The sequence below is a fragment of the Aythya marila genome (assembly GCF_965140915.1).
Source record: "Aythya marila genome assembly, chromosome: 6".
NCBI classification, from domain to species: domain Eukaryota; kingdom Metazoa; phylum Chordata; class Aves; order Anseriformes; family Anatidae; genus Aythya; species Aythya marila.
This window is the reverse complement of record NC_139047.1, coordinates 5,001,263-5,145,441: the sequence shown is the minus strand read 5'-3', so window position 1 is coordinate 5,145,441 and position 144,179 is coordinate 5,001,263. Positions and strand designations below refer to the sequence as shown.

Sequence of the window (144,179 nt, the reverse complement as noted above, 5' to 3'; positions counted from 1 at the left end):
TATGTTTTATATCTTATCTCTTACAATGATCAAAGCTAGTTATAAAAATAATTATTATTATTGCTCAGAAAAAGAACAGGAAAACTTCTAAAACTGCTTGGTATCCTTGGAATTTGATTTCTCATGTATTTCTTTGGTAATCTTGGCATTTTATTTCATAATTTTAGGTGACAGGATGAGGGGGAATGGGCTTAAGTTGAGCCAGGGGAGTTTTAGGTTAGATGTTAGGAAGAACTTCTTCACTGAAAGGGTTGTGAGGCACTGGAACAGGCTGCCCAGGGAAGTGGTGGAGTCACCGTCCCTGGAAGACTTCAAAAGACGTTTAGATGTAGAGCTTAGGGAAATGGTTTAGTGGGGACTGTTAGCGTTAGGTCAGAGGTTGGACTCGATGATCTTGAGGTCTCTTCCAACCTAGAAAATTCTGTGATTCTGTGATTCTGTGATAATGGATTTTGCTTATGGTACATATAAAATCCAGAGACACAATTATGTCTGTGCCTGATACGGTTTGAAATTATAAAATGTTTTTTCTTAGTTCATTTCAGAAATATATTGAAGTATGGTGGGGGGTAAATATAAGAATATTAGTCTTTTTTTTTTTTTTTTTTTTTTTTTTTTAAATATATGTACTGTTATCCAGTAGCTTTCCCATTGCATTGGTTGTTTACACATTTAGCAATGTACTGTGACATTTAAATGAGACTATGTATGTGATGCTTTCAAGCACTTCTTTAAAAAACAAAACAAAACAAACTTTACCTTACTATAAATCTTGACTAATATTTTTCAATTTTAACTTTATTTTTCTGTACAGCAGTATCACATGTTCCCTTAGATGCTATAGAATATATTTATTTTCTAATATAAATGATGATAAAAGTGGTAAAATACTACTTGTTTTGTTTTCCAATCATTAGTGAAGACTCTACATATGTGTCTTTTGAATAAATACATTTTTATGATAGATCATCTGCTGGTGTAAATCAGTGGGGTTATTTATGTTATTTATGTATCCTCCAGTGATCTAATGCTAGGACTTCTTCCCACATCCCTGGAAGACAACAGAATAAGAGTAATTATACTTTAAAAAGACTTAATTAACCTAACATGTCAGTCCTTCCAATTTATCTGTTACGCCCTCTTCACTTGATTCTGTTCAAAAGAGTAAAGGCATACCTGTGCCTGTGGTGTGGCTTCTCCCTGGTTTCATCCATAGAGGACCAGCGTATATAATATATATTAAAGGTAATCTTGGTGGTGGAACAAATGTGCTTTTTTGAACCAGTGTATTTCTAATGCTAAAATTTAGATAATTTTTTTTGTTTGTTTGTTTGATTGATTTTGTTTTGTTTTGGTGTTGTTATTTTATAGTGTTTGCAAGTCAAGGGATAATCAGAACACACTGGGAATGCACAGGTGTAACTATACAAAAAAAGCCTTGTATCTTCAGTATTTTTACTACTGCCAAAACAAGTAAGACCACACACAGCTTCAAGTTCACATCCTGTGGTGTTTGCAGGGCTGACAGTCACGGTATGAAAGTTGTGCTAATTTGAGTGTACATCATTGGTATAGCTGTTGTCAAGAAAATTTCAAGGCAGTTCCTAGGCACTAAGTAAAAATACTGAATTTGGTTCAGACTACTATTTTTATGCTAAATGTATACAACAATAATAATGGAAAACATGTTTTCTGCAACATGAAATAATTTGCCGTTGTATTTGAATCACACATTTTAAATATTATTTTCATTACCCTACCTATTTCACTGATTTTCACCTGGGCTGTCATCTACTTACTATTCATAACTTTCCTTTTTTTGTCTGAAGGGACTCTCTTTGCTTTAGAGAAAATAGTAATTGTCTGGTATTACTCCAATTTTTTGACTTAGCCCAATGGTAGCCTTTCTGCTCCCAAAATTATTATCTGTATTTACTGTATGTGATAGGAAAGCTTTAGATTTAATCTGAAGCTGTATTGTGCAGGATTATGTGCATGCATATGTACACCAAAGGCTCTGGAAATAGAAAACAAAGCCAAGTCTTAGCATCTTTACCTGTACAGTAGCAATTTTATCCTTCCTTATTCTGTACCGCTGAAAGCAAAAATTTAAGTTGAGATTTCTGAAAAGATATCAAGTATTTTGATAATATCAACAATTTTGATATTATTGTAGAGTTTAGACTGAGAAAGGGTCTAGTTTTGCCTAAGAGGCTTGATCATTAAATGAGTTCTGTATTCAATCGGCACTGTATTTCCTTTGTTGGAAATGGAAGTTGCAGTAGTTATGTTTTACAGGAGCTAGATCTCGATGGTGTATGTTAGACAATGCTCTGCATCTGATGACCAAATCAAACATCCAAGGTTAGAGGGCAAACAATTTCTGATTCCTAATTGGGTTTAGCTGAGCAGTGTTGGAAGTCAAAAGGAGGCTGCTCTGAACTGCGGATGCTCTGGGAAGATACAGAAATCTATCATTTGTCTCTGCACAAACCTCTTAACTTTCAACAGCAAGAGTGAGTGTTTGGTGTCATTGTGAAATTTGAATGACTTAGTTTCATGCAGTTCTTCCATAAGTTTGTTAGATCTTTGTGAACTTATTTTTAAGTCTTTTGCATTACTTAGGAAATATAAATTATTTATTAAGTTTAGCTTTCATTCCAAGTAACCATACAGCCCTGGAAAGGCAAACACATCATATGATGGGTAGTTTCTTCAAGGCATAGATGCAGTTCAGGTGAAGGAGGACTTCACTTTTAAATAATGTCTAGAACAGATTCCTGTCTTCATCCCAAATCAGATCCTAAAATTTCTCTCCCTCTTGTTATCTCTGATTTTAATTAACTTATTTATTCTGAATGCTGAGACTTGCGTTAAGATTTTACAATTGTCAAGTAATGTGGGAACACTTTTTCAGGTATTTTGTCGAATGGATAAAATGCATGTGAATACTTTTATTCTCAGTTGCAAAGATGTGGAAACATTCTTTGCTTTTGGATGTATTCTAATTGATACATGAAGGATCCGTAGCATTCATTGATGATCTCACAAGTGACATATGTCTCATTCTGTTGTCCATGTTTTCATGTTTTACTTCATCAGTTATGTCATTCTTTGACGCTTTTCCTATTGCATTCTCATCACTTTTCTTATCTGTTTCCACATTTGTTTCCTTGTGGCATTGCCTCATTCAGTACATTACACCCTCCGAGTTCACTGACAGCTTCTAGATTCATTCCTTTCTTTTCTTTTATGTAAAGGTTTTGTTCGGTCTTTGATTTATATTCTCCTCTGGTGCCAGTCCCTTTCCTGTAATTGCAGTTGTACAGTGCTCTTTGAGAAGTACTAACAATTCCCTGTGTTTACTGAAATGTAAACCATTATTAGTTATCGTAGTCACGTTCTGGGGTTTTGTGTCTTCTTAGTTTTCCAGCATTTGTTATTGTATCTGGAGCTAAATTTGTGATAAGCTCAACTGCATTTGATTCAGGACATGCATGAGTTCTAAACTCACCAAGTTAACCTACCCCAGACTTACTTTTCAAGTAATTTCTCAGGCAAGATTCTGCTGTGGTCTCCTCCACATTCTCTCCCCTCCCTTCTCCAAATATATATCTTGCCCCTTAAACTGTTTTTTATCATTTCCTTAATTCATACATAGAAAGGAGCAAAGTATTCCATACTGCTACTTTCAGTGTAAATTATTTTTGAATAATTATTTTTGAGGTTGCCCAAAGTAAATATGGAGTTTATGCTAATAAGAAGGGAAGAACTATTTCCCCCATGAAACTCTGTGGATTTATATAGAATTGCTTTTAAACTATCATGTCAAACTCTCTGGTTTTCCTTGTTGCAAGGTACATAATTAGCAACGTAAGCTTTTCATCTGAGTCTTTGTGTCATTTCATTGCTAAAAGATGCCATGGATATTGAAAAATAGTAATTAAAAATAAAAATAAAAAATATGTTTATGACTGGAAAGTATGAGAATGTAGCAGTATCTGTTTTTATTTTATTTTTTGCTTTTATGAATACACTATTTGAACAAAAAGTCTTGATATTAATACACTTATTCAAAATAAATAATGTGCTTTAGAGGAAACAGGCTAGTCTGGTGACTAAAATGGAGGGAAATATGTTTCATTCAGAACTTTGTATTATGGTGTTTTGCTGACAGTGAATTAAATATCTCTAATGTTCTGCTAGCTTAAAAACCATATAAGTTACTGTAGTTTTTCATTAAACCATAATACTTGTTGAAAATTAACACCTTTCCCTTTATCAGGAAAGCTGAGAAATTTCATTAGAATTTAGAATCTAATTTTAAATTCAAATACTATTGAAAAGAAAAAAAAAAAAAAGAAAAGAAAAGAAAAGCAGCTTCCCTTTCACATGTTGTTGTGAATTTATCCTCTGGCGAATTGAAATTGCAAAGAAATGTCAGTGATATTAATTGTCTGGAGTGGTGCTGCACGCCAAATTGATCTTTACATACTGTTTGAAACTTCCTAAATAGAATAGACCAAGTTGCGTGACTTATTTCACTGTTATTTATTCATTTTTTTAATACTTACATGCATTTTTACAAACATGGTATATTTTTCTCTTTACTTATTTTTATGTAATTGTTGGATAACCTACAGAATATGAAAAAGTAACTCAGCTGACAATACTTAGCATGTTTCTTAATTGTGTTTTTGCTTAAGCGTCCAAAATACCTAAGGATATTTTCAGTGCACCCTAGTTACTTGCTGTATACCCAGCTGCATCCATATGTTTTCTCCAGTGGAAGAGGGACTAAATCCATTCTTCCCCACTCCAAGCTGTAGTTTCTAAAGAGAGGAAGCTTGGGCCTTGTGATGAAGGCACCTTGTACAGTCAAGGAAGTGCTGATGAAAAAGCAGCTGGATCAGTAGGAGAGCACAGCAAATGAGATATATACAAAGGTCAGTAACTGCAACCTAAGAATTGCTATTGTGAATGAGGATTGCCTCTGTTTTCTTTTGCTCTGTGTAAATACAAATCAAAAACTTGCCTACATGCTTGCTGTATAAGAAAACTGAGTCAATACTCTGTCAATGCAGAGGGAGCAGCGTGAGCCACATTTCCTGCCTGAAAGCCACAGTGCTTCCAAGGTAGAAGTGGCTTTGTGCTGCACCACTGCAAGGGTAGCCCTTTCTGAGAACAGCTGGCCCAGAAAAGATTTCAGGTAATGTTTGACTGCTTCAGCCTTTGATGGGAATCGTATGTCTATTGTAAGAAAAGTTCTTGTTGACACTTCTATGAATCCTTCTTCAAGGGGTTAACAGAATATTTTAATTGGAACTTCTATTGATTTTAATAATATTTCTTGCCGGGATGTGTTAGCCCCAGCAGATTCTAACACTTTTAACATGTTCATTGTAATGTTTCAAAAGGCTATTGCAGGATCTGTAATAGAAATACACTAATGGCCAGTAGCATTCCCATTCCTCTATGGTAAATCTGGGGGGTCCATAATCCTTTACAGGTACTCATTGTAGGTAGGCAGATTTTGTCTAGGGGTCAAAATGAAGCACAGCAAAATTCTCAGAAGAAAAAATAATAAAGACAATTGTGAGAATGTGTTCTCAAGTGAATTTGACTCTGTCTGTTTATAGTATAAGTAAACGTGGAGGGATAAACGGGAGTTCCTGAATGAGAACTATTGTTAGGAAGAGTGAAACTCACTGCGGAATAGGAAAAAACAACTAAACTAAACAAACTAAGAAACAAAGGGCTAGCAGGTGCAGAACTTGGAAAAAGAAAAAAAAAAGTTTTATTTAAACATCTTAAAATTAAAAGCAGAGATTAATAGTAAATCCATTGTTCTGAAGAACTAGAATATGATCTACACAGATTTACTTCAACCCTCTTTGATGTTCTTAACTGCCACGTAGCAAGTAGCAATGCCTGATTTTGTTGATGAGTCTTTTCCTCAAATTTTGATTGGTCGTCATCTTTGCTTCTTTTTTTTGCATGGGCTTCTACTTCTTATTTAGATGCTTCAGTGAGGATCTAGGAACTTTATGCTTTGTAGATTTTAACCTTAAAAATACAGATACAGTAACGAATATTTGCACTGTGGTAAAACAAGCAACCATGTAGAAAGCCCAAACAAAATTCAAGCCTCAGGGGAGCTAGACACTTTTGATACACAGTACTTCTGCCACAAAGGATTTGTATTTTGAAGGGACCAAATAATAAGAGAAATGTTGTTATCTCATTTAAGAACATGGGATGAAGAACAGAACAACGAAGTGACTTGTTAATGTCTGAGCCAGGAATAGAACCCAGACTGCCTGACTCCCCAGGCAGGGCATGAAAAGAGAATGCCGTTCTCTCCTCCATGAGTGATTAGTGAGGGCTACCTGCTCAACAGCCTGCGTTTGACCAAATATACACTGTATATCTTGTTTAATGAATTGTGTTTTTACTGGAATGGAGGTCAGTTTTGAATAAATGTTGTAACTCATTAATGAGAAATTATTTGTTGGCTGAGTATGTCACTGCTGGAATATTACTTCTTGATAATCAAAGTGACTACATCATGTGAGGAGACACTGGAATTTATTTTTCAGGTAATAAGCATCACAAAAGTCTTTTCAGGACAGTCTTTCCTATGCAGCCGCTGTTAACATTTATTCCTGAAATACACGGTCTGTCTGAAAGAGCAGTATAAATCTGTCACCTCCAATATGGTGGACAATACAAAAGCAAAAGTTTTTTTGTTGTTTGGTTAGTTGGTTGTTTTTTTTGAGTTAGCGTTGTCTGGTGTGTACAGCCTAGAACTCATGCTTTAAAACCAGCCATTATCATACAGCAATATATGTCTTAAGGAAATGTTCTTATGGTTTACATCTTTAAAATAAATTCTTCAATATTTAATTATAATCCAAGCCCTACGGATTTGTGATTCCAGCCCTGCTGGAAGCTGAGTAGGGTAGAGATACAAAACTTGGAAAAACTTGTCTGGCATGTCATCTTTTTCAACTGAACTTAAAGAAGTTATGTCTGCAGAAGAAACTAAAAAATTACTGAAATTTAAATATTCGCCTAAACAATGTTTAGAACAGTCTGAAGCTCCCAGAAATGTATTACCTGATTCCACAGAAAGTGTGTAGAAGGGTGGGTTACAAGATATGGAAATATGGGGTTTAAGTGGGAACCTCTTTGCTGAGTACAAGAGCTAGGGTAAAACTTGGACTTTGCACACTGTGTATTCCCAGACATGTCCTTAAGCTCTCTTTAATGAATGCCATTCTCATTAAATTAAATTGGACTCATGCAGATACCAATATGATAATTGAAGGAGTTCTTAATTTAGAAGCAGTTTATATGGTTATTCCACATGAAGTAGCAGCGCTATAAATTGTTAAAATCAGGACAGGGATATGAATTTTCAGAGATAAATTTAACAGTAATAATTGCTAATCTCCTGTGGTGAGTCATTGCTTTAATTCTGAGAGGGTGGTCTTGGGAAAATAAAATAAAACCCTCGCTATTCTTTGAAAGAGGAAAGTGACCCTGGTTTTGAAAAATTATAAATTATTTTTCCTAATGGCTACTGTTTTCTAGCAGGCTAAAAATCCCTCCCTCCCACCTGCCCACCTCCTCCCTTTTTTTTTTTCTAGCCGAATATAAATCTAATTTATTTATTTATTTTTCCCCACTATCATGTGAAAACTTTTAGAAATCGAGAAGTTTTCAACATAAAACTGCAAAGCCCATCTACTCCCTTACTGTACTGACATTTGCTCCAAAAATTAGAATTTCTACCAATACAGAAAGCCAGCAGAACTTTTTTTTTTTTTTTTTTTTTTTGTGTGTGTGTGTGTGTGTGTAGCATTTTACCTATTGGTCTCAGAGAGAATGTAATAAATTCCTCATTTCTAAATATTTTAGCAGAAAGAACCCTTATCGTAAGCGATGTGAACAAGTAATATCTGATAACTTATTTCTGCCTGATCACAATGTAGTGATCACATTATGCTACTGACCACAATTTTTAAACTTAGAATAATTCTGTAAATTCTTTGCTTTAAAAACAAACAAACAAAAAAAGTGGTCTGTTTAGAATTCAGTTTATAGTTTACTCAGAATAGAATAACTGAATTTCAGCAAAGTTGGCTTCCAGCCAAGCTTTGTATGACCATTTTTGTGTAATAAAAATAATTCAGTGTTTAACATTGTATTGGAATTGCATTCTCAATTACATAGTTCCTTGTGCCTTTCAAAAAAAAAAAAAAATAAATAAATCCCAAATCAAAACAACTAATATTGGACAAATCAGACATTGGCTTAATGTGTAAGTATAATAAGTATATGGATAATAAACTGGATTGTAAACATGCTGAAATGTGTAAGGAAGTTCCTATCATTGCCATTTATACTAAATTCATTTTTTAATGTTCTGTTTTTTCTTAGGAATCTGGTTCATCACTCATACTCAACAGAGCACTGTTTGCTGAATATTGTATGTGCACGTGCAGGTGGGTACAACTTTTAAATATTATAATGTATTTTAAATGTTCCTTCAAAAGTTTTACTAACTCCATGACCAAATGAAGAGGAGAGAGATTTTTGTATGTTTTGCAATGTTACTGCAATGAAACAATCTGCTTAATTAAATTCTGGCCATCTCTTGTGATGTTGGATGGCCTGGAGAGAGGAGGGGCCATCCTGTAACATTTCATTCAGACAGTGCTTAGCTGTATATTTGGCTCTAGAGCCAGGAAAAAACAAACAAACAAACAAAAAAATACAGATGTGGAACAAAGCTAACAGGAGGAAGAAGACAATCAGGTTGTCAAAGCCGAGTCCTTGATGTGTTGGACAGTTTGTCCACAGGCACTGGAGAGGAAAACATGAAACATTTTATTGAAGAATTGGTGCAAAGAGTTCTCTGCAGGAAGCCCTCTGTGGTCTTCCTAATGGCTGTAGCCAGAGAGCTACTAGTTATGAACTACCTTCCTCATGCATGCAGACTATATGGAAAGCAGACAATTTTAGAAAATAACTTTCAGTTGCTGAACTATGATGTAGTTGCTGTGTATGTCCAATTTCTCCTCTTCCTCCAACCCTTGCCCAACCCCTCCAGATCTCTCTCAAAGAGGCTGTTTCTGTTTTTCAATAGCTCTGAAAACATTGCATTTATTTCTGTGATTGGACAAAGGTAAAAACGAGGACAACTTGATAGGTATACCTTTTATTTTCTCTCATGCTCCTGTCATGCTTTGAATATTACATTTTTGCTTAGACCACATTACTCTGCAAGTTCTATATCTCTGTTACGCTTTTATTTGTTTTTAATTCAACCTATGAATCCAGCCTAGCTGTTTTGTTTCTTTCCTTTATCAAGCATAGATTTTCTACTGTAGCTTTTTTGGCTTTAGATCAAACCTATAAAAATTCATTTTGGTACAAATAGAACATACGTGGTTTCACTGCAAAATGAAAGCATAGATTAATTTGCTCTATAGGTAGCGTAGACAGAAACACTCATCGTATTAAAGTTTCATGACAACTCTCATTGTAAGATTGCATTTTCTGCTTCTTATAACTTTATAAAACTCTGATTTTTGGGATTTATTTCCTTTGTTGGATGTCTGCCCTAGTCTGAGATTTCATTAAAAATACAGCCAAAATGTTTTAGACATTTCCAGGGAGCTGGAAAGATACTCTGAATTGTTTGTTTAAATAATTATTGAAGTATTGTAATGGAAATGCTCTGGTGGATTTCTTCTCCTGAGATATTACTTCAAATTTTGGATGTGTCAGGGTGGTACTTTTTATGCTGTCTTGGGAAACACTTCAAATTTACCCGACTTGTAAGTTTCTGAAGTCACATTTTGCATGTGCTCAGTACTTCCTAAAGACTGCCAGACCAAAAAGTCTGGGAAAAAAAAAAAAAAAAAAAAAAAAGGAGAAAAGAAAAAAAAAAAAAAAAAAAAAGGAAAAAGAACTATGCCTTTCGTAATTCCTTGTGCTGACCAGAGTACACAGATCTCAAAAGCCAAATCCCGTGGAAACTGAGCATGCCTCTGCCCAAGCATATGTGGGTTTTATAAGGGCTTTTCTTGTGGCTGCTTCCAGCTTATGTTAGCTATATTATAAATATATTATTATATACTGAATTCAGGCAAACTCAGATAACTAGCAAAGGTGGATTCTTGTGAAACTTTGTTCTGTCACTGCAAATATTCATTATGATTCAGCTTTTAATGATGCGACTGCATGCTCCTTTTTGCACAGGAACCGAGCCCCCAAGGAGCAAACAAGATGAATGTTGATCGTTAGTCAGCCATTTGTTATTCAATTGTATCCTCCTTTATTAATGTGTATTCTTATTATCTTATTCATTACAGACTTTTCAAATCCTACTGTGAAAAACAAAATGACTCATTTACTGGTGACATTCATGTCTATAATAACCAAGTTCTTCACCCCCCATTAATTGGTTTATGACATATAACCACTGAATGGTCAGAATGTGGAATTATGTTCATACTGCAATGGGAGAGCTGAGATTCGGCAACAAGGCAAACCACTGTCATTGGTATACTCGAATACAGTTTCTTTTGACTTCAGTTGCTGCTATTAGAGTACAGCATTTCAGTGGTTTGTATCCTAGGTCTTCCAATTTCAATATTTAGGACATGTCTATGTGAAATACAAAAATGTGTTTCATGTTTTAGGAAAACAGAAAATCATTTTCCTGCTGTTATAGTTTGATTCTTTAATCAAAATAGCTAGCTGAGAATAAAGCAGTGCAAACCTAGCCCTAGAAGAGAAAGAAGAATGAACATTACTAAGGTGAAGTTTAGTTTGAAGACATGCTTGGAACTCTACAGAAAAAGTCAAGACAGAAATAAGAGCAAGACATGAGCTTTTGCAGTATACCTATACCTTGCTATTTCCCCTTCTGGCAAAATGAGGTGGGGATTTGTAAAAGCATGATAGGCAGTCTGGATTACTTCTCAGATCATAACCACCAAATGCCATTAGATGAGGAGCAATTTCCATGAAATTAATAGCAGTGACTGTGTAAGCATGGACTACATAACATAAACATAAATATTTGCACAAAAGATGGCTGAAGTAAGGTTGTTTTGACCACTGCCATTCTCGCATTTCCTGGTTGGTTTGCTATAGCTGAAGATAATTGTCTGCATGTGATGGCAAGAGGAAAAACCTCAAGTATAATTTTCATTCTTCCTACTGTTTTCACAGAATTATAGGGGTTGGAAGGGACCTCAAAAGATCATTGTGTCCAACCCCCCTGCCAAAACAGGTACCCTAGAGCAGGTTGCCCAGGTAGGTGTCCAGACTTGAATTTAACTTTTTATTATTTTATTTTATTTTATTTTATTTTATTTTATTTTATTTTATTTTATTTTATTTTATTTTATTTTATTTTATTTTATTTTATTTTATTTTATTTTATTTTATTTTATTTTATTTTATTTTATTTTATTTTATTTTATTTTATTTTCTAATACAGCATTGATGAAGATAGGATATAAAAAAAAAAAAAAAAAAGCAAAGAACAATAATAAAGATTCGCATCCACTGAATAAAGTGCTAAAAACAAATCCAAGCAAATTCTAGGTGTATTTGGAAGAAATGGAAAAACCTATTGACTCTAAGTTGAAGTTTTCCCTGGGAATGAAATAGGATGGAATTTGTGATTACGTGGTAAGTGCGGATTCAGAGTGGTCTTCCGGATTTCACAGACGCATTTCACATTTGACCTAAGATTAAGCAAATTAAACTTTTTATTTTTTTCCTTTGCCACATGACACTTAAAAAACAAACAACAAAACATTGTAATTGTTATTTGTTTGGATTTTGTAATAAATAAATAAATAAATAAATCTGTTCATTTTATCTTGGATTTATTAAATGGTAGGTAATTGTCAAGATATCTTGTGACCATCGGGTTACTTCATAACTGAGGTTGTACTGAGCCTAAATTTGGGGGGTTTGAAACACTTTCCTATGCTCGGTTTCCCAACACACTCTCATTCATGGTACTCAAAAGGGTAGCAGGGTATAACTCCAGTGAATGGCATGGTCTGGTCTGGGCCATGGTAAGTTGGGTAAATCTGTTAGTAACGCTGGTATAATCAGACAAACTGTGAGTGCACTGGGGCATTCCAGAATAATTTCTCAGTCCCCACTGAGTTTGAAATCTCTCCACAGATATTTGCTAACACTGATGAAATTCTAGGTTTTTATTTTTTTCTTTTCATACTTCAGTGGGGTTTTAGCATAGTCCATTGCAAAAGATGCCAAAGTCCAGTTTCTACTGGAGTTGATAGGTTAACAAGTGATTAATACTCCTATGTGCTTTCTTTGTAGAGTGTCCAACCTGAAACGTATTATTTTTTAAAGTGTCCATTATGATTGCACACAGTCTTCAGCCAGTTTGCGAGTGTGCTGTGCTAAAGCACCAATGTTCAGTGTCTGCTACGAAGAATCATGAAAATTTTAAAGTATGTTCTAAAGCCCTTTAAAAAAAAACAGTACTTTTCATATTGATTCAAAGAGAGATCGCCTGAATTATATGACCTAAAATGACTTGCAATGGCCATTAAAAAACAGATTAGTTCAACGCACTCTATTTTTCTTTCAAGATTTTAAAGTGGTAGTAAGAGCACTTGTGGAGTCTGTGGTAATCAAAAACTGTTTTCAGTTTAGGGGGTTCATATCTGCTATTCCAAGTTATATCCATCTCTCATGTATATATTGCTATGTAACATGAGCAGAACATTTCACCCTTGACTTTTTCTTTAAAAAGAAAAGTCAAAGGTGAAAAGAGTGTCTTCAAACAAAGTCTTTTCTATCTCTATCTCTTTAAGAATATTTATTTATTTATTTTAAGCAGCATATGAAATCGTATAGAGTTTTGCAGGGTGTTCTAACATTTAACTTTAACTTTTAAGAGATAATGAGAAGAAGTCTTCTGAGAGAAGTCTCCTGCTTAACTCAAGCTATGGAACATTGAGCTACTGCTGTAAAAATCAAAGAACCGAAGAAATCAAAACAGTCAGGTAAATGTTATCTTAGACTGACAAAGGTTGAATTGCAATACGTTGGTGTTTTTATCCACATTTTGTATGATTAAATTATTTGGCTGTTGTAAATCAGATAACTGCAATGGATCTGCAGTGACTCAAACCAGCTGTTTGATGATTTCCATAAATTATTCCTGGCCTTCCCAGCACTCCTTTTTAGTTCCATGAATCAAAACCCAACCAGTGTGTTTTGGCTATTCTGGAAGATGGCATCATAAACTGTTGTCTTAACTTAAAAGCACTTTCCTTTCCAGCTTTCCTAATAATGAAATATTTGGGGTTTTGTAGTTGAAACTCAGAATTATAAGGAACATCATGAAAAATATGTTCAAGTTCACACTGTTTAAGTAATGATTTGTAATCACAAATCACTGGATTTCTTACACTAAATGCTTTTCAGTTTGCCTCTAAAATGCCAGAACAACATGCCTCTTGTGGAGGGCAACACGTCATTTACAAACTGCACAATATATTCAAGATAGTCTTTATTGAATATACCATTCTTTACATCCAGCTTGTTAGTCATTAAACATGAGAGAGAGAATGATTTCTCTGGGATGATTTTTATAATCTTCTCTACACTGGTAAACACTCACTTTAACAAATAGTTTTGTTCTTGGATTCATTAGGATTGATATTTTTAAGGATACATTTAATAAAGAGTTTTCAAAACTGAGCCATTTGGATTGCACTGTGTGTGACTCTTATCTTCCTTTTAAAGAACATTGCAGGCTCTTACTGATTTGCCGGAAAACCACTGTTCAAAAACCTAATCCATGTAATAAGTAAACAAGGAAACGTTAAGAAAACAGAATATGTTTGTAGAGCTGCCAAGTTATTTTAAGCTTTGGAAATGATCTCATAATATGGAAAATAAAAAGGAATGTAAATTACTTAGTAAAAGGTGGGAAAATGACAGAAGTTGAACTGTTGTAATTTTTCTTCCTGATATAATTCTCAATCCTTTTGATGAATGATTCAAAGGAAATTGTTGTACTTATTTAAAACCATGATCAATCATTAATTTTCTGATTTATTTTTTTTTTTGAGATGATGATAGCGGTTTTATCATTCCAGTGTATCAATGTCTGATAATGGATAATACAAGTAGAACAATATAAGAAATAAACCATTAGACATATTTTTTTATGTTTTTCAAGTACATCTTCTCTCCCCAATATCAAAGCATGAGATCAGCTTTAACTGCAATCCCTTGCTTACCATCCAGTATTATGTTCCAGCCAAAGCCCATTTTTTTTGCCTTCCAGCATGTAAAGGCATTTTTATCAGCTACCCAGACAGTTAGATTACTCTGATGAGTTGTCTTCTCCCTGTATCTATGGTAGCTAATTGAACAGTAAATAAACACATACATTAATATATGGCATCCCTTGGTAACAGACCTCCAGGTCCTGTCGCTGGTCTTTGTATCCGTTCTTCAAGTTTTATATTTATTTTTTATTTATTAGATCACTTCTCTACTAAGATTATAGATTATAAATTTTGTTACCAGAAGGAATTGTATCTGATCTTGGGACTTTATTGTTTAACTAAAGCATGAGAACAGTCAGGCAAATCCATGAAAAGGTTATCTTTTACCTCTCTTGGTGGTATGTTAGACAATTCTGAATTTCCAAAAGCATAGTCATCCATCTGATTCCTGGAAAAAAAAAATCTTGTGTTGTTAAATTTTCTTTTTTTTTTTTTTTTCCTTGTGCTAATTTGAGCAAACAAAAAATGCATTTGACAAAGAGAAATCCATCCCAAAGTTAAACTGTAAAGTTTGAGAAGTACATTACTTACATAACAATTCTGCTTTTAAAGCAGATAGTCAAATAATAGTTTATAAATCATGTTTTTTTGTTTTGTTTTGTTTTGTTTTGTTTTTCCCCACAGCATTCATGGTTCCTCCTGTTCTTTACAGCAGGTTTAGTATTTGACATCAAGCGCATTTCTTAATGAATTCTGATGAATGATCTGGAAGTTGCCAGATGATGGGGGATCAATATCAGATGCACTGACCAAAAGAGAAAAGCAACTTAGGTTTGCTGCTTTCTGAAGTACAGATACCAGCAAAATGTTTCAGATTATTTTTTTTGAAAAACATAAAATGACACCACATAAAGTGATATTTTCCTCTTTAAGTAGAATAGCAAATAAAAATTCACTGCAACTTTTGTTCAGTTACATGTGTGTATTGGGAAAAGTTTACCTACAGCACTTGACATTTCAAAATCTGGACTTTAATTGCTAAAAGTACATCGAGTCAGCTCTGCTACCTTATTCTCTAAAAATGGGTTGATAGTTATAGTTTTATATGGCACATAAAGCTCTTTTTTTTTTTTTTTTTTTTTTTTTTACATTGGATAACTTGGTTTCCTACAATGATGCTAAGAACATGCGAATGTTCAGTAGCTCTGTCTACAGAGAGGTTGCCACAAGGGGCATAATTTTGAAAGAGATGCTCAGAATTACATGCACAGTTATCTGTCATTCTTAGGCAGAAATGTTGCATTCTTATCTAGAATATGATCATTTTTTGCTAGCTTTGGAATCATGCTAATACAACAGAGTTGATGTAAAGGCACAGATTGTGTCTTTTCACAATGTACCAGTTGATGAGATATTTTAAAGATACTTTCCTGAACATTTCAAAAACAAACTATTTGTGCGCTGACATTGTATACCAAAGAAGCTATTTTGGTGTGATTCATATCCTGATGATTATAAACACTCTGATAATTTCTGCCCCAAATGATAGATGTTTCTGACTAATTTGTAAGATATTATATGTTCTTAAATATCCTTATATTAGCATGTTCCATCTTGAAATTCAATAATTGAATGTTTACCATTCTGAGATCAGTCCTGCATGGCTCTCTAGTTAAAGTAACTCACTATCATACAGTGCTTTTTGGCCTGATCTGTTGGTTTCATAGGCTTTGAGCAGCAGCGGCTACACCCCCATAGACAGATTACTCTATTTACCGTAGCCACTATAAGTCAATTTGTGCAGAATATTGCTAATAAGACCATTTACTATGCCTGTCAGTCAGACAGTATCCCTCTTACAGTATCTCTCAGACAGTATCCCTCTTACTTCTGTCTTCCTAACCTCTCAATTGATAGTTTTTTCAATATATTTGGCTAAAACACCTTCAGACTTTTCTCCTAAGGCATGCTATTGACTAATTACTATAAACTTGAATGCAGTGAGAAAAATTAGTTACCTTACTAATAAGTTACCTTCTTTTATTTATTTATTTATTTTTTCTGATAAAACTGTAAACAATCCAGAGTAAAGGCAGTGTCTTTCTCCAGATTCCTACAGCATGTAGTCCTGCTGTAGTATTCAAAACTCCATGAAGTTTTAAAGTATTACACAGAATACAAATAAATAGTGATAGTTAATAATAAGTTACTGATTTTAGCACTGAATATCACTATTAAGTTGGATTTAATTAGAGTTTTATGTGAGAGTTCATTCTTAGTGGAAAAAGAAACAAAAAAAAAATCACAATAATAAAAAGTACATCATCTCTTACTGCAGCCAAATATTTGTAAACTGAAGTTGCTGAGAGCTTAAGTGGTAACAGTCATCTTGCAAACAGATGGGACAGTCCTGTGCTTGTGAACTTTTGCCCTGGGAAACAAGAGATAAAGGAAACAAGGGAGGAAAAATAAGGAGAAATGCTCATTAATTATTACTTATTAGGCAGTATTACCTTGCAATAATGGTTTCATTCAGGTATCATAAATCTCTAAAAAGAGATTTATCTAGAGATAAATCTCTAGAAATAGTCTCAGAGTAATTCAGATACTAGCAGGTAGTTTCCATTTTGAAAAATTGCCACTGGGTGTTTGTGTAGCCATGTGTGGCTTTTCCCTAGCCACAGTAACTGGAGTCAGAGTGTTGCTTTAAGCTATTGATGCTATCACAGATTAAATTATGTTTGTAAACAGAAAATTACACTCTGCACTTTTGCAGTCTGCTATATTTTGATCTTCTTGTTAGATTTCTTGCTTTGAAATCTAAATGTATAGTGTTTGTGAAAATGTCCAATGTTGCCTAAAATTTAGGTGAGAAAATGCATATCTGAGAATGACCATTTTGCTGTTCAATGATGGTAAGTGCTCTTCTACTTGAAAGAATGAACTTACTGGCAGCATAGTTTTATGTCTGATTCTCTTGAACTCCCTATACAGCTCAGATTTCATTATTGAAGGTATTTTATTTATTTATTTATATATATATATATATATATTTTTTACATCTGGTTTCATAATTGGCAATGCTACACTGTTTTATACAAAGTGAAATTGTTACCTGTTTTGAGTCTGGTTAGGTGGGAAATATTTTCTGAAGAGATTTGTACACAAAATCTATCAGTGCTTTTAATCATTACCTCATGCTTTCTGAAATATGGCTTATTATTTTGCAGCATCCTAATACACTAATCATCTCACTCTTAGATTCCACTGACACTATTCTTCCAACCATTACAGATTGTCCACATGCTACCACCATAACACTGAGACACAACCAGTACAGGTCAGCTGGGATTAACCTGAAATTACTGCCAATATAGGATGTTCCTATAGCCAATGCCTCCTGCTTCCAGTTCCAGACTGGTCAGGTTCAATACACAGCCCAAGATGAATTTGAAAACACAGCCTTTTGCTGGTTTAAGGTAGTCATCAAAAGTAAGTGCTATTCTAGAGTAAGGCTTAACAAATTTGATTTTGGATACTGGTGCCTCTTTAGCAATTCGGTTGCCAGTACCAAACTCAGTGCCCATGTTTGACTTCATGCACAGTTTGTTATCAGTTCCACTATACCAAATAGCATGAATATATATATACATATATATTAAAGTAGTTTTCTACCTAAAACTTTTGATGCTAATGAACCAGCTCTTTCATGGAGTAGGATTTTATTACATTAGGGAAACACTTGTTGCTTACAAGGGTGTGCAGATATAAGTGTGTGTATATGTGTGTGTGTGTGTGTGTATATAGATATATGAAACTGTTGCTGATTGACTGGTTGGTTGTTTTTCTGACCCATTTGCCTGGGTCTTAGCTAGCTGAGGACTTTGGTGACCATTGATCACTGTGCTTGATGCTGAGGACAGGCTCATATAAGATTTATATCTTCAGTAATATAGCCATGCCTTTATACAGTTGCCATTTCAAACATTGTAGAATGCAGCAATGAAATATTCTGAGTAGCAATACGATGTGTTATCTCTAATACGCGTTGCCTTGGAAATCTATCACTGTTGCAGCCCCTCTGTGGAGCATTCCACTTGTATGAATATTGTCTCATTACAAAATCTGGTAGCCTGTTCGTCAAAGGTAAGTTTAAATATCTTTAAACTTACTGAAGTGTTGCCTGGCTCTGACTTTGTGCCACAGTATGGCACACGGCCACAGACTGGGGTATGCATAGAAATGCCATTATGCCTTTCTTCAGCGGGAACTGCTGCTTCCTGAAGAGGACAGAGAGGACTGAGATGATGTTACATTCGATAAAGAACATTTGCAAATCTTATTATTTCCACTTGAGGAGTCTATCATCTCTTTAAATACAGAAGTATATGATCTAATTTAATGGTGTTCCCGTAAAGGACTGATAATTTCTAAGCATGAGATCAATTATCAATCCTCTTTGTGTTACTATGCACTCTAAGGATGTAATTGAAGAACATGCAGAAACAGAATGTTTTGTAGTCAGCAGAACCTTTGAGAAGTTTTTCAAGTTTATAACTTTTCTAAATTCAATGAACTTCTTTTTTAAAATGCAACCAACTGTTCTGAATTAAGGTCAAAATGTTGAAAAAGTAGTTACTATAAAAGTGAAAAGAAGAAAGCTACTTCTTCTGGCTTGGGTTTTTGTGGAAGCCAAAGCATGACTACAAAGGTTCATTGACATGATGGCAGAACATGAAAGTAGTTTATTGAAGATGGGAAATACTTCCAGTAAAACATCAGGAATAACTTTAATAGGACTTCCAAAAAGTCTTTGGAGATGCTTAGAGTTTGCATGTTCTCTTTGATTTCACATATATTAAAAAGTCCTGCATATGTGTTCACCAATAAATGGCCTCATAATCTGCACATATCATCATTTGGCCAGCTTTTTAAAGTCTGTGGGACTAGTCTTATGCTTATTCCATTGTGAATTCCACATTAAGGTTTTGTGGGGATTTTTTTTGGCTTAGTGTTTTCTTGCCTTTTTTTTTTTTTTTCTTTTTTTTTTTTTCTTTTTCCCTGAACTAGTTCCCCTTTTACAGCAGTGTTACTTCCTGCTGCTGATGTCACTTTCAGAAATTTTTAGTGTGTTTACACTGTGTATGTATAGATACCTGTATTTTAACCATTATTTCATGAAAGTACAATCTATACACTGCAAAATCTGGGCAAGACCTCACTTTGGGGAGGAAAAATCAAACAAAAAAAAATGTTGAGAATTAATCTATTGAAGTTTCGACAGTTGCTGTAAATGTTTTATCTCCTTTAATTTAGAAATCAGAATGGTACAATAAATTCATTGTGACTTTAGTTGGCTTCTATGTATTGTTCAAGTGTAAAGTAGTAACACAGAGTTTGCAGCAGTATTATTCTGCAGCAGTATATACAGTTTGCAGCAGTATATACAGCACCAACTGTGACCAGCCAAGAAGACTGGGTTATTTAAGCTCTCTCCTTTATTTATTTAAGAAAATTTGTTTGGCTGCTTATCAGGAAGTGACTTGAGGAAGGAAGCACCACTAATTTATTTATCAAACACTGCATTTTCCAACTCTTCAAACAAAATGCATATGAATTTATTGTAAGAAAAAAATATTTGTAGCATGTCTTCAGTAACTCATTTTGTTACATGCAGCATGATTCATCCCCAGGAGGGGTATCTGTCATGGGGATTGGCAGGGGGAAGAATGAAAAATTCTAAGTGCATCTAAAATATATCATTCCATGGTAGGCAGTGATACTATTTCCAGCCTCAGTAGCTCGGACATCTGTTTGGAGGAAATTCCTCCAGCCCCTGAACCTCGTAGCCTTTGTGTCTGATCCTCTTGGGATATGGAATCAGAAAATATCTAGCTTGGGGACAGCAGCCCCCGGGGCTGTCGCTTTTTGTCAGGCATCAAATTTAGATCACAGAAATTGAAATGTTAGAGATTGCTGTTTATACATTTTAAGGAACTGAAATAGTGATAACATTGGAGAATATTCAGAACGATTCTTGGTGACTGTTAAGAGTTCACACACTGCTGCTTGTCAGTAAGAAAGAAAACAGCTGTACAGGAGCAAATTCACAAAAATATATGACAAGCAGGAGAAGACCCTTTCCTCAAAGCTAGATTTTCTCTGAAGAAAGTTTCTGATGTCCATGGGTAAATTTATTTGTCTGTTTATTTATTTGCCAGTTTTCGCATTGTTTTGTTCACACGTAAATGCACAAAAATAATTATCCATAGTGGATTGAAGACAAACACTGCATCAAATTTATCTGTATTTTCATTTCAGTACAGCAATCATCTTCAGCCCACTTTCAGTATTACCATGCATGGCTTCAACACACAACAACCCGAACACTGTGAATAATGCAATAAATAAGTTATTTGCAACTTCATCAGTATATGATGAACTCCTCATAATTTTAATAATTTAAAGTACAGGGCCCTTTTTTTTTTTTTTTTTTTTTTTTGACTAGGAGTCTCTAGTTGCTCCAACATGCTTTTTGTGAATGTGCTAGTGAGATTTGTACTATTTTTTTATACTCATTCTGCAAGTAACATGAAGACAGTGATAAGCAGAGCCTAGCACTCCTGTGTCCATAGTTGGGTATTTATCATTTTTGGTAGAAATACAGAGAAACAATAGTGCGTACTTTGTTGTAGGAGAGAAAAAAACACATCTAAAGGGCTTTGTTGTGTGAATAGACTCAAAATATTTGAATAAATACAGGAGAAAGGGAAAATTTTTCACTTCAAAAATATAATATGAAAGAGCTAATGTTAGATATTTTTTCAATAGTTGCTACTTTTCTGTTCCAATTTAAAAAAACGGGCAAAATACAAACTTGTGGACCTTTGGACTCTATTGCAGCAGGCTGCAGCTTAAGTTCTTTTCATCATTTCAGATGCATTGCAGAACACAAGGCAAATGTAGTATTGCAGAGATTTGGTTAGAAATCTAAAAGAGGGAACTGAAGATCTTCAGTTATAACTGGTTATAATGATATTGGGAAAGAGGCGAATGTGCAAAACAAGCATCCTGCCTGCCTCAGTTGAGTGTATAGATTGCTTTGGAAGGTGGCCTGTTTGGAGACATGTTTGCCTAATCTAGCTGCATGAATCAGCAGTCTCCCACTGCTGCATTGCATTGGGCTGACAGCTGGACAGAAGTCTTAGTGACTTGTCTGAGTAGTTATGTTACTGGGTAACACAGTGTAAACTTGAGCTGTCTGGAGACTTTTCCAAGAAGAATACTGGCACAGTCCTGCTATAAGCAAAACTGGAGTTCTGCATCTTGTGCATCACAGACACCAATAAATCTTAGTGCTATTGTACTTAGATTAAAAAAATATATATATTTTTAATCGAATTGGGCTGGACTGGAGGAAAAACAACTCTATTTCTATTTTAATAATTATCATGGCAAATTCTTTTCCTTTCCAAGAGTAAGTGATTTAAGTACAAAACCATGATTACCATATTGAATGTAAACCTGAAATGGTTTAAGGAGTTGAGAGCTCTGGCACTGGACTGAGTCCAAAACATTTGTCTGCTTTGAGTAACATCAGAAAACAAATACACAGGTGTCTGATTTTGCAATAAAATATGAGTGATATTCAAGATTTTTTGACAAAATATCAAACTTGCTCAAGGTGAGAAACTTCAAAATGTTATAAAAGCTGTTAGCACAATTTGTTGTTCTCTCTATAAAGGTGTTATAAGGGTATTATATATCTTATCTGTTCTTTGTTTTTGGGTACCATGTGAATTGGGGGAAGCGTTTGTTTAAAGATGGTTAAGTGGAATGTATCTTCCTTAATACCAGAAATGAGATACATTTAAATAGCTTGTTTAATTGCAAGTCTGTGTACTACATCATGCTTAAATTCATGAGAAAAATTGAAGTACTCGTTAATTGTTTTTTAAGCTGAAATGGGACAGGACAGGATAGAAGAGGTTAAGCAGCTTTGTACAGCTCTTCCTTGTATCCAGTGTGTAAATGGAACAGTATAGTATGGAAACACTGGCAATATGGTTTCTCCTCTGATAAGCCGGTCGTCTGGGAGGATGGTCATCTATGTCAGGGCACTGGGACTGAAACTAATGCTATTAATATAAACTACCAAGGCATAATTCCTTAGAGTTCATTAGTTTGTTCAACACTGCTGTTACAGAGTCTTTGTGAGGATTAAATAATTAAATAAGGGAGTTTGAAGGAAAATAAATCTATCTAGAGCCTTTGAAAGATGACTTTAAAACCTGAAGAAAACAGCTGGTAGGAAAGTAGCAATTTGCATTTAGAACAGATTTCAGTGGTAGATAGGACTGTGTTATTTATAAGATAGACCTATACTGCAATCAGGATTTTAAAATGAGGGATATGCACCAGCAATCAAAGCATGTGTAATGAGTATAGTTTTTATCTACTGAGTTTGAAATGAAGTTACACACTAACTAAAGGAAAATATCAGATAAAAATAAACCCAAGATATGCTGCCTAAGGAGGCAAAATGCGAGTAAGAAGGGAATACAGGAAATTTTAGCATTTCAGAATTTTACTTTTCAAGTTTCGTATTTCTGATTTGCGATTTTTTTTTTATGATAGTCTCTTAAAATCTATGACCTTCTCTCCCAGTAAAATATATATATATATTAGTAAATAACTTCAACTTGTTCTAAAAGGAAACAATTTTTTCCTTTGGTGTTTCTTCAATATTTGGAAACTGTCATTCTGCCAAAAAAAAAAAAAAAAAAAAAAAAAAAGATATATTTCTCAGAAGGAGTGTAGTTACTGTATTTCTTCTGCAATGATAGAAATGAAGTTTAATCTGTAATATTTGTATTATTGCTATTCTATTCAGAGCCTGATCTCTTTCATATACTTATAAACCACCTCTGATGTGGACCCCAGCAGCAAAATTAACACAGGAGCAATTTTACATCTCGTTCCATATGATTCCATATGAAGGACAATGATTTCCAGCAAAGAGAGAAAGTCTGGCATATTTCTGTCAGATTTCTCTTTATATGATAAATTCGTTTCATTTGGATTTGGACAAAGTATAATAGGCTGAAGGCTTGCACAAGGAAAGCAGTGTTGAAAAATTTCAACAGATTTGATTGCTTTTTGCTGGTTGAAAGCTTTTTTATTAACCCATTTGGTTTGGTTGCTATTATAAAAAAATCACATTGAAGGTGTATGAACTAAATTGAGGAAAAAAAATGTTTTTTTTTTTTTTTTTTTTTTTTTTTTTTTTTTTTTTTTTCCTCTGTCTTCAGGTAGGCTGCCTCTTGAGTTGAGATTCTGTCAGATATGGTGAAGCATATTGAGTTCAGAACTGTAGTGTGGGAATAAAGACAAAATTACTGGGGAATTGGCCTGAGAATATAGCCTGCTTTAATGCTCTTGCAAACATTTTTGCTTCTGTGTATTTGTGAAATACAAGTATACCCCACTGCAGGCTTCTAGTGACACTGTTCTTGAAGGCTTAAATATGTCTGTAACAATTTTTCATTGTCTTTCACCAAACCTAGATATTTTCACCCTTTTTTTTTTTTTTTTTTTTTTTGCCTAAAAAAAACCACACACACAAACTAAAACAAAAACCTTAGTCAGTACAGTATGTTTCTATTATCATGACTATTTGCTGAATGCTGGGCCGTATCAGATATAGAGTCTTGTGGCAATTGTACAGGAACAGTAACTTTATAGTACAAAATTATTAAACAAAGTTTCTTCAAGAACTTAATATAGAGAATGCTGGTTGATAGATCCAAAAATATGCCCTGGAGTCTTGGAGAGCCTTATGTTTTTCTTCCCCATTAGCTACTGATGGAACAACTGTACTTGGAAATTTACCAGAGTAGACATTCCAGAAAAAAAAAAAAAAAAAAAAAAAAAAAAAGTTAAAATATCTTGTTCCAACATGAATAAAGCAAATTGAGCATAAAAGCACAGAACCCTCTTTTATTCTGGAGGGATAGTGTCCACAAGGGGAGTTATGGAACAATTATCTGTATTAACTACTCTGGTAAACTTCAGTGGCTTTTTGTATTAGAAACCTTTTTAACAATGCATATGATGTTGAAAAGAACATCTTGTTTCTTCAAACAGAGCCAAGATAGACTCAAAGGAGGCAAGGAAACTAACTAAATGTTTAAACAAAAAGGATTAATGTATGTTAGACCCTGTTCAAACTCACAAGAGAGGCTGAAATATCAAGGAGCTCTTCTCTTGCAGGTGTCTCTGTTTACAGGACAGAATATGAGAATAATCCAGCACCAGACAGTGTGGATTGAAGAGGATACCTGAACCAGTTTACTGTCAAGAAGGCTGTGTCATCACAGACCTCCACTGAACCAACAGGTAAGAATAGGTCTCGACATAATTATGTAGCTATGGGCATAGCTACATAATTATGTAGCTATGAGCATCCCGCCTGTGGCTTTTTGGCACTCTGGCAGGACAGGTGCAGCTTGCAGTAGGTTTGAAGCTCACATTTTCTTGGGACCAAAGACTTCAGAGGCAGTTAAACTAATCTGAAGATGAATTGACTTTGAATCTCAAGGCAAAGCTGAATAATTTTAATGACACATAGTTGGAGTAATTCCCTAACACATGGCTACACTAAGTATTTGCAGATGATGAAGAAAATTTGCAAAGAGAAAATGAAAAGTTCAAAGCAAGTGGGGAGAAGCAAGATCTTTTCTGCTGAATTGTGCTTTCTGTCATCACCAAAATGACAATGTTGCACTCGCTATCCATTTGTTACTGAGAAGGGTCTCAAGTTCTCAATTTTTAAACCTCTATTAGTACTGAAAGGTGGTGCTACACATCAGAAATAGTCTGTTCTTTTTCTGTAGTCAAAAGAACATACTGGATCATATTTCATGTATCTTTAGCATATCCCTTGGGCTACAGTGTTGGACAGCTAAAATATGAAGATGATGATACAAGATTATGATATCTGCCAGGATCATCCTTTAAATTTAAACATCATTTTTATGTGATGAAGTGTAATCTTGCACCTGTAATGACCAACCAGCAGGGCATTATGTCTTTTGTTCAAAGTCGCATTGTGTCCAGAAAAGGAGATTCACTATCCTGAAGGTGACTGTAATGACACAGAAGTGGAAAAAAAGCTCTAATTTTAGCAACAATGAAAACCATTATTGATAGATATCCCTCTTTTCTCTTCAGTTGCACCCTGAAACCAGATGCACATATTGTAATTATAAAAATATCAGCTCTCGGTTCATTGCGGATGTGGAAACGTAATGCAGTAGGCCTGGAAAAGGTAAGAATTTGTATGTTAGCTTATGTTTTTGTTAGGTTATGTTATTAATTTGATTGTTCATTGTTTGAATGTACTTCAGAGCATATTCCTTCCTTATTTTGGTAACTCACATTCTCCAGTGAATGTCTGTTATTTTCAACTTTATGACTTCCTAAGTGTATCTCTCTGAATACATAGCTTGTCATCAGTATGCACTGACCAGACAGTTAGCTGTCATACCCTCGATTAGAGAAGAGCACGCTCCTATTGTCAGTAGACCTCTTTAATCTAGCAAGTTCATTGTTTTACTGTTTGTAAAAGTGATAACAATAAACTTTCAGAGGCGTCTCGAAATAAGTGTTCTGAAATAAATGTAAAGTACTTCAAAGATGAAAATACAGGGAAATTACAATGAACACAGGTGCTACAAGGTCAGCTGGTCAAAAATACTCTAGTGCATTTGCTATGGTCTGGTTAAAAGCTTATGAGTGGAACAAGTCAAAAAGGTGTTCAATGGGTAGACCACATAGATGCTGTTGATTTGTGAATGTGACGACAGACAATACTAATTCGAGGATTAGGTGAAAGCAAGCAGGGAAAACCTGGTTTTCATTTTGATTTTATTTTATGATGCACATCCATATTCATTTAGTTCAAACCCACACTACTTCTGTCGAGTTTACTTACAGTTCAAAGTGAAACATTGTTAGACTAGCCATTGTCATTATACTCATAAATTATTGGTCTCAGCTGCAACCAAAGAGGGCACTATTAAAAAAAAAAAGTCTTTGCAAGCTTTGAAAAGATCATGCTTACTTTTAGACAGTCAGGTAGGTCTAGATGCGCTACTTAAAATGATTTATTTAAGTCTATGGGAGCTTTATTACGTAGTCTAGAAACAGGACATAATATTTAAACATTATAGTAAATTACTTCAGCAGTAAATACTGCTTGAATAGAAATAGGAATGATTTCTTTATCTTGGCATCTATTATAGGGAACTGAACTGGATGGCTTAGAATTTCATCATGTAGATCTGTTGTAGTTAAAGCCAGATAATATTATGTTGTGAATAAAAGAAGGGCCAGGTGGAATTCAAGGAAGGAAAAGGGAAAAGTGTGTGTAAAGTTGCCACCCTATTCTTTTTCTTAAACATATGTGCAATGTTTACTAATGGAAGAAATTTCAGCCTGACTTTTAACATTTCCTCTTATAAGCATGTGTGGGCCTGGAAAGGAAATGGCGCATGTGTGCAAGTAGAGGGATATGCAATTATTCTTCATTCTTTGACATCTTCATGTCTTTGACAATTATAGAAGTGAGTGGTATTGGAGTTCTTAAATCACTGACATGCCACACATGCTTTTTGGTTTGTTTTGTTGTTAGTCTGGTTTTTATGCCATGCAGGTATGCAGTGTAACATTGCTCCATCGGCTTTGCATGCTCATATTGTCTTTGTGTATTTGGAGTACTGCCACTGGCTCTCTGTGTTCATACCATCCATGTATGTTTAGTTATTTCATGCTTCTGCGGGATTAGAAATATGACAAATTCTTAGACTTGTCTGGCTTTCAACTTGCAGCTGCCTCTGCTTGTAGAATCTGATGGGGATTCCTTCTCCCTTTAGTTGTTTCAACAGCGTTAAAAAGGCATAAACTGGGAATGATTGAGGAGAAGGCCAGAGATTCCACAGCACAATAAGGAACGCACAGCCAGAAAACCAGCTCAGTGCATTCTTCCCTGCAGGAAGGCACAATGCCAGTTACTCCCCAGTGCCAGAACAACTTTACTGAGGAAATGGGTGTGAGTAAGATAGGCTAGCTGAGGCTAAGCTAGCTTCGTTCTTATGCCAAGTGTATCTCAACAAAAACAGAAAGTCTGTGAGTGCTCATGACTTGCCTACTGCTTGCCCCCTGTGGTCCCTGTACAGCTGGCATGGATGGGAAAAAGAAGCAGGGCAGGAACAATAATAGGTCCAGTTTCCAAGGCTTTTGAGACAGCTGTTAGAAGGAAAGAATCTTGCAAGGATGTGGATACCCACTGGTGCTGGTGTTTGGTGAAAACTAAGAAATGAGGGGAGGAAGAATGAAAAAATGACGTCAATGACAGTGAAGTGGGGAGGTCAGAGAAAGGTGGTGGGAAAGACAGTAAGGGATAGAACACAAAAAGTTTTGTTAGATCTTCAAATATTTTTTTTTTCATTGCAATTAGCTGTTCTTATTTCCATGCAAATGTTAAATGACTTTTTTTTTTTTTTTTTTTAATTATATAATGAAATAACATGCATTGTATACAGTGCTATTATTGTCTGCAGAAAACCCTACATTTCTAAAATTCTGGTACTATCATGTTTCTATTTTTGCTTTCAATATTTTTCTTATTTCTGTGAAAGCTTCCTGATTCAACTTTGTTCATTAAGAATTTCTTGTATTTCATGTACAAGTCATTCTAATCAGCTTTTTAATTACAGTTAGAGCAGGTTATTTACAGAACCCCTTACTTCTGTAAACAAGTCCCTGGAGGGAAAAATAAGAGGGGAAAAAAAAAAAAAAAAAGGGCGATTAGCTTTAAATAAAAATGAAAAAAAAAAAAAAAAAAAGCTATACCTCACAGAAAACAGAGATGAACTGGAAAGGACTATCTGGGGTCAGAGGCCAAACCTTGAAATGATCTGAAATTGAATTAGTTACACCACAGCTATTTGATTATTATTATCATTAATAATAATAAAAATAATGAAGGAATTGATGTTCTAACTTTCTGAATTCTTGTAGTCAGTCTATTGCTTCATCTAGATCATGTTTATCACAGTTATGTTAAACTGATATTATTTTTCCAATAGAGCTGTGAATATGAAAAATAGGGCAGTATCACTGTATCTTTTAAAAATTCCAGAATATTAATATATATTTTTTTGTAATTTTTCAAGTCATCTGTGATTGCTTTCTGTGAATTTTGTTCTTGTCTCAGATTCTGAAGTATCCACGATGATGATCTACCCACAGAATATTGAAAGAGGTCCTTGAACAAGGAAACCCTTTTAAGTGGCATCATCTGACCAAAAATGTCCTGGAAGGAGCCTGTATCTGAAGACAGTTCTTGGCTTCCATTAGGAATCACAAGATGTGAGTCTCTTGTGAATAGTAGAAACAAATTGGACTGTGGACAGTGTTCTGTGGAATATATGACCACAAAGCCTTCCGGGAAACCTAGCCAAGTGCACTTTTGAGCTCTGTTAAATGCATATATTTGGCTCATATTCAAAGTTAACTAAATGAAATATGATTATTTGTGTTCCTAGCTTTTCACTGACATTTAAAGAATTAAGTCCGTTGGCATTTGGGATTATTAAAATAGGCACAAAATAGATAATGCTACCTTTTTTTCCTTGGAGTCCAGCATAGCCAACAATGCTTTTAGTATCATATGCATCATAGTGGTTAAAAAGCATTTGACAGGTATTTCTGTTCACTCTAATCTACTTTTTGTAACATTGAAAGACTGTTGCTCACTAATAATTCAATATTTTGTTTTCTTATATATTTATATGTGAAGCTATTGTATTTACAATGGACTGCTACAACACAAAGGAATAGTCTGTGACTATTCTTTGAAAGGAAAAGTGCTGATACCCACCGGTTTTACTGCACCGTGTCAAAGATATCACCAATTTAGCAGTGATCCATAGCCAATGCACCGAAGACCTTCAGAATAACTTCCTCTACTACAGTCACATGCATCAGATTTAATTTGCAAATATCAAGGTAAGGAGCTAAGCAAATATGTATTTCTATTCCAGTTTATTTTCTACCTTAATAATTTGTGCAGTTGATATTTCCTTATATATATATATATTTGCTGTATAACTTCGGGTTTCACTCCTAAATCCTGCCCTGAATGTCGGCCATAGGCCTACTGAGAACTTCAAACCATTTCTCTACATACTAAACATGTTCTTTTAGGACACAGGGAAAGACAGACTATAAAGAGGAAAGACACACTAGGCAGCAGGCAGCTTGCATTCTTGGTCAACTCTACCTTCAGCAGAGGTAAAAAAAAACCTGCACTTACCCCTAATGCTCGATTTAACCAGACAATGTGTTCATAAAACATACCCTAGATGTTTGGATTTTTCTGTATTTGTATTGTTAAATTTGGCTAATATATAAACTTTATGTAGAGCTTAGGGGCATGGTTCAGTGGTAGTCTTGGCAGTGCTAGGTTAAAGGTTGGACTAGATGATCTTAGAGGTCTTTTCCAACCTAAATGATTCTATGATTCCATGTGAGTTAGCATTAATCAAAAGGTATTTTTTCCCTTTGTAATAGTTTACATTTAGAAAGTTGTGAGTTTGATGGGATTTGCACTTTGGAATTATCAGTAGAAAGTAGAGTTGCAAATATCTTTACAATTTAGCGTGCACATTGTTATTTTGGAAATTGATAATTATATAATAATATATTAAATTATTAATACATTTATATTAAAATGGTTTAATATAAAAATAATCATATATGTTATTTGTCTCAAATGAAGCATGAACTTCATGTGTATCAATTTAAACTCTTCATTTAGTCAGTCTGTTTCATTAAAAATATATATCTGTGGGATGGTAGATAATCATTCTAATTATAACCAGGAGGCTGTCAGCTCTGAACTTCCAGACAGGCTCTTGTTACTGTGCAGAGCCCAGCTCCTGAAAAGAGAATGGTAGCAGTGTATAAGTATGAAGTGACAGAGGAAAAAACTTTAGCTTTTTTTCATGGATTATTATTTATAGGAGTAGAGTATGTATAACTAGAACTCTTGCTTAGGCTTTTTCATGAAACTGGAAAAAGGTAAAACAAAATTTTTTCCTTTTTTTTTTTTTTTTGTTTGTTGTGTGTCTAGACTGGTGTTTGCTTATGTGTTAAATGTATTTTGTGTGTTACTGCTACTGCAATATAAGTAATTACCCTGCTGTTCCTGAAGTGCATAACTTTCTATAGTTATTGCTGCTGGCATAGTATAATAGCTCAAATTGTAGCACTGTATAATCTGCATTGTGGCCTTTAGCAGCCAGATGCCTGCAGCCTGTGTCACTACATCCACCTGCTTTCCCACCATCCACCACTTGCTTATTCTAGGTTCTAGAATGGATTTGGACATGAAGTATTCAAAGTGTTGCACTAAGCAAAACATTTTGTAATAGAGTTTTGCATTTTGAACGTTGTAGCTGCAGTATTAAGGAGAAGCACCAATTGATAGAGATCACTAAGCCATTCCCCTTTGCTGGAACAAATAGATACAGAAGAGTATTAGTGAATCTGTAATAATATCTACTGGTGGACATTCAGTCCTCATCAAAAGCGTTCTATGTAATAACCTAGAATTACAGGTTCCTGCTCAAATGTCAGGAATGGGAACTGGGAGATTGGACATTATTACCACATTGTAAAATATTGGTATCATGTAAACAATAGTATTAAGACCCAGAATTAAGAGCCTTGTGTGTATAAATACACCTTGGCTTAATTGGGCACTTTTTTTTACCTCAAGTTATGGCTTTTGCTCAGGTTTCCTTTTATAAAGGTGTTGAAATGAGATTTCAGAGCCAAGTTGTTTTAAAGCTGCAGGAAAACAAAAAACAATTCCTTCCTTTTCCTTAGCCCACTACCATGCATCCTTTTTGGACAACCAACTGCAGTAAGTCTTCTGTCTCACTTGAAGCAAATAGGTGCACAGCTTTTTCTTTTTAGATTTTTTTTTGTTTGCTTTTATATATACTGCTTTTTCTCTTACCGAGAAATAAACAGAGCAAGGTTAAACAATTGAGTGAGTCCAATACAGCCTTACCTACTTGATGTTCCACAGTGTTTAGACTTTTTTTTTTTCCATTCAGCTCTAAATATGTTTACCGTTCTATTCTTTCTTTGCCACTTAAAAACACCAGCCCATATATCCCTAGTCCATTAAAATAATAATTATAATAGTTGTTTTTACTACTGTTTTAGCACTTCTTCGCTCTCACACTTTGTCCCCCCCCCCCCCCCCAAAAAAAAAAAAGTGGAAAAAAATTAACTTTTTTCCTAGAACTGAGTAACCCAATGTGTTGCTATTTATGATAATAACACAGAAAGCAGGCTGAAAATGCCGAGCTGTTGCTGGTCTTGAACATCTTATGAAGGTGTGTAAGTACATATATATATTCACAGGAGACAGCAGAATATAGCAGACAGAACCTTGGTAGCACATCGGAAGCTTCCAAATATTTGAGATCTTCCATCATTCAGTGTCCTAAGTACAATGTTAATCCATCAACTGGACACAACCTAAGACCCAAAATGGGCACTGGTTAAACCACTTAGCTAAGCCATCTTTCAGCTTTTCCATGTGTACAACAAAAGACTGAATTTTAACCACTATTTGTAAACAGTTTGGAGAGCTTTTCTTAAAACTAGCAAACAAGAACAACAAAACAAGCAAAAAAAACAGAAACGCATGCACACAAAAAAATTCTAAATGCTGGTATATTTAGTGGCACTTAAGAGTATATAATCTGTATATGTTCTCTCTCTATAGCACTTAATTGCAATTAGAGCATATAATATATATATAAGCTGTTTCTGCAACTTATAATTCTATCAGAATAATTGAAGTAGCTAAAACTGAAACAATGAATATTGTATCACAGCTCAACAGAAATGAAATTTAATTATCAAGTCAGGTAAGATTTCTAACCTTATTTCAGTTGCATTATATTACCTTCCACTTGAAAACAAGTTAAGGGTGAGGGGGTCATTGTAACTCATGCAGCAAAGGCCTTAATTAATCAACTATAAATTAACAAGTGTTCTTTTCTCAGTTTCTTTTTCTGCCATCTTAGCTTTTAATCTTCTAGTGTCACAAGGAAACTTTAAACAGTCATCATTAAGTGCCCATTTGTAAATAATATCTCTGAAATGAGGATGTTCAGGCTAAGGGTAATAACATTGAACTCCTTTTCCTGGCAATAGCCAAGAACCAAAATGCTTATTACCCCATATAAGACTTAAAAATTCTAGGTGAGGATTTCTTATATACCTTTTAACAGAAGTCTGCTGAAGGAGAGATGTTTCCTGGCACTTGAGCTCTAAGCCATACCTTCAGTTCACCTAGACACAAAGCTTAGGAGCAGCATTGAGAAACAAAAAAAAAATGATAGAAACAGTTTGTGTTACTCTAAAGTTATTGCACAGATTTTTTTTTAAGAGCCATGGTAGAAACTCACTCAAGTAGGTATATAAATATGTACATTTTTGAAGCAGTATGTTTCACTTTAGGACAAGGTAAGTTGTCTGGCTCTAAATTTAACAGAATTTACTCAAGGAGATGCTTAAAGAACACCCACCTTCCCAGTTTCTGATGAGTGAGTTAACCAGGATTACTGTAGATTTCACTTGAAAATAGATGGCTAAATTTCACATCTTGTCACCGTAGGTAGAAGCATACTTAACTTGGTTAACTTTTATAAAACTCAGACCTGCAGCAGTGTGTACAGAGACAGTTGGCCCAGTGTCACTGCAGTTATTTCACTTCCTCACTAGAGCTTCTACGCCCACAGTTCAGAGGCTTGTGCCTATGCTGAGGTACAACTTCAGTATATTCAAAAACCGCAATGCTACAGATTTAAAACATGTATGTGCTTAATACTATTGTGCAGATTCCATCAAGCATATCTGAAGGAAATCAAGCAAACAAAAAACTAACCACAACCAGAAAATCTCACTCATTCTTTCTGTGACTGTGCTTCTTACTTGTCTTGCTCGAACGAAACAGGTTCTGCACAGCTAAGTGATTTGGAGCCGTTGTGGTTGGGGTCTGGTTGAGAGCCAAGTTGAGAGAAACTCAATCTAGGATGATGGAATGAAAAAGATGCATTTACTTTAGCCTCTGCTGTGCTGCCAGCTTATGATGGAACAGAACAGTTGGTTTCTTAACTAATTATCAATAACTTAGTAATGAAAGGCAGATTCAAAAGACAAATAAATAGGAATAAGAAGCAATTTAGTTAAAAAAAAAAAATGCAGTCATTTTGTAGCCATCTGTGCAAGCTTCCTCCAGAATTGCAACACTTTTCTATGCATTAAAAACTTAAATATTAAATAAACACTTAGATACTCAATAATTATTAATAACTCTGTAATGACTTTTTCTCCCTGGTTAATAACAGACAGTTAAGACATTTGTGAAATCGTAGGTTGGATCGGCTTTGTTATTGCCAAATTACAATACAAGAGATCTGAATAAACGTAGTAATATTTTATTGATCACAAACATAATACTTTCAGTAATTAAAATGCATGACTCATATGAACAAAGTGAAAATAAAGCACAACCAAAAAATAACTTCACATTTTTTTCCATTTCATTCTTAGTGTAAGCAATAAATACAACGCTATAGCTTCTATTAATCTTATTTACACAGTACAATACTTGAATGTTGCCTGGTTTCCAGCCCAAATGTTTCATGACATAAAAAATAGTATGTGTTGCAGCATTTCTATGGCCAAATACTCTAGTAGATCATCACAATGTGAAAAAATACAAAGCATTGTTGATAACATTAAAAAACAAAACAAAAAACTGAGGAGACTTTGCACTGGAACTTATATCTGTGCATTTTACTAACTGAAGGCAGTAGCATTAAAAATAGACTTTCCAGTCATACAAAACTAAGATGCCAGAATTACAGATACCTGATATAATATAAGCATTTCTGTAGCCCCCTTCAGACTGACACAATAAATCCTCACTAAATAGCAACAACAAAAAAAGAGCCAATAATAATAGATGAATGCATGTTCAATGGAATCTCACAGCCCCTCCAAACTGGAGATTGCTTTCATCCCAGAGAATACAGATAGTGACTACAATATTCCACAACGTAGAAAATAAGCCATAAGAAATATCAGTATAAGGATTTGATTTTAATTTATAGTGATAAAAGACCAAAAAAAGAAAAAAAGAAAAAAAAAAAAACAACAGACCCTGCTCTTGGCTGTCTAGGAACTGAAAAAGGTCAGATAAAAATCACCTATTTAGTCTTCCTATTTTCCAGTGCAAAACAGGACATAGGTTAGTTTAATCTCACGAGGAGCAGGGACTGTAGCTCTCCCTCCACAGACATGAACATTTTCTTGCATGTCCAGTTGAATGTATTTCTTTTGAAAAAGCGTTCCTAGAAGTATGCTATGACCGTACGCAGAAGCAGGACCATTTCTGTGCAAAAAACAAACTCCTCCTCCTGCAAATTACCATTACAAGTTTCTCTGACAGGGGACAGGCAGCTATGAGCATCTAGTACTTTGTATAAAATGACACAACTTCTTAGGCTATTAAATTTGAAGTGCCTAGCTGAGAGATAAAGTGAGTTATAAATCTAATACCATATCACATTCTCAGCTGTTACTTGTTTTAATTATAACAACCCACCAGGTATCATTGAAACAATTGTCTGATAATATGCCATAAAGGGTTCTGAAGCACTTTTAAATGGACAGGTATCTGTGTGGGCTTTGATTCTCAGCTGGTACCCATTGACTCTGAATGTGGAATTCATGACAGATTTGTACCAGTTGATGATCTGGTCCTCCCCGAGCTATACCAAAGACACTATATGAGACAAGGGATTTTCTGCACCACTAGTACTTTGAGAACATTGCACAGATTTTTAAGTAACACTACATAGATCAGCAAGCAGAGTAGTAATCTCTAATCACGTTATAACAGATGCCATCACTGTATTCTTATAAGAGATTGTGACATCTGATTGTGACATTTCATGCTGCTCTTTAGTATAGCATCCAACTGATTTTCACTACGAAACAGCCTTCCAGAAGAGAAATCTTGATTTTAACAGCTTAGCAAAAATTCTATGTTATGAAACTACAATATTAACAAAATGCTTTCTAAATTCAAACCCGAGACGTAACTGTAAAAAAAAACAAAAAACAAAAAAACAAAAAACAAAACAAAAAAAACAAAACAAAACAAAACAAAACAAAAAACACTAGGGAAAGGTGCAAGTGGCATGAATTTACTGCATCCTCCTAGTGTTCTCCTTCTAAATATAAAACATTGAAAGCCTTATGAAGTCACAAACTAATAAACACTGTGACAGCAAATTAATTAAATGCTAACGAAGGTTACAGAAAGGCTACTGACAAAAACATTTAAATGTTAAAATCAAGTTCTTCATATACAAACCTAAGTACGTAAAACTAAAGTGGTCTCAGAAAGAACCGTCTTTAAGTTTGTTGACTTGCTTACCAGATGTGCGTCAGCATTACAATAATCTATCAACTCCAGTATCCACTTTTCCTCTTCTTCCCCTACTTTTTGAAGTAGGCTTATCTGCAAAATAAACTATTAAAACCTTTTTCTACTTCTGAGCTTTTTAGTAAGACTTTTATAAATTCACCTTTTACCATCCTCTCATTCTTTAGCAATTTTGTCATTTCTCTAAAGAAAAATGTTATTTCTTTAAAGCATAAAGATTTTCAAAAACGTAGATTGCTATAGACACATTTTCTCAAGACCTTCCCATCAACCTCCGCAGTTTTCAATGAGGCCTTTATCTACCAATAGAACCAAAAGAAACAACTTTTAAATCCTGTTCAAGCACTCCCAAAATAATATTCTCAATCCATAATGTTTTTGAAGCTTTGTAAGAATACGCTTATATTGGATTTTTCCAAATAATGAAATATATATGTTAATAACATTAATTTGCTTGATTAATCTGAATTCTGCTATGCTGGCTTTAAAGGTAGTATACCATTTGCACTGCATTCCGTCCTTCATACTTTTCTGAGACAAAACAAGCCACACGATTAATTAAAAATGTTGCCCCCAAAACAAAGGAATAAATTGTTAAGCATATGGCCATGGAAATACCTGAAAGTAAAACAAAAGAAACAACATGACAACAACAAAATCAGTATGTGATCTCTTTCCAGCTGAGTAAATTGCTTAAGCACTCAGCGAAGTTCCATCAGCCTGAATTAGTGTCAGGATGGTATAGGTACAGGTATTCAGGTTACTACTTTTCTTTCTGGCAGTAAGGCCTCATTGATCTGTTCTGCAGTAAAGCTGCTAAGAAACTTTGACAAACTTGAAGAGGAGGAGACACTTCTGTGTATGTGAAAGCACTTTAAATAAAATGCTTCAAAGCTAGCTGTAAATCATTACATTGCAATACAGAAGTAAGTAGAATCTAAAACTTGCACTGGCATGTCTAATGCTTCATTTAAAATAGTGTCAAAATCAAATCTAACTGGCTCAGCATCAATATCTTTGAGTCTGTTATCTTAGGCTACCCTTTTTTTTTTTTTTGGACAGTCAAACGCTAGACACAAAATTAAACTGGACAATCTGCTGTAATTATTGCACCTATGTTAACCATTTTCCTTTTTTCAGTTTTAGGTTGAATTAAGACAGTACAGTATGTTATTTACACCCTAAGTTTCTATAGGCAAATGAAGTGGTTTCAGTACAACACAGTCTTTATACAATCTTCCAAGAAAGTAAGAAATCCTTCATTGATTCCCTTTATACAAAAAATTGCCAACTCTGTCTACACAGTAGAAACTAAAGAGGCAAAGTTTGTATCCTTACATAAATGCACATACAGATAGATAGATGTATGGATGTCCATACTATATAGATACAACGAAACACAAACATATGTATATATACATGTGAAAAATGTGTTGGTTTTGTTTGCAGGAGAAAAACATATCCCAAGTTAGGAAAAATCTTCTGGCCATGAAGTCATTAAATCAAACTTCAAGTTCACGAACTACGAGGGTGAACACTTCTGGCATCAGCCAAGTCTTTGGCAATCAACCATACAGCTTCTCAGTTTTTAAAACAACACTCTCCATGTCATGATAGCTCTTCCCATTTAAATGTTCACTGGTGCAGTCATGATTGTAGCCATAGCCTTGAACATCACTGATTGATGAAACAGTGTAGGAAGCAGTGCGCATAGCATCTGAGTGGCTGAAGCTGTGCTCAAATTGGATTTTGTACTGGTTCCAGTGTCTTCTCAAAACAGCTTGGACCTGTGATAGAAAACAAAAACAAAAGCACATAAAACACTTGGAAAGATACCATTAGGCTTCATTCTTTGATGAGTGAGTGTCATAATAAATGTCTCGGTAACTTAGGTAGTAAGGCTTAATACTCCTGGAAATTGGGGTACCTACAAGTGATAGGTCACACGAGATGTTCTGAAAGAATTTAAATTTCAATAGGCATAATTCTTTTTGCTTTTCACATCAAATTTGCCAGCTTATAGGAGGAGCAGCTACAACAAAATTTTCTGCTTTGTCCTCTCTGGTCTAAAGTCTAATGTCAACAGATAAGATTTACAGGTAAAAAGGTCATTTCTATTCATTCTTACATTCAACAGAACACATCCTTAGCAACTCTAAATTCTTATATGATCGTCTTATACCATCTGCTATGGTTCTTCCACAAAAAACCAAACCAAAACAAAACAAAAACGTTGTTGTTTTCTTACCACAATTTAATGAAATGACTAGAAAGACAATTTCCTGAACTCTGTATTTCTACCAGAGTTAAAAATAACACTGGTAAATAGCTAAAGGCCCCAGTTTGTCACTGAAAGGATGTTATGTTTATCATGGGCTTCCTCTCCTATAACATGGTTAAACACCTGCACATATTTGATTGATGAAGTGTTACATTAATGAAATTCACATGGAATTATTTTTTCAGGGAAGATGCCAAGTAAAGAATGCTAAGAATGCCAATAACTATTGTTTTTTCAAAAGGTGTTTGTTGTTGTTGTTGTTGTTTTTAAAGAACCATCTCTTCAAAAATTGCTCAGAGATCCGGACTATTTTATTTCCTCTTCACACAAACTATTTGCCCAATAACCAGTGACTCTGGAAATCCCTTCTGCATCAACTAGCAAAGGACTGACTTTCTAGATGCCCACATTTATCCAGCAATGCACCCCCAATCACTGGTCTCATTCAAAGTCATAACCTTCACTCACATCAATCAATCGGTGCATATCAGTAAGTTTCCATTTGTTCTTTTTTGCATGGTAAATTACCTCAGTAAGACCAGTACAGAAAAGACCCTGGGCTTTCTTTTATTGCAGAAAGATGCTGGCTCTACTGGTTGGCCTTTTGGCCAGTGTCCAAGATAGCCTGCAAGCCATCACTTGAACAGAGTTTGGCTCCTGATATTTGCCATAGAAAACATCAAAAGGTATAGTAGCAGTTGGGAAAAGCTACAATTTAGTTTAAAAAGAAATGATTGCTTTTGGCATTTTTAACTGCTAATAACCCCGCTGGAACACCATTTTCCCATTGTCACTCAAAGTGTCGATTCCAGTATCAGCATTCACCTTCACACCACAGCCTTGCTGCAGAACAGCATGTAAGTGTTAACACTGATGCCTCTCATTTTGTACAGGATATAATGAGGTGTTGCTATGATAGATGCTGATAGAGCAGCACCTTGTACACAACAGCAAAGCTATGGTATCAGGCTAAGTTAACGCATTGCTATGACAGCAACAGATTATAATGGCAACAAAATATATGCCATATGTCTTCAGGCTCACATGCCAGAAGCAGTATTATTTAATAGACCAAGGAAAACTTGTTTTTGCGCAGTTTTTCCTAAGTACAGTGCCATTCTCCCCATGGATTTCCTTACTAATTGTTGGTTATGAAGTAATAGATCCCCTCTAGAACGAGGGTAATGGAGAAAAAAAAAAAAAAGAAAATAACCCCAAACAGGTCAGTATTGGTCACTGAAGCAACGCAACCAGAAGTAAAACCGGTTTAACCAGCATAAATTTCCCCTATATAAAGCAAGTGGACACATACACATTTAACTGACAAAGACAAGGCCTAGAGTATAAACATTTGGTTCAAGTGTCTGAATCCACCGTTTAACATTATCCTGCCCACATTGTTCAAGCTGTGGAGGAGCTCATCTTTTACACTGATCAGCCAATGGTGAGTGTAGGATACTGAATTAGTGGAATGACTAGAGTTTGCTTTTGCAGAAGAGAACAATGTAAAAAATACCTTATGAGTTTGTAGCAGTGGAAAATTAACATATGAAGCAAATCTTTTTTACTAAACATACTGTACTTTAAAATTTAGGTTTCAACTTGTTTGAGGAGTAAAATAGCCTGAAAAGATCCAAGAGGATTAAAATGCAGAGCTGAGCAGTGGACAATATTGTTTCATAGAAACTCTAGAGATGGAGTATTTTTTCCCTATTTTGCATTGGAGCAGAAAAACTTCTGACTGATTTTTTCTAATTTTTTTTTTAGAAGGAATTTGGAAGTATAGAATTTAGAAGGGAAAGAGTGTGTAAAATATTTGGGCTGAATGTGGGAAATTGGTAAAATCACATCCAGAATATCTAGTGATTTGTTCTGCTTTGATTCAAATATATAAGCTGGGACTTGAACCTGGATCAACTTTACCATAAAACCAGATCAAAAACACTGGCCCAGGTCCTATAAACTTTGAAAAAAAAATATCTCTCTTCATCTTTTCTGCTTCCTTTGCAAAACAAATAAAATAAAATATAATATATAAGGACACTCATACGTTTATTGGAAAAAAAATAAAATCACAAAACCACATGGAAATTTCATTGCAATTCAGTCAGCTTCAATTTGAAGAGGAAGAGTGGGAAGCATGACCTACTTGAATCAATTCTTTTATGAGCCAAATACTTAACCCGTAAGTAAATATTACTGTCCATTATATAAGCACACAACATCTGAGAAAAGAAACTAAGGGTTCAATCCTATGACAACATCTGGTTACTCCCACACATCTGCTCACAGCCATAGACTGCAACTTCACTAAATGTAGAACAAATGAACAAACAGATGTGTAGGGATAAGTGGAAGATTGTAATCATTCCTCTGCCAGAAGTGTTGGAAAAGTAAAAGTTTCTTTTTTTTTTTTTTTTTTTTTTTTTTGTGTGGGATGTTTTTGTTCATTTATTTTTGTTTCCTTTTGTGAGCAAGAGCTACATTAATGACCAATTTTATCCATTTAGCCTTTCTACCACTTTTATCTCTGACAGTAAGGCCCTGTGCACTTGAGAGTATAAGGCTTGGGTGCTAGGACCTTGATCTGTTCAAGTTAACAGCAAAGCTTGTTAGCTACAAGAAGTATCAGTTCCATAAACTAATGAAATGTGATGCAGTTCTTTGACATAAGAACAAAGAAGTCTGGTTTTGGAATTGGCTGATGATGGTTCTTCAAAATTGCACTTCTTATTCAACAAAAAATTTTGATCCAAGCACAACGACATATTAAATTCTGATTTTGGAACTATATTTTTCAGCTATGCTATATCCTTAATTACTGAAACAAAAACAAAATATATAAAAATACAAAAGTATACATATATAAAAATAAAAAAACGGTTACTCTACCTCTCCATTAAAAAAGCAGAAAATTGTAGCCACCAGTAGACCCTGTAAAATAAAAAGATTCTGTTTTATTTCACATGCACATACTTTTTTTTTTTTTTTTTCCAGTTTCAGATAATTAGATGTTCCTGATAAAGTTCCAATATAGATAGCAAAGAAAGTGTAGTACGAATCTAAAATCTGTGAATCATTTTTAAAACTACCTTATTAAAAAGTAGTGGGCCTCCTGACTACCATGGTACATATCTTTCTTTTAAAGAAAAGAAAATTCAGTGTATTGAGAAAGTTGAAGTAATTTATAGAAATATTGCATAAAGGTCTTTAAAAAGTAAAATAACAGGATCATCGCTCTTTTATTTGCTTCACATGCCAACACCTTCCTAGCTCAAGTGGGCAAAAACTATTTAATATTTCCTACCTGGTAATGCATAAGGATGTGCATCACGTAGTCATAGACTTCCTCAGCGATCCGGCCTTCTGGTCGCCATGGAAACAGCACAAATTCAATGCCAAGCAGGGGGACTAGAATCAGGGTAGCTCTCACTGCTTTCATGTACAGGTTGGATTCTGCCTTGTGGGTGTCTTTCAGCTTCGTTATGAGAACGCGGACAATATTCAACAGGAAGAAGAGATTCACCTGTTGGAAAAGAAAATGACACTAAAGAGACTCTGCAAATAATCCCCCCACTATTTTGTGATACTGAAAACCAGACAACTCAAAAAGAACATACAGTGCATAGAGAGCATTCTGATTATATAGTAAGAACAAGTTAAAATTTGCTGAAAACATCTTAAGAGGATGAGATTGGGCTCTGATGTATAATGCCAAATTCCATTCCTCTAAAGTATTAAGCAAATATCCATCCAGATAGCTGTTGATCTTCCACTGTTAACAGACCCTATACCTTTCTCTTTGCTGTTACAATAACAGTAAAAAGTTGAAAGATGCTTGTAACAGATTTAAATTTAAAAAACAGAATGGCAGTAGCTGTTTTATAAAAACAACGCATAGAAATCAACTGCTGGCCATGATTTCTGCACAAGCAGCACCCTATGGAAGACCACAGGTCCAAGCCAATGTCTCTAGAGGTGTGATCTCTAGTATGTACGATATTTTTTATATTGCTTTCAGCTATTTTAATGCCCGTGTAGGAGATTTATTTATTTATTTATTTATTTATTTAATTTATTTATTTAGTAAAAAAATATTTATTTATTTAAATTTATTTATTTTTAAAAGAGTTTCTGGGAGAAGGTAAGCACTGCATGCGGATATCACTACAGCATCTGTAATGGTCATAGTCTGACTGAAACTAGCCCATAAAAAATCAATGACTTTATAGTAATAATGTTTCATATATGCAACTATAGCACAGGTTTCTACAATCGAGGTCCTGCAAAAATCTGACCCTCAGTGGTTTAAAATCTATTATTCTTTGCCTATTTAGATCGCAGTAACCAGTTAGATTTGTTTTACAACCTTGATTATGAAGACTAAAAAAGCTTCATCATTGCTGTGATTTTATTTAAAAAATCATTAACTTACAGTTCCTTCTGTCCTAAAACTCTCATTTATTTTTACAGTTCAAAACAGAAACCTAAACCAAAAAGCAAAAGTACTACACTCTCTTATCATTTCCGTGTAAAATAACCCCCCCCACACACACTACAGCCTAATGATGTGAATAACCAGAGCAACAGCAACAGTAGGGATGATTACACTGTTTTCCACTATCATGAAATAATGGCAACCCCTTAGAGAAGCTAGAGCTAGAAGAGCCCTTAAAAGCACAGCCAGCCCAAGCACCTTGCCCAGGGGCACAAGAGGCCAGGCAATGCTGTACAGGGAACCCACTATGGAAGGCAGAGAGCTAGAGTCTGGGCCTTTTATCTCTTCTTCCAGATAACTGTCTTTCACTGTCAACAATTATCTAGAGAGAAAAGGAGAGGCAGAGTAGGGAAGAAGACAGCAAAAAGACAGACGAGTCCCTTCTAAAATAACTAGGAGTTCATTGTCTAGGAAGAGGCCTCTGTCCCTCCATAGGACAAGTGCGAACAGGGAAGCCATTTCAGACCATGTGTGTCACCATGTCCTCCACAACCCTGGCAGAGTTCTTGGCATGTCAATTAAGGTTTTCACAATAAACAACTGTGTATTGTTACGGCAACATGGCCCTTGACAGATATGTTATGTTATTTATATTCTACTTACTTGCTATTTAAATCATTTTAACAGGAAATTGTTTTACATAGGAAACTACTGCACGAATTTCTTCTGGAAGCTTCCAACTACCTTTTGGCTTTGTATAAGCAACCAAGGTCTCCTGGTTCTCTGTCAAGGGATTTATTTAGATTTTATGCAGCCCATGATCCTCATCCAACTTCCTATAGCACACACAGACAATAAGTCCTTCCTCCATTTCTAAATTTAGTCCTTCTCACTTAAATTATTAACTCAGCAACTCTCTCTCTCAATTTTCACCCTTGTATGTTGGTAGCATGGCCAATTCCTATAATCCTGTCCTTGAATGTTGAGTGAAGATGAACGTTGCAGCAGCTATGAGTAAAACACCACCTGGTAAATTTACAAAATGATGAAATGCACAGAAATTTTTTCATTGTTCCACTTACTCACCGAAGCCAAAAAGCACAAAAATAAACATAGCCAGTGTTTGCAAGAAGATATTCGGACAAGCAGAAAAGATGAATGAGGCAAAGCAGAGGACAGACTTGAGAAGAGAAGCATAAGTATTAGAGTAAGTATGTAGCACTAATTTTTGATGAGTAGGTACTCATCAAAATCTGTGATGACTTTTGTGACTTCTGTCACAAAAACAGTGAGATCAGGATGAACCAAATTCTTACTGAAGTGATGAAAATGGGTCTTGATTTTAGCAAGGTAGCGAGTAGATTTTTACATTTAAGCAAACATAGGCCTGTGCAACTACTTGTGTATATATTATCATCAAATTGACTGTGATGGTTGTTTGTAAAGTCCCAAAGAAGTACTGGTGTGCCAGCTGCAGACAAACACACAGAATAATACTGGCAGCTTCATAGTGACTGGGAAATTGAACCAGGCAAAGGAACAAAAATGGAAACAAAGGCAGAGAAGGCAATCCTAGATGAAATGTTAAAACCTTCACTAGGAACTTAGCTGAATTTAGGTTCTGCCTTCAGAGCTGTGAATTTAGCTGAGCTTATAAGTCAATATGTTCTGCCACACTCAATCTACTCTTTCAGTAACACCAATGCAAACTAGAACACTAGTGCACTGGCATATCTGAAGCCTACACTGAAAACTGCCTCCACTCGGATCAACACTTGGCTAGTGTAATAACCAACATCACCCTCTACTGTTTCATTCTTACACTGTTTCTTTAGTTGTGGTTGCTTAGGCAAACATTAGCAATTAAAAGCGTTAACTGAAGACAACTCCAATCAAAATGCAACTTGGGTCTGCTCCTGTTTGCAGTTTCTTTGGCAGGGATCTGGCCACAGTTATGCAAAAGCAAGGACCAGCAGAGTTGTTGCTAACATCGTGCAATGTAGTATTTTCAGTGATGTACAAAAGTTACAGGCCTAATACCCAATGGTTTCTGCCAATTCCTCCTGGCATCCCCTTGACAATCTTCTTCGTGCTCTTTGAGATCTTGCTTCTGCAAATAGAAACAGTGTCTTTTCCCTTGTTATCTAATTTGCAGTTTAATAGTGTTACTTAAATTTCTACTAAAGCAGGTCATGCTTCGTAAAGTGTGAAAATTGTATCTGGCAAGCAAGCTGCTTAAGCAAATGAGGGTTCTGTTCACCAAGTCTGAACACATGCATTTCATCTTCTGTCTTTATCCCTGGCTTGTTTTTTCTGAATTGACATATTAATTTTTGTGATCAAAAAGGAAAGGAATTCCTTTAAGGTATTTTCATTTCACACACATCACAGTCAAGACGTATAGTTGAGTCTAACCTTCATTACTCCTTCATGGTTTTTACATAAATTTACTGATTGTATTGAGGTGAGAAAAATGTAAGAGAAACACTTTCAGTCAGCTCACAAGAAATATAGGAATATCAAAGGCATACATATTTGTAAATTGCAAAGAGAATGGACACAGATTCTATCAAAACCAAGCAAGTATAGAAGATTATTATGCCTCCAATAAAATCAGAAGATATTCTTAGTGTTGCCTTGAGCGGAAAGAAGACTTAACAGTTTGGAAGTCATTCCATGGATTTGAAATCAGTGGGAGTCTTGCCACTATTTTTAGTGTGATTTTGTGGAGGCCACTGCTGGGAAGAAGAAAATGATCTTATATCCTAAAATGAGGCCACTTCATGAACAATGCTATAGTTCTCATAATACATTTTTTTTTCTGTTATTGTTTAAGCAAGCTCTAACTAAGATAAATTATATCTCAGCTTTAAAGAGCTTTACTTAAGTGATATATCCGTGGAGACACTTGGACAAAGGAAGTAATGTCCCACAAGGCAGTGGAGAACAGCATGTATTTGCTGGGTAAAACACGGTGCTACTGAAGTGAGCAAAAAGTCCTTTCACTTTCTGTGCAAACAAGATTTCATCTTTTGTGCAAATTAGAGAGAAGAAAAATAGAAAGGATTTATAATTGGTTTCAAGTTTATACTAGTTAACCTGTCTTTATAATAACATATATGGCTGACCTGACTAACAGGACAAGGGATTATCAGTAGTTAGTAACACACCAAGGATCTCAGCCTGCTTCTGGCTTCTCATGCAGAGGACCTCATGTGTGTCATAGTATCAACACCATCTTCGAAATATATGTTCACCAGCTAATTTCACTGTAAATGAAACTGCAGGTTAAAAGAACTGCAGGATTTATAAAATGGTCTTCAGAAAGAATTCTGTATGTGCAGAATGCCCTCTACAAGTATTTATTAACAGTTTTAACAGAAAAGGAAGTTCACACAGACTGGAAACCAAATTGTTTCCAAAATTGTTTCCTTAATCTTTTCTTTCTTACTGAATTTTCTTACATAAACTGAAAAGCATAAAGAGAGCCAGTAGACATGCATATAATACCTTTGCCAGATCTGCTTGAAGTTTCTGTTAAGATAAGTATGTCCATATTAGTGTTTTCTTTTATAATGCACCTATGTAGAAATAAACTATTGACTGTATTTCATAGGTTACATTCAGTCCTATAGTGACTGAAGTACAATATTTACTTATATACAAGTGGTGTCTTCAGTTACTTATTTAGAATGTACTGTCTTCAGTGTCAAAGATCTGTGTAATAGCTCCTTAATAAGGTCAAGATTTCCATATCTTTTGTGTCCAAGATACCTGCTGCGTTGAGTCCTGAGAATGAGTCATTGTTAGCTTTAGGCTATTACCAATTTATAAGACCACCAAGAACAATTAAAAAAAAAATAAAGCAAGAAAAACAAATTATCTTAAAAATGCCTACCAATAGAGCAGCACAAATAGGGCCATGGATGATGTACAGCAGATGAGTATCAGAGCTGATCCAACAGCTAGAGAAAACAAACAGGGAAAGTAAAAACATTTGGTATTTTGTTACTTGTTCTATTCCTTTTTCTTTTCCTTAAAGAAACTGTAACTGCTTTGCAAAGCTGTTTGAGATACTACTTACTTGTCATTATAATACAAAGTTCTAGCAACAGCATGTATGCAGGCAGGGATCAGTGGAAAACCTGTGAAGAGAAAACAGTATTTTCTTCATATGTAAACCTACATAATAAGTAACTAGCTAAGCAAACATGCATCTCTTGCAGCAATCTTCTATATTTTCATCTCATCCAAATTATATACAATCACAGAGTAAATAAAGTAACATCAATTCAGTCTCTGCTTTCCCAGATTTCTTCCAGAGGAGTGTATAAAACCTTATTCCCACTGTTTTATCGGGAAATCCATACCATTGTACAGATAGAAAAGGCAAATCAAATTATAACTATTCAGAATGTAACAATCAATCTTTATTAACACATTTTTTTCAGACTGCAGTCCACAGTAATGCTAAATACTAAGTAATACTAAAAATATCAGTATATTTTTATATATAACCAGCTTTGTCTGTTGTGGGACAGCTGACAATACTGGTACCATGTCATGTTACAGATGAATGTGCCAATGCAATGAAGTACGAGTTCCACTTGCAATTTGTGAATATGCTGTTGTGCATTACCTGAAATCACCACATCTGGCTTGTTAGTTTTAATACTGACATTACTTGAGATCTTTAGCTACTGCTATTCTGTATTTGCTTAGTGAACAATACAGGTCAAATGGAACTGCTGGAAAAATAAATCCTTGGTGATCTCTAACTCAGTTTTGACCCTCCACCCTAGACGTGGCCAGACTTCTCTGAAAACAAACATTCGTTCCTGAATAAACATCTTCAAGATGAGGAACAATGAATAATTACTTCTTAATGTCTTTTTTATAATAGGAGACTATTTTCTCTACACAAAGGAGGAGTCGCTTCCTGACTCCAGTAATGCATAATCTCTCTTTCAGCAAAGATAGAGGTACATACAACTTCCTACGTTAATATTTCTATGCCTGTTAAAACACCACAGACAAAGAAGAGGGGTGTGTCATCATTATTCAAAGCTGCCAGTGCAGAGAAGCAACAGGACAGCTGTTCAAATTCTCATGAAAGGAGTAAAAGATAACATTGGCCTGACAATACAGAATGTGAAATTGCATACCCCAGCCAAGAAGGTAATACCACATCAAGTGCTGTTTCTCAGCAAAAACAGCCACCACAATAAGAGTATGCAGGTAAACGCCTTCACACAGCATCCAGAAGTAGTTGCACCCCATTAGGTACAGGTAGATGAACTGTGACACTTTGCAGCTAATCTGCAGAAAAAGCAGAGTACAACATAATTCACAAATTGCAGCAATCTCACAGATTTAATTTGCAAAATGGAGAAAATACTGCTTGAGTCAAATATTCATATTTAGTTTCACTATTTTCACTTTTCACTTTTTTCACTATGCTTACATCTTTTTTTTTTATTTTTATGGAATTAAATTTCCATACTTCATGGTGACCAAGTTAGTAACTGTGTCTGTATTCTTATTAAAGCTGACATGAGAACTCTGAGTTTCTCCAGCATAATGGCAGAGAGCAGTAATGATATTTCTCTTTATTGTAAATATTGGCATAACTGACCATTCCAATCAAATGGGGGTCTTTAAATTATTGAATGGTAACTACATGAGAAAATGGACTTTGTTGAAGCTAATTCCCCTTTGGTTATACCAGTCATGCCATAGCAAATGATTTACATGTTGAAAACACTTCAAAAGATCCCAATTTCAACCTAGTCATAACTGAACTTAGGGCCATGGGACAACTCATACGGTAGGTTCTAATAACAAGCTTTCTTGTTGGCATATATCTGTATTCAAAATATCCTCAGATATTCTTCAATTGAAATGGTTGTAGCTTATTGTGAAGAATAAAATGTGAGGTTGTTAAAAAGAAGTTATAACTTGCTCTTTTAGACACAACATGCCTTCTTTTTTTCTTCTGACATTGCTCCGTTTGAGTGATTGATCTCGTTATGGCACTTAGCTTAAACCAAACACAATATTGCTTTACCACGTTCTACTACCTAATTCACTTACTGATGATTATTAGCAGCTATCTCAGGCATATTATCCAGAATTTTTATGAGCTTTTGAAAGGTTAAAGAGAATTTATCTTTTTACTTGATTCCAACAGCTTCTGGATTTTTGCCCTAACTTTCACAGAATTTAAATTTATCTTCCAGGTCCAAATAAAAATAAAGCCATAGTTAGGGATTTGTTTGTTTATGTATTTGATTTTCAGGCTCTTCCGTTGCTATAACTCCTAGCCTTTTGGGACAGGCTACTGATTCACGCTTAACCCAGTATTATCAGGAAATGAGAGAGAGACAAATCAGACCCTAAGGGTTGGATTTTTTAGTCTTCTTTAGTGTCAGTTTGATCTCCCTTCACAGAAAAATTAATTCTCATTACAACTCAAGATGGCAAAGCAAAAGCCACATGAAAGTAGCTGACTGCCAAAATACATTCTAGAGCCTTTTTTTTTTTTTTTTAAACTGCCCTTTCTTGGTGAATTCAACTGTCATAACCTCTCTTACATCATCTAGAATAGGCTGCTTCCTTGTCGTTGTTTCAGCGCAGACGTGATCTGTACAAATTCAGAAGAGCAGTTCAGTATGCTCTGTCTCTGAAGCTGTTTTATTATTTCGAAACCTCAAATGTGAAATGCCCAAATCACTGTTAGCCATCTGTTGAAATACGTAACATGGTTACACCGTTACTGAACATTTTAACCTTGCTATGTACATCATTTCATCAACTATTCATGCCTCATTTATCCCTTCTGCATTGCTGAAGTTTTTCACATACAAATCAACAAGGCTGCCAAATATACTTTCACTTACTGGATTAGTTGCAACTAACTCCTGATTGTTGGCAATTGCAGTCAGTGAAATTATTGTTACAACAGAGTTGCAAACAAAAGAGAAAAATAGATTTTTATGCAGGGTAATCCTTTGGCAACTCAAGCTCCTAGAAAAGAGAAACAAGAACAAATGAATACACGAGGGGACAGCTATGCGTAATTGGGGACAACTCTGAAATTTTGAAATACTAGAGCTCTTTATTTATTATGCAGTCTTACATCAACCCTTTCTTCAACTCCAGTCCGAATTTAATAGAATAATGTGAAAGGTAACATCTCCCCTTAATCTCCACTTATTTGACCACAGCAGGAAAGTCAGTACATTCAGTTCCAATACATTCACAACTAAAGACCTGCTTTGTAGTGGTTATCTAAAAAGGATTTTGATATGGGTAATGTATAACATATTTTGTATGATTTATACATTTGTTTTTGTTAGTACCTGATAATTTCCCAATTAACCATCATACCTGAGCCTGAGGAAATTGTTCTACCCTATGTTTTCATTTATCCAGAGCTGTCAAGATTTTTGGAGGACAGTTCTATTCTACTCACATTCTCAGTCACTTATCTCCCCTAATCCTATAGCTACAGAAATACCCAGTAAGTAAATAATGAATAACTGATCTGAACTTGCATATAACCAAATTATAAACAGAATATTAACAGTTAAAATGCCACATATAAATGCATTTGTGTTCATTTTCAACATTTCATTTGAACACTGCAATAAAATTAAAAGGAAAAAATTACTTTCAAATGTTTAAAAAAAATAAAATCCAAACATTCAATAATATTAAACTATAGCTAACAATGACCATTGTCATAGCAAATTTCTGTTTATGTGCCATTCTATCAGGTCTAGCTTAGTGCTACCGCAAGAGACAGAGTGCTGCTCATGCAAGTTTTTCCAAAAAAAAAAACAAAAAAACACAAACACAAAAACACCAATTTTACAGACACAAAAGATAGAAAGCCTACATAGAAATAAAAACAATTCAGATCATTAGAATATTAAAGCACAAAATTCCTGAAATAACATCCAAATAAATTCCAAATAACATCCATTTTGCTATAGAAGCAGATGATCGTTTTTTTAAAAAATGGGTAAAAATGACTGTTTTAGGTTTAGAATAGAGGGTGCACAGCACATAAGAGTAAATTGACTAATAATCATACAGCATGCCAGAGGCAGCAGATGGGTACAGAGCCCATCTTGCAGCATTCGCATTCCTTGGAAAAACCTACCCAACTGGCAGAGAGAGGTGATTAAAGGCTGGGGAACAGTGGAGACGCCTGTTGGTTATTTCCAAGAAAGAACCCAGTTACCCAAGCCTGTGCTGTATAACTGCATCTCCCTCACTCCATGTTTTAGGCAGCAATATGATGTACAACTAATTCACAAAATGGAACAGCTCAGCTGGGGGGTAATGTCTATCACTTTCACATGCAACTGCTTTTCACTTGTAGAAATATCAGAAATACATGGACAGGGTCAGCAAGGGACAAGTCTGAATTGTCACACGGGGCGGGGGGGAGTGGAAATCAAGTTCTAAGTTTTCTAGCTTTTTCAAACAACATGCCTGAAATAAAGACAAAGTATAGACATTAGTGATTTATCTTCAATTTGGGGGGCCAGCAGGACAGGAAGGAGAAGAACTTTATATTTTGAGAGAGAAATACAGAAATGGAATAGTCACAAAAGCTAGAGGAGCATGTTGAAATCTGTTGAGAGCACAACGGATGAAACATGAAAACAAATGACCCCACTAACAAAAGAGATGGTCAAAAAAAGACAGTCTATAGAGATTACACTCCTTGGTTGCATTCTTTGCAACTATCACAAGAAGCATGCATGAAGCATCCCAGAGATACATGGAGTAAGCAAATAGGTTCAGATATGCACAGCGTAATACCAGGAATCAGGCAGAAGAGGTTCTGCAAATCACACCATGGAGCCCTGAGGCTAAATACACTGAATTCAGGGGAAGGAAACCACTTCAGGAACCAGTGGTGCCACACAGAACACAGATCAACCCTACATAAACTCCTGGTTGCCAAGCTTTACTTGACTGAGGAAAACACGAAAAAGTGTCCAAAATACAGAACACAGCTATGGATATAAGTTAAGTGATAAAGTGTATCTCACAAAGCTTTTTTTTTTTTTTTTAATCCTTTTAATGCCCAAAACATAAAGCATTGATTATTAACATATGCATAGTGTTTATATTCTTTGAGTATGCATCCATATCTTCTTCCTATATGGCTCATATAGAAAGAAAGTAAGCAACACAAGATTCCAGCTAACAGCTCTGTGTAAACAAGTCCTGAAGAACCCTGGAAGTCTGTCTGCTTATTGTTAAGATTCAACACAGAGGCAAGGAAAAGCACGTACAGCTAATGGGGCCATCTCTCAGGGTCATCCAGCAGCTGTTCCTGTTGAATATTCAAACACACCCATCCACACCCACCTCCACCCATGCATAAAAGGATTGAAAGGATCACCGGACAAGAAACAAGAAAGCAAGACTGCTGACATTTAAAAACGAAGACTGCTTTTGGTAATAAAAGAATTTCTTCCTAAGTCTCCCCACCCTCTCTTTTCTGTTACCCTTCCTATAGACCTTCTGTTTTTCTTAGTGACATAATGCTCTTTAATCATTTAATTCTCCTAATTATGATCTAAGACCATTCAAAAGACTTATTGCTGGATTAAACCCTGTGCAGAAAAATAAAAATAGACCTCCTGCTAAATTATATATTTCCTCTTTTCATTCGACTCCTGTATGTCTTGGGCACTGTGGAAAAAATCATTTCTCCAGTACTTCCAGAAAAGAAAAAAAAGGTAACGTTTTCAAAAACACCTAGATGTGTTTGGAGTCTTTTTTTTTTAAAAAAAAAAAAAAAAAAAAGATACTAAAATGCAGCAAGATTCAACCAGTGAGACCCATATATTCACATGAGAAGAATTAGCCTTTCAGCTGAAATTAACTTCAAGTTACTTAGGAACCCCGTATCTACCAATCTATCATCCAGCTGTTTGCCCAGTCTATGTTTACTGTTGCTAACCCCTGTGAGTGCTGTCCTGTGAGTTGACATGATGCTTGATTAACAGTTTCTCCTTTATTTCATTTTTTGTTGTTTTTTTGTGTGTGTATCTTTGAAATTATAGCTTCCCTTTCTCTGAATGCACTGTTCTATTCTGTTTTCTGTTGCCTACTTTTCTTTATGAAAACAACCTTAGAATTATTTTAAGAAAAACTTCCTATAAGACACGTGTGATTTACAGTACATAACAGAACAGGAATGCAGAGCCACTGCAAAAAGTTACTTTTATCTGTCATAGATGAATTATCAGATAGGAAGATCAGAGTTCCAAGCTTATAGCTTGTTTTTAAAACAAGAACTCCAACCCACTTGGAGAACACTGGCAAAGTATTTCTAATGAGGTAGTTTTCTGAAGAAAAAATTTCAGTTGAAAAATAAAATGCACTAAAATCTGAAAAAAATAAAGTCAAAATCTAAATAGTTTATACTTAAAAAACTGAAGATAATTGAAAAAAAAAAAGTAAAAAAAAAAAAAGTCAGTTTTCCTATGGAGAAATATCCCATCTTTCTGATCAACCCTAGAGATATTCTGATGGTCAGCAAGTCAGCAAATGTCATCTGGAAATTATCGATCTGCTAACAGGATAAATTATCTGGAAATGTGGCAAGTTCATAAGCACCCACACACAATAGCAAAAGAGAAATAAAGGAGAAAAAGAAGTCCACCTGTTAAAGCTACGAATAATTACACAACATTCAGCTGATACATAATACATCCTGGTATTAATCTAGATCCTTAAATATCCTTCTGGTACTAAAAATACTTTAGAAGAACTGCATATCCCAAGAGAACAGCTTGTAGAGAACTTTCTTTAGCTTCCTTTAAATTTTTCAATTTCTTTTTATATCTGAACATAACCACAGTCTAGAATTGTGGTTTGTGGATCTGGATTAATTCCATGTGGTTCTCTGAGGATAGAGGATCCTTCTACCAGAGGGAGAAAAAAGTCCCTGGAGGATATGACAAACATAGCATCGTTCTAATGGTAGCAAAGCAAACCACCTTCTTTTGCAGTAAGTGCCACAAGTGGAGATGAAATTGGCTTGGTTTTCATATTAGAGTACAGAAAAATTGTTCTTTACTGTCTCTGAGCTCTTAAAATCATATTCAATATCTTTTTATTTTCTCCTTAGAAGTCTATGTCAAACCTTTTTTTCTACCATGGGAGATTTTATTTTTTATTTTTATCTTGAACTTTGTCTTGTGAGGTTTACAGTAATAGCATTGCACTTTTTTTTTTTTTTTTTTTTTTTTTTTTTTTTAATGCAAAATCAACCTTATAAAGACTTGGGACCATTTCATGTTTTGATTTTGTTGAGGGAAAGTGAACTTGGAAATAGTTGGGAACAAGTCAGAAAAAGCTGAGAAGTAATCTTGAATACTGTATTTCAAAGAGAAGCTACTAAGTTGAAACACTGTTAGGAATTCATTGCAAATTTAGGCAAATAATGCATATCTAAATTGGAAACGTGATAGCCAGCCAGGTGTGACTAACAACGATGATATTTAGCAGACATTTGCGACCCCTATCAAATCAAATCAAAGTCCAGAGCATGAGAAAAGCAAAATCTGACCCATCCCCACCATTACTGGTATACATGCTACTCATGTTTACATATTAGGAACAATTATGGGTGGGGTGAGATGGTAGCGGTAAGAAACACGTAAGTCTGTAGAGCAGATCTTTCTTTTCCAATGAAAATCGATGCAGATTGAACTACTGTGAGTTAACAAGGAAAGCCTGCACTGTGCAGTGCAGCATTTGGCAGAGCTAACAACTCATCTCTGACAGCACTGCACTTTGCCTCAGCTCTGCTCGTGTGGCAACACGGGTTTCAGTGATCCTGGTTTCAGCTTTCTACTAAGCCTCATCAACTTCTAAGAAAAAAAAAAAAGTTTCATAGGAAAGAGCTCGCAAAATGTGAAGTACTAAGCAGACGTAATTTTAAAAGATCCATGCAGTATGCTGCACTTCGTCATGACATTGGTAATACACGGCTCAAACTTTCTTGCCAGAAGATACTATATTAACTTGTAGTCAGTGGATAAGGCATACCATCACAGTTGTAACGTGGTGAATAATAAAAAGGGGGGTTATTTTTATTGTTCCCATTCCTAATGTTGCTCTTAGCTTTGTTTTCTTTACAATTTATCATATTTTGTGGCTACCTACTTTGGAATAGTACTTTATCCATCATATATCACCAGTATTTTGCTTTCCATTTTCTGTTTACTTTGGTCCATGCTTGACATACCCACACCTTCAGTTATTATTAAAAACAAACAAGCAAGCAAACAGCCCTCCTTCCCCTGCAAACACTTTTAATAATTGTTATGTTTTCTAGTGCCAATTTCCTATTTCTCATTTTCAACATATGCTACACTTTTTAATTTGAAGACTTGGAATTTTAGGTATCTGAGAAAAGAAACCTAAATTTTTATTATATCATCATGTTCAATGCCAATCCAATATACTGATTTTTTTCACCTTCTTGTTCTGTCTAATATTCTGGGATATCTAGTGTTCTAAAAGTATTGAAACTATGATGCAATGACTAATTTTACTTATTTTACAAAGTTTACAAATTTTACAAAGAATTTTACTTATACTTACTTAAAATAAAAGAATATGCCAAGAGAAATCAGAAGTGATGCAATTGAGAGACCATGTCCTATAATGGCCAAATAATACAAGTTCAGAGCCGTCTGCAATACAAGAACAAAATCAAACACTTGTGATGCATATACAACTATTATTAATAAGCACAAGCACATCTCTTCTACTTACAAAATTATTATAACAGGATGAAGATAATAAAAACATTACTGATAATGATGAATCAAATCCAGAATCCTGCAAATCAACATCTTACTAAAATCTCTTTCTGTAGGGCACGTAACAGATTGAATGAAGTTGCTATGACTTAGCAGTTCAAATGTTAGTTTTTTTTAAACTATGTACAAACTATGCTTCTTCTGAGTATTTATATAAATCTGGTTATTTATGTTACTGTGCTGGGTGCTCTCCTGTCTGAGGCTTGACTCATCTATTTATGCATCTCTTAAGCAAAACATGTTAGTGTGCTTTACATATTAATTTATTTATTTTTTGCTCATAAATTTTTCTCCCATCATTTGAAAAAATACTTCCTTCCAAGAAAGCTGTGATTGTGATATTGGAACACTACCTTTCATTTCAAGAATGAAAAAAATTTGCAACTCAAAAATAGTAAAGACTAAATGCTATTATTCAATAAATCTACCATCAAATTCCAGTATTATGAAAAGCTAGGTACATAGCAAAAATAAAAACGAAGAACTGGTGAAGTAAATATTTGTCATATATGCATGTTAACATCAATTCTTTCTCTAGTAACAAAACTATTTTCAGTTATGGAATCTGTTTCTCAAAATCACTTAGTTGGCATTAAATACAATATAACCATTTTGCACACAAGAAAATGAAGATCTTTGGATTTAACCTTTTCCTATCACAATAAAGTATAATTATATCTACAATCTATTAGGAAGAATCCTTGGGCTCATATACTCCGTAGTCTGTGTCTCCAATTTAAGCTCTGAATGGTTGCAGCCTGCTACATACATATGGACTTTTCAAATCACATAAGGAGATTCAAAGTAAAGCTTTAAGAAATGTTATTAGATGAGACAAGGGTACCTATTTGTAGAATAGTAAGAATTGTAGAATAGCTAGAATTTTTTAAGTTATTATATTTTTAAAAAATATATAAAAAGGGAGTTAAAGTAATGCAGTAGTTTAAGTGAAATTTTCATAAGAAATCTGGAATTGAGAAAACAAGTGCTACCCTGGAACAGTAAAGACTGTCTATGTATGTATTTCTATGGAAGGTCCATATGACATCCCACATGACAACCTCATTCAGTGACCAATTTAAGACAAAGTAGCATGTTTAAGATTTTGAACATTTCTGCACAATTTAGAACTGGCCCTAAACAGTGGTATGCTAGGGACTACAGAGGGACTGTAGTGGTATGCTAGGGACTACCATGACAGTAAGAATTGAGCAATGGACAAGAGCCATGTTTATTGTGCATTATCTAACCTGCCTTGAAAGAAGGCCACAAAGAAGCTCCTCACATTATTCATACAGGAAGACCTGGAGTGATCTAATCCTCTCTGAATAAAATTCTCTCAATTTCTAGTCAAGTATTACCAAGAAACAATGAGTTGGTAAATCGCTACTAGTAAAATTAAACTGCCATGGACATACTCAATTGATTTGAGAAAAAGCAATGCAGAAGTGCTTTAGCATCACCTTTTCTCAATGTTTTTTTCTTGGTAAATAACCTTAAACACTCTGACAGCAATGATGCAAGCAGTTAGGATCCCTATTAGTATCAAGAATACTGCCATCTAGTCTATCTACTGTTAATGTGCTTTTTTCCCATGAGGCCTAAATTCACTCACACTCTATCCTTACATGTTATATTTCTATTTTTGGGGCATTTATGGTGTCATTTTACTGCTTCTTCCCATGCCTGAATGTGTTTTATAAACATTATGAATACTACTAGTGGACACAGAGGCTTTTTGCGGGGGTGGGGGATAGGAATATGCAATTGTATCTATTATACCCTCACATACGTCTTAGCAGTTGGAGCTTTACCACATTTTTTTTTCCCTAAATCTGCCAATGGATGGACATCCAACCTAAAGTCTATGGAAGTGACATCTATGTAGATACCCACACAAATTAGAGTGCACACAGTCTACCTTTGATACATAGGAAAAAAAAAAAAAAACAACGAACAACTCACAAAGCATGTTTTTTCCATTTGTGTGGGCAGCTTAGTAATTCAAAAACTGAAAAAAAGAAATTGCTCTTGTGAGCCAGGACACAAGACATTCACAGGGAAAGGGCCACAGGGGAAAACAAACCCTAGCTAACACTTCTTATCACTTACTAACCTTTGGCCTCCAAAAATCCTGTGGTCAATCCACTCAACAAAAGCTTGCCTACACTTTTGTAAAACAGAAAATATTAGCTCTGCTTTTCATATTACATTGGAAAACAAAACAAAATTAAAAAATAAAAATAAAAAATCCCAGTTCTTAATGCTGCCTGGAAAATGTAGTAAGTCCAAATAAAACTGTGGACCTGCTGAAAATCTGTCACTATGAGTTAATTGGATAAACCCATGCACTTAGCAGGATAGCAGGGTCTTCAAGAGAAGTGCAAATGTCCTGCAGTTCTGCTGAGCTTGCACCCTACTTCAAAATTACAGAGCAAAATGTAATGGATGTTCTTTTAAGGAGTACATTTTGCTTACCAGTAGGTGAATGCGGATGGCATAGACAAGTACTAGTACTAGTTCACATTTGAAATACCCACAAACAAAAATGATAACATATTAATCAAGTAGTTAAAATCAGCTGTGAAAGACTTTTTTTTTTTTTTTTTTTGAGTCTGCTGTTAACAATATATCCTTCTTATTCTGCATGTTTTATCTTTTTGCATTTTGATGTTACATTAACTCTGCTGCCTAATTTTTGAGATGTTAAATTGTTCAGACCAATTTCTTAATTGGTGACATGCATTTGTTCATTTCCTACCTTCACTTTTTCATGCGTATAGATATTACACTGGGTGTAGTTTGTCCACGTCCTGTTGCTTTCTGGGTGTCTAAACCAGTTCCCACTTGGATCACAGATCTTCGTCACTTTTTCTACAGCCAAAGTAGTTGGAAAGAAAAACAAAAAAAGAAAAACAAGACGAAAACACAACAGTCAGCACTGAAGCTCTACTTCCTGATGCCTAGTATTTCACGAAAAAAAGATTGGCAAACAAATGACAGCTTTATTAATATGACTAGAGAGACACTGCTTGTTACTATGAATTCTGAGAAACTAGAGGCCATTGCTTTTGCTTGGCAAGGGCAACTGATGATCTGTTCTTCTTAAGAAAATAAATAGATTTTCCTCTTCCAATCCAGTTAAGTATCAAAATATATGAAACCGTTGCAGAACTACCAGATGAAGTGACAGGAATGGCTTCTTTAATATCCAAGACATAAACTGATGTCTGACATCCTACCACTGTAAATTAGGATTGGACAGGCAGGAAAATATTCATAGAGAAACTGCTCAAGAACCAGACTGGAAAATTTCCGGGACCATATGATGATTTCTACCTAATCAAATGAAGAAAGGCATCAAAAGACCTTGGGAAATACTAAACGCAGTAGAAGCAGACATCTATGACATTTTCCACATGCTCACAAATGCAAAGTTAAGCTTACAGAAATAGGAAAAGATTCATTTGGAGAAACTCTTATTGACTTCAACAGCTAAACTGAGGTAAAATAAATAATGTTTCTGCTTATTTCTCAGAGGGAAAATCTCATCTCTATGAAGAAAGAACTGTCATCTAAATTCTATTTGTATTTCCTCATCTACAGAATCCTACTAAGGCACATTTCAAAACAAAACAAAAACAACAAAACCACTAACTTGCCAATATTGTATGTGATAAAGGGAAAGTTAAAACAATGGATTTGGAGTTAGTTAAATTCTAGTACATTTGTGACTTGAGTGGAGCAAAGAGTAGTCTTTTTATTAAGCAACGTGTTGATGCAGAAGCCCGTGCATGCTTACCTGATGGATTGAAATCCTGAAAGTAGTCAGGACAACGTTGTACTGACACAGTACCTGCAGCAACATCACTCCAGCACAACCAGCCATCCCATGTCCTGTTACAGTAAGGACCTACGAACAAGTGGACACCTGATAATAAACTCACAAACCTCCTTTCACAAGTAAGGTATCTTTTGAAAGATGAGTCTTTCAAAAGTAAGATATAGCACTGCATATGTTAAGTTTCTCACTTGCAGCAATGAGTTTTCTTCATAAAGAAAAAAAGCAAACATAACATTTAGCGACAGTTAATTATAACTTCATGTAATAGAAACAGCTTCTTACATGTATATTTCTTTGAACATGTTTTAGAATATGTCATCATTTACCTTTAAACAGTCTACATCTACAGTTTACAAACCTCATCAGATTTAGAGCATGGTAGGGTAACATTCTTTGGGAAAAGCAAAATATATCAACTCAGACTGAATAATGCACATGAACAAAGAGCCTTCAATTTGCAAAGACCATTTTAGTGAATGTATTTACACTTTGGATGTACACCAAGCCTCTCTAATATGTGTTTACTAGTTCATCGAAAACACACCGGTATCCTAGAAGCCATCAGAAAGCCCACATGGGAGGCAGCCACAGTTCCTTGTCCTCAGGTAGAGCTGAGCCTGCAGATACTTCTCTAACTGCTCCGGGACAGGGATGTCACAGAGTCCTTGTTCTGGAGCCTGTTTCAATGCCTCACTGAACTAACACAGATTTTTAATATCTATATGTAGGCATGCAGAATGACTGACCTACAGATTTGAAAATATTTTTGTATCTTCCTTCAGTTTCCTATTCAACACGTAATAACATCTTCTCCCTGCTCCCTAAACTATCTCAAAGGATGCGTATTTCAAACATCACATAGTTCCTCTTTGTATCTAGAGATTTTCCCATTTGTCCAGATCCTTTTAAACTCGTGGTTCCCTGGGCTGGACATAAACTTACACTGTCATACTCATATCCATTTCTGACCTCCAGACATTGCTTTTCTCCAAAGAAACATTTCAGAAGAGAAAAATACTCCGTGTAATTATCTCTTTTTTTCCCCTAAACCGTTGAATGCTTTCAGAAGTTATGAAGTTGGAAATAATTTCCATTTTTTAATCTGGATATCTGTTTAAATTACCATTTTCTAATGTCATCAGAAATAAAAGCTTTGTGTTATTTACGATATAGTGGATGTAATTCAATGAGCATTACATTAACTGTAATACACAGTATTACTCTGAGTTCCAAAATGATGTTTCTAAAATATGGTATGAACAGAACCTGAAAAAATTGTTATCAATGTAAGCAATGACTAATATAACAAAAGGATCCTGGATTACTTCAGTTATATCTATCGACCACCTCCCTCTGGAAAATCTTATGAGAAAATAAACTCTACCTTCTTTCCTATGAATGGGATCTTGCATAATTTTCTGGTAGCATTCATACTGTGCTGTCATAATTTTATTCCGTGTAACACTCAGTTGAGCGTAGTCCTCTGTTATATTCTGATGCCCCTCAGCTGGTATGGCAGTGGCAAAAAACTAGGAAGAATAAGACTTATTTTTAGCAAGTCACTTTTAAATGTATTTTTAATGAATTTGGATCTACTACTCACATAAAAACTGATAAAAGTTTCTTTAACTTCATTCACTTTAAATATTATGTTTCACATATTATTTTACTGAAGGAAAGTGATCTTAAATCTTACTACTGATGATCTGATTTTGTAGTTTTCTGGCTGATATAGGCATATCAACAATTACCATAAACTTCTCTGCTAGCAAAAGATATGCTGGCTTCAACAGAGGTAATTAGTTTGTTAGCATAGGAAATAAATGGAGGATATAAGGCAGTAAAGATTCTGCTTTGTGGAAACTATATTTGAACTTGTTAGCTTTTAGAAAATAGCAATTTCTCTGGTGTTCTGTACATACTTGGATTACACACAAACTGGAATTCGTTAAAGAAAATATAAAAAAAAGATAAAACTCACCATAGTAACCAAGAGGAAGAACAGCAAAAATGTGATCCAGTTTTTTGTCATTTTTGTATCTGGTGCAGTGTATTTTATGTTGCAATCAAATGAACTCAAACTGCAATGTAAAAAACAGGAAAAAAATGGTAAACCACAAAAGCCAAAACTGATAAAAGACTTGATATTTTCTTTCTGCAATAGAACAAATCAATGGAAGTCCACTGAATTTTTAGTCTCACACGGTGCCATGTGATGATATACATGGGGATGTATAATATGATGAGAAGAAAATGCCACCAATTCACCAGTAGCAAATTCCAGCAGCCAGGTTTTTGCTGCACCAACACCTCCATCTCTCACAGGAAAGGCAGGAAGGGCTACCCACTGCTTCAGCTAACACCACTTCTCTGGAGGATTTGCCCCAGTTGGGAAACTGGTACCCACTCTGACAAATACGTGGCAAGTAACAACTTTCAAAGCTCAAGATCTGAGTTGGCTCCTTGACATCTCTGCTTTGGGCAACTAGACCATGCTGCAGTTCAGTGTACTCTAAAGTAGACTTAGATTTCTACACACACACAATTATTTCCTATTCTCTTCATACCAGCTGATTTTTAATTTTGCTATTTCTGGAAGAACAGATCTAATAAGTAGCTGCTTTAACTGAAAGTCACAACCTTGTAAGGATAAAAAAGGCAACATAAGAGATAGTTGCAAGCTATAAAATAGTTTCTGTATATACAGTAGCTGTCAAATATATAGATAACAGAATGATTCAAAAAAGCTGTAATTATCTGACAGTACAGACTATTCTAGAATTTGATCCTTAAAGTGTACAATGCAACTAAGGCAAAAAATATACAAAATGATTTCTTAAGCACCTTGATCACCTGTTTTGCAATAGAATAAATCATAGAAGGATAGAATTCTGAGTAATAGGACGAACAGCATTTTGTAGGCTATACACTCTACGCAATATGAGAGCACTGTTGTTTATTGTAAAACTTGATGACAATACAAGAAGCCTGTTGTAAAATCAATTACTGTTTTACCTGTTTAACTCAGAGTAATCTTTCTCTATTTTTACCACTGGCATGCAATCCTCTAACACTGATTGCTGGAAATTGCTCAGGTAATTCAGCAAGACGCTGAAATTCAAATATGCTGTTTGGAAGGTTCTTAAAACACTAAAAGACAGACCAACTGATGTACATGAAATATATTCACAATGCACTCTATAGTATAATAGTTCTTCAGAAAATCCATATTTGATGAGAACTGCAGTGAATTGATTATTGCAAAAATCACTGTCTGACACATACAGAATGGCAACTTTATAGTGTTTATTACTGAAGACATTGTTAATAAAAACAATCTAAATATCCATGTGCAATGACTAAGGATTGACTGAATACAAAACATAAATGAAGACATCGTAATTAGTAAAGAGACAATATGATTTCAATTCTGCATGACAACAGAGGGCAGGGGTGCATACATTCAAATTTGTTACAATCCCTTAGTCAATTTCAGTTGTGCCTAATTATGTCCCCCTAATTCCAGTGGGGAAAGAAAGAAAAATAGCACTGGCCTTCTAAGGAAATCAGAATAATCTGCTTGTATATAAAGTAATGGAATAATCCTCTCTCTGTCTCTCCAATGTATGCCAAAACACATCTGCATAGGGTTAAAAGCCATACATGATGTGAACAGAACAAGGAAAGAGAGGAATCAAGTAGAACATAGCATCCTTAATTTAATATTAGTTTTTCTACTTGCATACAAAGAAGTTAGAAATAATTTTCTCTACAATAGTTCCAATAATCCTTCTGCTAAAAGGAATGTTGGATGGCAAATTTAGAATAAATGTTGGCAAATATTGCCCTCACTTAACCTTGCTTATTTTTATTTATCTAAAAGATATAATGTCACAGAAGCAATGGCAGAATTCATCTGCTTCGCTTCACAGCCCATGATCATTTCAATGTCACAGTATCAGAAGTCATCCTGTAGCCTGGTTCCTTTAAGGGTCTGAATCTTTTCTTATCTAGTGGTTTTGTAGACATTTCCTATCAAGTATTCCAGTATCCAGCATTAAATTATTAATTTTTCCCAGGAGGTAAAAGATTAAGTCAAGTCTATAATTCACTCAGTGCTTTCCACTCAGTCCACACAGTTACTAACTGCAAAGCCAAAAACTTATACATAGACAAAAAAATCCTCTTCCCGAACATCACTACTTTTGGATTTAATTACAGAATGCAGGGTGAAGGTCATTCAGATGCCTATTTGGACTTCAGCAAACCATTTATTGCATCATCAGATGAATTCATTCACTCAAAATCTATTCCAGTTGGTTTGGACAAGAACTTGTACAGGAAGATAAAACATTTTCTCAGGAATGGCCAGCAGTATGCTCAGTTCATTGACTGAGGTAGCAAGCCAGCACTCCTGAGAAAGTAAGGCTGCTTTTATTAATTGCCTGTTCAGATGAGCTGAAAACCAAACAATTCTTGGAGTGTTCTCTGCCTCTCCCAGCTGGGAAGTAGGAGATGCACAAGGCAAGGAAATTAACAGTAAATGAGAGACATCGTCAGATTTCTTTACAAAATAACGCTCCCCCAGTTGTTGCTCTGTTATTAAACATCTTTGACAACTCTACTGCAGGGATAAAAGGACATCTTTATTGGACCGAGATTAATTTGAGTGTAATGAAAGTTAACTTGAGGGAAAAGATGGTAGAGGCTTATTCAGAATCACCCAGTGCCACTCAGACAGTGGGGATCTGAACAAAAGCCATCAGGATTGTGATTTATATGATAGGTGTTGAAAGAAACTGTAAGCCAGTGGGAACACACTAGGACAGTTCTGCCTTATTGATTTTCCCAGTAAAGCACAATGTCAGTGGGAAGAGAATGGTGAATCTCAATAGCAAATCAGATCTTCAAAATCTCATTTTTGTTTTTAGTGTGTTCTGTACTGAACACCAAGACAGCTGAAAACAACGAAAAACAACCAACCAAAGACAAAAACAAAACCACAACTCAGTAACCTTGAACTGCCTGCTTTTTGTCTTGATTGCATTCTCCATTGCCCAAATTAATGATACTCCACAGGCCCATGCAATGTTTCTCACTGATAGCACTGACATCTACTGAAGAAGAATTAATTCAAAAGGAACTGCAAGCTGAACTTAGCCAAAAAAAGTCACTGGTGTAGCTTTAACAGATGTTCACATTTCTCTTCCTCCTGCTTTCTCTACAGAGCCATCCATCCTGCCTCATCAGCTGTTTCTACTTTTAACCTTTTCCCATCCTCCCAAGAATAAATGTCGCCCTTGCTGAGCTCCAGACACTTCCCATTTCAATGACAAACCAAAAGGGTAAACAAAAAATAAAAATAAAAAGTGGAAAAATACTGTTTTGAACTTCAATCATTTGACCACACTTAATGCATCAAGAAAAACCTCATGCTTCTACCCAAGGCAGTTACTCTTAAACTTGACTTGAAGTCCGAGTGCAGTTGCGTATGGGTGGCATGGGAGGGAGAGCCTACTTATACTTACATCATTGCAGGTAACTCCATTCTTATGCACAAACGTATTTCACTAATCAGCTGGTCATCTTTGATTCACCCAAGGAAAGAAAACATTTTCAATATAAATCACATTAGCTCTAGCAATGTTACAATCTTGCAACACTGAAGTTGAACGTGCATATATAGATGTATATCCTTCCTCTCTGGCTTAAAGCAGGGATCAGAATGGCTGTTTTCTTAACAAAAAAATCTCTTCCTGTTATTCTAGCACTCCCTGATTTTGTCTGGTTGGACTCCCTCTCAGATACAGGCTATTTTGATACAGGCTATTTTGTTATTTCTGATTCTTTTCAGAGAGGGGCATGTGATTCAAAGCATTTCAAACCCCGGGCAAGGTTTGGTTGTTTCAGTCCAAGGTACAGGCAAAAAAAAAAACAAGTTGCAAAATGCCCAACCCTTTCCAAACATCCTTGATTTGAATTGCTGCCTTACACTGTTAGAAAAATCCAGTGGTCTCCAATGGAACTAAAGAGTCATTTGCACCTCCATTCACATAAACCTTGAGAGAAAAACTGCCCGTTAAGGGACAGATTCTCTTTCAAGAATAAGGGCTTCTGCTCACCAAATTCATTTAGTCCTGGAAGTGGACTAAACAGGCAGGGCAATTTGGAAATCTCCCTAACCAGGTAAAATGCTCTTCTGATTTCTGAGGGAAAATCTTCTGCCAAGATTTGGACCAAACTGCTCTGATGGTATCATAAAACATCTCACAGCTGTATGTGGGAATTTCTCTATCCTCCTAATAATTACGGGGTTAATAAGGCTCAAGACAGAACAAGTCTACCAAACTCTGGGTAACACGGTTTCATGACGTTATAATTCCCTGCTCACCATCACTTTGAACTAAGACCCAGTATCAGCACTTGCAGACTCCTAAAACCAGTGAGACAGGAGACAAAAAGAGTGTGATCTTCCCTGACATGACTTTACAGTACAGAAGCATTAGTTCTTCACAGCTTCCAAGAAACCTCACTGCACAAAAACATAAAAAAAAAATAAATTCTCCTCATACAATTTTCAGCTCCTCAGGAATACTAGAATAGATTGCTGTGTGTACCACTGACTGGTAGCAAGCAGCAGCATGAAGACAGAACAGTGCAAAGAGCTTGCCTGAGAAATGCAAAAGGATAAACTGAGATCTCCTCCTGCACTCCAGAAGAAAGATGCTTACTCTTGAAGACCTCCACAAGTGAACCAGTAATTATGAAAAAATGTGCAATATTCATATCAACACTGTGAAAAATACTATAGGAAATAAACCAGAAGTACCACACGCCCAGTTCCTTTCAATATTTCATTCTCCAAACCCACAGCACCGCTCACATGCAAGGAGATATTACATAAAATGCCATATCTGTTGTGCTGCACACAAACTTTCCTTCCTCCTTCTACCTTCTTTTCTAGTAGCTTTGCCCATAGAGCAGCTGTGACACAACAGTATTTACTCTCTTCTTGGGGATTATATGTTAAAATAAATGGAGAAGAAAGAGGGGAACCTCATTTTTATTGTTTTATTATCTTAGACCAACCTCATCATGCATTAAGTGGTAGTTTAGCTCAGTATGAGAAAATACTGGCTGCTTATTTCCTAGGCCACGTTATATGTGTTTCAAGATCTCCTGCTTACTGCAAGTAGAAAATTAGGTCTAGTTCCTAAAGATGTTTCACATCATTTATTCTATTAGCATGCAGATTGTTTGTTCATTTGTTTTTCCATCACTCTAGTAGCTTGCCAGAGGCCTTGCAGAGATTGCAGAACCATCTGTAGATAAGATTACACGGATTAAATTACTTCTGTGTACTTTTTCCCATTAATAGTTTTTGGCTACCATTCAGCTAAGTTTTGTCTCCTACATCCAACAGACACTACTAGCAGTTATTGACAACACTCTTGGCCATTTCTAATAATACCTAAAGTCATACGAACCAATCATAAGGGGATGGTGGTGTTAGTTTTTTTGTGTGGTGGAAAGACATGACTCACTATTTTGTAACACTTTTCCTCCTCTGTTCAGTTCAGAGGTGACATTATAAATTATCTGGAGAAGAAACACAAGCTACAGAGGTGCGGTTAAGAAGCCAACCCAACCCAACCAGCAACCACCACAAAAAAAAGAAAAAAAAAAAATCCACCTCAACAAAACCCTCAGTTATTCTGGGTTTGGAGGAGAAATCCTCCACAGGGTTCTTCCCCTGGAATATTCAGCAATTTCTGCTTTTGGGCGATATTACTCCTGGCTACATAGCAGAGAAATACAAAGACATTTCCTCCTTGCTCTTACATTGACAGGTCTTCTCTTGGCCTCTGTACTTTCAATGCCTTTTCTCTAAATTACAAAGGCTCTACCTTCCCCTTTCAAATATGTTGAACTTTCTGTTGACTTAAGAACATACATAGCCAGCAGTAGGAAATGCTGCAATTGCATGTGGAAGACAGACAACAACTCAACTGAGGATTAGCACAGCTACAATTTAGCAGTATCATTTAAAAGATATTTAATTGTGTCAAATAAATGCACATATGAATGTTAGAAATACCAAAGCAAAGTAATATTATCTAAGATAAGTAAGAGACACAGAACTCTACAGTTCCAAAATCATTTCACAAAGTTTTCTTGGTTCTAATATTTTCTGCCAATAGTACTGATTATTTTATTTTCTAAATAAAAAGCTCTACCAGAGTTCAACAGCAATAAATGTTTAACAACAGACTGACATTGAAGTTCTACAGCTTATTCTCTGGGATCCAGCTCTGATTTCCAACATTTTATAGTTACTAGTGCCTTCAGATTTTTCTGTGAGTGCTATTTGTCTATCACTCTGTTGAAGAACTTGTGCTTACTTTACAAGCTTAACCCTTTTCACTCCATAGTCCGAACTCAAAATGTGCCTTGATTTCTAAAGTCCTTCAACACAGCTATGTATGCTACTAGGCATAATTCACATTTTGTTCAATGTTCTCCATCCATGATGTTTAAATCCTTTAGCATTCATGCAAGTGTGAAGAAACTTAGAAAGAAGGTTGCTCTGTCAAATAAAGTTATCTGTAAAATGCTAGACTGGTCAGTATCAAACGTTGTAAAACAGATTATTGGAAATGAGGATGAAAAGAGAATAATGACAGATTTAATTCCAAGAGCTGATTGATTAGGATGATTAGTGGTGGTACATTTCCCCCCCATTAAAGTAATTTGCTGGTATATTATTTTAAAAACTTCATTTAAAATATATTCAGCAAGCTTTAAGATTTCTCTTTCTCCAAAGCAATTGCTGTGTTGTGACAAGGATGTTCCAATTAATGTGTTAGTTTTAATAGAAGGGAATTGCTTGTGACGTTTTCTCTTCTCTGTGGACCTAATGATATTGAAAAGTTGGAGAGCTCCCACAGTCTTTTTATTAGGTATATTTGAATGACTCATTACCCTTTTGCCACTATCCAATCTGTATTTTCTCCTGTGTTCAACAACAAAAAATAAAAACCTAATTGAAACTGGAGAAAGATATTCACAGACACATGCAGCAAAACCTCATTTGTTACACCCCAAAATTCACAGGGACATGTTACTAATGTGGCCCCAAACCCAGTCAATTACACAGTATAGCCAACATCACGAGGATGTCACTGGAGTTACTGCATCTTCCTGCCCAGGCCCAAATTTTATGAAAATCAAAGAATGTCATAGGATAACTCAAACTGGAAGGGACCCACAGGGATCACTGAGTCCTGTCACTGCACTCCAGCTGCATCTTCAAATAGAGAAGCTGTGAAGTTTTCAGCAGAGCCCTCCATTAAGCATTTTGTTCCAAAGGCTCCCTCTCTCTTCCTGTCTCCCTCTACAGCTCCTTCTGGCATGAATATGGCAAGGATTTGGACCAGGGAACACCAACACTCATACAGCTGCTACAGCGAGGCCAAGTTTCCGTAGTTATTTCAGAGTGCGGGCACAGTCCTTAGCCCTTTTTTCTGTGGCCATCAGAACTGTGAACCTTAACCATGTGTGCCAAACAAAAATGTTTCTCACCTCACTTTCCTCTCAGCTCGTGCCTGCCGACATGATAACAAAAGAGTAACCCACAAAATATCCCACGTGATTCAGCAGCAGTGCAAGTGGGAAGGGCATACAATGGGAATTTTATCCTGGAGCACCCGCTCTGAAGCAGAGGGTCTCTCTGCTTGCTTCCTTTCTTCCTTTCCTCTCTGATCTCTCACATTCTTCTCCCTCTTTCCTCCATCTACTAACTGGGAAAGCAGTGGGATTTATTTCCAAGAAGGAACTTTTCATAAGAACATAGCTACGAGATGAAATTATGTAGATGAAAAATGTTATATTGGCCTCTCTGTTCCTAATTTTTTTCCACCTCCAAACAAAATCAGTGAATTAAAACAATGGCAGCATAAATTCATGACTTCATCTAATAGACCTTGAAACATTTGTACAAAAAACCCTTGCTCAGATGTTTGAAGTTCTTTTTTTTTTCCAGACACTGCTTATTCAAGAGTGCAGAGCGAACTGCTGCTCTGTGCATGTCTTGCAGTCACTATTTTTATTTGAATGACTCTGCTCAATGCTGCTTACCAAGTAATGACCCGAAAGGGAACCAAAGGTTTCTTTGTGAAAATGATTACAGCATGAAGTCATTTTCTCAACTGGCCCCCTTTAGAAAGTTTTCTCTGTGTGCATGTGTGTATGTTACTTCTTCATTAAAACACGCTAATTTTACAGGAACAATATTTCTACAGTTCAAATAATTTTCTTAAGGTCAGAACAAGGCAATGGGAATGGGAGAATGGGTTAACCAAAGTGCATCATGACTTCTGTTTGTCCCAAGCCTACTGCTCAGGCTTTTTCTCACTGGCCCCAACCCAATTTGGCTATTAATTGTGTTCATGTGAAACTCACAGGTTTTAAATCAGAGTTTCTTCCTAGATTCACATTTAGAAATGTGAACATTTACATATAAATATACACAAAAACACTCTCATTCAGTTCAGTATATACTTTGATAATGTTTTCCAATATGATTTTTTTATGAAATTACTCATTTTTAGGTGGACTGTGCCACTTCAACAACTCAGAGCAGGATGGAGAAGTAGCAGGTGGCCAGGAAAGGGAACTGCTTATGCCAGCATAAACACAGTGCTGCTGCAACCACTGCATCAGGACCGGTGTCCTAACTTTGGGTTCACCTCTGGTCAGTCACTCGAACAGAAGTGACAAAGCAAACAGAGGTAAACTCTCAACAGAAATGGCTGAAGCACTACAGTCTTTTGATTTTGTGTTGAATTTCTTTTTTTTTTCTCTCTTTTTTTTTTTTTTTGTAAATAAAAACAGACAAAAAAAGCATAATATGAAGAACTAAAATATTCCCAAAGTAGTCATCTTTTCACCAGTAATAATTGGTCTCACTGGAAATGAAATTTCAGATGGAAGTTCATACCAAATACTGGCATTTTCTCTCGCAGGCTATTTCTGATGCATTTACTATACCAAAAAAAGTTCAGGCAAATTTATAGCAATTTTAGAAAAATTCAGCTTGGCATACATATTCAAAACAAAATAAACGACCAGCTACTTCAAAGCCTTTACCAGGTCAACTTAAGTCACCACAGTTCAGAACATTTCCTCTTAAATTTAAAATTTCACATGCCAGAAGTCAGAAGTGCAAGATCTGGTGTATTTCAGCCTTTGAATATTAGACATTACAAGTTATATTATGTTAAATTATCAAAACTATTAATCTGTCCTGTAACAAAAGCCAAGAACAAGCAGCAGCCAAAAACAACCTTTTGAATTCTAGTGGTCTGAAGCCTGTCTCCTTTCCTTTTTAATTACCTAGCTATTTCCTATCTTTATTATGTATTTTTTTTTCATCTGTTGTATTCCTCAAATGGCATTTGATCAACAACTAAATTGGACTCATACAGAGCGTGTAAGCCAGAAAGAAGATTGCAAGACTCAAAAATGTTAAAAAACAGAAGTAGTTAATCCCAATAATATGGAAAGAAAACACCTTCCACATATTTTTTAGACCTGTATAGCACTGAATAATGATTCCTAGCTGCATATTCATATAAGCAGGGTCTTGAGACCTGCACTGACTTTAGTCTTGACTTCTAAAAACAAGGCCTATACTCTACATGGAGAAGAGTCAAGGCTTGCAAATGACAGAAAAGAATGGAGGCGCATACTCAAAGGACAGATTAAGAACACAGCAACGTCAAAGTTTTTAACTTTACATTTATAACCACAGCTTTTTTTTTTTTTTTTTCCCCCTCTCTCTCCACATTCTCCTCACAGGCCGGCTGCAGAAATCACCTTAACATAGCCATAAAGCAGAAGGAGCAAAAAAGTTTTTTTTAACCCCCTACACACAATTCCTTCAAGTTAAGGCATGTACCATGATATTGCTATAGCCAATCATAATTTACAAGCAATTTTCTGCCAATCTGAGTTACCATTAGTGTTGACAAAGAGAAGAAAACATCACCCACAAGTGATTCTAAATGGGAATTCCCTTCATCTCCATCCACACCCAAGGGAATATTCACATAAGCACAACTCTGACATGGATTCAAGCTTCTCAGAGTAAAGAAACACTCGTTTTGCTAGAGTTACTGTCAGTTTAGAATTGAATTACAGGACCATAGTAATTAACTAATCACCTTAACAACATGAGAACTGAGATTCTTTAAACTGCTACCAAGTGACTACACTAACTTCTCTTATGGTATTTACCCAATGTATTTACAGAATCACAGAATTTCCTAGGTTGGAAGAGACCTCAAGGTCATCGAGTCCAACCTCCAACCTAACGCTATTCTCCATTCCAATTTGAAAGCACACATAGAGAACATAGAACAACTGGCAGCAGTGTAAATTCGAGTCTCAAAAGTTTTCAATCCCCCACATAGCAGTGATGACCATCTGGACAGTTAGAGTCAAATTCAATCAACCAGAACATATTTACATGCTTATCTTTATCAATTATCTTTGACACTGTGCACTTAGTTTTACATGAGTAATTTCTCTTTTTCATGAGGCCAGTGTATCAGTCTGAATATGGACAGTAGAAATTATCTTTACCACTGACTGAAATATTTTTTGTGTCTTTTCTGAAATACCATTTAGATTTCTTCCACCTGAAAGGTTATACAGCACTGCTTACCTGAAAGAACCAAGACACTATCCCTTTATGAATTTTCATATTTGTCCATCACTTTTCTTATACAAAGCCCTAGTTCTTCCTTTGAAATACCAGAGATTAACAACTGCTGGAATCTGAAAAAATAACTGGATGGGCCTGAGTCTAACTGGCCTTAAATTTCAGTTGACATCCTATTATGTTTTCATGCTGTTAACAGAAAGGTGATGCTGTGCCACTGAAAAATGCTACTTGCAGAGATTATGCTGCTGGGAAAGATGTTAAAAGTTGGAAATAGCAAAAGCAGTTGGCGTGTCATCTAACAATTTAGCTGGCATGCAGTCTGTAAGCCACATGCATATTTGATGGTCAAGCGCTGCACTAATTCACCTCCTCTGACTAAGAACTGCAGGGAAGGATGACCATTAACAGGAGTCCAATATCAGTTCCATGGGCATAAAGCTTTGCATATTTTTTTTTTTCTTTCCTGCACATTCCATCTGTTTCAGATAGCTGGATAGTAATGCTGCAGCAGCATGAAATGTATCACTGCACATTATCACATAAAATCCTCTGCTCTTTGTGAAGCACAGATTTTACAGACAGTGCCAGCTGCAATCTGTAGGAAGCAGTCTGAATGTTTCCATGAATTCAGTTAAAGATCATATGCTCAGGGTGTGGCCGTGGGAAAGACTAGTGTATCTTACACACAGTCCCTACAGTCCAATTAGTGTTCCTTTAATTACAAACAGACTTTTCCATATCCTTTTGCACTATTCCACCCTGACTTACCTGAACATGAACCAAAAAAAAATCCAAAAACCTAAGATCACTGAAATATTACATAAATTGGACACAATATCACAGTCTTGATAAATTTGAGTCTCACTCACACAAGGTATTTCTAGAGAATGAAACATTACGTTCCAATAAAACCTTACAAACACTATAGCTATTCATGCACAGCAAATTCTGGTCATAAATTATACATAACTGTTATTTATACGCCATTTACACACTTAAGCACATTGTCTCCCCTTCAAATGTAAGAATAATAATAATATAAAGGCAGAAACGCGTCATGGAAATTTCAATTAAAGCCTGTCAAAACTGCAAGCAACCGAAAATCTCCATTGCGAGCATGGAAAATATTAGGTGGCTTTAATATAGGTGTGCATATTTTCTGCAAACTCACATCCTGCATTTATTTTCCTGAAGAAGAAAAAAAAAAATCTACAGAATTCTGATACTGATTTCACTGTCCCCCATTAAAAAATAATAATAATCCTGGTGCAAATAAAATGCGTGGAATTCTATGGGAAGCATCTATTAAAATTAAGACACATTCAATTGAGTAATTCTACAGGCCAGTTCTTGCCATTGCTCTGCCAGTGTCTCAGCTGCAATTGCAGGAGTAGATTTGCATTCAGTAGAGTAGGAGTAGTTGCATTCAGTAGATTTACTAACTGGCTTCATTAGCAAAGCTTGGACTTCAGACTTTAAGGCATTACTTAATATTTCCCAGACCGAGGTACCAGAAGTCATTATGAAAAAACAATCCTTGCTTACATTTTTCCATTCCTTCCCACACCTTTCAACATAATAAGCCTTAAAAGGCTTGTCCATTTCATGCACTTGCATTTTATGCAGAGGATCTGAACTTGCACCCCACAACTCATCCCTCTCAAAGCTGTATATATGTCTTTCCCTGTTCCAAAGGGCGTGCAAAACTTCTAATTCCTTTTACTGAGAAATTTTGCTCACAGCTGCTTGCTTGGCAGGGATTTGGTTGGGGGGAGGAGGGGGGAGAGGGGGAGACAATTTTCCAAGCAGTGGGGAACAACAGTACAAAACTTTCAACATCAATGGCCTTGACATTGCTGGAGCCAACGGAAACGACATCACCCAACTGATTCCATGCAAGGGAACCACTCAGAAACAAACAAACAAAAAGGCTCCTGCATTTTTTCCATTGGGGTAGCTTATACCAAGCTTCCTTTGGTGAAATGCAGGTTTGTCCTGCATTGGCTTCCCCTTGCTGTTGATAGAGCAGGATATTTGCTGAAACCCAGCAGGTAATGAATATGATATTATGAATTAACCAGCAAAGAGAAAACACTGTTCTCTTCTGAAGCTCTAAGAGCAGCTATATTTTTCTTCCAAGGAAGCCATCAGGTGCTTTATTGACGACACAGATGATTGGGCCAAACACAGCCACAACTTTTTGTACTAATTCTTAACTAGATGCGAGTATTATTGGCCAGTGTATTCCTGAAGAGGTATATATTTTGCTGATACTGCAAGTATTTTTAGAGAAATAAAAATGCTTGACTATTGCTACACGTTTATAGCATATAAAGAACAAAACATTTCATGAGCTAACTTCTCACTTCCCTAACATCTCCAGGCTTCTCAAATGAAATCAGAACTTGCAGGAGTAACTTTCTGTTTGTTTTTTTTTTTTTTTTTTTTCCCTGCTTCCTCTCTCACCCTTCCCCACCCTGCCATATCCTAGTAAATTTTATAACTGCTCCGTGATGGCCTAATACAGACAAATAAACCAGCCAACTTCTTAAAGAAGTTAAAAGCTGTTAGCAGCTGTTGTTACCCAGCTCTCACATTATGAAATGTCTCTCACATTTCATAAAGCTATATTCTTAACTTTCTTTTGCTACATCCCCAAATCTTTACTGACTGTACAGCTAAAGAGTTGCTGCACATCATTCCAATCTAGTGGCATTTTAGTGATGGCATTAATTATTCTGAATATCGTATGAATGTTTTACAGAGGAGGAAACAAACTACTTTTTGCTTTGTCTAAGCAAAGCATAAAATGGATTAGACAGACTTTGATAAAGAGTAACACTGACAAGTTTAGCTGCATTAGGTTTGTCCTGTTATGCGTATTCATTCCCTGTCTGCTCTTACCACGCAACTTCTAACTTTGAAGTCGTTATTGATCTGTCTCATTACACCATTTTAGAAGGCTATGTAGAAGAGATATGAACATTTGGTAAGTGATTTTAAGGAATAGAGAACTTCAAGTCTGAAGTGGCCATCACCCAGAGATCTGAACTCTGAACCCTACTTGGCTGGCCACTGTTTAGCATCAGGCATTACAAGGAGGATGGCCCCAAAACATCTGTTGAAAATCAGACTACCAAACTTATGGGAAAATTTAACTAATCCAAAAGTGGGAGCCAAAACAGCTACTGAACTATATAGTGCTACTGAATATAGAATGATTACAGTACCAAAAAAAAAAAAAAAAAAAAAAAAAAAAAAAAAAAGTAGGTTCAGTTCTAAAAACAACAAATTAAAAACCGTAAAAACATGCAGTTTTTCCTTTAAGGTCACAGAGACGCACCAAGAGAGAACATAAAGGGCAGATGAGAGTAAGCTAATTAAAAATACTGATCCTAAATCAGAGAACTGAGAGTCGGTTGCTAACTTCAGTGGGAGTTCTGTGAAGGAATGGCTAAGCAACATCTGGCTCGTAATGACATAACTAATGTGCGAGGTATTTTAAGCATTTAATGTCGGACAGACAGTCCTGGGAATCTCTGCATCTTTCATCTGCTAACACAGATTTAATTTTTATTCTCTGTTGGAGAGAGTAGCAGTGAGAAGTGGAGTGTTTAGAATCAGTCTACTGAAAATCTGTTCAGGCCATGCTTTGGACATTACCTCTGGTATCACTACAGACACCTCAGATGCTGCAATTAAAGGAACACCTCTCGGAAGGGATTCCCAGCATTAAGTCATTTGAGTGAGAAAATCTACCTTAATGTTCTCTCTGCACCTAAGAGACACGAAGCAGGTTTCCTTTACAGTAAAGGTACCGTCATTACCTAAGCTGACCTTCTGTCCCAGCTCTACCTCTTTCTCATTTCTTGCAACGCATTCTAAATGCTCACCCTACAGACTGAATTGCATACGATAGCATTGTATATGAACTACCATGCTTAACTAGTTTGACCTGTTAAGCATTTGCCAGAGCAAAAGAATGTTAGGGAAGGACAAGAACTGTAAAAATTTATTCTTACTTGAAATAGAACATATTTACTGATTCAACATGGGAAAAATAACTACAGTGTAAAACAGAATATAATTTACATTAAAATACTATGCACAATATATGTAAGAAGTAGATATCCATGCTACACCACAAAACATCCACGAGCTATTCATGAATCTGATAATTATCATTACTGAATATCAATTTAAAAAGCTGTAGACATAAGTTTCAAGACTTCATTTAGATTTTGAAGCACTCTCCCAAACTAACAGTAATTCTAAAAAACTTTACAGTCTTTGGTTGGGGAAATTTATTTGTAATTGTCCTAATACACCAAGGATTTCTCAAATCTCTGCACTTAAAACAATAGAACTGAAAGGGTGTTAACTTCAGAAGCTAATTATAACTTTTTAAATACCAACACCATTAACAATTTTACTGTCCAAACAATCCCTCTGGGACCTTCACAACACGTGCTAGTGCAGTGGAAACAAACCTATTCATGATAATCTGCCTTTTTTAATTGAACTTCTACAAAAGGAAAAAGTGAACACCATATACAAATTCTGCAGTAAGTGCAAAAGAATTACAAATCAAACAATTGGCCTCATTTTTATGTTTCTACGAATTGCTAGTATCATAATCAGTCTCTAGTATTGACTCCACTTACATCAAGGTTGCAATCTGCAAGCACAAAGGTATAGATACACACATGCTGCATCTTGCTGACCGCTACTCATCACATGTATGTGCGATGAGAGAGACCAAGCCTGGAGACCGGGTTCACTTGCCTACCCATAGGCTCCTAGGCCCCTTTGAGATGACCTGAATGTAAAGAGACAGTTGCCAATGCTTTCCCTAGTGTCTCTGGAGTATCCTGCATGGAAGTAACCACTGCATAGTTTGCTTCCAGGCAGTAGTAGATGCCTGTGTACTTGGGCAGTCACCTCCCACCCCAAACACATAATACCAGAAATCCTTCCCATATTGCCAGCTTCCCTAAGAACCGCTTAGCCGAAAGAGCAGAAGAGAAAAAAAAAAAAAAAAAAAAAGCCCCAAAACCACAATGAAATTTGGAAGAAACATAAAAAAATAAAAATACACAGCATGTTTACATTTTGGGTTTCCTAGCAGTTTTGCTAAAGTCACTATGACATGTTCGGAGCAAAATCAAAAAACCCAAAAACAAAGGTCATGTGAAAAGGCAGGGAGGGTCACACTTAAAAGCTGGATCACCTCCAGGGAGTGCAAAGCAGGGCAAATCAGTAAGCAAAACTTTCAGAGAAACCTCAACAAGGGCCAGAAAAGCCTTATGAAAATTTTGGGTGAGATTCCAACAAAAAGGTGGAATATCTTCACGGCATGGTTGTAAGAAACAAGAAGACAGCTGAAGAAACATTGGAAACAACTTGTGCAGTTTTCCAGCAACTGTAATCTATCAAAACAATCACTAGGGTAGAGGAGTACTGCAGGCTGTGTTTAATTTATCCTGTTTATATACACTTTTAAAAAAAAAAAATATTATTTTTAAAAAACACTGTACACTAGAAACACTGACAAATGCAGAAATATGGAGACACTTTTGCAGGAAACAGCTCCTCCCAGAGTTTAAGTGACCAAATTCAAGTGGTCTTAAAGTACAGAGGAGGTGGAGGAAAGGGCGGCATCCTTTTGCAGTGATGATTAGTTTTACTGCAGTACCATTATCTGTTGAAGTTAGCAGCTTGCTTCTGGGATTGCAAATGACACTGCTGGGCTTTGCCAAACAGTCATAAAATGGCAGCTCTGAAGGTATTATCTTATAAAATCTGTAGGCCAGCACCCTTCTCCATTTCCTAAAAGAGCTCAACAGAAACAGGTTTTTGTAGAGACAATATTTGATGAAGAAATGTATATTCAAAGGGAAGTGGCATACATTGCTGTAGTAAGGCCAGGCTGGAAACCCAGTTAGTCCCCTGAACAATTTGGAAATTCTCTCAGATAAAATATTTTCATCACAGAAAGGTTGAAGTAGATCTAGCATTAAGAGGGGAAAGAAAAATAAATAAATAAATAATAATAAAAAAAGAGGAAGCATTCACATTGCTGCCTAAAGTTTAAGAAGTTTTGCTCAAGGACTCTTCCATGGACCTTTGGTAACTGTTCAGCTGGAAATGAAGGACTCAAGAGATTTTTTGAAAGCAGTAAGGGATATCCTGAGTCCCAGCCAGCAGCCTAACAATGGAGCTTCCAACAGCCAAAACTGTGTGAATTGTATTACAAATATCATCCATTACTGCTCTGAGTGCTTATGGACTCTTCATATAATTGTAGTTTAATTATATAGTATTTAAGTATGAAAGATGCTAAGCGGTATGTAGTAGACCTCTATAAAATTCCTACTGTGTAGTTCTCATGTATTCCTAGGGAACAAACAAATAACCATGGCTGTAAAAAGACTATTTCATACATCACTCCCGTATCACTTGCATTTCACATCTTACTAGTATAACATGAACATTTCATTATGATAACCTGCTCTAGGCTTAAAGACAAAAATAAATCAATATATATATTTTTTAAATAACACCTTCTGATTTATATTAAAACCTCATTGAGAAGCTATATATCTTCTATCATAAAATGGCTCAAGTGCATTTCTCTAAGCAACATCCTTTCCCTCCAACAGGACTGTGACATAGGTGGAGCTGATCACTGTGGGATTTGGATTAGTGTCTTGGCAGAAGTGGTTATGACGTATTTGCTGCTATATCCTAAGGTTTGTTAGGATTCTTCATTCTAGCTGCAGCTACCACATCCTATGGGGATAACTAAGGAATTATTGCAGAAAACTCTTATCCAAGCTATAGATTTGAGAATTTTGTTCTTTAGAGATGTGCTTTTGCTGCATTAGTTACATTTATCGCAAGGGCTGCAATGCTTCAGTAACTTAGTTTTGCACATCATTTCTTATTTCTACTAAATTTTCTACTATTGAAGTAAGAAAGACGAGCTACTTAAATTATAAAAATCTGAGATTTCTAAAGGCAAGTATTAACACTCAACAATTTATTCCCCCTCAACTGAGCTGAGAGCTCTTTAGAACTGTGAAAACCTGTTTATAAATCCTGTCATTTTTGGTATATCAGACAACTAATTTTGACTGGGGTCTTTTGATTTAACTGCAGGGAAAGACATGTTGAGACAACTACGAATGTGAGTCTTCACACACTTAGGATTCTCCCTGTGCTATTTCTCTCTTCCCAACTTAATTAGACATTCAGAATCTGCTGCTCAATATTGTCATTTCTTCATTGCTACTCCCCTGACGTGCTTCTGTGGGTTGTCAGCTCTCTTGGCTCAGGAGAAACCTGGGTGCAATTATGACTCTTCCTTGCAAAGCTTCTTCACTACAGAAACTCTGACTATATTTCTTTTACTCTTCTCTATGCTCCACTAGCCCTTAATGCCATCACAAGGGAAAACAGTCTTTGAAGTGTAACTACCATGCTGAGGGTGTCAAAGATGATTAAAATGTAGAACACTAAATGATGACATAATTGGTCTAATTCTCTTCTCATCTTAGTGTAGAAAGGAGCAAGATTAGAGTAGCTGGTGAGAACTTATCCTGTCGTGAATAATGCAAGACACCCAAATGGTCACTGTACATAGGTTTTATTACCATTCTTGGAGGACAAAAGCTGTAGAGTGTTAAAAAGCTTACTGCCTAGCTGGCAAACATGCATTTTGTCACGATGACCTATGTCACTTATGATCAAGTAAACTTTAGAAATATAAAAATAAAGTTAGGGAGCTGTTGTTGTTCGAGGCTTTAAACAAAACACAAACATGCTTTCCTTTCTGTGCTAATTCCAGGAGGAAAAGGAAGTCAACACAGTTAATAGCTGATAGTTATAAAAAATACTATGTTACTTTATATAGCCCAGAATATAGCTTGCACAAACACAAAAGATCTTTCCTTCAAGTGCTTTCAGTCACTGGCTTTTTCAAATGCCTGGATAATAATATACTATCATCGTTAACTAAATCTGTAGTCAGATAAAGGTATGTGAGCTTCAGAGTAATAAGTAAGTTCCATCAAGGATAAATTGCTTTTTTTCTTTTTTAATGCAAAACATAGCAAAAATAAATTCAGTTCCCTAAAGTGAAGCAAACTTCTTTTTCCATTTCAACAAGCACTGTGTGCAGGGTACGGACAGAAGCCAAAAGAAGGACACTAAAGCTCAGTGGCCTAGATCTGATTAAAGACGAGAAATCCTCTATTTAGAGTGTAAAGGTTCTAGCTTAATTATACCTGTGAAACAGCTTTACGTATCTAAAATAAATGAAAAGCTCATGAGGCGCGTTACAAAAGTGCAACAGCCCTGTGATATTCTGATCCCTGAAAACAACATGTCACTGCTAGCAAATCAAAAACATCTGTTTCCACACAACATTAATTGGTCTTATGAGCAATTTGTTATGGAGCCAAACTTCTAAAAACATAAGAAAAAAAAACATCAGGATTGGAGGAAAGGTGAGGGTGGGAGCTCAGTCCCAGTACGTGTAAACAAACTTGCACATTTTCTTTAATCTACTGGAGACTTTGCATGTTTGGCAGTTTTACAGCATTTCTCAAGATACAGCTACAGTTGCATTGTACTAATATACATAGAATATATGGTACGAATATTAAGACCATCAGCATCATGAAACTGCTTAAGCCAGTAAATTTCTAGTCCCTGTGTTATCTGACACCTAAAATTTGTGAAAACTAAGCTACTTATTCACTTTGGTGCAACAGCCAGGAACTGATTCACAAATTAAGAGCAAAGCCAAATAAAAATCAAATTTCTTGCAAATACATAAACCATGTATTGCACATACCTAAACCAGCTGATCCCTGAGAAAAAACCATTAGCAGCAGGTCTTCTCTGACATAACTTATTTTGGAGGCACAAGGTTTTCATTACGTTGTTTTTACTGTAGCAAATCTGCACATCAAGTGGACAGAAAGATTCTGTATTATGCTAGGTGGCTTGGGAGGGTGCTGAGGCTGAAGCTCAAGTATGAAGCCTGAGCCCAAGGAACTGATGAGCACAATCAAATTAGTAACAGCCTAGCTGGATAAGCTGTGTTGGCTTCTGTATAGTTAATGTTTTTCCAAGAGCAAGAAGGTTTCTCCCTATTCTTAACAGGGTACACACAGGCACAGTACTTTATCTAACAACTACGAATTTGAAACAAAATTTATTAATGTTTCCTGAACTGAGGATGACAAAAATGCAAAAGGCACTAGCAACCTACCCAGAGCTGGATATTCCCTTCCTTATTCACAGTGAATATAGTTTCATAAGTCTTTCACCTGACAGAAGAATTTGGGGAACACTACTCCGATATGCAAATAGTTCCTTGGAGCAGATGCAACAGCACATAGGTGCTACAGAAGTACACTCTGCCCACAAAAATACATATAACTAAGTGAAGATAAATTATAAAACAACACTAATACATTTTTTGTCGCAAGTCATGCTGACCATTTTTTCCCCCTCATATTCATCACACTGGGAAATAATTTTTCCTCCTAAAAAACAAATTGATCTAAGCATAAGTAATCATCAGACTATTTTAGGAGACTACGGCTGCTAATGTCATAAATAAAATTTATACCGTAGTTATCTTATTAGTTTGGCTATTATAGAATTAATGAACTATTATTAGGACTTAGCATTGCAGAACATGTATTTTGTGTGTCAAAAAAGTGTTGTTCTTTCAATGATTAAAGTTTACTGATTTTTATCAGTGAGTGATGAGAAACTGTTCCAGCAAGTTCAATCCTACTTCCTTGAAAACAAAAACAAGAAAAAGCACCAGCTGCTTGGCAGGGTTCTGCTAGAATGATAACATGGTCTCTGAGTGCTCTTGTTTAACCAATAGAGTTAATTACTGATGAATACTAACACAGCAATAACACTGACAACTGCATCGCTTATACCATCTAGCAAAATAGCTGGTAGCTCATGGTGGGCACTACGTTCATACTTGGATTTTCTAACGTTATTTCGGCATGTATTATACTTCTAGAGTAATATTTGAACAAAGTAGTTGATTGTCAAAAACTATTAAACATTAAAACCTAGAAAAGACTTGTTAGTAAAGATAACTTGATATATCAATAACATGCAAATTCAGTATTAAATCTACCTGAAACTAAGCACAGAAAAAAATCTTCTCTTAAACAGTAGCTACCCACTAACTTGCATTAACCTTCAGTAGAGATTCAGAGAAAATAAATATGAAGAGAGATTTCATTCTGCAAATGGACTGCAATGCTGCCAAACTTCACTTGAAATTAACGGTGTTACTCATAAAAATGACACCTATTTTTATTAGAACAGAGAACGATCAATCGCTTATTCAAAACATGAACTTGAGAAAAGGACAAAGGAAATTCTTGCATAGCTATTTTATTGAGCAGACAAGAGGAAAAGAATAAGAAATAGCTAAAATTATGAAAGAAAAAAGGGACAATGGAAGTACTGGGAAAAAGAAAAAAACACCACAGACACAAAACCACCAAAAACACCAAAGTCCAAACACAAGTTCTGCTGTAACTGTACAGCCGTATCCACTTTTTTGGATAACTGTTGCAGATTTGTGGGTCTGGAAATTTGGACAGGAATCTCATGAGAACATGCTTTCTCATGATATTTTAGATACTCCCAGGTTATAAGCTTGCCAGAAAAAATGCAAGAGCAGCCTTTTTCCATAATATTTTTGTTCTTTGATTCCAACACCAGCAAAAGAGTAGGAACTGAAGAGGCGTGTGAACTTCAAAGAGTGATCAGTAATACAAGTCTCTTTCCCTGTTCCTCACCAATGTGCAATAGGGTACAGCTTGGGTTTTGGAGAAGGCAAGAGAAGACTGATTTCATTTGAAACACTTTCAAGTTTTGAAAACGTATTTGTTGATGTTATTTACAATAAACCACACCTGGCAGTAGTCACAGTTCTACTTGTTTTGTTATCAAGTGGTTTTCTAATAAACATCAAGGATTTTTGTCCCCTTTCTTGAGCACTGTGTTGTGATTTCACACACAGGATTTCTGCAGCTTACAGATATCACTGGTAAATAAAACAGGATGTTGTTGCAAACATTACCTTTCTTAAACAAAACAAGAAAAAAAATGTTAATTCATTGAAATGCTGTGAAAAGGGACCTTCTAACAGTAACGATAAAATGCTTGCTACATTTTGAAAGAAACAAAACAAAACCACTAAATTTTGTATTAATTATCCCTCAAGGCTGGCTAGAGAAAAAGAGGTAGTTACATCCCTGCAGTTGACCACATAACTACCATTTCCAGATGTGTATCTCGTAGTTCTTCAGAAGACATGCAACCTAGAAATAGGTCTTCTGATAACCATGCTGTCATGCAATAAAGTATAAAAGTATAAAAGTGTAAAGTATAAAAGGATAAAGTAAATCAAAAAATCTACTGGAAGAAGGTGGTTTCTGGCTTAACCACCCTTTGCACTGTCCATATAGGTTTGGTGGAGAAGGGTTACTCTATGTTCTGTTTCATTACAATATATACTTTCAGGTTATGGGTGGAAAACACAGTAAGCTTTTTCAGAGAGTTGCAGAGAAGTGAAAATCCTTATTCTAAAGATTTGGGGATGCTGCCTTTGGAAAGGCAGCAGTCTAAGACTCTCAGAGCACAGAAAAAGGAAACAAAACAGAGTGAAGATGTATTTACTTGCTCCACAGAGACTATGCTAGATGAAAACAAAGCCTATGGAATCAAATAGAAAACAAAGGAAATGAGAATGAAATAAATGCGAAGTTCAACTTCTCTTTTGCTGTTTTTAGCTAGAAGAAGGTCTGGATAGTGGTAAACTTACAGGGGCAGCACTGTTTTCTCTTTGAAAGCTGAGGCACCCCAACAGCAGGGCAGGAAAGGCATTTGAATCTCTTCAAACAGACAGCAGTTGCCCGATAACTTGGTGACCTTCCTGTTAAGCCCAAAGGCTGCAAACACACAGAATCTGTATGACCCGTGGCATCTTCAAACACTGGAAGTTGTTAACCAAGTTCCCAATACCAGGAAACAACTGTCCCTCTGTGACAAGCTGAGGTTCACCCCCCTCTGGAAATCATTCATACTCTACCTGAGTATGCTTACAATCAAGGCCCACTATTATTTTTATTATTATTATTATTATTTAAAATAATTGAAACAGTAAACATAATTGTATATGAAAGCCTTTTCCATGTTTTTATGTATAAACCTAATCTCCAAAAGTAGAACCAATCTGAAAATAAATTTGGTTTCAATCATTGCCAGAAAATTTCTGATGATTCTTTAAGGCTCACTTGTGGTAAGGAAGGCCAACATTTTTTATATTTTCTTAATGTTACTCTCTGTGGAAGTATATACCTTGTATCTCCACTGAATTCATGTAACTCTGATATCTGTGACACAATGAACACTGTCCCCTTGTGCAACTTGGTATGACTCAGTGATTTCTAGATCTATTACAGCACAAGATAGAAGCCTAGGAAGGTGAGAGGTGTTTCCATCTCTCTGTTTTGGGGAATAAGTCAAGAGAGAGACTTTCAACAATGAGGAACCCCACAGGGAAAGCAAACCAACAGATTTTTTTTTTTTTTAAACCACTTTTGTGGTCCCTTTCTTAGTGAGATGACATAAACCTAATTAATCTAGTGTTCTTGCAACTGGTCACTGTCTAAGAAAACCCAGTTGATTTAAAGAAAAATAACAAGCAAACAACATCATATGTAATCATTTTCACATGTTCAACCCTCTAAGTGCATTTAAGCATTCCTTTCAGAATCTCCCAAACTGATTCTGGAAGTCCATGTGCATTTCTTGGAGATATTTCTATTCAAAATACTGCTTGCTTACAGGCATGTAAGATTATTTTCAGGAGGAACACATTAACTACTGTGTTGCCACCGAAATATCGTTAATTAGCATTTATTGGTTGTTTCATTTTTACATTAAGTAATGCACATTCTCCTTCCTCTGCCAAGTGGTAGATTGATATTCTTTGTTAAACAGATAATAACATTGGATGTAGCAAGAAATTCCTGAGTACCCACTACGGCTCACCTTTCAAAACTAGTGGTACCATGGACCCAGAAGCCAGCAGACATTTTCTGCCACACATACTTTCTCTCTGATGCTTTCTTGCCAGTCACTGTTTCCCCCCCCCTACACCAACTCCCTTCAAATAGCTGATGGCTTTACAAGCCCTAGGCATTTTTTTTTTTTGTGCTCTGCATCTCACCCATATAGTTCCACTAAGTACATGGAACTGTATGAGTATTCTACTTGTGACTTGAAGGATTTTGAAGGACTGAATATTCAAAATCCAAATGGAGCCAGAGAGCTGAAGGAAAACAGTTCATCTCTAAACACTTCCAGTGAGCCATTTGTCCAGCTGGAAAAAAACTGTACAGTTTGGAAAAGCTTCTGATGTGTAGCATTAATTCAAATCTCATTCACTGACACTCCACATCAGTTAATGTGTCTCTTATTCTGCAAGAACCAGACTCATATAGATATTCATATAGTGGCTGACTCCTCCACCCCCTCCTCCTTGCATGCAGAAAGAATCTGTGCAAGAGAAGGCAGCACTGAGATTTGCTGTAGGAAATGTTGCTGCCAGACAGACTTCCCTTCACAGTTCTGCTAACCTCAAAACTTGACCTACAGTACCCTTAGTTTTCCATTCCATAGCCTCTATTACACGGCTATTCCAAATTAGGCTGTGTTTATTCCAAAAACCATTTTTACATCTAAGAAAAAGACACATCTTGATTAAAGACTAAGACATTCTCATACAATGCTGAAAACATGCAATTTTCATCAGCATCCCAAATCCCTGTGGACTGGTAACTAATCTACTCTACTAATCCCTGGATCCCAATTCCAATTTTGTGTCCTCCCAGATGTGACAGAATCTCTTGCTTGATCTCCTTATTTCACATTAGCTTGACACTTTCTTTAAATACTTGCAACTGTGACCATTTGTGGGTGTCCTTCAGCTGGAGAAGTGTGACTTTAATCACAGGACATAAACCATCCACAGTTGCTTGAAAGGCCCTATAGTTGCTACTTCTTACCTTCACCTTTTAAAACAGACTGACCCTATGGACACCAAATGTTAAAAATGACTGAAAAAAATCCTCTGGAAAACAGTACTGTAAATGAGCTGTTTTCAAACTTCAAAAGCAAAACATTTGTTTTTTAAAAGATTTTCTGGACTTTTAAATTCAACAGCCCATCATAAGCTTCTGCAACTTCATTTTGCTCAATATACTAGAACTAATTAGCCCTTTGATAGTGAAGCATTTCCTGGCTCTTCTTATTACTTTATCCACCCTTCTTGTCATTACTAATGATGACAAATAAATACTGAATACTTGCCATGTATATACACTTATTATGAATCTAGAAAAGCCACTTTCTACAGAGATATTAGATAAAGGTTTATTTCATCAAATTGAACTTAGAAAATGGGCTGTTTGTAGCCTTACCATACTAATGATACGGTGCTGACAAATGAAGCAAGCTGGTAAATACTAAGTTTGCTCATAACAGGATTGAGCAAGAAAATACACTGTAATGACCCTGTCTTGAACATCCTGTAATAGTCCATTGTTCCTCTCTATTACTCTCATTCAGCAATTTTTTTTTAATTGCGGATGCATGGCAGCAAAGGAACCAAAGAAATGTTGAATCGCACGTGCACAAATCACAGCCCATAGCTGAGGTGAGAAAAAGACCCTGGCAAACTGAGACAAGTTTTGAATGATCTGTTATCTGGATATGGAGCCTTACAAAACAACAAAACCAGCACAGTAGCAAAAATAGGAAGATTCTTTCACTTGCACAGGTGAAGAAGAGACATGATATTAAGAGTCCTCTATATGTGGCAACTGGATGTTTTACCTTCACTGTGTGAAAAACTAGGAGCTAGCTTACCACAGCGGTTACTGGCATCTTAACTCTCTCATGTACTGTACACCTGCTTTTGGTACCGAATTAAAATAATGAATAGACAATTAATTTAGCAATCCTACTGCTAATTCCTGTCATACATCTAACTGCAAACACAGATTTATTGCCATCTGAAGGAATCTTTCAGTTTTTACAAATGACAATGTAGGTAAAGAAAAGGCTGGCTCCTGGCTCAGCTTTCTCCCTGCAGGTAGGAGGTGACACTGAAAGTAACATCATTTCATTTACCAATTTGTTTGCCATTTACTTTCCTACGGGAACCACATTCTGATTAATTCAGATATATTTCTGCGTGAGTGCAATTTTCTTTCCTTCCATCTTTTTATCTCCCTTGCTATGAGATTTTATTATTTTACTGTTACTTAGTGCTCAAGAAAGGCTGAGTGCCTTAGGCTGCAGACCTGGACAACTGTTCTGTTTCAAAGCTATGAATGTGTAAGATTATAGGAGCTTACTATAAAAGCTTGGAAATCCAGGAAACAAGCTAAAGAAATTGTAAAAAGAATAGAAAAGAAAAACTTCTGTGGGACTTCTTAAGCCAATCCTTCATGCTGTTTTTGAACATTTTGATTTGGCAAATGTACGTTCCCTGAGGAGGCTGAGTTACCACAGGTAACTGTCTGTCATACCAGAACTGTCTGTCATGTCATTTTGTCTTCAGTGGATAAAACACATTTCAAAAATATCTTTTCTCCCCTTGTCTAGTCGAGTTTAGAGAGCTTATTGCAACTGAGCCCTAAAATCAGCAATCAATATGGGTTATTCTGGTGCTGACTTCCCCCTGCCTGTGTACACTTAATCTTATAGAAGGCAGCGTACATTAACATGCTCTGGTGCCCCAGTGCCCCCACAGAGATGGTGCAAGAATTTTGCCATCCTTCCAACAAACCCTGAAATACTGCCATGTCCTTCATGGGCTGTAATGTGACTCTGAGAAAAGCTTAGCATGTCAGCAGACCATGTTATCTCCGTAGCTCTAAATAAAAAAGTGCACAGTTAAACTACATAGGCTGCATTCTGCCCTTGGATTGCATGCATAGTTTTTAGAAGAGGGATCTGCTCTACCGAAGAAACGTGATTTTTACAATCTCTTCTGAAATATTTGGAGGGGGGGAACAGGGAAAGGGGCAAGCCCAGCAGCTGCCACAATGGTTCACGTTAAAAGGTTAAAAACATCTGAATTACGTTTTTCTACGTAGTTTCCTAGGAACTCTGCAAATGCTGAGATAGTGCATCCAGAATGCAGGGAACGACATAAGGCTCCTGTAAGACAGGACTGTGATCTCTGCAGTCACTTTAAGAACAACACTGTCAAGATCTGAAGACTGTTCAAACCACCTTTAGTCAGAAATTAAGCACTTCCTGTATGAGAAATTGAACATGAATTTAAATGAATATAAATGAATACCCATTAGTTGTACTCCAAAACAGAATTGTTTGATCTTCCAGCTACTGCAGATTCGACAGCTCTGCAGGGCAATCAGAACACTGCAATAGCTGCGTTCAACCTGCTGGGAGTTCTTACTCTCATGTGCTCATTGGTTTCCAGTTACTCTTCTCTAAGACTACACTTTTCCTTGTTTGTTTTCAGCACAAAGATTTTTATTTCCTGATGCACAGATACGATTAATTGACTAGAAACCTTTAAAAAAAGAAAGCTTCCTTACCCACTCTTCCAAAACAAACAAAAAACAAACAAAAACCAAACAACTACCAGAAGGGGGAAAAAATGCAATAACCCCCCAAAACCCAACTGCACTGGCATTCAAGTAACCACAAGAAGGGCTACAATTTAGCTCAGTGTCTAAGTACCCACTTAGTGTTAAGTATGTGGTTTTTCCGATTGCTGCTAGCCACATACAAGAAAGCACAATCATGGTGGCCTTCAATGTATTATGATGCAATAAACAACACAATTTATTAAAAAAAAAAAAAAAGAGAGAATGCAGAGTAGTGTCCATGCAGAGAGCACTTGGACAGCCATCAGGAAGGAGCCTTAATTTTGGCTTTCCTGAACTTGTTTAAACTGACTTTTTCCCAAGAGAATACTAAATCAATTTAAAAAAAGGTTACTGATCTCGCTAGTCAGCTATAGCACACACATCTGTTGTTCTTAAGAATAGCTTTTCAAGGAACAGGACTATGAATTTCAATATATAGTCATTTATGGAAAGGGTTCTCACCCCACCTTCCCCTTCCAAGAAACTAGACGCGTGAAGACAGACATTTCTCTTTGAAAGGAAGGATAAGGCAGAGGTTAATTTCATCTGCATGAGCCAGTGTAGGATAAGCTGTTGGAAATATTGTCAAGCCACATTCTTAATGCCTGGCAAAGTGACTCATTCAGAGTCATCACAGGAAAGGAAGTGGAATAGAATAAAAAACGGAACAGGATGGGTCTTAAACAGGAGAAAGAAGTGAGAGAAAGGAAACCGAGTTGTTTAAAGAGGCTTGAGGTTATAAGTCCTATAACTGATTTTTTTTTTTTTTTTTAAGTGTAAAATATATATGTTGCACTATGCATATATATATACACATATATGTATGCATATATACACACATGTATTTATGAAATCCAGCTTTTTTCTAGTTGAAAAGAGACATGTGCATTGCCTTCCAAAGCTGCCGGCTGAGTATTTGTCTCAGTACAAGGCATTAACACAGTACAGGAAATAAGCAAGGATTCCCTCTAGAAACCCACAAGTTCATAACAATTATGTTCCTATTCCATAGACTACCGAGTTATACGCTTAAGTTAAAGTCCACAAAAATGCAACAAACACGTTACTCTGCTTTCTAGAGGAACACTTTGTGCAATCAACAAATAAGCCCTTATTTTCATTACAAAAAAATACATCATTGGCTTTCTTATACTAGCAAGTAGGTGCACTGTGAAAGTTTCCTTTCTCCAAAGATGATTACTATGAAACTCTGTATAGTTAACTGCCCCATAATACCATTTTTGAATATAAATAAAAACCAATACGCGGACTGCTTTAACAAATAAACATACTACTTGTGCAACTAGAATTTCCACTGACAAAAAGAATAATTTTGATTCCCAGGGAAGATGAAAAAGCATTTTTTATTATCATAAAGGCAACGTTCAACTAATTTCCCGTTCATGCTTCCAGTTTGACACCTATGAGTACAACTTCTCACTGAACTAATGTTTCATTGTTCACGTTCAAACAGATACTCAGAAGGATTAATGCATATGTTAAATCAAGTAATTTAGAAAATATATTGAAAAATGAAAATGCCATGGGCAAAAAAAAAACTACTCTGGAAAAATATACTGGAATAAATACTTATACATTCAGTATCTCCCAACCAAGTTTATATCTGCTTGTGAAATATTCCTTACTTAATCCCCAGAGTGACACCTGCTGGATTTCACTAACAGAAACAAAAGGGCAGATCTCCCCATTATACAGAACGTTTAAGAATAATCTGTGCAAAACCATGTCCTTTTGTTAAAAAAATGAAGAAAATGTATTAAGTCACTTTTTTTTTGCTACATTTAGGACAGTAAATAAATACATAAATGCAACAGTAGAGGAAAGCAGTATGACATCTAGATGTCTTATTCACACCTGATGCATATATATTTTTCATTTCTATTTAGGAAGGACTGTGGAGCACAACAACATGGGGAGACAAACTATATGCATTTCTCATAATATTGATAACAAAGAAAAAAAACCAAACAAACAACTAAAGCCTAAAACACATAAGTCTGTGTAGAACAAGTATCTGCTCAGTACATCGTTTGCTTTACTTTAATGAAACTCTACCAGCATTGCCACTCTAAAACAAAACGTATTCAAATGAATTTCTAAGATTTTACCACTCTACTAGGGGAGACAAAAACCTGAGGTACAATGTAAAAAGTGACACCTTATGCTCATCGAAGCATCAAGTGTATACATTTTTCAAGTGCGGAATTATCAAAGAATATGTTGAAAGCAATACCTTTTTAGTTCCTAAAAAAATTTATCTTCAACCTAAATGCAGTTGATGGTATACCACAGCATTTGAAGTAGTAGCTTGGAAAAAAATAAAATAAAATTCACTAATCACAGTGTGCAGTTCCTTGTCTTTGACATTACATATGAAGTCAGAGTGACTGGTATGGGTTTCATTAAACAAAACTCTGTCACTAATTCTAATTGGGATTTTTTTTTTTTCTTTAAATAAGGGCTGCATGCTCCAGGCATAAATCCAGAAATATAACATTGACTTTTTTTTTTTTTTTTTAAATCCAAGTAGTATGCTAATTGTCAGCTAAAGCTTTATAGTGGCCAAAAGTGCCCAAAAGCCTTGGGTGACATTTATGCTACATTAAAAGGTAATAGCATCAGAGAAACATACAAATTTACACAAGTAAAAAATCTGTTTTCTCTTTCTTGTAGTGAATACATCGCTACTCTCATGGAAAGTCTTTTTTTAATGCATTACATTTGTTTAAATGGATTTCTAATGCATCTTTCCAAGGAAAAGCAACTCTAAATAAATCATTTCTGCTCTTTTGGACAGCATATGCTGCAGCAATGATTGAAAGTGTTTGCATAGAACTAGGGCAGAAAAAGAATGACTTTGCTGGGAAAATGTAAACAGTATAAACAAGCTTGGGAGACCAAAGCAGATATGCATGAGAGATAATAGTGAAAACATAACTGAATGAAAATGCTAAAATTTAGCCTTCCAGTTTTGTCTTAGTTCTAAAATAGAACAAAAAGAAAAAATGCTGCTGAAAGAAAATAATGGAAATAAACATATTAAGAAGACCTTGCATTGTACTGCACTGGCTGTGGAATTCTCCCTGAAACTAAGTAATAGGCTAACTTCTGCTGCTCTTTGTGCAATGCATTACACTTAATGGCTTTTAATTTTTATGCTGATATTGTCAACACACTAGTATTATCAATGTGATTATAAAAAAAATGGGAAAAAAAGGCTTGCTTTCTCCTTTTTCTTCTAAATATTAAAACAACATTCAAACGTGTTCAATTTAAAAAGCTGACATGATTCACAGCTTTCTAAATGAAGAATAAGGTTTAAAACTTACTTTCTAAGTCTCTTTCAAAACATGCATGTTCCCTCTTTAGCTGACACATTAGGAAAAAAAATCGGCACAAGATAGATATATTGCACATAATTAAATAACAAAAATAACATAAGGATATAGTGAAGTCCAGAGTTCTGACAATTTGCTATAACAGTTACATGAGCAACTAAGCGAGTGCAAAGCTCAGCTGAGGCAACTCCGACATCTGAAACCCAGTGGCAGAGCTACAGACGCCTTCACAACAGAGGGGGCCCTTACACTGCGGTAGTGCCCGTACAGCGAACGTGCTCTGTCGGAGTGGCTGCTGATCAGAAGCACTGAAGGAGTTTTGCTAGCAGATCAAGAACACTGTAAACACGTTGGGAACAGATCGGAACAACTTCTTAAAGAGAAATTCTATTTTGTTTCCTAACTTCAGACTCAGACCTCTCACTGGAGAAATTCCACCAGTTTCCGTCATAATAGCTAATCCTATGACCAGTACTGACCAAAGGAGTGATTAGATATATACTTCTAAACTACCACTGTGTACATTTTACTATTAAAAACATATCGATAGCAATAGTTTCTTCCAAATGACGGGACTGGTTTGAATCCTTTATCTGTATGATTTCATAGACCCTTGTTGGCCCAGTCCTACCCAGCTCTTGCACATGCTACAAGTGTTGTTGGAAGCAGCCAACTTACTGAAATGCACAGAATATAGAACTAAGTAATTATAGTAGCAGCAAAAGAAGTGTATCAGTGCTTTTCTTCCTTTGGTTTTGTTCTTACCTGTATCCTTGTCTAAAGCTGGATCACAGGACTCAGTTAGCCCACAGAACGGTACTGCTCTCCCTGAGTAAACCCTGTTATTTAGCCAGGTAAGTCACTAGTCACCAAGAACAAGACATGCAGATTTGTGTTTTACAGATTGAGCATTCAAAAGTGATGGAAGTTATCAAAAACACAGCTGCCAATAGATCACAGTACGTCAGTTAATGGATGGATAATGTCTATAACCACATGAAATAAATCCTTCAATAAAAATACCCACATTGAGGAGTATCCTGCCCTTTTGACAGTCAGTGGAAAAATTCCCACTAGTTCTCAGCGGGTCAGGATTCCAACAGTTGTGCCTCTATCAGGAAAAGCCTATTCAAAGGGACAAACATTACATTTCTTAATGCAGAGCAAGATTCTAGCTGATCGGGAATTTGGAGTACAGCAACATTTGAACAGGACAGACATAATGCAACCCATGAACTTGCAACCCAAGCTATATATTCAGGTACTTGGTTTTGTACACTAAAACATGCAGTCAAACTGTTCTACATCATCACCCTGTCACTGCCTTTACTTTGTCTGCAAATACTGTCAGTTCTGGTATCAGAATACATAAACGTCTAACACTTCACATGTAGGCAGTGCCACCAAACCTAAACTAGTTACCTGAGAAGAGCATACGGCAAGAACTTCAATCATCTAGCTGAAATACTTCTGAAGACCATTGTTCCTACTGCACTAATCATTAAAACAACATGAACATTTTTTTCAAGTGCCATCTTGTTTGGTTTAGTACCATCAAGTGCCTTTTGTGCTGAAGATCTTTGAAGCTAGGTAAAGATTATGAGATTTGATGCAGCAAAGTCATTGACAGTATCAGTAGATTGCAGAAGTATAATGGAAATACCAATCATTACTTTTAGTTGAGCATTTCAGACAGTGTAGCAGCATGTGTATTTTGAAAGAAAACACACGGATTCAAATCTGGTCTCGTTCACGTTTATCCAGAACTAGCGTGTCTTCTTTCAACCCACTGAAAGGACCTTAGAGCACAACAATCAGGCTTTTAGCACATTACCAGTCCAAACAGCTTTAAATTGTTGTATACATTACTACTGCAAATGAATGACAAGATCCCCAGGATGCACAATGTGACTGGAAAGACTTGTCATTGGCACAACTGTAGGAGCAAAATCTGGCCCCAACATATTTGGCACGACTTTTTAAGGTAGAAAGTAACAAAACAGCTATTTTTATTTCAGTCTCAGCCCCTGTAGAAATATATGGATGACTAAATGAATCACTGCAGATCAAATCCAAGTGGGATTTAACATTTACATTGTTTCTTAACTATCTTTCAGAAATAAGATTTCCTGATTCCGCAGATCCATTGCTTACACAGACAAGCAAATGACTACACGTAGCAAAAGGGATCATCACAATAACACAACCGGACTTGTAAAAACTGAGGGTACCACATCAGCTTTGGAAAGATGAAGAAGTGGCATGACCCTCTTAACTCTGTACTGGAAAGCACAGAACCACACACTTCCCCCTGGCCAATAGTTTCCCAAGGCAATGAAATAGTAGACAGCCAACCCTCAATAAATCAGTTTGGTGCGTGTGGGAAAAATCTCAGCAGTAACACCCCAGCACACGCACAAGCACTAAACTCAAGCTAACTTTTTCTCAAGCAAATAGGAAGTCCAGACAAAACAGGAGCTTCATCTTTTCAGTCATGTAATTACAGCACAAAACCTAATTATGAAATAATTCAAATACAATCTCTTTCCGGTATAATAACATCAATAAGATTAAAGGAATATTCAGTAAGAAAATTTAAACAAGTTTATCACCTAATTCGTCCTCTCTTGAAAGAGCTCCAGTTGTATTGAATTAGTCTCATGGACCCTTTTCAAACCCATATGTCTCTAATTCTCTCCAGCTGCAACGACAGAAATTTGGTTAGCTAATATTACGGTTTTAGGCAGAATCCTTTAAGTGCTGATTAGGGTATTTTTATCTCCCTTTCTCCCTATCATTGATCACTTCCTCGAGGATCTATACAGCACCACTACTTCCAAAACCAGCACAGCGCTTACAAATGAAGGTGGCTTTTCCTCCTACCCCTTTTTCCCCGCAGACCCCAGGGAAAAGCACGCAACGGCGCTAAGCCCGGATCCCTTCAGTCGGCACAGAAAAAAAATAAAAAACGGTTTTAGGTAAAAAAAAAAAACAGGACCGTTTGGCTGCGTACTCACCAGGCTCAACTCTGGTGGGCTCTGGCTGGCTTTGCCTCGGCTTTCCTGCTCTCCCGGCGGCTGGCAGCTCGCTGGTGCCGCTGGCTGCGGGGCAGTGGCGCCCGGCGGAGCGCGGCGCTGCTCGGGCAGCAGCGGGAGCGCCTCAGCTGGGGACGGGGAGCGGGGAGCGGCGGCAGGCAGCCAGCGGGGCTTCCTGTTACATCAGCCAGACCCCGCCCGCAGCCCGCCTTGCCTCAGATTCTCCGGCTCCGACGGCACGGCCCCGGCAAGGCGAGGAGCTCCGGGGGGATGCCGAAGCGGTGGGAAGCGGGGGGCAGAGCCAGGAGGTGGGATTCAGCCCCTCCGGGGCAGCGCGCAGGGTAAGCAGCGCCGTGCCCCTCTCCGCCACAAGGAGAGGGGCTGCTCCTGCCCAGCCGGCAGGGCAAAGCCGCACGGAGGCACGCTTCCACGGCCAGAGCTGTGCTGCGGCTCAGAGCAGAGCTGAACGTAGGCACTTGCTTAAATTTGAAAGTACCGCTTCGTTTTATACTCAAGGGAAATGTTATGCTTAGGTAAATAAACCTTTGAAGTATCGGGGGTGGAGAAAAGGCGGCAGGAAGGGGAGTGCTGCACAGAAGTCCCAGCTGCGTTTTGAAATGCCCCTGATCTCAAGGCAGCAGGTACCAGCTGCCTGCTTTAAAAACTGCCACGACTGAGGACAAAACAGCATTGGTGACAACCCTTACACTGGCTTCAAGAAGTTCATATCAGCACCTAAAAGTGTTTCCCTGAGGACGTTTATTACCTGCTCTTTGTACAGCTGGTACCTGTGCTACAGGCACGTGTATTAAAGGTGTGCTCTTCAATACAGTTGCTGTGCACACATGGCATGCTGTGTTGGACAAATGCAGGTTCATGGAGCAGTAAGCACAAATACTAACTAGAAACTAGGAATCTGAATGGGACGTGTCCCCAGGTGTAATGGTTTTGTAAGTGCTCATCAAAATGATAACAGTTTAGTTTGCTCACGAAACAAGCTGAAGTATTTCTGCTTGCTTCTCACTACCTGTTGTCAATCCACTGTCTTATCAGCAGAAACATTAGTAGAATGTGAACTGGGTGAGGGAACTTGTCTTGCCATCGAAAGTCCTTTCTCCAAAGATAAAAACAGCCAAAAACCAAACCAACCAAACAAACAAACAAAAAAGCGCAGCAGGTCAGGAATGACAGAAAGAGAGGAAAGAGGGGCAGGAGTACTTTAAGTTCATACGACCACCAGATAGTATGAATGGTGAAATCACAATCTAGGATCACTGTAAGAGCAGGCACATGAGTTTAATATTCATTTGGTATATGAATGTTGGTGCTTCTAGGACCATACGTCAATGGGAGAATGTTTGAGTTTTATAATAAGTGAAGCACTAAGAGTTGGCACTCTAACTCCCTAGGCAGTGTAAACAGAAACAAGATGGGGATTAGATCTGATTCTGAACAATGATGAAATTCAGGCAGTGGAATCTCATCAGAAGTGAGCCTGGCTGCAATATTTTAGACCGATTAGGTCTGGGCAAGAGATTGCAATAAAGTACACTATACACTGTAGCCTAGAAAATGATCCATATATCCCAGCTAAGCACACATGTTCAAGACAGGCTCAACATCTGAATTAGCTGGAGAGATTTATTACATACGCCATGTTTGATTTGGCATGTCAAATTCAGCAGTGTGGGCTTTTTTTTTTTTTTTTAACTTCAAAATTCTTATATTCTACTTATTTAGCTATCACTGGAACTTTCTTACTCCTACTCAACAGGTATTTGAGACATCTCAGCTGGTGCAATTTGCACTTCAAAGACGCGGGAGGCCCCCACAGTGCCTCAGCTCCCCCTTTTTCTGGCTGAAAGGCATGTAAATGACACCCGTACAGGCTCCCCTGCTTATCAACAGCGTGGGCGAGAACCGTGCGAAAAGGATCTAAATGAACACAACAGACTGCGCTGTAACCAAAGCTTAAAACCTTGCGAAGAAAAAAGATAAAATACTAATTCCACCTCTTACCACGAGTTTTGATCTGATCGGAGAAGCTGAGGGATAAATATAGCATTGCTTATAACGGGACAACTCCTGATGGGCTGAGAACCCCTCTCTGCAGCTCTGCGCCAGTGAGGGAGGTCTCCCTGCGGCTGACCGAGGGGCTGCGGGGCCAGGCGGTGTTTTTCCCAATTTTTTCTCCCGGCCAGGCTCCTCCGTGCCCGGGGGGCTCCGGGTCGCGCAGCCCCGCACCTGCCCCAGGGCCGGGGGGGCGGCGCCCCCTGGCGGCGCGGTGCCGCCACCTGGAGCGCAGCGGCCGGGCTGCTCCTGCCAGCCCCTGCCTGCCGCATCGCCTCGCCTCTCCTTTCCTCTTCCCTACCCTGGACCCGCATCTAAACGCGTCCTCCGAGCATCTCCTCCGGACGCAAGGCTGCCCCGGGATAGGCCATCTTGCCCCGCTCTCGCACAGGCTGTGGATGATGAGAGTCCCGTGAAAAAAACCTTGGTGAGCAAATTCCAACGTGGCAGTGATATGGGTTCAAAGAGACCATGGGATAAACAAAACTGGAGAAACTTCTGACCCTTGGTCATATATTGCCCATGAATAAAACACTAGAGTTCATATTTAAACACTTCATATCCATATTATACGTCCAACCAGGATTTTTTCTCAGCAGATACTGCTAAAAGAGAGCAGTGATGAAACATCACCCTTATATCTACATGAAAATGTTCCAAAGGTAGATTCTAGAAGGATGAAGACTCACAAACTCAATTTTGAAAAAGGAGTTGGATTGGAGGTGTGAGGAGAAATTCTGGTTTAAATGGAAATGGAAAGAAAAGAAAAGGAAGGGATAGGACTTAGGTAACAAAGGTTTAAATAATAAAAAAAAAAAAAAAAAAAAAAAAAGGTATGCCCATACAAAATGGGTGGAAAAAAGGATGAGTCAAAAGACTTTAGAGTATTTCTCAAAGACATACTGTTTCATCACTAGAATGGACCCAGGGCACACACCAGGTTATACATGTACATGGAAATACATCAAATCTGTAATTTCATGGCAATGTGCGTATTGCCTCCAAAGCAAGGAGGGCAGAATCTGGAATGAAACGACTGGGTGAAGAGACTCTAGCTGACTGGAAATGCACATAGTCACTGCTAACTTGTTAGCATAGCTTTATATTCTAATGTCTTCACCATTCTGACATCTAATTCCCTATCTTTTCCTTTTGCCCAACTATTCCCCTACTCCATTCATCCTCGAACTATCTTTGAGAAATGTACAGATCTTTTTCATATTCTTGCATGTGGTTGTTCTGCAGATATTGAAGACACAAGAATGACAAGAACTGAATGAATGAGAAGCATACAAAAAGAATTTCTTGTGGGGTTAATAAAGATGCAAATCAGATCACACTTCAGTTTGGCCTTTTTACATGAAAAACAAATTCAATGCATTTTAGAGCTATACAAAAACAAGATAACAAAGACTGAGATGGATAACTGGTATGGTGGCCAAACCCAGTACCTCCACCAAACTTCTGATTATAGTCTAATCAGTTTGATGGTGTTGTTGTTTTATTGTCTATAACGTGCCAGTTTTTTGTTGTTGTTTTTTTGTTTGTTTGTTTTATTTTGTTTTTTTTTCCCTCACTGAACTCTACATAATAAGTCTAAAAGACAAATCTCTTTGTAATGGTTTCTTGGTTAGTAGAGTTGATTTATGCTGAGACGCCGTAACTTTGTAGCTTTTTTCTGTCTCAGCAATGACAGAATAGTTTCCCCAACTAATCATTTGTTCAATCTCTATTACTAAAAAAATAAATGCATGCAAAGTTTCTTACTACTGTGTAACTAGGGGGTAAGAGAGCATGGGGGAGTACCTGTTAGTCCTCTCCTAGCTACAGCGGTTCTGGAAGAAAAGACTGCACAGAGCAACAGAGCATGCTCAGCGAGGAGAACCTGTTAGTCTGCAGGAGAGCTCAGCAAGCAGGAGACTTAGAATTAGGAAGCAGCCACACAGCCAGGTTTCTGCAGGGACAGAAAGGATGATTTATGGACAAACAAAAGGCAATATGTATAGAAACAAATGCATCCATTCTTTTATATGTACTGATATCTTAAATCATAAAATGGTTTGGGTTGGAATGGACCATCTAGCTCAACCCCCCTGCCATGGGCAGGGACACCTTCCACTAGACCAGGTTGCTTAAAGCCCCACCCAGCCTGGCCTTGAGCACTTCCAAGGATGGAGCATATGTAGATTCTGTCTCATTCAGAATATTCTCTTTAAGAAATCATCGTTCTAGGTTATAATCTCATAAAACCAAACCCTAATAATCGTTAGTCTTTTTGGTGGGCTACTTTAAGAGACACTATGGGCAACCCCCTTTCCCCCTACTGCTACCCCCCCCCCCCCCCCCCCGCAAGGCTCAGAGTCCCATCTCATCTAAAAACAATGTGAGATTTACAGCTGCAGTCACAGCCACTGAAGCTGGGCACAAGACAGTTCCTGAGAAAAAAAGTGCTGCCCAGCCATCTCTATTTGGGCTTGATATTGAGAAAAAACACTTTCTCTATAAAGAAGAAATGCTGCCAATAATGCAAATTCAAATAAATAGTGGAGTTATCTGAATATTGAACTCCTGCTGCTAAAAAACAAACAAACAAAAAAAAAAAAACAAAAAAAAACAAACACAAGTTTAGTTCTCTTACACATGAAAGCTCTAAAAGAGGTTTTAGTTTAATGCAAATCATGCTCAAATACCTCAAAATCATGCTAGGAAATATCACATATCTTTGTCAGAGGATTTTAATGCGGTATTTAGGATAGCCCTGCCTCTTTGTCAGAGACCAGTGACAGGAGGAGGCTCTTGTAAATGTGATACTTATCCAGCAGCACTTGGCACTCTCTCTTTTGCTTTAATCTGAAACCATACACGTACAATATCCTTACTGAGTCCCTAAGCTGCTGGAGAAGCAGTCGCACCAAATTCAGCTCTGTCTCCACTCCTAAGTACATCACGCTATCTAGTGATTACTTAAATTGTAATACCAGCAGTCCACAGGAAATTTTAATGACTAAGAGCGGAAGATTAGATATATTTACTGCCTTCATCATAAAGTTCATACAAGCAAAGGTGCAGACACTTGTGAACTTACCTGCATTCTTAGCCAGGCAGACACATGCCAGAGTCAATGCAGCAACAGGGTAACTGTGGCATTAATGGAGTGTTCAGCACATTGGTAAGGCTTCCACCTCCTGTACCTAGTGTGCCTAAGCAGCTTCTGCTTTAGGAGGCAATGTGCAGTACTGTGCTAATGCAAGTGGAAAGGCCTAGGAGCAGTTTAAACCACAGGCTTTCCACTTATCTGCAATGACAAATGCTGGCTGGCCCAAGTGTTTAACCTCCTGCTCTGCTACTGTGTGCTGCATCTCAGAACTACGGACTAGATTCCTAGCCTATGGAGTACAGAGGATACATGGAGAGTAAGGTCAATAAAAACAGTGAACTAGAACTGGAAGGCGTCAAGCTGGAATTGAACGTAGTAGGTAGTGACACTTGCACCAAATTAGTTTTGTGAAGAAGTGACACTGCAAGTCTTTAGCAGTGTCTGTGTCTAAATGGAGTTTATAGGTTTCCTCTGTCAGAAATGCACTTGTCTGATTCTTATAGTTATTGCAGTTTAAGTCTGTGGTGCTCCTACATTTCATATGATGAGACTCTACGTAAGTATTTTTTGGTCTATACTTCAGATTCATGAGCATTTTTCAAATCAGACTTAGTAGATCATAAATTAAGAGAATCATGAAAGAATTTAGGTACCAGAAATAAGAATTTCAGCATTAAAACAAACAAACAAACAAAAAACTTTTACTTACCCCCTCAGATATTTAGAATACATAAATGCTTTAATTTTCAGCAGTAAAAATTAGCCTTTTTCTGGAGTCCAAAGTTCACTGGGTATATAAAAGACCTGGAGGCTTTCTGAAACCACATGTAATTGTAGTGCTCAGGCAAAGGCAGGTTAGCCCAACAGATCATGTATTATTTTGTCATTGTTGTTGTTCCTTGCTGTAGTGTCTGAGCCCCTCACATCTATTTCAGATATGTATTTTCACATTGCCTCTCACAAACAGCAGTGTAAGTATCCTCAGTAGTCTTAAGCACAAACAGAAAACATGATACATTAAAAAAAAGATTTTCAGCATCAAAGAATATAGAAGGATATTTTTGAAAAATGTATCCTATCTTCTGTTTCATAGGCAGTAGGGCATTTCTGTGAACCTTACAAGAAACCAACTACTTTTTTCTTTTTTCTTTCCTTTAAGAAAAATATCTTGTTAGAAAAGATCTACCCAGATCAGAGAGGTGTCTGGGAGAAGGGCAAGAACTGAACCACTATTTCATGTCAGTCTTAAAGCAAACAAAACCACCCACAATGACAAGAAACTGAAAACAAACAGAAGCAAAAGACCTCCCTCTCCCCCCAGATAAACAAACTTAAAGTCAACTAGAGAAGAAATGTACTGTTACCACTAAAGCAACTATACTGATTTCTTCATCTATGAATGGGTTTTGTTCCTTTGTTTTCCCCCCAAGAATACATATTTCCAGAAATTATTAAATAGCAAGCCATGAATCTACTTCAGTAACAAGGATAAATCGATGAATCCAACAAATATATATATATATATTTTTGTAAATTTCTGTCACATTGTGTCACACATTTACAACTTGAACATTCTCTTTATGTTTTTGGTGGGTTAATTCTGACTCACGTTCATTTGACAAGCCTAATTCTATGCATTTCAGTGGAGTTGCATCTAGCTTGCATATCCCAAAATAAATCTGATTAATTTAAATCCATTTAAAATCCATTGCCTATTTCCTCTTTTTATCAGTAGACTCATCTTTTAATCTAAGATTGAAATTATCATGCTTGACAAGTGATTGCTCTTCGACAAGCCTTATTCTTCTTTTTTAGGACCAAAATAGATTTCAGAAAAGAATGAGGAAATAAAGTAAATTTGAATCTTGCCTGCTTTTTAATTGTTATGAGTTCTATGTCCACATAACCTGTTCTGTCCTGTTGCATCTCTAGCAATGATATAATCAAACTGCATTTTAAATGCTCTTTTCCAAAGTACAAAGTAATGTTTATTAATGTAAAGGAGGCATACATAACAAAAACATAAACAGTTTAATAATATGCAACCTAAATAATGAGTACAGTACATATATTTAAATTGGGTACACTAGAGGCTTTCATTCACAGGTGAAGAGCAGTTTACTTCCCATTTCCATAAAATCAAAGTTGTATTCTTTCAGGGATGCTTTCCTCTTCCAAAGCCTTTACTGACAGTTTCTTTTTCTTCCTCTTAATTTTTATTACTCTTCTTCCGCCTTTATTTTTAATGAATCCTGAAGGTAAAATGAAAGAGTAAGTTAAGATGCTGTACGACTAACTCATCCAAGATAATCAGAAATGAGACATCTTGTTTTCAAGAAATATTCTTGAAAAAAAGAGAAAAAAGAACATTTTGTCTTACCTAGTCTTCATTTGCCTGACCAAGGTCAAGATGTCTGCTCTTGTACACAGTATTTTAGCGTCCATCCTTCTCTCTCTAGCTCTCTCTTCTGATTACCAGTTGCACTTTGCTAAGACTTTCAGCTATTACATTTTATCAGGCCAATACTTACTACCAAAAGTTGCAAGAATGTTTCAGCCCATAGAGTGCATAATATTTACCTCTTGTGATTCTCTGTGGCAGTATCATTTCCCATACCTTTCTTGCAGATCCTCAAACACGACTTTCTGGAGGTGAAATTATTTTCATTCCCACCACAACCACTATAGTTAAATGGGCGACATCTTCCAGTTGAGTAGTTGTAGAAAAATCTTGTCTCTTTAGCTCTACAAAGTCCTTTATCCATAGGAGTCATGCACAAAGAAGGGATAGCAGGTGGTTCTAGAAATAACATGGAAAAAAAAAGGTTAGAGACAACACTGTCATTAACCAGTTTTCTGTTATGTTTATATTTTATATGAGATTTGAAGCTTTGAGAACTTACAAATTTATATGAAATTCAGTGGCAAATTTAATTCTGTTCTGAAAATCCAGGATATTTTACATAAGCATCTACCATGTTATGACTACCAAAAATACAAGCTAATGTTATTCTCTCTTTGAATTCCAAAAGCCAACAAAAACTTATCCTGAAAGCAAGGTTTGTTTCCTATAAATTTAGTGTTAAAATTGCTGTTTCTGTAGTAGGAGATAGCACTCAAATTCACTTAGGGGAGTTTCAAGTAAACTACCTGTAGAACATAGTGTGAAATAAATTAATCTCGGACAGCTTTAAAAATATGGTAAATATTTATGATAATGAAGTTAATTTTTCTAATTACTGCTAGACTTTTTGAAATCAAATACAAGATAAAAGTATCCAGGTAAGATTCAATACATCAATATTAGGTTTGTCACATGAATATGGAAATTTTGGCTTAAGTAATAATCTTGGAATAATAATACTGGAAAACACTGAGCAATTATGAAGAAAAAGTTTGTAACTCGCAGAATAAAAAGGATCAAGGGTGAAGAGTTAAGTGCACAAAACAACTGCGATGCTGGTGTTTTAGTGCTGCTGTAAGCTTTTTACCATTCCATGGAGTAGCCTGATGTTTTGGATCTTCAGTGTTGCTGAAAGTGAGTGTGAGAACTGAAACGCTGGAAGATGAAGCTGAAGTATATGAAGTACCTGGGAACTGGAACAAGTTCAAGCTCACCCATGCTCACCCCTGGAGAAACTCCATCACCTATCACCCAGGAGTAACTCATATACAAAATTAAAACTGACAAATAGCTGCTGTACAGGAAGAAAAAACAAGAATGGGAGCCATTAAATCATCAGTTATGAGGAACACAAAGGAATGCCATTTTCCTTCAAGAAGTAGCAGAGTAACTGAGATCTGAATGCATAAATGGACACATGAAGCTATCAGATGGCCTTCTTAAGGTTAGAAGACCACACAGCTGGCAAAAGTGGTTCAAAGGAAAGACTCAGTTAAAATTTTAGGGAATAACTTGGGTTACAACAGAGCTGAAGGCATCCTGTTTTCAGAAAAGTGGGAAGCAGATGAGTTGCTGGAACCAAGAAATTATGAATTAACTTGGGCAATTCAAGAAGCTGACAAGAAAATAGCTCAAAAGAATGTGCTACATTTTGTTTGTCTTGCACACCTTACACTTGTTGAAAAAAGCTTGTCTGCTAAGTATAATTGATAGGCCAGTGTGGTGAAAAACTGTGAAAAATTGCCCAGACAGAAATAGAAAGGTAATTTATGGAAAGCTAAGAAAGGAAAATTAAATTATTAATACATTTGAAGCCACATTACCAACAGTATACTACTATTCAAAAAAGTATCCTGTGAAAGCAAAAACTGAATCATGAGCTGGTATTTCAAGATAGATTAAATTAATTTCAGGTTATAGTATGAGTACTAATTAGTTTCTTTTGATATCTGTGACATTATTTTAAGAGTAAGGTTCAATCTTACTCAATAGACTAAGTGCCCCAAATGTTATACAATGGATATTAAATCTACTGCTTTATTCATAATGAAGATGGTAGCTAAATAAACTTGCAATATATTTGGTACTGGCTTCAAGAACTTTTGAGCCTAGAAATAATTTCATCCAGATTCTAGCTGGAGAGGAAATAAGCTTTCAAAACAAATGTTCAGCATCATTGAAGAAAAAAAAATAATATATATATATATACACATTGAATATATATATATATAAATATATATATATAATAAAACAAAAAACGTGATTACCTATTTAAACTTAAAAATTAGTGTAATTAAAAAGAACAACATAGAAAGACTTGTCAATGACAAAAGAAGCAAATGGTTCAGGGTTGTTAATTATAATGGACTTTAAATATATACTTCTGATATAAATTACTTGTCTAGTATGAATTTTCTAGAGAGACTGCAAAGTTCCATAGTGAATGGCTTCTCACAACAATTATAAGCTGTTGGAGCCAAGGAGCAAGTGATGTGGTAACTGATGAATAAGGACTATCTGCATATGTATAAAGCAACTAGCAGAGTGGCATCCAAAAGTTATTCAGAATCTGTATTATACTGTTTCTAAAAGTTGTATCTTCATTTTCAAAATATCTGCGTATTCTTTGCACTCACAGAAGTACACAGCTCATGAAAAAAAAAAAAAACAAAAAACACCTTCTTAATTTTGCCATACAGCAGCCATTTTTTTCCACAAAACAGTATATTAAAATAAAAATGAAATTACTTTATTCCTGGTCTGCTGAGAATCATAAAACTTGTGAATTTATTTTATTATACTGACCACTAAAAGATTTGTTAACTTCAAGTTACTGTAAGCATAAGATATGTACTGTCTTATTCCCAACCCAACATCTCTGTAGGCATTTCCAAGCCTGTGAGCCAGTGTATCCCAGTGTGTCCCAGTCACTGGGAGCATTAGATCCAGGTAATTTTTCTCTGTTCAGCCCCAGCTTCTTATGTTGTGCTTACATGATATTACAGTAAGTTTTGACATTATGCCTGTTCTTGAGTATCTCTCTCAAATGTTTTGGTTTTACAACCTTATTTTTCTAAGAGTTGTTGAAATGTCTTTATCTCCTGCATTTTCTATGAAGGGAAAAATTAAAAAAAAAAAAAAAAAAAAAAAAGCAAAACCCACAACTCACGGAACTATACAGAGATGAAGGGGTACACACTAAAAACAGTAAAAACAAAGCCAAACAACAGCAAAAACAAAAGCCAAAAAATACACATTCCTCTATCAGAATTATTTTGTCCTAATCTAATCATTACAGGTCAATGAATTAATTACAGATGTCAATTCTGTAAGATTACTTCAGACAGGAATGTTGCTTTTATCTTTACTTTGTTCTCAATTTAGATTGCATTTTATCTATACCATTTTTTTGCATGTTGTATTATTCGTTATATTACATAAATCATTACATGCTAACATCCATTAGATCATACGAACCCCCAAATTAAGAAGTGTCATGGCATACTTTCTAATTTCATTATACATGGAACTACATGGTATTGACATTGACAGCAACAGGCCTTAAGACTCTGCTCAAGCTATTCTGTTTATCCAAAATAACTTGTTTAAATGGATTTTAAATATCCAATAGCAAGTTCATAACCTTGGATATGCTATGCATATTATTTGCCAAAAATACATGACATGTATGACAAAATACATGACAAGTCAGGTCATAAATGGGCACGGCAAAAAAGAATTTACAATTTGTATAGGCAAATGACAAACAATAGCTTCCAAGTTGAATTAGTGAAACATTCTCCAAGTGTAAAGCTTTCTTTTGGAAACTGCTGATACAATGAAATAAGAAGTGTTCCTCAGAAACATGACAACTCCATCAGGATAATAACTTGGAACCTATCTCAAGTGGAGTTTGGAAGCTGGAACTCTCACCACTATCTCTACAGGAGCTTTTCAAACAGGCTTCACATTTTATTATAGCAAAACACTGTAGATGCATTTGTCTCTTCTTCTGTTGATGATGCAGATGTTCGGACTGATTTTGTTTTGGTCAGAGAATGAGATCCAAAACCACAATATTTGATATTTTGTCTCTGAAAAATTAGGTAAACTAATTCCATGAAAAGGCAATAAATAAAAAAAAGGCTATTGTTCTTCCCTATAAAAAGACTAGTGTATCTTATCCTTCACTGCTACCTAGAGATCTTTTAAAGTTCATGGTTTAAGATTTAATTCTTTAAATACAGTTGTTCCTCAAATCCCAGACAACCCCTCTCTGATGGAAACAGATGATATGGTCGTACTTTGGAATCTCTGAAACACGCACATTCAGACATGGATTCATTTATCAAAATGAATCTCAAACATGCTTTGAAACAAAAACCGTTTTCCCTCAGGCTTAGCTGGGGTTCAAATGTGTGACAATGAACTGATAATCTTAATACAAAAGAAGTTTAAAATTATCTTAATGAGTGACGCATACAATGCTTACATTCTTTTCTGCTAAACACAGGTGTTTGACATTCATGAAACTTCAGGTTTACTGCCACATTATTATGCAGACTTCAGTTTCTCATTCTGGTTACAGCAGAGAGATAATAAAAGAATTCTCAAGTAGACAGGCTATTACAAAAATAATGAGTCATCTGCACTTGACACTACTCTATAGGTATAAATTGGTTCAGATCCATTATAGCAAATATAGTTGTGTCAGTTTATATCTGCAAAAGATATGGCCCTGACTCTAAGAAATAATAACAGGAGCTGCTTCTGTGTGCCATTCCAAACTCGCTGAGTGGAAAACCGACTTTTGATCTTGCATCCCACTTAGATTTCACAAGTTGAATGTAGAATATAGCACTTGCAATTTCGTACCGTAGATCACTTCATTTAATCTAAAAATGAAAGGCTTGATTCCTCGCTTCACTTTCACTTCCCCAGAAATTGTTTTAAACCTTATAGCAGAATAAGACCAGAACAATATTGGCTCTCTGCAGCAAGTTCTTTGCTGACAGAGAACACTAGAGGTCTTGTGTTTATATGCAGATAAAGTTAGTTTCTCTTGGTCATGGAAGACTTTAATCTTCTTAAGATCAAGAACTTTGTTGGAAATCTACTAATCTGGTATCATGGCAAACTTATACAAGGTAAGTTATTCTATAAGGGACAACTCCTTGGAATTTTATTATTTTTTAATATTGGTCATGTATTTGAAAAAAAAAAAAAAAAGAAAAAAAAAAAAAGAAAAGAAGCTACATAGCCAGGCCAATATACAAAACACATGTTACAATAGCAGATAAGCTATTTCACCTGTGCTTCAGAAGATGAGAATCAGCCATTCCATCCCAAGCAGTCCATTCTGACATTGCATGTGCTTAGCTAGATTTTTCCTCCCTCCCAGAGAGTGATGAGAGTCACTTTGCACATTTGTGTGAAATAACTCCACCTTGCAACTTCAGTTAATACTCTTGCCTCTAGTAACAGCAGGAGTGGAAGCTATGCCATGTGGAGAAATTAGTGGTCTGTTTTGGTCCTACCATTTCATTGCCATGAAGTAGGATTGCACAAAACACAGGATTTTAGCCTATCCCAGCAGCCTGAAAGGTACGGGCAGATAAACAGAATGGCAGCAGACATCTGCATGAGGCAGGCTAGCGTAAGACAGACAAAGGTTATATTGTAGAGAAAGAACTGTGAGGTCTTCAGACTTTCCACTGAAACTCATCAGTCCTTCCAAGGTCATGTTTCTTACCTGACTCACCCATTTACACTGAATCTACCTTCCCTTGTTACTTCAGCCTTTTTTCCACCAACCTTCCAGTTTTCTGTCCTTCCTCTTACCCTCATCTCTTTCCTGAAATCTGCTCTACCACAAAATTCACTATTGTTGATACAACACTTCATTTTTTTTTTGAGTTTCCTCTAAGAAAACACATGGAATAACGCCTCTTTGCTTGCATAGGCTAGTTGTTTTGGGAATATGGGAGATCATATTGCGAGTAGAAACCTCAGGGAACATATGCACTCATGTCCCTAGATTGACAACCAGGCTTTTTGTCATGTAACTACTTTTCAGTACAATAAGCTACCAAGAAGCTTACTGGTTTTTATTCAGTCATTTTAATGTTTTGTATGTGGTAAAAAATCCAGCTATCTCAGAAATTTACCTCAAGCCAACAGTACATGTGATCATAGTACAAGCAAAATAAATAGAATACAACATACAATCAAGCTTTATTAGACACAACTCTAAGCAAAGAGCACCGGAATGTTATCCTACATACCCATTACCTTACAGACCATATGAAACACAAAAACATTGATGAATCTGTAAACTATCACATTATCTCCAAAAGTACAAATAAGTGTAAATGCAAAAATAAAACAAATAGAAATACTTGGTAAGAATGCTCAGTCTTTTCCCAACTGTTTCTTGTTTCCTCTTGCATAACTGTGGATCATAAAAATGATATGCCTCAAATTCAATCACCCTTTACAGTGTGAGCAAGTACCAGCAATCTATAGTGGACAGTCCCCTGCTGCAGAAATTGTCAAAACCTCCACAGTAGAGGGCCTCCAGATTCTTATCTGCATTATACCACTTATTAGCGCAAAAATCCCTTTAAGTAGACATGAAATTCATTCACACTTACCTTGATTATAATCAAACCATAAACTAAGTTTAATATGATCTTAACAATGATAAAAATGTATCATGATAAATATATTGCGCCATAATTCAAAATCCAAATATAATTCTTTCTTAATGGGTAAAAGAATCTTTAACTGCTCTGACAGTGCCCTGGAAAAGGATTTATTTTGACTAAAACAACTCTGCAACACTGCTTTTGATTTTGGTATTTAAAGGTTTGTTTTTATCAGACCTTCACAAGAACACACCTTCATAAGAGGACAAAGTATAATCAGTATTCCACTTTCTGATATCTCTATAAGATCTGTAAGTAGAATATATTTTTTTGTTTTGACTTTCTCTGCTTATTGAAACTATTGACATAGATGGGAACCCATTCTTTAGTCTCAGATATTCCATTTCCACCCATTTTCTCTCAGTAAATCCAGGGTGCACATAAAAGACTGAGAACTAGGAAATGCAAAAACAAGTTCTTACCAAAAAACCTAGGAAATTGCTTGTGCTCTTTCTCTGTGTAACTACTGTTCACAATACTGGACTTCTCATTTGGAGCAGTTGGCAATAAATTTACTAAAAGAAAAAATAAAAGTGGTGAAACAATAAATGATAAGCTATCTAGACACAAGAAAGTTCTGAAAGTAAACTATGATTGGTACCCATTTAAGTTTAAGTTTTAAGTTTCTCCTTCAGTTTTATTTATATAATACTTAAATCAAATATGGTCTGGTAAGGTTGTTATTATATTGCTAGCAAACATTCTAACCTTTGCAATAATAACCCCTTTTCAAAATACTTATTATTACTGACAAAAAATGGCTATGAAGCTAGTTTGCATGTTACCAGCTCATTAGACTTACATATTTCAACTGACATATCTATTCTCAAATAAACTATATGGACAAGCCAAAAGAAGTGGACAAGCCTCACAGTGACTGCTTCATCAGAAAAAGGAAAATTATAAACAACAAAAGCAAATTCTTACCAAGTATCCTGGGAAACTGGTTGTGCTCTTCCTCTGGGGAGCTACTGTTCATAGTGTTAGGATAATCTTCAGTTGGAGCATTTGGCAATAAATTTGCTAAAAGAAAAATGAATGGAAAACAATGAGGAAAAACACAACATAATTGGTATCAAAGTTTCAGTACCACTAAGGTAAAAACTTCTGTCTATTGAAACTGTGTCTCCCTTCTTTGATATTCACACAAATTTACAATTAGGTGTTATTTCAGATTGAAATTAAAAAAAAAAAAAAAAAAAGATAAAATAATTTTTAAAAAGCATTTTGCAACTTTTAGTCCAGAAGATAAAAATGGAATCAGAGCCCAGGAAGGAATGCTTCAGCAAAAGGTACGGGAAAAGCATTTGGCTCTATATGCGTATTTTTTGAAAATCCTTGAAAATCCTTTGAAAAAAAAAAAAAAAGGAAACTTATTGGGTCTTTCCTGTTCTAAATATGAATGAGCTCAGGCTCCTCTTACTGAAAAGACACTTGAAACTGTCCTGGAAACAGACCCACTAGATTAAAAAAAAAAAAAAAAAGAAGGGGGGGGGGGGTTCCAGAAATTTATACTATGAATATAATTAAGTGCTCTGAGGAGCTAGGGAGAGTTAGGAAGGTTACTGTATTCTGATGTAGAAAAAATCATAGGAACTAGGAAGACAAGGAAGTGGAAGAAAGATCTATGGTTAGTCTAAGTGGCTGTTCATAGCCTAAACTGCAGGGCTAAATCATTCAGATGAAGGACCAGTTTTGCATGATTCTTTGGTGAGAAGGTAGCAACCCAGAGTAAGGAAACAGTAAAAGCAGAAATCCCTCTTTTCTTTACAAGACATGTTTTGAAAGGAATAGATTCAGACATATGGCTTAAGATATATAAACTTTTTATGACATTACAAGGCCAAACAGCTAACATATCTTAGATTTAAAAAGAAAAATAATGAAAAAGGTGACTTAGTAATGTGGCTGCAACCTGAATAGGTCCATTTCTTCATTCCCTGTCTTTATAATCTCTGCTACTGTTAAGTCTCTGCCTTCTTTAATATTTTCACAATATATTTCAAAAAGATATTTCCCCAGATTTCTGCCCAAGGAAATGGGCTTATAAAATCTGTTTTCTAACAGCAAGTTTAATGGAGAAATGCAGTGCTCTAATATCAAGGTACAATCAGGAGACCAAGGAGACCATTTTGGACCAAGTCGCTTCTTCACTTAAAATTGATGTCACTTCAACTACTGCATCTGTCTCCATTACTTTCAATGTTCTGTTTCAAATTATATATCACTCATTATTTGTTTCAACTTAGATATATTAAAGAATATGCAATTAAAAAAATAAGATAATATCATGTTTCTTTTATACAATAGGTTCAAGAAGTTTACCATATATTTTTGCAGGGGTTTATGGAATTAAAATGCATGTAGGTATTTGACAGGGAAAAATAAAACAGCAGGAGTCCTGCAATATTCATTAAAATTAACAGCACGTACCACTTTTAAAATATTTTTCTTTGTTACTTTATATTTCTTATTTTTGTATGTATTTTTAAGAATATATAATTGTGTTAATCTCAGGTATAAATTATTGCTGCTTTGGAGTCTCCTACATTGCCTTTTTTCCTATGCCAAATACCTTCAAAACACAATGTTGTTTATACAAGAATAAAGCTAAGAATAACAAGGACAACAACTTACAGTTGCCTTGGCAGGTAGTCTGGCATTCTTCCAAACTCTTAAAGTTGTTCTGGTTTCCTAGGCACCCACCATACTTGAATATTTCACATAGTTTTGTCTCTTTGTTATAGAAATATCTGGAAAAATAACCTCTGCAGGTTCCAGGGTCTTTCTCATGAAAACAGAAGTCAGGCTTTTCTACAAACAACGGTAAATGATGAACAGGGTGAGGGAAGGAAAAAAAAAAAAAAAAAAAAAAAAGGCAAAACACACTGTAAGACAACAATAGAACTAGAAAAAGTTGATATAAGAAACCTGCATCTTTAGACTAAAGACCAATTGTAAAATAACTGCTGCTTTAGTGTACTGCTTTTGTTCTATATATATAACACTGCAATACTGAGCTAGAGCATTATAGGACATGGTTATTGCTTTTTCTTTTTTTCTTCTTTTTGTCAAATAACCATTCAATTGTACCTTGGAGAATGCGTACTGATAACTCCTTTAGCTGTCTTTCTACACTGAAGCTTTAAGATGAATATTACTTTTAATTCTGAATTAAAAAATAAAATAAAATAAAATAAATCACAGCTGGATCATTTGAACTTAAGTATACACTCTTCCCATTTATGTAGTTTTAGCCAATGTTGGTGTGAATGACTCAGAAGACATTGTTAAAATAGAAGGAAAAAAGGAAATAGTTGTTTGTTTGTTTGTTTATTAATCTATTTCTATTTTTTCTATCAGAAATCTAACAATGCATTTTGTCTGGGACAGTCTACTACTATAAAATGATACAGGAAACTAGAAGGCAGAACAATTATTCTGACTACCTCTTTTCAGTCTCAGTTGTTCCTAGTTCATGCTCTGAAATTACAATATCAAAGAAGAAAATTTTAATAAATGAATACTACATGATTTGACTGAATAACCAGGCATGATATCACAGCTTCTGGCAGTGAAGAAAAACACATCTTTGTACAGTGATCCTCAAATGTTGTTTTTCACTGTACTCATTTTAAATTTATAATTAAGGAGGAAAAAAAAAAAAGAAAATAATGACAAAAATAATAAAATATATCTGGATGTATTCTCAAATTCTTGCTAGTACATAATTTGAAATATGATACTTTACTGAGCTGACTAGCAAAGTATATTTAGTCTTCATATAAAACAATTGTGTCAGATATGACACATGAGGCAGGCCTTATATGTGAAAGTTAAGAGAAAGGTAAGACTAAAACAGTGTGCATTTTAATAAAAATCACTACAGAACAATTAGTTTGAAGTCCCTAATGCATTTGGAGTAGATTATGGAGTAGTAAAGAAGTTTGTCCTATAACCTCTATTTTTAACTATATACTTATTCAAAAGTATTGCTCAAACAACATAACTAAGTTTGAGACAAATCAAATACTCATATCAAGCATTATAATAGCTCATAAACTGAGTTTTCCCAAGAAATAATAGTCAATATCTTGAATTTCGCTTTTTATAAAGCTTCATTAATAGAAAAATGTCATTTTCAGAGACCAAGGAAAATTCAACCATTACAATGTTCTGGCATAAATTAAAGAAATTGACTATTTGAAGTGCTTCTGGATAGCTTAATTTTGATCCTTCATTAAAACTGATATTTTCTGCCAGTAAGTATGTGTATTCTACAGTTCAGATATTTAACACCTATCATTCAAATGCAACACCTACTGATGTTCACAGATTTACAAAACTAGTTCATGGAGACTAACAAATATGGGTTATATGGATAAAAAAACATGATATGCTTTCTATGAGAATGGAAATGAGACCATTTTGTAGACAAATAGCAGGCACAATTTCCAGAGCAGCATCTATTGGACATATGTTATCTATTAGTAACCATTACTAACCATCTATTAGTAACCAATTCTTTCACCAAATATTGCATAATATTGTCAAAAAAAGAGTAAAAAAAAAAAAATGTATAAATTGGATATTAACTGAGAAAGGAAGGTGGAAAATAAAGGTATGTAAATAAAAACATTTGCTCCTCATTTTGAAAATCCTTATATTAAAGTGGTTCTTGCAGAAAGAGAAAATTAAATTCAAATAAGTTGAGCTCACAACTAACATTTATAGCCAGTTTTGCAGAGAGAGGCCATGAAGACAATACAGCAGTATAATCTTAACCATACAAACTAGTATTACACTTCTAAATGACATGTCTTTCTCCACAGATTAATATTCAAGAATACATTACTGGGAACAGTAGTAAATACGTAATGGTGTTTATAGTCATGAGCTAAATTTAACAAGTTAACTATTTATTTTTTTTTTGTCAATAAAAGCAGGAACTAGAGTAAGACATTAAAGGAAGCAGTACAAACTTCTGCAGCATCTATGGAAGATCAGGTTTTGTAATTTCCATAGCATAAAAATTCAATGCATTAAAAACGGGAGAGAGAGTAGAAAAAAAAGGAAAAGAAAACCTTAATCTCAACATAAAAATATTCCAGAATACCATTCAGTAGAGAGAGATGATTTAGTCTATTTCAAAATGTCTACGCAAATACTGGCATTTCTATGAGGAGTTAAATGCATACCAGCTCAAGAGGAAGTAAGGAGAAGGAGCAAGATCCTGGTAAGCAATGCAAGAAGAGCTGATTTCTGATGAAATCAGAGAACTCTGGCTACCAGTATTGGGCCCAATAAAGATAAGCCTCAAACGTGGAATGAGGAGGTGTGCAATAAGTCTTCACAAGTTCTAAGTGTCAGACCTAAATATCCATGTTAGGATCACAGGTTACACCTCAACTGACCCCACAGTGTTCCAGGCAGGTGATTCTCAGTGCTTAAGGTAGGACCTGGCCATTTTTCATTGGCTAGCCTTTTCATTGGCTATTTCATTTTCATTACTTAGGAAGTCTGAGCATTGGGCATTTAAATTTCTGTAAAACAGTCTGCCCATTCTGTAGTTTCTGCAGAGGAAAACTTGCTCTCTTGCCTTTTTGAGTAGAGAGGTCACACTAATCCTATTATTTCTTACACAGGCAATATGTGAAACATCTCTGTTTCAGAGTGATTTTTCCTATTTTTGCTAATAGTAAAGGGAGTGTTTATATTATATTTAGATTATTATTCTCAAAACACACATTAAAAATTTCCATTTTATGGCTAACTACATTCTGCTTGATTCTCTGCATAATCACAGTTTTCTGATTATTGAAGAAAGAGAGAATATGTTTGTTTTAGGGAAAAGTGTCTGACCACAGTGACCACAATTGTCCTTGAAGTCTTAGATGAATATGGACAAAGAAGATTAGAAATAATAACTTGTTTTAGTATGACACTGCTGTTATTAGGAGGCAGCTTGGAACAAACATAAAGAATCTATCAAAAGAGGCTAAGTACCTTATTGTATAAGAGTATAAGATTAGTATGTGAACAGTTACCTTGCTTCATTTTTGCTAGCATCATCTTCAGAGAGAATTCTACAATATAAATAAAAAGAAAAATAATTAAAAGTAGAGACATTAAGTTTCACCTGTAGTACCAGACTGCTTCACATGACTATGAGCACTGAGGAGGAAGGACACAACATCTCTTCCCCTCCTTTCTTCTCTTTATTAAAGAAGTAGCACAAAATCATGGTCTGAAGGACTGAGGTATTTCCTTTGTATGAGAAGACCTGCTATATTTGAAAGAAGAGGATATGGAAAATGCTGGGATTAAATTATGCCCATATTGAATTGAACAGGGAAATTCCTCTTTATGTTGCTGGAGCCAGAATCCTGCGTTATGTAATCTTACTCCCCAAAAGAGGCTAGGTTAATTTAACCCAAGTACTTCAGCTACTCATAGTGCTAATATAGCTTTGGAGCAGATCTAGTTAACAACAAAAACCTCTCTTATGCTGTTCAGTTCCCTTTGTTATGCCACAAAGTGTCAGAGTAAAGCGTTCCTTATGATGTTTGCAATATTAAAGCACCAGGTAGAAAACAATTCCTGCTGGAAAAAGTGGAGTTGCTGCTGTGCCCTTCCTTGTTATTTAAGCAGTAACATAAGATAATTTAGCCATCTGCATCCTTACCCTTTCTGCTATTTGTAATTTTCTATAAGGTTTCCCCTGCCACATACACTAGCTATAACAATCTTTTCACAGACTAAAATTGAAACTAGTTTTAACAATTCATCCTTCACTTGCATTTGAGAGCAAGTGTTTGCAACTGTCATTTACATACTGTTATACCTTCCTTGAGTCCTATTTTAAGAGGTGCTGATAGCTAATATGGTTTTAATGTCAGTTGTACTGCCACACTGTGTGCCACAATCTTACCAGTTTGTTATTCTAGACTTTTTTCTATTTCTTCTGAAAATGTTGCTTGTGTTGTATTTTCAAAGCACATATACTGGGTAAAAATTCTATTGTGCTACATTTTCCTTTTGTCTCTGGGATAATTCAACTGGCATTCTTAAAAAAATATTATTCAAAGATATAACATGCACTTGAGAGTGACAAATCATTTATTTGAACATATTTCCAGTGTTTCCTGTTAGTAGGAGGCTATGCCTTTAGCATTAAACCTATGACCTGATTTAAAACAAAACAAAACAAAAAAAAACCAACAACATTATTTTCAGGACAATTGTTTTGGGCTATTTTACTAATTCCACTCATCTGTCTCCGCTATTTTACTAATTCCACTCATCTGTCTCCTTCAGGCCAAAATCAGCAATCAGACTTTGATGTGATCTCTACCCTTCTGGCACAAAACAGGAAGAATTTATTGTGAGTTTATACAGGCCTAAAGTATTTTAATCTTACCACCATGTCAACATTGTCTCTTTGCTTCTGGTTTTGCTCAAAAAGCCAAATCCACAGCTGACTTAATTTCTTCTTTGTAAACATACTATAATTCTGAGTAGATCTACTCTTTACATAACTGACCTAAAAATTGCTGTCATGTCCAGAACCTTTTACCAACAGGTATGTTCTCCATACTAGAAAGCTTAAATAGTCTTTCCAGGATAAACATTCATTGCATTGAAAATTAGGACCTTTGTGCTTGTGTTGCCATCTGCAATTTTACTCCTATTCACTCTCTGAAGTGGTGACCTTCAAGCACAAGAAACAAAAAATGCACTTGATTTCTAGGAGACGTGAATCAGAACTAGGCATCTTGAATCAAAACATTGTCTTAGAGAAGCTTGAAGTAGCCAGCTTGTAGTTGGACTCTCCAAACCTTCTTGTGCTGACTCTAACCAGCTCTGTGAATCATCAGTTTCCATCTTTGATGGTTTATTCATCCATTAAAAAAATATATATTATTCCAGTTTAAGGAGCCCTGCAGTTCAGTAGTGTTAGCTTAATTAGTTGTGCTTAATGCTGAAAAATGAGACATTTTGGCTATTCACATTATTTCTTTTGATTTTGTACATCTCAAAACTTCTCTTTAGCTTATTTTTAACAATCTTTACCTTCACATTCTTCACAGTGAAAATTCTCTGAATAGCTCTTAGATTTTTCTTTATTTTTAAGAATTTAACAGTCATTTTAGTCTGATTTCTACTCTGCTACTAAATTAGTTATCTTTCTGCAGTAATAAATAACAGAAACATTAACTAAGATGAACATAATATAATATGAGACTGCACAGAGCCAGGCTTAACAAATAGAAGCTACTACTTTTTTTTTTTTTTATAAAAAAAAAAAAAAAAAGAATTTAATGTTTGACAGTGTACTGTGTGTGACGCCAAACCATTTTATCTGCACTTACTCATTCAGAGAATACAGAGCCTCTATTGCTCCAGTTCCTCACTGCAGACTCTACATTTGCAAATTCTTGGATTATTATTAAGCATATACCAAATACTGGAACCCAGGCTGAGTACCAACATGTAGATAGACACTGTGCCAGCTCTCATTTTAAATGATATTCCCATTTCATTCTACAGGATTAAGCCAATTACATGCTAGCATAGGATTTAGTTCAGAAGATCTGTTTCAGGTATTGATCCAACATACGTGTCAGAGTCAAAATAACACTATTAATCAAAATACCAACATTAGATTGAAGAAATAATTCTGTAGAACTTCACTCGTGGCACCTGATCATGGCTTTTATACACTCTTCAACCCAAACTCTGCACCAATGAACCTTGCCTTCTTCAGTTTAGCCCTTTGTCTTAGCCTTTAAATTGGAATTTAGGACAAACACTCCAAATCACAAGGATAACAGATGTTTTGGATGAGATACTGGCAGCTGCAGTCCTGCAAACAATCCTGCTCTGAAAATTGCAGAAATGCTGTAGGTCCAGCTGAAAACCAAAACAAGATACCAGATGTGGAGTGCCAAAAGCCAGACTGGTGACAGAAAAAGAAGAGCTATCTTCACATCCCAAACAGTTTTTGACTATGAATGCTAATCAAGAAAAGAGCTTATCATTTTTTATCTTGAAAGACTGTATTGTTAACTTTGTGGAGCTGTAGCTAGAAACTGATTAATCACAATTTTCTAAACAAAACATGGAGTACAGCTGTAGAAGTGAGGAAAATGCATTGTAAGGAAGGTCTTTCCTCTTAGAATGACCTTGCTGACTTTTTTAAACTTATGTATATGTATTATCTGTGAAATTCAATTGCAAGTTTTATTAATTTCTGTTACGAAAGTTCAATAAATACAGAAATATTTTTTTGAGATGATTGTGTAGAGGAAAAAAATAAAATAAAATCAGCTAAATCCTTGATATAAACTTATGACTTGTAGAAGCCATATGACAAAAGGAAGGATGCAAGTGTAGAAAGACCACTGACAAGGAAACAGGGAATAACTATGCAAAATATTAAAGCCAGAATTGGAATAATGTTTAACTCTTTAAGGTTGGACCTGGTGCTTAGGGACATGGTTTAGTGGGTGACATTGGTAGTAGGGTGATGGCTAGACCAGATGGTCTTGAAGGTCTTTTCCAACCTTAATGATTTTATGATTCCTTAAAATTAAATTAATTCTTCTTTAGTGCTCATCAAAATATCATCACACAATTCTTACACCCAGTTTGGGGGGTGTCAGTCTTCAGCCTACTTTTGAAACAAGATCAGCTCCTGCCCTCTAAGTTTCCTTTACTACCAAGCACTAAAACCGGCATATTCTAGTTGAAGAAAATGACCCAAATACAGAGACAACAGAACTAGCATTTACAATACAAGAAAATGGAAATTTCTTACTGACTGTGAGCTGTGCTCTAACCAGCACAGGACTATTTGATCTCCTTAAATATTGCAGGGTTCTCAACAGAATGAACAGCTAGCAATTTTGACAGAACAATTTGCAGAAAAGTAAGAACAAAACATTAAAGGTAAAAAAGAAGCAAATGTCATTTTAGAGCTAGATATGAATACTAATCTGCAGTTCTAGCAATATCTGTGACTTCAACATGGAAAGAAATCAAATCAATGATGTGAAGCTTCTTTGCCTTCTCAACCAGTTCAGCAAGAGCTGGGTTATGACTCAATTCAGGCCCAAGTGGAAGGACAGAATTTCATTCAATTTATGTATGCTTTCATTTATTGCAAGATGTTTGTATTCAGAAAGATGTTTTTCTTTATGCCATCTATTTTTTTGACTTAAAATTCTAGATGATGTTACTTAGTAACAAAGGAATTATTAACCCAAAACGTTATTCCTCAGTGATATGTGATTTCAATATAAATCTTATTTTAATATAATTTACATTTACCCGTATATTACTCCTGAGGACAGTGAGACTACAATTGATACTTGCTCCTTCTTCACTGGAGTACATCTGGTCTCCAAGGCTTATCAGATCTTATCAGAAGCCATTAAAAAATAGTCTCAAATCAATCCTGAGAATTAACTGCAGTGAAAAACTGATATTCAATTAAAGAATGTAGTGATCTGATCTTTATCACTTTGACAGGTTGTTGGTGACATTTTGTACTGTTTTTTTTCCATCCTGAAAGAAATTATTCTACATGCATGGGGTTGTTTGAAAGAAAAATAACTGAAATCTGCTTTCATTATAAACTTCAGGGATCACATTCAGGGATTGCATAGAATGCATGCAGTCTCCTTGCTAGAAAGATCAAAGGGATGAAGACCAGAGAAAACCTGTTAGGAAAAACAGGTCTTCCTTCTGTTAGCTGTTTTGATAGTTTCTCATCAATGAAACTTTGCTCAGGTACAACATCTCAGTTTAAGCTTCGCTATTATTTATACATACAGTCCCACTGAGGTTTGTGCTCTATTTAATCATACTATTCTGGCTCAATTTTTACAGGTAAGAGAACAACCCCACTTTACTCTGTAAAGCCTTCACAATGCTGAAGACCTTAGTTAATTATGATGATAATTTTTAACAGCAAAAATGGCATTCACAAGGCACATTTTGTATATTTTGTTGTGTATCATGTTTTGGATCTCATTTTCCTCTTTCTAATGATTAATTGATGAAGCTGCAACAAAACAGATATTTTAAGCCAAACAGCTATAACTGACATTTTTAAGGATGACTATTTTATTACTGCAGTTCTAATTTTGTTGAATCATGGCAGATGTTCAAGATTTTGGATAGCTTGTATCAGCTTCTTGAACAAAGAGAAGCATGGAATCAGAAACTGGGTATGATATTCCAAAAGCAATGAATACGCTGGCCAACTGTTTAGCTCAGCCTCACAATCAATTTTACATTAACAACTCTTTCAAATCATGGCTTTAGCCAGAAAATAAGCTTTCTTGCATTGCTCTCTATTTTGCATGTCCACTAAAAAAAATTCACAATTTGTCTTCCCAAATCCAGAATGCTTGCTTGCAGAATCTAAAATAATCCAGATGACTACAACATCATAGAATAATTGGGAGCATAATTGGGAGCATGACATTACTGTATTAACAGGAACTGAAGAGGACCTCTACTTCTAAAATTCATATGGTTTACGGATGACAAATAAAAAATGCAAATGAAGAACTGATGAGAATAGGAGAATGGGTACTGGCCTGTTACCACACACTTGTTCTGACATTCTTCCAGTGTTAGAAAGTTGTTTTCATTGCCATGGCATCCTCCATATTCAAATATTTCACACCCACGGCTTTGAATGTTAAAATAATAGCGCATGTGGATAGCTTTGCATGGACCTTCATCTGCTTTCAGGGCACAAATTGAATGTCCCAGTTTCAGCGGTGGCAAAGGAGCACCTGTGATAAAAAGAAGTAGAACAACTGTTATCAAGTTACTTTGCTTCACTGAACAGCTTAACTTCAAAATCAAATTTCTTGCCTGTTGTGCTGGAGAGGCACTGCTAATATCTGGCTCTAAAGCTCTAAACACATTAAACATAGATGTAAAAAGACAACCATCATCTCCATTGGAACACAAGTTCATCTCAATCAAATGGAAATGTTGGTTTCAACTTTCAACCAAAAGAGCTCGTATTCCAAACACCCGGTCCTCATCATAACTTTGTAAACAACTACAGATAGCAGCTTATTCATGGAACCTAGTGAAAAATTATCATCAACAAATATACTGAGAAAATTCGGGCAGCTCCGAAAGACACGCTGACTACTCCTGCATAAATAAAGGCTGAAGGAGTGTGCCTTGTGCATGAACATCTCTGAGAGCGAACATAATTCGTAAGGACATCTCAGCAGACAGCAGCATGGGGTGAACTAAGCAAGAGAGCCCTGCAGAGGGCACCATTTCCCTACCACATTACACATTACTGGTACATAAACCCATCTGGTACAATTGAAAGGTCATGATGTTTTTCTTTGATAGGTTTCATGATACGTTTCATACCTTTCTTCGATTTTACTGTTCTCGTCTGAGACCTTTTAAGAGCTGAAAAGAACACAACAGAATGTTTGGGTGAAAAGAAGTTGAACCTTTTCACCTCAAGTCATTTTTATGTCTTTCAATATATACACATATGATTAACTCTTGGAATGTTATGTAAAAATTAACATACATATTTTGAAGAAGATTACTAACAAAGTGTTATGCTGTTGGTGCCTATAAGGAAACTCTGATGATCCCATTTATAATACTGTTCCCTTACCAATACAGGCTTTGAGATTTTTTCCTGCTTTCCTTTTCCAAGGAAGTAGAGGATTTTAAAAGCTTTGCAGAGCTTGTGTTTGCAGTTGCAGTTGCAAGAACAGAGCTGAAATCTTGACCTCATTCTCCCACAACTAATCAGAACACTGATGTCTCTTAATATGTGTATTCAAAAGTAACTATCAGTGCTATCTGCAGTGGCTCAGGAAGGAGGAAAAAAAGATGAGGACAAGCATATACATGATCATTATATAGCTTTCTTGTGCTAAGTATAGTAAATTTCCAGTTTTAATTAACAGAATCCACAAAAATCCTGCTTTATGACCTGGTGATAAGGAAATTGACATTACTACCTACCCACTCTGTGGCTATTAGTTTAACATATAATATTTATCTTATTATAAAATTAACTGAAATACACAGCTGAAGTAAACCCTCATAAACACTGAGGCAAATGCAAGTTTACTCTTTATTCCATTTGAGACATTGATAACTTATATATACAACAAAGAAATAAAATTCACTGCTAAAATCTTTTATCCCATATCATGTAAATCCTTGAAAAAATAAGTTTTATTACACAAGTACTATCAACACAAAAAATGTATCAGATAATTAGATCTTCCATTCTTAACACGGTCAATTTGGTGTTAAAATACAGACTGAGATGTTTAATTTCAAAATGCATACCAAATATTCAGTCCCTAAAATTGTCTGTCTACCTTATTAGAGAAAGGATATTTACAAATTCTGAAGTTAGAAAAACAGATTTGAAAATACCATTGAAGATTGCCTAATAGATACTGTGGATGAATTAAACAACAAATTTCAAAGAGATATGAGTTTCACTAAAATTCCTATGGAGCTCAGCTTGCCAAAGATTTCTGAACTTTGTTTCTCGCCAATTTCCTTATTTGGGTCTTCTTAAGCCCATGAAGAATCAGGATTTAGACACCATACAAGATTCCAAGTTGTGCCTCAAAGGTCCAAAGTTCTCCAACAGGTTTGGAAATCCTTTGGAAGAAACTTGAAAAGGCTCAACTAGAAAAGTTGAGAGAACACTACATTGCAAAAAAAAAAAAAAAAAAAAAAAAAAAAAAAGACTTTGGAATTCCCTCACTGAGTAATAGGGGGAAAAAATGCCTTGAAAGCATCAAAGGTTTCAGTAACATTTGGAATAACTCCTGAAAGGCTAAAATCAAGCATTTAGCTGCACAGAAATCAATCCAGCTTAAATGGGGGTGGGTGAGAGTTAACAGCTGGTTTATAAACATTTTACTTTCTTGGCACACAAGTAAGGAGACCTCATAAGTGACCTGTGTCAATGACCCAGTTCAGTCTCAAAGAGGTTGTGAAAACTTACTAGGTTTCTTAACTACTAGAATTACAAACATGGGGTTATGGCAGATCATTTTGCTCACTGCAGTATGCCACACCAATGTTGTGGGGTATCAAAACAGAAATGGTGCCTAAGCATAGTTGCAAAACTACACAATGAAGAACAACTGGCTTAGTATACTAATCTTAGAAACTTTTTGGTCTCAACCGCTGCTTGTTTCCCACCAAACCCACAAAACTAAATCTTTGTTTTGCTTACCTCCTCAGACCTTTCCTCTGTAGTTAGTCACATTGTTACCACTGTCAGATGTACTGACAGTGACATTTACTGCAAACATAACAACTATTTGTGTCTCACTTTTTGGCAATCTATGAACTGGCAGAGACATTTCTTTTCTTAGGCATGCTGGTAAATTACCATACTTTGACTAAAATACGTACCCTGTGAAGCACCAGAGAGCCAAGTCCTCTCCCTTTGAACAATAACCAAGTGACTCTGAGGAAAGATGTCTCAAAGGGATTCATGGGAACTGAATCATTCCTGCGTCTGGGAACAGAGAGAGTTCTTCCCCCATTACTTTACACCTGGGAACACTTAGCTCACCACAGACGGTATAAAATTAGCTTTCCTTCTCAGATTAAAGCAGCAGTTGAGAAGGCAAGCATGAGTGTTTGGCCAGTAGGTCTGTATAGATACAAATATGTCTGCACCGGTTTCACATGTGGAATATGCCTTGAGTAAGCTAATTCCTGTTGTATGGCCTCCTCCTCTCCTATTCAGTTCTAAAAGAGATTGTTCCTACTACGTTTTAGGCCTTGTGTGAAGAACACAGGATATGACGTTTAGAGAAACTGTCTATCAGAAATGTCAGTGAATAACTAACAATGTAAACAGAAAGCAGTTTTAACAGTGTTGCTCGGTCAACTTTTGGCATATATCTATGGGATAAATACCTTGAGACCTTTCCTGATAGATGGCCAAATCATTCTTAAAAAACTCCAGTGAAGTAAAATTCCCAGTAACCTGAAGGAGCCAGTTCCGATATTTTACTACCCTGCTTGCAATACAAGTATTTTTCATAATATACAGCCCAAATAGTCTTCATTACATATTAAATAATTTTGTACTTCCCTTCAGTGTGTAGGAAGAATAATTTCAAGACATCCAACTTTCCTTTATTTTTTATTTTTATTATTATTATTGGATGACTCTTCTATCCTCTTAATTATCTCTATAATAAATAAAATTCCTTCTTCAATCTCTTTTTATTGGTCTTGCTTTCTAACCCTCCTGCAACTTTCCTTTGGATCCTTTCCTATTGGTTTGGATTACTTTTAAAGTGTATGGCCCAGAGAGGAACACCATAATACCAGAGGCATTAGTGATATTACTAGCCTTGCTTACAACATTATACTATGTCTGTAATGCTCTGAAACTTCTACTTACTTTTCAGCAAATACAATCTCATTATACAAGTGCTTAAACAGTTATTTTCCACCTTATATTTACAAATGCATTTATTCTTCTAAATATAGCAAGTTGCAGTCATCATTTTAAAAGAAAAATGAGTTTAAGTCTCTCCATTGGATCCTTTTGGATGCTTATTAGGCATTCCATTTAAGCACCCAGTCCAAATAAACTTTTAGAAAATCTGTAGAATTATATAAATTTACTACCCTAAATCAAGAACATGGAGAGTGTTTTGCTCAAAAAACATTGAAAAAAGAATTACAGCTGATACAGACTGTTACAAAAAAGTTCTTACTTGCCACACCAAAAATAAAATAAAGCAAAACATTTTCTCCCTACTTTTCCTCAAAAATTTTCATTTCAAACCTTTGTTTGATCAACTATGTGGTAGCTTGTCATGATTAAAGGCACTAAGTGCCTATTCCTACGCTAACAACCTTTGAACTCCATGCTTTGTTGTAAGTGCAAAGTAGTATCAACAAAATGGCTCACACTGACCATGAGTTTAGCACAGGTATTCTATGTCACTTCAATCTTAGGTAGCAGGGGGAGTTGCTCCTCTCTCTGGTGACAGTGCTATGACCCAAGGGAATGGCATGGAACTGCATCACAGGAGGCTAAGGTTGGGTGAGTATCAGGAAAAGGTTCTTCACCAAGAGGGTGATGTACAACAGGCTCCCCAGGGCAGTGGTCACAACATCGAGCCTGCCAGAGGTCAAGAAGTGTTTGGACAACACTCTCAGACATAGGGTTTGATTTTTGGGTGGTCCTGTGTCAAGCCAGGAATTGTACCTAATGGTCCTTGTGGGTCCCTTCCAACTTGGAACATTCTATGGTTCTATGATTCGTGCTCCATTCCTACAGTCTTCCTACTTTTGGCAACTGTCAAGAGCCAGGATACTGGCCAATACAGTTCCTACACAACACAGCCACTTATTGTCCTTCACGCAGCAATTTTTGCAATTTAGGACAAGACTGTTGTTTGAATAGTTACTATCAACTTACAAGTAGTACTTTCACTGTGAAAACTCTAATAACCTGCAGTTAGTCATACTGTAGCCCTGAGCACATGGAGCTTATAATACCTGTGTAAAGCCCTGTTAGTACCTTACTAGTAAGCAATGCAATATTACAAACCAGAAGTGGTGAATATTTTCTCTAATAGTTTCACACTAGTAAAAGTAAAAACAATACCATTTTCCCCAGCTTTTTACATACTCAAAGAATCTAACTTGACTTAGACTCTTGCTACCTCGATTTGCAAAACTGCTGGTTAAAAATGTATCCTTTTAATTAGCCTGTGAAATAATTTTCCTGTTATATCTATGGCACAATAAATATGAAAGACAACAGCATTTCTGTGTACTTACTTGTCAGAACAGAACTACGTAAGTTAACTGGGAAAAAAAAAAAAAAACAAAGTTTGGTCTATATTATGTTAAGCTGAAATAAGAATTTCTCAGTTTTTAAGTAGAATACATTCTGTTTTGTTTCTTAGGTTACAGGTCCTCACTCATATACATTCCTGCGGTTATCCTTAATTACAAAGATATGCTGTCATCGTTCCAAGCTTTCTTGTAAATGTCTCTCTTTGATAAGTGATATCAATACTAAGCACCTTGTCGCTAATGAATAACTGTTTCTTCTTTCTCCATCTTTGCCAGTTTGACAGCTTCCCACCCACACACACTTCACTGCTTTTCCTACCCATGTGTTTCCTACCCTTTCTTAAAGCAGTCACATTTATTCTTGATAAACTTTCACATTAGAATAAAAAGCACATTCAACCAGTAAGTTATTTTCTTCAGGCTTTGGAACATCAACTAGAGTGCTCCCAAACACATAAGGTATTATGGAACAATATACATGGACTGGTTATTTTTATATCATTTACTTTTTTTATAAATCTAATTTACTCATGGAAAAATGACATCATGTTTGCTGGAAAAGAACACACTGAGAATCCATTTTAACCTGCTGGACTTGACTTTCAACTTTAATTACTACTGTAGCTTAAATACTAATAGACAAAACAAAACAAACACACAAACAAAACAGACACACACACACACACAAAAAAATCAAAAAGCCCAGATTCATTCAGAGATGTATCAAATGTGATCCAAGAGTACCATATTGCAAGCAATGGATGCATACAACTTATTTTATCCTTCAATACCTGGAATTGAATTGCTGGGGTGAAGTATGTCAATGTTTTATAACCACCTACCATCAGAAAATACATGCCATTAGTGAAATTGCAGCCTACAAAATTTCTGTTGTTAAATTCAGTGAAGCCAGAATTTAATATGTAAGGAATCACAAGAATAATTTTAAATAGCAACTACATAATCATTTTATAAAAACATAATCAGATTACAGCAAAAATAATTTCTTGTAAATACCACAACTGAGTCTTCACTAGTCATAACAACAACAGGGCCCTGGTTTAGTTTCTAATCATCACATTTGACCATTTTTTACTGTGGAATACTAGTTCATAAGTTAATAACTGTCCCTCATTCTAAATCATTTACTGGCTGTATAATTTTAAATGACAATTGTTAAATAATTGGTGATAAAATACTGCTGGATAAAAAGAGACTATTTAATTTCCTTGGCGTGCTTTTCCTGTTGTCTTTTATATTTAAAAAACAAATAAGTACACAGGGCCACAAAAAAAAAAAGAAAAAAAAAAAAAAAAGAAAAAAAAAAAAGAAAAAAAAGACTAATCCTGAATATTTCTTGTTCTGTTGAAGAAGTGTATTATTATAACCAACAAGACAATTTGGCCTTCATGAACTGCGAGTTCAGGCTGAGGACTTTATAAAACAGAGTTGTGGGGGAGAGTAAAGACAAATACAAGTTTGCCTTCAAACAAGAAGGGTAGTTAGGTACCTCAAGGGTAAATAGAAACAATTTTTTTCTGCATGAAACAATCTGACGACATTGGCATGATAAGCATACACTTAATGTGGAATGTCTAATATTTTAAGTTGTGGTGACTAATTGTGATATGGTCCTAAAGTGCTGGCTTATTTTGTAGTACAGCCATGGCTGTATAGAATTAATATTTTTTCTCAAGGCTGCTGCAAAGGACTTATAGGAAGAAATAATGTGGATGGAAATTTGACAAGCCATAGGCATTTATATGAGTACCAGCAACAGCAACAAAAAGTCACCCTTAGCTGTATTCCTAGATGGTCTTCAAAATTAGACATGTCAAATATGAGAGGTATCCACTACATTTCTCTCTACAGCGTAAGAAAGAGGTAACCTTTTCAAGTCATTTTCTAAAAGGAAAGAAGCCCATTTAAATATGGTACAACAAGCACATTTTTCCCTCATCTGTTTTCTCATGATTGCTTGTGACGAAATTAAAATACTATGCACAATGATATCCAGTACAGAAATTTGACCCAACTTAGTGAATTTCAATTAATTGAAGGTACAATGAACAACAGCCTTACAATGCTAAGAGAATCCAAGAACCTCTCCAGTCCTAAGTCACACTTCTGATATTTTTTTCAACAAAAATCTCTGACTGCCAAGTTTTTATTTATCCGTCAATACCAAATCACTTGGTAGAGATGTTTTTTTCCATACAGAAAGCATCTCTAAGGCCAAGGAAAACAATTAGGGCTATCCAAAATTTTTTAAACTTTGCAAATTAACTGTGGCTGAAGAGAGCTGTGCACAGGAGAGAGTAACATCAGCTTACAGTGCTATTAATCATGTTTCTACTCAATTTGCACAGGAAGACAAAGCCAAAGTTTACCACCTGCATTCTCTTTTCCCTCAGCATCGAACTTTTCCAGAGGTACTAAAGCAGAGCTTAAAGGGAATAATCTTGGTATCTAATACTTTGATTAAGATTAAAACTTTCAGAAAGCATGCAAAGCAGAAGCCATTATAGAAAGTGAACAATTTTGCTAGAGCTAGATGCAAAATTCTGAGCATCCTCTGGTTCGTTAAGAACCCAGTCTAGTTTCAGCACTGTTGCATGCTTAGTTCCACTTCCAAATTTCCCTGAAAAAAAAATCAAGTACAGAAGAAGTACATATAGAGTGCATATAACATTGTGATTTTGTTATGCGATTTTTTTGTGTTGTTTCTGTGAACTCTTACCAAGAGCATCCCCTTCTTCGCCATCGTCTGAGTCATCAGTCGCATGTCCAGCAATACAGACAAACAGCATGAAAAAGGCTAAAGGTAAGAACGATCCCCTCTTTCTTCCTTTCATCTTTCCTGAATAACATATAAATGACAATATACACTTCAATCAAATTTCTTGAGTGCTCTGCAAAAGTCTTTAGCAGGGTAGAACATAGATTTATGGGTAGATAAAGAGAGAGCTTTGGAAATAATGTAAGATACTTTAGTATAATTATATTATAAGCACAACGAAGAACACAACAAGATTTTTAGTTGCTTTCAGCTGATTTCAAGTCTCCCATCCCATCTCCAGTACATACTAGAGACATTGACATTATTTTTATTTAAAACCACAGTTTTAAATCACCTCCCAGAATACATAATGATATACAATATAATACTTTGTACTTCTAAATACATTTTTAATGTCCTTATTTCTAGTTCTTCAAAATAAGTTTTTCTCATCTGCAGACCATGGATTCATTGCCAAAAGCACAATATTATATTTTTAACAAATATTTCATCAATTTATAGCTATCAAGTTCCTGGAAGCTGCAGTTCACTGTAGCCAGTGAACTTTTTTTGCAACATGGGCTTTAATAGTATTAAATAGTATTTTGTGTCTTGCAGATCCCCTTAATATTGAATTCCTCGGTTAATAAGTGCAGAGCTATTCTTTTCCACATGGGATCAGTGCAGCCATAGTTATTCACACAAAGAAAATTATTCTACAGAAGCCAGCATGTTCAAGTTATGCTGAAAATAAGGTTGTGCACGCATATATTGGAGAGCACCTTAGGAAAACTTTTGCTTTAATTATGAAGAAATACATGTTTTCAAACTAATTAAAAGTTCACTAGGAAATCCTGAATTCTAACCAGAAAATAGGCTCAATATCTCCTTTAGCTACTGACAGATGTCCCCTTTTCTTAAGTATGATACCAAACTTTGGCTAAGCTAATTAACATCAATTTCATAAAAATCTAAAGGACTAGGAAGTTCCTTGCCTTCAGGCACTGTTTTATCTTTATTGTTTTGTCTACTTGTCTATGAAGATAGGTGATGCAGAGGTGCTAAAACATTGAGGGCAGGAGGGTCTGCGGGAAGAGCCTGCCACCTGACTTTAGATATAGTTGTATAGTAAGAGTTATAGTAAGAGTTGTATCTTCAACATCAAACCAGAGCCAGAATTTTCACTTCTGATTTGAGAAAGTTTCGGTTTTTTCCTCCTGTTTCAATTTTTTCCTACAGTGTTTTCCTAACTTACAGTAGCTGTAGGAAAAAAAATAAATAAAAAAATGTGTGTTCCCTACAGCATTGCTAAAAGACAAGAAAGAAAACATAGCACTATGCTATGGACTCAACAGTTCATTCTGACGTGTCAGACAAGATTTAATCACATTCATTAATGCTACTGTCTGCACTACCTTGTGTACCCCATCTGGCTATCTGTCTTACTACTTTGTCATTCTGTCTATAAGTCTCTTATTTAGGTGTGATAATTATGTGCATTAATTATTTCCTTTTTCTAATGCACCCAAACAGTTGTTCTGATGTTATCTCACCAATGGGCTTTAAAAAATAATACACTGTTAGAAGAGTCTTTACCGAAATGCTCACTGCTATCCACTCAATATTTTTGAGCGCTGGGCCTAACGTTAGCATTAACAAGCTATCTTTTTAAGTTATTCTCAGTATTTCATTATTTTTCAGATAATTTTCAGTTTTCCAGTAAGCCAAACAGCAGAGACTCCCTCTCCAACAGTTAGAGCAAAAGTAACTGTTCAAGACCAAGGGCAACAGCCAACCTTCACATTACTGTCATGTTTTCAGGAAGATTGATAAGATTCTGTGTGCGTGCTGGAATTAAATGCCTGAATGTCCACAGACATGCATCTGTTTATATACTGCCTTGCAAAAATAATGTTTGAGACTTCAGACACTAGAAATAAGCCACATACATAATCAAAATTTTTAACATATTGAAATAATACCACATAAGATGATATCATAAATCCAAAATAGACCAACAGAGCATCTGAAAAAAGGAGTTTTATTGACTGTATTTCTGCACAAAGTCAACAGATTTGAGAGTATTCCTTTTTAGTTTCCACAGGCCAGTATGATTTCCAGAAACAACACCTCTTGTGATACATTTGGCCTAACACTAAATTTTCATCCATGCAAAGTTTTGTAGTACAAGGTCTTAGAAGATTTTTATTTATTTTTTATCACAAGTTTAGATAAATTAGAGCAAACCTTTTTATTCACTATTTGATAAGAAGTACAGCCATGCTTTAAAGAGAAACAAAAAAAGCTCCTTACAAGGTAATGTGAAGTTGTCTAAGATTCTCTTTATAATTTGTGAGACATCTGAGTTATGGTATTAGTTTGACACTAACAAAACTAATATAAATCCACAACTAAGAAACAACCGTATGGGGAGAAATATTAAGGAAAATTTTCAAAGAGCTGTATAAGTACTCAGCATTATAATGTAAATAAAGGTGGTGATAGTTTGATATTATTTAAAGGTGGATAAAAGCTGAAATAACCATCAGCTATTCAGATTTGATACTCAGATAGTTATAAAAGAAACTGAAGAGTCTGAAATGCTTTGCATGACTACTCTGAGTTCATAGGAATGAAAAATTACAGAACAGACTTTCAATTTTAGTTTTTAAAATGACATGGGAAAGGGGAATTTTCTAAGTACTTTCTTTTCCTTACAAGCCTTAATTGGTAATATTTGACATGGTTTTGACCCTTCATAAAGGGATTTGGAAATTACCCACAGCCTCAATTGCCCATGGATTAATTCCAAGTTTACCCCGTGGCTCTCATTTTCTGAATTTCTAATTCTCTGTATCTGAGTTTTTTCAAACATGATGGCAACATTTGCACTTATTCAGGGAGATTTACTTTCATTTACTTATAGATCATTCAGGTTTCAGCCTCGGTTCCTTCTTCCAGCAATCTGCACAGTATAGACTTTAGACTGCAAAATTTAGTAAATTCATTTTTATTGTCATCCTATATTCCCAAACCTTTGTTCCCAGTTAGAAGGAAAATATAGGAAAATCATCAAGAAATGGAAATCCACAATAAATGTTTCATTTGAAAATGAGTCTTTAAAATAAAATTTCGTACTTTTTTTTTTTTTTCACCTTAAAATAAAATTTTGTACAGCTACCACGTGTAATTGCTACTGTGTGATTACAAGGATAAATGACTGCGTTTGTACAGAGATCAAAAATCTGACTGGGGTACAGTATTTCTGTTCTTCAACTTAACAGCTGTATTCCCTGAAAAGAGGATGTTGTGGAAAGTCAGACTCATTGATGCTTGGCCAATTTCACAAGACAAAAAATTTAGACTAACTGTATATCTACTTTATTGCAAAGTCTACTGACCAAACATAATTGCCTCTCTTCTGGCTAGCCTTCCCACAAGGTTGTGCATTCCCAGAGCACAGTATCAGGTATGGGTAGAAATGGGATGAAGGAGGTGCAGGTGTTACTACTGAAATGATTAAATCCTTAAATCCTTTAATTCCTTAAGGAAGAGTAAAATCCAAGATCAAAGTAAACTTGGCTGTGCTTTTTCAATTAAAAAAAAACCAGCCATCTAGAAAAGTCCAAGTTCTCTGATTTAATGTTCTGTTGCTCTGTAACAGAATTTTAAGGCTGTAAGCTTTAATTGATATATTTAATTGATATTGATTTTTGATTATTATGATTTTTTTTTTTTTAATACATTGGGAGGGTTATTGCATTTATATGAAAGGTAAAATTCAAATTACTTTAACAATGACATTCATCTCAGTAAAGTATAAAAGAACTTGTGTGAAGCACTGCAAGTTATGGGAAATATTGGAAATGCTTTGAGCATAAATAATTTATGTTAAATGGTCTGATCATATAGACCCCAAAAAATTGAAAATCTCTGGGAGTAAATATAGTCCCTTACTCCAGAAAGGGTTCTAATTTAGGACAGCAAAGGATCATTAAGGAACATTTATAGTGGCTTTTCTATATGTCAAAATGTCATTAATGCAAATTTCATAAATTCCTAAAAAACATTTCCTTAGGAGCTGACACTCTGCTGCTCCCAAACTAACTAGCTTTTAGATAAGTTTTTTTTTTTTTTTTTTTTTTTTTTTTTTTTTTTTTTTTTTTTAATAAACAGAAAATGTTTCAGTTGCCTGACAAGGGAATCAAAGGTCTATGGGTGGTAGCTGGCAATGACTCACTGATTTAATTAAATGCTTTGACTTGTGAGTAATGCCACTAGCTTCCCTAAAGCTGGAATATAGGTAGAAAAAGCAGACCAAAAGCAATCAAAGAAGTTCCCAGTACCAGACCCTTATTACCTGCTTTTGTAGCCAGGTCTTTTTAATCCTGACACCTAAACACAGAAATATCAGGAGGCTCCCTAGATTTTTTGCTAAAAGCAGATATTTACAGCCGTTGGAGTCAGACCTTTTACCTGTATGTTTACTTAGTCTGTTCTGCAGCAATTTCTGTAGTTACCAGAATGTTTAGAAACAAGCGTTTCTTCAGCACAGTATTTATCTCTAACCAGCAAACTGGAAAAGGCAAAATAAAAGCTAACATTTCCGCAGTAGCCAGAAACAGCTTCAGAAAATGGCACAAAGTGACATTGTAATGAGTGTAAAAGTGACTCATTCACACTGACAGCCCAGGAAATGGAAGGAGGAAAAAAAAAAAAAAAAAAAAAAGGATAAAAAGGATACAGTAAATGGAGGAATAAAAGGTTAAATTAGCACAGCCTGAAATTAAAGAAGGTCTAATTAGACAGCATTACAGTGCCTCTGATATGAAATCAGACTTTTATTAGCTCAATGTACTTCTCGGGTATTATATTTGCCCTACAGTATCAAGTACAACCTACTAGGACGTATATGACAGAATTTATTGGATTCAGCCTGTAGAATTGTCTCCCAGCTGGCTGAGTCAGTGAGTTGCCTGAAAGTATTTTACTACACATGCTGTGTTACAGCTTTTTGAAACATCATGTTTGCTCACTTACTCTGGAGAAGTTAGAACAATGAAGAAAGTATGAATCCTATCATATCATTTATCAATTCTAAAATTGTGTCCCTTTAAATTAAAAGGCATGGTAAGGGCAACGCAAGATAAATGTTTATGGAACTCATGTTGATTCACTAAAGTAAGGGACAGATGACTAATACTTGACTGTTGAAGTCATGCATCCTTGACATATCTATTTTTCCCAACACTACAAGCATTACCCAAGGCACATCACGAAAAGTAGAAAAAGGTGCTACAGAAACAAGACAAATTCTACTTTTTTTTTTTTTTTTTTTTCATGAGACCACCAGAAATAAGAGAAAATTCTGTTTTTCCCAGATTATTTTCTGACTAAAATAAAGAGGAACATTTTTTTCCCCCAAGACAAACTAATAATCCTTTTGTGCATGTTTACTTCAGACGACTGAGTATTGTTTGTAGGACAGCTTCTATGCCACTGTAAAATATGTGCCAATTGTTAAATGTAGCATGGATAATTTATGATCAACTCCATCATTGCCATGTGCTAGAAAAGAAATCAACTGTACAACACCTAAAACAACAGCAGACAAAGAGAACTGCCTGGGGAGTGAAGGAACACCAGGAATGAGACTGTACTCTCTCCAGTTACCAAAGACTACTATAGCAAACTTCTCGTTGCAGCTGGGAGAAGACCTACGGTTTTGGAAGATCCTGTGGAAAATAATTACATATTTATAACTTCTGTATTTGCTTAATCATCCTTGAAGATGTAATAGAAAAATACACTGCTGTTATAATTAATTTATAAAAAAAATATGATCCTCTAAAACATTGAGATGTGGTCTCCACTGTTAGGTTCTGCCTAGAAAGCTGTATTAAAAATTGGAAGTGGGAACTACAATCTCACTCCCAGTGTTGTACCAACCGCTCCTACAGCAATTCTGGTGCAACTGCAAAAGCAAAATCTCTGCACTTTCTTGAAGCAGCTATATCTTTCCATGATTCATTATTGTATACTCATGCTTGCTATGTACATGTGTGGCAACCTTCTCCTGGACCTTGTGCTTTTGCACAAATAACTCTCTGCTCCTCTGGTGATGTAAAAGCTTGATGTCACTTCTCTAACTGCTGACACTCAGCCAAATGCCATCCCTGCCTGTTCTTGAGAACCTATACACTCCTGGAGTCAGCCTAAATACTATTTTATTTTAACCTTGTACTACATTTAGTTATGCATCCAAATCAGACCTAGAATGCTTCACCCTTGTGAGAGCATGGGAGGTGACGGTGGGGTGTGGAATGCTAAGGCTCAGAAGACCTCAGAGGTTTTTGAATCTGTTTATAAAGGAATAGGCATATGGAATCAAAGTGTGGCAGCAGGTGAAGCTGTTTTTAAAATATTTAAGTGCATTACAACAGAAGAAAGACTCAAAACTTGTACTCCAGGCCACACGCAAGCAAACTGTTCTTACTAGGAACTAGACAGGACTTGGACCTCTGCCTTTAACCAGAAGGAACTGTCACTGCCAATAAAGAAACTTATAGACCTCATAAAAAAGTAAATACTGCAGAGAGTATCTACAGAATGCCAGGACATATATTTGAGATGCATCTGCATCCTAACCCAGAAAACACTTGCTTAGCTCAAGAAACATGTCAATAAGATTGACCAACATGCTACTGTCTTGGGTGGACTGGTACTAAAGGTCTTTTTGAATTTTAATATTTTCCTTCTCCTAGTTTCTGCTTTTTAGAACACTGTCCACATTGCAGTCAGCACGAGTGCAACAGCTAAGCCACCTTCCCAGTCTTCCCAAACTAGACTCCTGCTAAGACTTATTTCCTTAGCCACATGCTGATCTGGCAACAGAAAGCAGACTCATTTCAAAAACAAGACTAAAGCAACACATTTTATTTCAATTCAGCAGTGAGAGGGACTGTTTCTCCACCACTCTGGGAGTATTAGCTTGACAAAGAGTTTTCTTTGTTCAAAATTATGCCGAACCAATATGCGGTCTCAATTTAAGTAACATTTCATATGCAGAAACACTGAAAAAGCACCATGGCAGCTGTACTACACTAACATATCAAACAATCCTTGTAAAAATAAAAAATCCGCTTACTACACAGTGTCTGGTGTGTCTTGCAAAGATATAAAATGCAACTCAAGGTAAAAACTGCCCCTATCACAGCTGTTATAGCTGTTACCAAGGCAAAGTGTCCTTTGTCAAGACAAATTCTTCTTCCCTTCCTGTTGCATGAAGCAGGCAGACGGCTCTCTCAGCAGGATATCATTAATGCATCTCCCGAGCTTATTATATAAATATATACAATTCACGTGATTTGAGATGATAACCTCTCAAGTTAGGACAATACATATACTACATATAAATACAGTCAGGGTCTGTATTTAGTCTTGACATTCCACCTGCCTGTTTCCTTCCTCTCACAGACTTGTGGCAGAGTATTCCCAGAAACTGGATGAGGGGAACTGTAAGAGGTCATCGGGCACCATGTCTTTTTATGTATATATAAGAAGAGGATATTTACACTGTGGCTCAGAAACTTGTGCTATGTATCAGTCCCAGAGTCAGTACCAGTCTGACCTTCAAATGACTTCAGTGCAAAGCCTTGCAGTCTCCAGGCAACTTATCAGAAAGTAGGTAGTCTAACGTGAATCATCAGCTAGCAAACATTAGTAACTGAAAACATGAGTTATAAAAATTCCCACCCTTCAATTTACTTCCCTAATAGTCCGTATCTGTCCTAAGACCAGGGACTCCACCAGATTATTCTAAATCTTCAAATCACCTTTTTGTTATGAAAGGGGATTTTGGTTGGTTACCTTTCATCATTCGACATGAAGGTTGACTTGCTGCTGCACTATCCAGCATCTTAAATTTCCAAGTGAAAATTGGGTAGTGAAATGAAAATTGGGAAGTTAAAATTTAGAAAAAACAAAGGACTTCATTAGCTTTTATGCTAAAAAGCTGCTTGGCCTGATATCACTGTTCCAGATTTAAACTTTCACTTTGGTTCTGTTTGCATTAAAGTTGTAAATGATGCTTTGCAAACACATTTTACAAATTAACTGAAAAGAAAACCTTGTTATGTTTTAAAAGAAAAATCAATCAATTAATTAATAAGGCTACCACCAGAATACCCTTCTTTTTTCACATAACTATGGATCTCTCTTGACCTTTCACTTTCCTTTGTTGACTCCTTTTGCCTGTGCTTAAAAACAGTTTTTAATTTCCCCAACTTAGTGCCAGGATATATTCCCTTCTACTCATCTCACACCTGGCTCTGGGTACTGCTGCCATCATGCTTCCACTCACCTTTTCTTGTCACACAGTTCCAGACCTGACTTCATCTCCTCCCCTGAGTTCTTCCCAGGTGGTTCAGTCTGGGCCTCACATCATCTAAGAGCTGGGAACTGGGAGAATGGGCTGAGAATGCATCCTACAGAAGGCATGCCTTGGCGGAGGTAGCCTGCGAAAAACTTGCTCAACCCTATGGCAGTGTACAGCAGACCACTTGATACAAAGTTCAAGTTATTTAAAAACCCTGAAATTAAGAGTTACTTTTTGAACAGCTGTACTTACCTCTTTCACAGGAACACAGGATTTGTCTACACCAAATTGAATAGCTACTAAAGACACCTTGAGGGAATGGCTAATGATTTTCTAGCTACTTGCTCTAACCACAGAGAAAAAAAAAAAAAAAAGAAAAAAAAAAGTACATGGCACATGACCCAACTTTATGAGCTCACCATAAAGGACATACTGAGTACATTACTTGAATTTCTGTTTCCACCTCATAGAAGGCTGATTTAAACAGAAATAAATAACGAGCCAGTTCTTTATTTAGATGTTGCAATGACATCTATGTGACATGCCATATCTGAGGTAAATCTCCATTCATCATATACAGCCCTGTCCACACTGTGAGATAGTTTGCAGTAATGAAAATAAATATTAGTTTGTTCTCCCCAAAATTATTATTATTATATTAATGTGGACTAATCCAAATCACTAGTTTCCATTATTTCATAAATCTGAAAACAAAAATAACCAAAAATCTATCACTACCACATACCCAACCCTGCACTAATTCTCCCCTTTGATAACGAGGTAAGATGTACCCAAACTGGTAAGTGAAAACTAGGTTAATGTTACATTTAATGTAAAATATAGTCCAACGCCTCAGAAAACTATGCAGGAAAGATGTATACAGGCATCATAAAATGGTGCACAGTGTTTAGGTTTGGACAAAAAATAATTGGTAGTAGCAAAATCATAGGTCAAGTAATTCTATTTTCAAGTAGGGAATGCCTTCATCATTCTAATAGTACCTCACAGCTCAGAAGCAACAAACAAAACAGACAAGCAGCAATTTTAGTTATGCTTTTGGGAACTAGCATGGCAGTTCCAGCAGCAAACACCAGGATTGGAAAGCCTCCAACCTCTTCTTTCAGTAGTTTGGACTGAAAAAATACAGTGGATGTTTCCAAATCTCAGCTCTCCTCACATAGAAACAAACCGTCCTGTATTTAGCAGTTAGCTAGCCTACCCCAACCCTCTTCTCTAATGGACAGTCATTTCAGTGCTGTGTATTTGTCTTCAACTCAGTTGCGTGCATTTCCACACTGTACACACTACAGAACCATAAGCACTCTACTGCACTGAAGTAAAGCTACCACTTATTGAAAACATAACAGGCAGGCAGGCACAGGAGGAAACTATCTGCCGCAGCAGTGTCTCATGACTGATTTTGACCATACCTGACTATTAACATTGTGAAACCTTATAATTGTAAGTCACATTTTGCACACATACCAAACATCAAAATACTAGTTATCTTGCTTTGCCAAGCAAGTTTAGCTCACCCCCTGTTTCCTGTGTCGATACATCAAATAGATTTCAACTGCAATGGCTGTGCATGCTCTGGACCATTGCACTGGTAATGCTGCAATTACCACCAATGGGAATACCCGCAGACTGAAACAGCCTCAGATTATCACTCTGCACATACTTAAAACCAACACAAAATAACACTGCCACAGAGAGGAAAGGGACACAATCCCTTGTGAATCTTCCAACACCTAAGTGGGGGGAGAGGAGATGGGGAGATGAAGATGGAAACATGATTAAAAACAACAAAACAAAACAAAAAAACAAAACAAAAACAAAAAACAGAAACAACAACAACAAAAAAAAAACAACCCAAACCAAACCAAACCACCACCACCAACAACAAAAACGGCAGTAAGAGTCAATCAATGGAAAAGTAGAAAATGTTTACAGAAAAACACTAATAAGTTTATATGGACCTTCCTGTCAAGTTCATAAAAAACTGTACCAGCACCAGCTAAATATTTCCTTCATATACTTGTATGCCTAATTTGCTTGTTGCAGTTGCTACCTTTAATATTATTGTTTTAAAATCGCTTCTTTTGAAATGCTCTGTTTTCTGGAAGAAGGTTGGCGTCCTTTCTCTGTCCAGCACTCATCCTGGTTCACCATGTTCAAATGTCTACTTTTTTTTTTTTTTCTTTCTCTCTAAACAGTAGATCAAATTAACTAGGTAACTTCAGTTATGCATGCCATGTATCAGGGAAAGTGACAACAATACTAAGGAAGTAAAATGAACAGCTGAATGACTAAAAATTAATGTTTTTTGCTGTGCAGTAACTATAATAGGAATGGAATCGTATGACTCCCCACATGGCTTTGCTCGATTCTATCCCCGGGACAGTCTGTCCCATACTCTAAGTTTCATAAGAGAAACACATAGAAGTCAGTAGTTTGTCTTTTTTATTTTTTTAAAGAGCAATTTTACCGGGTTCAAGCATGACGACCTTTAAAATTTAGATCCCATTTTCAATCCTCACCAAAACCCTCTGTCCAGTTTTGGTTTCTGTAGGAACTGTTAGTATCTCCCAGTTTTCAAAAAGATAATGTGACTATTCAAAATTTAGCCCAAACAAAGAGCATTGGAATTAGACAAAATGTAAACAGTGTGCTCCAAAATTGTAATGTGCATGATTCATGCTGTTCTTGAGGCCCATAAGCTCTACCGATGTTTTTGTTTGTTTGTTTGTTTGTTTTTTAATATATTTTCTTGTGTTTTTAATTTTAAAATTTCTCTTCTTGTTTCTGCACCCATGCTCTGACTTCCTCTGGCAGACGTTCTCAGCACATGCTGAATGCACACCAAAAACCATAAACCAAAACCACAATACTTGCAAAGCACTTCAAGAAGCTACCACTTTCTTTTAAGACACAGAAGAGTGTTACTGCCAGGATCATCTTCTTAAAGTAAATATAGGTGCTAGAGCAGCTTCCCTGAATGGAAGAGACAACAGCAGTTCCTCTTTTTGTCCAAAGGAGATTTGATATCCACGTTTCCAGAAATTACTCTCATTCCATTGCTATATGTTGATATCTCTGAGAACAGTCTGTGCTCTCTCCACTAGGATAATTTAAGGTCCACAGAGTCGCAAGAGTAATATAAAAGCCATTGGTAACCCTGTGAACAGAGAACAAACCGGGTGCTAATATTTGTGCCTGTTTATGCATTTAAAGTGGAAGGGTTATTGCAGAAATGTCCTTGAAGCTAGATCTAGAATCCACTAGTTCTTCTCTGACTGTGGGTCTGGTCTAGCTAGAGGTGAGATATCCAGCTCTCTAGAGACTCTGTGTATGTTTTCTAAAAGCCTATTTAGAAGCTTTTTCTTCTACACCTTTGCTTTGTTTCCTAGCCACATTATATCCTGGACAACTTTTCCTCCAGTCTCTTAAAATTTCCTCTCTGACAGAAATTTGTTTTTGGTACGTTCTGTGTCATGGCCCTTCACACCTGACATCCAGCTCTTAAATAGTTAACATCAATTCAGGAGTTTTGACCATTAGACTTCCAACATTAACTCTGCAATGAGATTAAGGAGGATAAATTCAGTGCCATTAATTGTTCAAACTCTCCTGCGACAAGAAGATCATAAAACTTCAGTTTAAAGTTATTCTGCATTTAGCTAAATGAGTTAAAATTCAGTTTTCATTAACAATATTAGTTAGTGTAGGCATTGCACTGCAAGGCTAAATGCACTTTGAAGATGAAATAACTTACACTGACAGCTGAAATTCATTTTATCTCCAAATTGCAAACTGTACAGTTCACAAAGTAAAGATAAACAAAGATTACTGAAATTCAATTTCAAGTACAGTTAGTGATTCCTTACCATAGAAGTTATATATATATTTTTAAAAGATATAGATTTACCAAGCAATGGTGTATATGATTACTTTTTAAATTAATCCTTTTAAGTGGGACGTTTGACAGGAAAAAAGACTATAGCAGCATATGTTTTAATCATCTTCAGCTCCTTAATACTATTCTAACTGCATACATTTCATCCAAAGTAAGCTGGTTAATGATTACAGTTTTCAAATGCAGCTCAAACAACAGGCCAAAAAAATTTATTGTGGATATAGATGCTTGCTACCTTCACATCTGATCACAAACTCTGTCTTGATAGAATTAAAGAATGAGCAAAGATGAGTAAAGATGGCAAAGGGAAAAGGCCAACAATTTTCCCCAAGTAGGTTCCAAGCAATTATGAAAACATGCCTTTGCTGTTCATATCTATACTGGCAGCTTGGATTTCCTGTCTTTGCATCTGTCTATAAGGCATTCAGGAAGGAAGGTTTATATCTTTACATGTTTTCCATGAAGTACTTTGATGACTAATTTCTAGAGTACTGAGTCACACTGACCTTTCACATACTCCCCCCATCTAAATTGTTTGAGTTTTCCCTACTCCACTTTTCCCATTGTTACATGCCTTTTCCTCATTTAAGATGTATTTAAATCTTCTAGAACAGCTATTTATATTTTCCTTTTTTTTTTTTTTTTTTTTTTTTTAATGCAGAATGGTATCATTGTTTTTCATTGAAGAGTTACAGAAGATGAAGCTCATGCAGATTCTTACAAGTAAAATATTACATAAGTCACTGACATTTTTCTGCTTTTTTTTTTTTTTTTTAATTGGCACCAAGGTCTGCAAGCCCCATTCACTACCTTCTTTATTGCTCAGATGTTTTAGTACTTATGAACTTCCATGTATATTATGAGTGAAATTGATTTGTATTAACATCAGCTTAATTTGACTTAAAATATTCTTGTACTTCTCCAAGTATTAATTGCTTCCAATGTTACATACCTTAGAAGGATTTGAAATAGCCTGGCAGACCACTCTGCTTGAATCAAGCCTCCCTTGAAGTTACTGTAGTAGAGGAATTGTTTGAATAAACAGAAGCTTCAGTTCCCGCCCACCCCCCAAACTCCAGCTAATGATCAAAATGAATATATTCGCTTTTTGAATGGCTTTCTTTCAAAGATATTGAACTGCCTTGGTGCTAACAATACCTTAGTCTCACATTCTGACAACCAAAGATTAGTTGTATTAGTATTTGTAAAGTTACATTTACTGTTGTACTGTTTCAGATTTATACAGAAGTCTCCCTTTTTGCAGCTGGACTTTGATTCTAAACATTTGACTACTGCATCTACCACATTTTAAAGAAAACATAACAGTGGACATTCTTTTCTGCCAGCTGAAGAAAAAAAGATCTCACGTAAAACAAAGTCTGTTACAAAGTACTCACCAAACTCCTAGAAACAGTTGTTATACACACAGAGGATTCCTGAATCCGTGCTGAATGCAGTCCTCCCCTACCAAGTCACATTGAAGATAATATGTGGGGGTGTGGTGTAAAGCTACAAAGGCAGGATTGCAACCTGATCTTCCTAGAGCAGGATCCTGCCTGTTGATTAATCAGCTAGTCCTCGTTCTTGCTTTTGTAGAGCACATGGGTTTACTCTATGTACAAGTCAGAGCCCTGCAGCAGCGGCAGGGAAGCTTCCTGTTTCAAGTTTTCATATCTGCTCCCAGTTTAAAGCAACTGTGTTCTAAATGACACTAGCTAAACTGAAACACAGTTTTAAAGAACAAGAGACAGCCTGTAGAATATTCGCTTCTTTTTACATGGCAGACTTTAATTCAAAAGGATACCATAAGCATTACTTATTTAAGACAGAGATGTAGATTACAGTTCTGTTCTTTTTGTCAGTTTTTAAATGAAGCCATTCACTCTAGATCTAGGCTGCTTTCATTACAGTACCTGCACCTTGACTACGAAGGCTATTCTGCCTTGAACAAAATACATACACACAACCTAATTATGAATTGTATTAGTATGTGCTAAAACTAACAGTAAGCATCATCACAGTAGCCATCCCTTTCCTCAGCTACTGTATTATAAGACAGAGACATTGTAATTTATGCACATAAAGACAGTAGACCAGAATCCTAGTCCTGGACACCACTTGAAGAGAATTACCCGGGTAATGAATTAAATAGCAACAGAGACAGAAGGAACAGATGGAGAACAGCAACTTATACAATTAGTAGCTGTAACCAATTGCAATTGTTTCCAAGCAAAGACAAACAGACAAATTAAAGGGAAGATTTATATTCATATGTTCATCAACATCCCGAAAAAAACCTGGAAATTTCTCAAAGTCTGTTAACAGGTTTACTTGCTCTGAAACAACCAGAAGTGTTCCTGGTAGCTTCTGAGATCTGTCATTCTTGGATTGTAGGAATGTCTGTAATCCACTTCAAGGCAAAGCCAGTAATTATTTGAGTCCGACTATTAACTGGGTCAATAATCAAATGGATTAACTCTCCCGAAATGGGCTAGAAGCACTCAAAATGTAAAGAGGCAGCTTAAATACTGGGGGTTGGGTTCTGTTATACAGTTCCTAATTACCAACTCTGAGCTCAAATAAAGGGAGGAGCAAACCATCTCAGGAGACACTAGGTAAGCAAGTGGTCAGTCCTCTGTGACACCCAAGCCGTTGAAAAACATTTTGGGAGCCCCTGTGTTAGAAATTGGTTTCTGGTAGAACTATCCACCAATCTCTAAGGTAAAATGGACCAAAACAGATGTACTAAGGT

The 144,179-nt window shown here is 35.9% G+C and overlaps 2 protein-coding genes across 6 annotated transcripts; both read right to left on the bottom strand.

The window, feature by feature from the left end:
- Positions 1-36,014: 36,014 nt before the first annotated feature.
- CALCRL (calcitonin receptor like receptor) lies at positions 36,015-95,682 on the bottom strand. 2 transcript variants are annotated; one of them, XM_082763308.1, is made up of 14 exons: positions 95,191-95,682; positions 94,786-94,874; positions 61,324-61,423; positions 60,727-60,871; positions 59,301-59,411; positions 58,260-58,372; positions 55,278-55,369; positions 49,535-49,661; positions 47,801-47,954; positions 46,720-46,780; positions 46,534-46,600; positions 41,505-41,723; positions 41,090-41,131; positions 36,015-37,703 (listed from the first exon to the last, which is right to left on the bottom strand). In XM_082763308.1, exons 2-14 carry the CDS (start codon positions 94,833-94,835, stop codon positions 37,482-37,484), a joined length of 1,503 nt encoding a protein of 500 aa, XP_082619434.1. In that variant the 5' UTR covers positions 94,836-94,874; positions 95,191-95,682; the 3' UTR covers positions 36,015-37,481. The 2 variants fall into 2 exon arrangements, with proteins under 2 accessions (XP_082619434.1, XP_082619435.1); XM_082763309.1 differs by lacking the exon at positions 94,786-94,874.
- Positions 95,683-99,877: 4,195 nt separating this feature from the next.
- On the bottom strand, positions 99,878-143,052 carry TFPI (tissue factor pathway inhibitor). Of its 4 annotated transcripts, none has more exons than XM_082763988.1 (9): positions 142,825-143,051; positions 129,096-129,215; positions 121,096-121,296; positions 115,534-115,572; positions 112,124-112,300; positions 110,414-110,509; positions 109,909-110,001; positions 102,993-103,175; positions 99,878-102,627 (listed from the first exon to the last, which is right to left on the bottom strand). In XM_082763988.1, the coding sequence occupies exons 2-9, from the start codon at positions 129,208-129,210 to the stop codon at positions 102,515-102,517; spliced, it is 1,017 nt and encodes a 338-aa protein (XP_082620114.1). In that variant the 5' UTR covers positions 129,211-129,215; positions 142,825-143,051; the 3' UTR covers positions 99,878-102,514. The 4 variants fall into 4 exon arrangements, 3 of the variants coding, with proteins under 3 accessions (XP_082620114.1, XP_082620116.1, XP_082620115.1); XR_014317844.1 differs by having other exon boundaries at positions 102,508-102,627; positions 102,756-103,175; XM_082763990.1 differs by lacking the exon at positions 129,096-129,215 and having other exon boundaries at positions 142,825-143,050.
- Positions 143,053-144,179: the final 1,127 nt, after the last annotated feature.

Bases quoted from the DNA above. Each gene is read 5' to 3' on its own strand.
- TFPI (XM_082763988.1), bottom strand. From the start codon at position 129,210: ATGAAAGGAAGAAAGAGGGGATCGTTCTTACCTTTAGCCTTTTTCATG. The intron at 115,573-121,095 runs GCCAGTACCCAT...TTTATATTGTAG, and splicing joins GAACAAGTGTGTGGTAACAG to AATTCTCTCTGAAGATGATG. The intron at 110,002-110,413 runs GTAAGAATTTGC...TTTTTCTTTTAG, and splicing joins CCAGTTTCCCAGGATACTTG to TAAATTTATTGCCAACTGCT.
- CALCRL (XM_082763308.1), bottom strand. From the start codon at position 94,835: ATGAGACTAATTCAATACAACTGGAGCTCTTTCAAGAGAGGACGAATT. The intron at 59,412-60,726 runs GTAGAGTTTATT...ACTTGTTCGTAG, and splicing joins TCCCATTCATAGGAAAGAAG to GTCCTTACTGTAACAGGACA. The intron at 49,662-55,277 runs GTAAGTATAAGT...TCTCTTTTCTAG, and splicing joins GGCATATTCTTTTATTTTAA to GAGCTTGAGTTGCCAAAGGA.